The sequence below is a fragment of the Myotis daubentonii genome, chromosome 2 (assembly GCF_963259705.1).
Source record: "Myotis daubentonii chromosome 2, mMyoDau2.1, whole genome shotgun sequence".
In the NCBI taxonomy this organism is placed as follows: Eukaryota; Metazoa; Chordata; class Mammalia; order Chiroptera; family Vespertilionidae; genus Myotis; species Myotis daubentonii.
Window position 1 is genome coordinate 1,962,137 of NC_081841.1, and position 121,896 is coordinate 2,084,032.

A 121,896-nucleotide genomic window follows, 5' to 3' on the forward strand; every position below is an offset into this window, starting at 1 on the left:
CACGTCCGGCCGGCGGACCGAGCGAGGGTCGCGCGCGGCCGGGCCTCGCGCCGCGGCCACCCCGGCCTCGCGCCCCCGGCTTTCCGCCCCGTCGCGGAGCGGGACGTTCCGGGCTTCGCGGGCGCTGGGCTGGGTTTCCGCGGCGACGTCGGAGCTTTTGGCAACAAAGAGGGAGCGCGGCCCGGAGCGGGGAGCCGAGGAGGAGACGCGGGGCCAGGCCGCCCGCCGGTGGCCCCAGAACTGGAAATTCCACCCGCAGCCGGGCTGGTGTTTTCTTAAGGAGCCAACAGCCACCCACTCCGGACCGCACTGTCCCGGACTGCCCGCCCCAGGCCGCTCCCCTGCGCCCACGCCAGAGCCCTGGGGCGACCTTGGGGGAAGGTGGGCACAGGATGCTCCCCGCGAGGTGGTTGGCACTCAGGGCGGCAGCAGGCCCAGGCGTCCCCCCTCCGTCCCCTCTGCACAGGGGCTCCGGTGGCGCTGGAGGAGGGACTACCCAGTGTTCCTGCCCGAGGGCGAGGGGCAGCTGGCACTCCTGGGGTCCCTCCGGGGTCCTGGGCCAGACCCACCTGCCCCCAGCCAGCGGGGCGGTGCCTGTGAGCCCCTGCTCTCCCGCTGCAGGCGGAGGGATGGGCCATGGCTGAGGCCGGAGGGTCCGCAGCCTGGCCGCTGTCCTCCATGTCTGCCCTGTGGTTCCAAGCCTCCCAGGCAAGTTCCCTGGGTCACGTCTGGGGGGACAGCCCAGTCCAGGGACTCTGAGGACCCTGGGAGCTCTCGACCCGGAGCTGAGGGGCACAGGGCCCCCGGCTGCCTGGCGGCCTTGGGGGGCTCCTGCACTGGCCTGTGTGTCTGTTTGTCCATCCTTCCCGGCAAGACATGTTCACCGAGAAAACACGGGGACCCAGGCCTGACTCCGGGGCTATTTCGACGGGAAGAGTGGGGGTTGCTTGTTTTTTAAAGAAATATGAGCAACGGGGCTGGGAGGCCAGGGTGGGGGCTGGGGTGGAGGGACATGTTGCTTCTTGTCCCAAAAAAGTGGGTGATGCCTCAAAGGGCTGAAAGGGTAATGAATTTTCCCTTCAAATGACTTCCCGAATGGGACCCCTCCCGGAGTCGGTCCCGCTCATCAACCTGGAAACTTCTGGAACTTGACATGGGGCTGAGGACACAGCGACGGGCTGGCCGGAGCGGCATGTGGAGCTGGTTTTTGGAGCCTCAGATACGGGTCCGCGTACTCCGTGCACGTGCTGACGGTGCCCGGTGGCCCGGGGCCGCACCCGGCGGCAGATCCAGGGCCAGCGATGCCCACGCTGCTTTCCCAGAGCGCGTGGCGCGAGGCCCGGAACTGAGTTTTCACAGGAGAAAGCATGGTGGCAGCTCCTCTCGTTTCTCCCGGGGCCTGGGCTGGGTGCCAAGGGTGACATTTCAGGACACCAGGCAGTGAGGGTCCCTCCGGCTCCAGGAGAGCTCGGCACCGAGGCCTGGCCGTTCCCGGGAGGAGGCCTGCCTGCTTCCCCCAGCGCATTCTCCCCGGGACTCCATTCCTGAGCGGCACCTCCTCCCACAGCTCAAGCCCAGGTGCTTTCGGGCCCTGGTCACCGGTGCTCAGTCAGTCCCAGAGGGGGTGTCACCCTCACTCCATCAAAATCATCCAGACGCTGTCCGGCCTGGGCAGCCGCCGCCCCTCCTGCCCCGGGCCCTGCTGGCCTTGTCCAAAATGTCCACCTGCCCTTCCCGGCACGTTCCCGGTGCCCTGGCCCGGAAATTACTGGGGCCTGAACCTGACTTCGGCCACTGGTGAACAGGGTCACAACCCAGATTCTATATAAACAAGATAAACATACTGTGATCAAAGATCTTTGCTTCTAGGGAAAGTGTTCACCTTGAAGAGGGAGGAAGTTGTTATGGATATAGCACAGTTCTGAGTCGGAACCGTCCAGGCTCAGTCCCCAGCTCCGCCGCGCGGGCACCATGGGCCGCCCGGGGCCTGGGTTCCCAGGTGCAGGGGCCACAGCTCCCCCCTGGGGGTCCGCGGAGGAGCCAGGCGGGTGGCAGTTGGCAGGTCTGGCTCACCCCAGGTGCTCAGGAAGAAGTGCCTTGGCTGTCACGCTCGTCGTGTGATGTGAAGGCTCAGGTGCAGGTCGACTACTTTTAGTGTCAGTGCACTGTGTCTCTTCTCATCATGAAGGTCATACACGCCGTTCCACCAAATTCAGAGAATCCAGAGGGAGGGAGGGAGGGAGGGAGGGAGAACGCAAGCAGTTCCCTCCATCCCCTTTGCTTCAAAGCCTTCCACCAGTCCCACTAGGACAGTGGTTCTCAGCCTTGGCTGCACATTGGAATCACCGGGGAATCTTTTTAAAATCCTGATTTCTGGGCCTCATCCTCCAGAAATTCTGTTTCTTTGTGATGGGGTGGGGCCCCAACATGAGTAACAAAGAAACAGAATTTCCGGAGGATAAGGCCCAGAAACCAGGATTTTAAAAAGATTCCCAGGTGATTCTAATGTGCAGCCAAGGCTGAGAACCACTGCCCCAGGGTTTGTTTTCACAGCTATAGAAATAGGCCTGCAAATACATTCCCTTTTAAAAACTTTTCTTTTACATCATTGACTTATTTTAATATTTTTATTGATTTCAGAGAGGAAAGGAGAGGGAGAGAGAGAATCATCAATGATGAGAGAAAATCATCAATTGGCTGCCTCCTGCACGCCCCACACTGGGGCTGGAGCCCACAACCCAGGTGTGTGCCCGGACCGGGAATTGAACCGTGACCTCCTGGTTCACAGGTGGATGCTCAACCGCTGAGCCACACCGGCTGGGCTCATTGACTTATTTTGAAATGGAAACCTGGCGAGGCCCACAGGAGCCTCTGAGGACTGAAGACCTGAGGTGGCGAGCTGATTCCCAGCCACCACACCTGGCCTGCGCGTCACACGCGGGTGTAACCCACAGCCTTCGCCGCCAATTCACGAGGACCGTAAGGTTATGACACTGGCCATCACGAAGTGCCGGTGATGCAAGCTCTCCATCACAGAGCCGCCTGAGCTTGCTGCTGCCCCATCTTTCCCATTTGTGTCTTGGTTTAAAAAATAGATTTTAACAGTTTGGGGCGCCTATGTTTAATGTCCGAATTCTGTTGTAGAATCTGCTCAGTCAGGGAGGGGAAAGCAGCCATACCCCTCAGGTCTCCTCCGAGGCACCCTCTCCAGGCCAGCGGGCCGAGGGAGGGGCCCGACGGGAGGGCCGCTGGTGGGGTCCACAGCTCCACGCGCAGGCAAAGCCCTGCTCTCAGAGAGGCTCGCTCACGTTAACCGCGAGCCCAGCGGCCGGTCCCCTGAACGTGCAGTAGGTGGTAGGTACATCGTGGAGCGGGTGGTGGGTGGGGGATCCGCGATAGCTCAGAAGTGGCCCAGGTCTGCCCACCCCCCGCCAGGGCCTGCTGGTCTCACCACCAAGGAGGAGGCCTCCTCTGGCTGGGAAAGCTGCCCCACCCGCCCCTGGTCAGGGCGGCACGGGGACTGGCACATGGGGTCCCAACACTCCAAACGGGGCCACCCGAGCTGGCCCAGGGGCAGGGCTCCTTGGCCCAGTGGGCACAGCGGCCCTTGAGACTAACTCTGCACAGAAACCGCAGGAACCAGGCCACAGGGCGAGGGGAGGGGGCGCACCCCTCACACCCCACTGTCCGCTAGGCCGCCACCACTGCCAGGCGGCTCGCTCTCGTGGGCCCGGGGTGTCCTGGGCGCAGCCCGCCTCTGGCCTGCTGGAAGAGAGGAAGAGCGATGTTTGTCTTTGTTTATAAAAAGATAAGTGTTCGTTACAAACATTTGGAAATACAGAAAAGCATACCCAAGAAAACCATCACCCAGGAGATAATTACTGGATGCATTTTGCTGAAAGTCCTCCTGGTATAATTTCCAAATCACGTGGGTGAGGTAGTGTGTGTGTGTGTGAGACCATACTCTAGGTTATTTCAGAATCTTCCTGTTTAATATGCTGGGAGAATTTCATGTCATTAAATATTATTCTCTACAGGGTTTGAAAAATAAAATTTAAATACTAATGAATTTTTATAATCAACTTTATTGAGGAACAATTTCCACGTAGTACGATCCCTCACTTGCACCGTTGGGTGAGTTCTGACGAACGAGTACGCCCTGTAACCACCACCATCAGGAAAGAAAACTCCACGCCCGCCCTCCCCGCGGCCCCCGGGGCCCTGCAGGCGGCGCCCGCCCAGGCCCAGGCCCAGGCCCAGGCCCAGCCACCTGAATCCTCTCTCTGTGGCTCCACCTGTTTCATACCCTGCACATGGGGTCCTAGAGCATGAACTCCTGCTCGGCGGCCTCGACATCCATCCACGTGGCCGGGTCTACCAATAGGTTCCCTGCATATTGATTTGTGATAGAACCTCGCCTGCCCATCACAGTTTGCCTCCTCGTCTGTTGGCAGACAATTGGATGGTTTCTGGAGTTTGGCTCTTGTGAAGAGAGGTTTGTGAAAGCTAATTTAAAAGAAAATGTTTAACCAGCCATGTCACTGGCACAGGCTGGGGGTAGCCAGGCCGTGGGCACGGCCTGTGTGCTTCCTGCCCGGAGCAGCCGAGAGCTGTGAGCAGGCCGTCCTGGGGACGGGTTAAAACTGGTCACCGTGGGCGGACATGCAGTCCCTTGTAGCGGTTCTCAACCTGTGGGTAACGAACAATGAAAACACACCCTGCGTATCGGATATTTACACGACGATGCATAACAGTAGCAACATTAGTTATGAAGTAGCAACGAGAATAATTTTACGGTTGGGGGTCACCACCACATGAGGAACTGTATTAAAGGGTCGCGGCATCAGGAAGGTTGAGAACCGCTGCTAGAGGTTTTGCTGTGATAAATGACGCCGCTCGGAGGGCCCACGCTTTTCTGCGTGGCCGAGCTGCCTTCCGGAGGGAGTTCCCAGAAGCGGAAGTGTCCGTGTTCGTAAGGCCTGGGCTTTTAGGAAAGTTCACACCACTTTTCCGTATTTGCTTCTCCTATTAAGGACAGGCATTGCGACCCCCCCTGTTAAGACGGGACACCGAGGCGGAAGGGCCCACCCGGGGGCCGCACAGCTGGCGAGGGACCCTGAGGAGGAATCCCCGTCTCAGTCCCACACTCTCCCAGGTCAGCTTCCTGCCTCCCTCTCCCGAGTCTGCCCGCGTCAGAAAAGCTCTGGCTTTTCCCACAAGGATTTCCATGAGAGAATCCGGTTGTGGGCCGAGAGCAGAAAAGCAGCCTCGTGTTCGTTAGTCTGGCTTTCTTTGGTTCATCCACCGAGCTTGGGCGTGCGTGACTACGTCTGTGTTTCCAGACACACGCACAGCACGCTGGCTCGCACACCCACCAGCTCCCGCGGAGGCCAGTCCGGACGATCCGGTCCACATTCTCCCTCCAAACCCCCTCGGAGCTGAGCCAGGAGCCACAGGGGGTGCCACACACCGACTCAGACGTCTTGTTATTTCCCCAAACCAAATCTCCCCGCGAGGACAAAGATCAGGCTGCTGGGGGACACAAAAGATCACCCGTCCCGAGATGGCTGTTCTCAAAGAAGAGTCGCAGCCAGTCGGGGTGGCTGACCCTGGCGCTTGTCCGGTGCCCAGAGAGGCTGGGGTGCTCCCTGGAGTCTAGGAGGCCTGGGTGTTTGCAGAGGTCCCTCTGGGCTGCAGAACAGCTCAGCGTGGAAACCGAGCCAATGTTGGACTGCACTCACTTATTCATCGGCTCCTGTGCGTCTGACAGGCCGACACCCACCACCTTCTTAATCCCCAACAAGCAAATATTGGCATTCCCATTTTCACAGATGAGACACCAAAGGCTCAGAGAGGTTAGGAAACTCCCCGAGATCACACAGCAGTGGGCACTCACTCCATCTCGGCGTGCCTGCTCCTTGCAGACACCAGGCCCAGCCTCTCTTCCGAGTTAGAGGTCTCTGCCCTCCGTGTGGCCAGCAGGCCCCAAGGAAGCTAGTACAGGGAGAGCTCAAGTGCTCGGAAGACAGAAGCAGTCCCGACTCGCCCTCCCTGCTGCCCAAATCCTGCCAGGTCCCTGAGGGGCCTCCTTCCTGGGACCATACCCCACTGCTGGGCGGACCTCGTAGTCCCTTGTTCCTCCATTTAAGAAGGCGGTGTCCCCCCCCCCCCCCCCCGAGTCTGAGCTACGAGGAATCACCTCCTCTCAGCCCTGGGTCGCAGGCCTGCCTGCTCTCAAAGCCAGGAGGCCTTTGTCGGCGGGAGAAGAAACCAGGAAAGGAAGAGCCCCTTCTCGCAGGAACATGTGTTTTCTGTTTACAGAGGGGCCTACCCAGCTCCCAGGCTTTGTTCTTTTATATGGAGCCAAGAAAAAAAAAAAAAAGCAAAAGTGCGGCTTCCTCTCCGAGGTCCGTGTGGAGGCTGAAAAACGTCAATTGTTGTGGGCACGCCACACTCGGCCGCGAGCTGGCCCGGGCCGGCGCCTCCAGCCCTGCCTGCTGCCGAGAGCCAGCAGGCCTGACCTGCGGATACCGACCTCGCAAGCCACGTGGGCGGCCTCGATGCCCCCTCGGCGCCTCCCGGGAGGCAGTGGGTGCAGATGAGAGGCAGGGAGCCTCGGTGTGGCTGGGGTTCGGTTGGCTCAACACGGAGTGTGTGTGTGATATCCCGGGGGCTCACTTGCACACTTCCTGGCCTGGTGGCACCGGCATGGCCGACTTGGTCCAGCACACCCGCCACCCGGGGATGACGCACTATTCCCCCTTGTCAGACGCTGCACAGAGGGTCTCTCTTCCCATCACTGCAGCAAAGGGACCCTGTGCAACAGGCAGGTGGGTGCTAGCCTGGCACGGATCTCCAGGCTTCTGGGGGCAGAGCTCAGGGCGCTGGGCACCTTCAGCGAGGAGAGGGGCTTAGCTCTGCGGAGGAGGGAGCAGCAGGAGCTAAGGCCAGTAACAGAGCTGGCGGCCAGCTGTGCCCACCGAAAGGAAACGATGACCACGCAGCCGGGCTGGCACTGAGCGTGAAAGCTGAGACTCGGCATTGGGGATGTGGGTCCAAGTGCAGGCGGTGCCCCTTCTCCCAGGCGGCCTGGGACGAGCTAGCTGGCGAGGATCTCAGCCCCCCACCTGAGAAATGAGGTGACTGGCATGACCAGCCCTTCACAGAGCTGCTCTGGGTAAGGAGATGACACGGGGCACACGTCCCAGGCCTGCCTGGCCCTGACTTTCAATGGACGGCAGCTGCTATTGAGATCTCTGGGACTTCAAACTTCCTTGGAGCAGGACTACCTCCCGCTTCGGTTCTCACGCTCAGGCCCCAGGCCCAGCCAGCAGAACTGGGGGCAGAGCTGGGGCAGAGGAGCCTCGCTGGCCCAGCCTCCCCCCTGCAGAGTGGGTGACAGCGGACATGAGGCCTAACGGGAGCCTCGCGTCCCGCCCAAGGGCGCTGCGTCCGGGCAGCGCTGGGGAGGGCCGGTCCCGCAGGCGCGCTTGAATCCTCCCTGCGCGGCCGGGGGGAGGGGAGGAGGACGCCCCTCTGATCTCTGTCCCCGTCCCCGTGGCTGTGAGGTCTCCACTGCGGCCGCCGCGTCCCGCGCACCGGGGGCGGGCGGGGGGGACGGGAACGAGGAGGACCGGAGGAAGTGCGCGCAGGACCTCCGCGGGTAGCCGCGCCCTTCCGCGGCAGCACTCGGCAGCCTTGACCTTGCAGGCCGCGCGCCCTTCCGTCCCGCTCCGGAAGCCGGGCGGCGTGCACGCTGCGTGGCGACGGGGGGCGGAGCCTGCGGGGCTTTACGTGCCCGGGGCGGGGCCTCTGCGATGCCCGCTCCGGAAGCCCGCGCGGGGGCGCCGTGGGTGGGCCGGTCGAACGCGGCGGCGCACCCGAGGGGCGTGGCTTGGATCGGGGCGTGGTCTCCACGCGCTGGGGGCCGCGTCCAATTGCCAGGGCGGCGGGCCGTGCAGACGTCGCGGCGCAGCGCAGGGGGCGGGGCCTGAGCGGAGCCTTACGCGGCCATGGGCGGGGCCTCCGCGCAGGTGGCTCGGAAGCCTCTGGAAGGCACGACTGCGGCGCCGCTGGGAGCGGGGTCGTGCGGGCCTGGGCGGGGCCTCGGTGCTCGGCTCCCGCGCGGTTGATTTCAGCTTCGGTGCCCCGCCCTCCTGGCCTCCCGCCCTTTGCTCGCGAACCGGAGATATTTGAGCTAAATTTAATCTAGTTCAAATTTGCATTAAACTGTCATGTTTTAAAGTTTGGTAATTTTATTTCCTCCTCCTTCCCAGCCAGCTAACCAGGCAGGAGACAATTTGGAAAACCTAGGAATGGACACATGGAAATGAGAAGTCTTTCAGAATCCCAGAGCAAGTCCAGGCCGACAGCTCAGCATGGGCTCTGGCCTTGAGTCTTTTTTTTTTCTTTCTTTTAACTATATAGGTTTTCCCTTCTTTTTCACGCAATTATGCAGATCGTTGAAACAAAAATGGTGTGGCACTGGACACAGGCAGCATTCGTTCATGCGCGGCTCTGTGCTACATGTTCCCCCGCCACCGGGTGCGCATCTGCGCCACTTGTTACCACACAGCCCTGTGTTGGTTGGCCCATATTTTATTTAACGTATTTGCTATGATTGGGCATTGATGTTCACAGTGTCCACCTCGTCCATCCTTCTTTGATGACGAGCATCCTTATAGCTAAATCTCTGTGCGTGTTCATGAAAATGCCTTATGAATCCGTCGGTGTGGAGTTGCTGAGTCAAAGAGTATAATCACGAACGCTTCTTGTACCCCTCTTTTTTATGTTTTCCAGATTTAAAAAGTAATAAGTGTTTTAACAAATGATATGACCCGAGAATACTCTATATTTTTAAAAAATATCTCTCATAAGCAAAATATTTTATAAAGGATTCCTACAACTTAATAAACCCAATTAAAAAGTGGGCAGTAGACATTTCTCACAAATAGCCAATAAACACATGAAAAGATGCTCAACATCATTCATCATTAGGGAAATGCAAATCAAAACCAACATGAAATACCACCTCACACCTATTAAGAAGACTATTAACAATAAACAAAATACTATGCACTGGTGAGTAGGTAAAGTAATTGGAATCCACATGCATTGCTAGTGGGCATGGAAAATGGTGCAGCTGCTGTGGAGACATGGCAGTTCCTTGAAAATTAAACGTAGAATTATCATATGACTCAACAGTTTCACTCCAAGCTGTGTATCCAAAAGAAATAGAAGCAGAAACTGTTTTTTTTAATGTATGTTTTATTGATTTCAGAGAGGAAGGGAAAGGGAGAGAGAGAGAGAAACATCAATGATGAGAGAGAATCATGGATCGGCTGCCTCCTGCATGACCCCCACTGGGGATCGAGCCCACAACCCAGGCATGTGCCCTTGACCGGAATCAAACCCGGGACCCTTCAGTCCCCAAGCCGATGCTCTATCCACTGAGCCAACCCAGGGAGGGCAGGAACTTTAACAGACAGTTTATGCATCCATGTTCATAGTAGAATTATTCACAATAGACAAAAGGTGGAAACAGCTCAAATGTCCATCAACAGGTGAGGAGATAAACAAAATGTGTTTATACATAACATGGAATAGTATTCAGTCTTTTTAAAGGAATGAAATTCTGGTACATGCTACAACATGGATGAATCCTGGAAACATTATGCTCAGTGAAATAAGCCAGACACAAAAGGGTGAATGTCACATGATCCCACTTATATGAAGTACCTAGATTAGTTTAATTCAAATTCATAGAGACAGAAAGCGGAATGGTGGTTGCCAGGGGCAGGAGGGAGGGGAGAGTGGGAGCTCGTGTTTAATGGGGACAGTTTCTTTTCAGATGATGGAAAAGTTGGGGAGGAGAGCGGTGATGAGGGCAAGTATGAGAATGTATTTAAATGTATTTAATGCTGCTGAAATGGTAAGTTTTATGTTATGTACATTTTGCCACACTCACAAAAAGACATTTCGGGGGGCGGGGGAGAGATTTCTTAGATGCCTGTTCCAAAAATGCCTGGGTGGGACAAGGCCTTCCCATGTAGCAAGCTTTGGGGGGAAGGGGGGGCGGGGAGTGACCCTGCCCAGGCAGTCAGGGACAACCCTTGGGGGCGGCCTGCTCTGGAAAAACAGGGCCTGGGCTAGGTCTTATATATCCAGTATTTTCCGTAATAATTCCCAAGCTGCGAGAGAGAACCCTGCTTTGAGGAAGCAGTGAGTCACTACTGGTCTTTTATCTGAACTTGGTCTTTTCTTTCGGGGCCATTGAAACATGCACACACACACGCACACACGACTCTCTTTCTCTTAATTGCAAACATAATACACGTTCATTGTTAGCAATGTTGCAAATGCAGAAAGGCGCCCATGAGAAAATACAGAGAATCCCAACTCATTGTTGACCTGCGGGGATATATTCGTACGGCAATACTTCCTTAAATCCTGTGGCCCTACCTCATGCTTATAACCTGCATTCTCGCTAACCTGCAACGAACAGCTCACCCTGCCTGTGAATATGTTTCTATAGCCTACTTTTTTTTAAATCCTCACCCGAGGATATTTTCCCATTGATTTTTAGGGAGAGGAGAAGAGAGAAAGACAGAGAGTAACATCGATGTAAGAGAAACACATCGATTGGTTGCCTCCTGCACACACCCCGACCAGAGCCAGGGAGCCTGCAACCAAGGTGTGTTCCCTTGACCGGAATCAAAGCCGAGACCCTTCAGTCCATAGGCCAGGGCTCTACCCACTGAGCCAAACCGGCTAGGGCTCCATAGCCTACTTTCTAGTAACTGCAGGGGAATCCGTGGCTCGGTTGCTCCGTGACTCCTCTGCCAGCGCTTCTTGCCGGCTTCTAGGAGAACGGGCAGCTGTGAGCACCCCTGCCCAGGAGTAATTCTCACAGGAGCCCCTAGGAGAGCGACAGAAGGCAGAGCATCGCTTTCTAAAGGTGCTGGACGAGATGACCATCAGGCCCCTCCAGGAAGGGGCACCATTACAGCCCCCGCAGCGTGAGTGTGGGTGTGGCTTTTACATGGAGGTGTCTTAGCGCTACCTGGCAGGAGGCCTGGCATGCAGGCCCCGCTGCTCCTGGGCCCTGCTGTCCCTGGGGGCCCCGTCGTGGGCCGCTCAGCACCCCCAAGGAGCGTGGGCAGGGAGGCCTGGCTCTGAGCTCTGCTGGGGCAATGGCCCTGGCCCCGTGGTCCCTGCCCCTGGGGAAGGGTGACCCCTACCTGCCCCTGGAGGCCACCAGCACCTTCCACTGTTTGTCTGCTGGTGCTGTCAGGGCCGCTGGGCCCATTTCCCAGGGGTAGGGTGTGAAAGGCCCCCCAGCTTCCCATCAGGCCCGCCCCCCCCTGCCCCGGCTCTGCACCCGGCTTGGAGGGCGAGCAGTTGCACCGTTGTAGGGCCACATTTCTATGAAGCAGGACTCTTGCATTGAGCAGTCACCCCAGGACCCCCACCCTGGAAGCTTCCCTCATGCCCCCCCCCCACACACACACCACAGCAGAGGGTGTCTTGTATGACCCTCGGTGGCCACAGCTCTTGGCCCAGTCACACAGCGGCTCAGCCCCAAACCAGGGGCCGGCGTGGGCACCCTCTCCACATCCATCCATCTTGGTTTCTAGCAAGGCCACCAGGGACACTGGTGACACAAAGTTCTGGCAACTTTCCTCCAGGGCCCCATCCTCACAAGCAGCTCCCCGCCCTCCCCTGGGCCACAGCCTCCCTCCTCTGGTGAGTCACCCCCTAATGCTGCCTGCCCCACCTTCTTCAAACCCTGATGCTCCACCACCCCAGCGGGGCGGGTCCCCTGCTCCTCTCTGCAGCCCCACCTCCCAGCCCTCCCCCGCCACTGCCTCCCATTTCTGCAGGCGCATGCTGTTCCCGCTGAAGGGGATGTTCTTCCTGCCCACAATGCCCCCTTCCCAAGCTCCTCCGCTTACTCCTGCCGCCTGCAACGGCAGCAGCTAATGCTACTGAGCAAGCACCTGAGCAAGGCTCAGCTCACCTACCACCTCCTCCAGAAAGCTCTCCTGGATTGATCCTGTGGCTATGCCAAGTCACCCCTACAGTGCCTGGCCCTTCCAGCCCGGGAGACAAGCCTTGCCTTGGAGCCCCACTGGGCTGGTTTCCGGAGAGCAAGGGCTTGAGTCTTCAGTGTCCGCGGAGCCCAGCCCAGGGCCTGTTGCCAGTGTCAAGTCACATCCTGTTTGGGGGAGCTAGGCCAGGACAGCACAGCACGGCACAGCCCAGCCTGGTTACAGCGAGCGGCCGAGCCCTGATAGGAAGAGGCGCGCTGGTCGGAAGTTAATTCAAACCACCCAGTTTCAAGCATGCAACCATCTGAACACAGAAAAGCTCGAAATTCTTTCTTGAGGGAAAGGGATTAAAAAGCAAACGAAAACGAGAACAGTGTTCACCTTTCTGTTACCTGAGAGAGCAATTGTCTTTCCAGTGTGACCGTGCTGTGTGACCTTGGCCAAGAGCCTCCCTCTCTGGGCCTCAGTGACCTCCCGGCGCCTCGCAGCTCTGAGGCCGGGACAGGTTCCCATGCTCATTTCCGCCGGGGCCTGCAGTCCAAGGAGCAAAATGTCCCGGGGCCACCTGCCCTTGGAGGAGGGGGCGAGGTCCTTCTAGAACTCTCCACAAGGCTCAGTGCAGCCGCTTCCCTCAAACGCCCCGTCCTGCCCGCCCCTCCAGGGGTGGAGCTGATGGCCTGTGCCAGGAGGGCCAGGCGCTTATGCACCTTCCGCACATCTGCACGGCCCTGTCTCACACCCTGGGACAGACGGACGGACGGAGGGCATCTGTGCTTGGTCCCCATCTCTCTGTCCTCACAAACACCCTCCCATCTTAGTGGCCCGACAGGCTTGTGCCACAGCTGCAGGCCACGCCCGGGGCGCTCCTCAGGGTTCACTGTGGGCCGGGTACCCCGGGTGGAGCCGCCAGTGTAGGACCCCATGGAGCCAGGGGACCCGGCAGGAGACCCACACGGCCCAATGGGGTCGGGAACGCTGGCGCCCAGAGGAAGGGACGCCTCGCAGGGGACCCGACCCGGAAGGCCTGGCCGTGGCCACCACGCCTGCCACTGTTTGGGTGAAACGACAGAGAGGAGGCCGCGGCGAGTCCTGTCGAATGCCACGCGGGGGCCCAGGGAGAAACGGCCTTTGTCTGCGGACTGTCTTCCTTCTCCAAAAGTCGGTTAAAAAATATCCTTTCGAAAAAGGAAATTATAATTAATCTAAAGGCTCCGACATGGAAAAATAGAAAGCTGGCCCTCTTCAGCGGGTCTGCAATGTTTCCTTTGAAATGTGACCAGTCTGTGGGTTCCAGATGTCTGAGACCCCTTCCCGCATGCTGGGGGGGGGGGGGGGGGGGACGGGGCGAGCCCGCACTGGCCTCCCCTCCGCTTGAGACGGTGGGGAGGCAGGTGGGGGAGGGAAGGAAGGGTCAAGGGCCGCTTCCTGGAGGAGGGGGGTCTGCACCCAGCCTCGTGGGCTGGGGGAGGGGTGGGGGCGAGGAGGGAGGGGCGGGGGGAGGAGGGAGGGGCCCCAGATGGCCTTGCCTTTCTCACGGAGCGGGGGCTCCGGGCAGGAGGCATGGGGAGGGGGTGCTGGCAGGGACTTGGGGCCTCGCGGCCGCAGGGGCACATCAGGGGCTCCTGGCCGGGACCGTGGGGGGCTCCCGGCCGGGCCGCCCGCCCAGACGCGCTGCCAGGCTGATTAGCATGGGCGAGGGGCGCTGGCGGGGGCGCCGCCGGCCGAGCTGGCACGTCCCCCGCGGGCCCAGCTGGCCGGGCCGAGACACAAAGCGCCGCAGACGGCGGCGGGCGCTCGGCCATTCACGCGCAGGGGCGGCGCGGGCGCGGGGACCAGGCATTCCCGCCGCTGGGCGGCGAGCAGCGCCGGGCCGGGCGGGGCTGGGCGGCCGCGCTCCTGACCTTGACCCTTTGTGACTGGAGCGCATGCAAATCGCGCCGCCGCCGGGGCCGGGGTCCGCGCCAACAATGCGCCCCTGTCCCGCGCTCAGGGCTGGGGGGCGCGGGCGCGCACGGGGCGCGGCGCGAATGCCAATGCGGGCTCCCGGCGGCCCGGCCTCGTCCCCAAGACCTCCCCGCCTGCCTCCCTGTCTTCCCTTTATTCGCTTTATTTTATTAAATCCTCTAAATGGCCGGTAACAAGATGAAGGTCGCCCTAGTAACAGCCGCAGCCAGAGAACCCGTGCTCCCCGCGGGCCCTGCGCCCTCCGCACCGTCCTTGTCGCTCAGTGCATCTTGCCTTTGTCACTGGGCATCGCCAGTGGTCGCTGACCCCATCCCCAGTCCCTTCCCCAGGCCGCTGGCCCCCAGTCCCTTCCCCAGGCCGCTGGCCCCCAGGTCACTTCCCCAGGCCGCTGGCCCCCAGTCCCTTCCCCAGGCCGCTGGCCCCCAGTCCCTTCCCCAGGCCGCTGGCCCCCAGGTCACTTCCCTAGGCCACTGGCCCCCAGGTCACTTCCCCAGGCCTCTGGCCCCCAGTCCCTTCCCCAGGCCGCTGGTCCCCAGGTCACTTCCCCAGGCCGCTGGCCCCCAGGTCACTTCCCCAGGCCGCTGGCCCCCAGGTCACTTCCCCAGGCCGCTGGCCCCCAGCTCACTTCCCCAGGCCGCTGGCCCCCAGGTCACTTCCCCAGGTAGCTTCCCCAGGCCGCTGGCCCACTGGTCCCCAGTCCCTTCCCCAGGCCGCTGGTATTGTCCTCGGCTGAGCTGGTCTCTGCGTGCCCCGTCAGTCCCAGAGTCTCCTTGCAGCCTCCCAAGGAGGAAGTACAGGGGGCACCCCCACATCAGTCGCTAAGTTACGAGCCATGACATTGAGCCCAGAAAGGTGGTGGCGAGCCAAACCATGGGCAGGTGAGAGGGCCCGCCCTCCCCTTCATCCTGCCTTTATTGTGTGCCTAAGTGGCCAGAGCAGCAGTCAGCAAGCCCACGTGCAGGCCAGAGCACACGCGTGACCCAGGGGTTCCAGCACCTTCCATGAACTTGAACTGGACACATTGGAAATAGGAGACAGAGCCCCAGCGCAGTCAGGCGTCCTGGCCCTGATGCCGCCGGAGCGTGACCGGCCACTGGTGCTCCTGGGACTCAGTGTCCTCCTCTGCTAAGGGGCCTGGCGCCTGCTTGCTCAGCTCGCAGTGGCCGTGGGCATGGGGGTGGGTCCTCAGTGTGAGGGCGGCCCTGTGCGCTCGTATGTGCCGGGGTGCACACACCATCCATTCCCACCGAGGCGCTGGGAGCTCAGCTCTGCCACAGAGAGGGCCCAGGGCAGGGGCAAGAGGTTCAGAGGCGTGACCTTGGCCAAGAGCCTCCCTCCTTGGGCCTCAGTTTCCCCAGCTGCTAACTGAGGGGGTTGGAGAGAGGACCGCTGAGGGTTCTTCCATCTGCTCACATAGAAATGAATCAGAACCACTGTTTAAACACTATGTATTTTTATTAATTTCAGAGCGGGAGAGAGAGAGAAGCATCAGTGAGAGAGAATCATTGACTGGCCGCCTCCTGCACGCCCCCACCAGGGACTGAGCCCACAACCTGGGCAGGTGACCTGGAATCGAACTTGATCTCCTGACTCATAGGTCGCCGCTCACCCACTGAGCCACGCGGGCGGCCATAGAACCACTGTTTCAAGGCTGCAGCCTTCGCCAGGGCGCCGGGATGCGCTGCCTCCCTTGGTCTCCAGCAGCTGCCTCACCCACCGAGGCCTCCCTTGGTCTGGACGCTGGGACAGACAGAGCCCCCAAAGGGCAGGAGAGCCTGTCGCTGTCCTTGGGGGGCTCAGAGCCTGGCTGGAGGCAGATGGTGAGTGTGGTGAGGGAGAAAGCATCGGGGGCGGGGGCTGGGGGGGGGCACAGTGCAGCCGGAGAGGAGGCGATGCAGGGCCCAGAGGCTGGGGGCGGGGGCTGCGGAGCACTCCAGGCAGAGGGACACCTCGGGGCAGAGGGAGCTCCTAGGACACACACAGGGGCCACCCCTGGCAGAGGGAGCCCTCCAGGGACGCAGTGCAGGCGTGGAGCCTTCTAACAGGCTCAGGGCACAGATCACTCCAGGCAAAGCCCTTCCTCAGGCCAGTGGCCCTGCTTTTCTGCCTCACGGTGGGGGGGTGCTGGACCAGAAGCACCCACCGAACTAAAGATGACATGCAGGAGCTGGTCTGGCTGAGGGAGAGGGCAGGGCAGGAGGCTGGTGGGGGGGCGGCGGAGTAAAGAGCTGTCCGCCTGGAGTAGGAGTTGCGGGCGGGCCCCTCTTGCCCTCACACATGTAGCCGCTGTTAGGGCGCCTCCCAGGTCCCTCCCTGCGCCTCTGGACAGCGAGGGCTGCTGGGTGCCAGCGCTCAGGGCGCCACTCTCAGCGCCAGCACAGCCCGGAGGCTGGGGGGTGCCTGGCAGGGCTCCTGGGTGGGACGTGGGGGTCAGGGAAGGCTTTCTGGAGGAAGGCATGGCGACGGGTTGATCTAGTTCTGTTCGCCAAATGGCCACGTGATGCTCCAAAGCTCCCGGTATGGCCGGGAAAGAACCGGCCAAGCAAAGGCGTCCCCCCCCACACCCCATACTACCTCCCCCCCATCCTCTCCCTCAACATCTGGCTGCTCTAGGGATCGGACCTGGCCACCCAGAGGGTGGCTGGGGGCAGGGGCGGGGGCGGGGCACGTTGGTTCTCAAGTTCTTTGTACTCACAGTAAAATACGTTTCTGAAATGGAAGTGCTAGGTCATGGTTGGTGGGTCTTCACTTCCCAAGACACATTTTGAAAACGGGCAGAACTCAGAGAGGATGCGAGCCCCGAGGGCCGCCGCGGCCCTTCACCCTCCTGGGCCTTGCCAGCACCGCCTCTTGGTGAGTCAGGCCCCCAGGCCCTGGGCATCATGGCCCCTGGCTGCCGACCTGGACCTGCCGAAGAGGAGCCTGGGACCCCAGAGGCCCTCATCTGAGACGAGGGCCAGGGAGAGAGCCGGGTCTCCCGCCTCCTGGTCTTTCCACTACTTCACCAGATTCCTCAGGAATTAGCAATGGAAACGCGATCCCACGCTGGGGAAGGAGCGTGTCATAGTTTCCATCCTGGCTCTGTGAGCACCTGGGACTTGGTGGGTCCCCGCCCCCAGATCATGCGGAGGAGCTCGGTGATATCCCGGGGCGGGCGGGGTGGGGGGACAGTTAGGGGAGACGGTTTGGCTGAGCTCTCCGCATGGGTGGGGCTCTGCTAGGAAATCGCCCGGGAGGCCACCAGCTGGCGGCAGTCCCGACCTCCTGCTCCGTTGGCGGCCCGGGCCCTGGGGCAGAGGGGACAGGGGCCAGGCGCTGGCTGGGCTGCCAGGCTGGCCGGAGGGCGATGGCAAGGCCTCAGGGGCTCCGGTGCAGGAGGGAGGAAGGAAGCCACAGGGCTCCGGTCCCGGGCGTGGTCTGCTCAGGTCCCGGTGGAAGCGAGCATGGAGCTGCCTGCCTGGGCTTGACCCTGGCTCGCCCCTCACGGTCCTGGGCCAATAGACAGGCTGTGTCCCCTCCCCAGGCCTCCGCTGTGAAATCAGATTGCAGCCCTACATGGTGCCTGGCACACAGTAGGTGCTCAGGAAATGTCAACATTTGCTGGCTGCTCACCCTGCACTCACTCTCCCTCGGTCAGGCCGTGATGGAACCCTGTCGGTTTTGTCCTTTCGTCCCTATTTCTTCTGGTCCCCGAGACCTGAGGTCCTACACGGCTCAAGGAGGGTGGGGGGAGCTGGGAGCTGGAGAGAAGGGGCCTGCGTCTCTAAGACCCAGCAGTGGAATTCGGGCAGGACTTGCTGGGCCGGATTGTTCTGCCCGCCCCCTGGCACCCACTGACCCAGACACCGAAGCCAGCGCCTCAGGAGTGGCGAGAGGCTGGAGGGAGGCGGCGAAGAAGGGTTTTGGTCCCCAGGGCTTTGGTGATTTCCGCCGGCAAGAGCTCACCCTCAGTATCCGTGGCTAAGCGGGACTCCCTCCGTCCCTCCGTCCCTCTATTCCTGCCCCGCCTCTCTTCCTCCCTTCTAGCTGGAAATAGCAAAACCAACTATGTTGACTGCCGTTTTCATGTCGATAGTAAACAGCGCGAAGCAGCAGGCAGTGAGCCGGAACCCAGAGCCCCCGGGGCCGACACCGCGCCCTGCAGTGGCCGTCGCCACTGGCCACACGTGGCCACGGAGCCCTTGAACGGGGGCTAGCACTGCTGCGGAGCTGGGTTTTGAATTTTATTTCCTTTTAATTCATTCGCATTTCAGTGTAAATGTGGGGCCAGGGCTGCGTTGGATAGCACGGAGTTAGAGCTACCACCGCCCCACTCGGTGTTGGTCAGTGTTCCCAGCATTTATTCTATTTCTTCAAATTCGTGAGCTGTTTTTTGGTCATCTGTCCCCACATGACATACGAGTGTCTGGCCTGGTTTCCTTGACAACAGAGCCCTAGACGGAGGCTTGGCCGCAGGGAGCTCGGTTGGGAAGGAGGTCCCGGGGAACCCAGTAAAGGCTGCTACCGGGACGGGGACTCGGTCCCACGGGAACCTCCGGCCACTTATGACATCGTCTCAGAGCTGACTGCCTCGGGGGTGCGAGGGCGGCATCTGTCCAGAGCTCCCGCTCACCGCTGGCCAAGGATGGCTCCGGGGCGGCGGGCTTCCTGGGCTGTGTGCCTGTGAGTGCGGCATGGGCGCCCGGGGGGCCTAGGTCTCAGAGAAGCACGGGCAGGAAGCGAGAGGTGCACAGCACGGGCCCAGGAGGAGGGGGTGTCCGGCTGCACCTGTGCAGAGCTGGCCGAAGCCGACGCGGGATGGGCGGCCGCGGTGGCTGGAGTCGGAGGTGGGGTTGGGGGGACGCTGAGATGGCGCAAAAGAAGTGCCCGACACAGTCCGCCCCTTGCACCACTCCTGCCTGCCTCTGCCTCTGAAGTGCCACCTGCCGGGGAGCTCCCGGGAGCTGCGGGCTCGGGACGTTTGCAGCACAAGATGGTGAGGGGGGCAGGCAACCCAGGCATGTGCCTGGGCCGACATCGAACCCGGGACCCTTCCGTCCGCAGGGTGACGCTCTGTCCACTGAGCCAAACCAGCCAGGACTCGGGTCCTCTCGAAGGTCAGGGCCAAGTGCCTCGCCAGTGTGCTGGCGACGTGTTTTGGCTCTTGATACCCTAGCACAGGGGTCGGCAAACTGCGGCTCGCGAGCCACATGTGGCTCTTTGGCCCCTTGAGTGTGGCCACAAAGTTTTAATCACACTGTATGTGTGTGGTATTTTGTGGAAGAGCCACACTCAAGGGGCCACAGTTTGCCGACCACTGCCCTAGCATCAGAAGGCCTAAGTAATCAGCATTTAGTTGAGGCCTAAAGACTAGTGGAACCGTTAGCGTGTTCCCTGGTGGAAGAAGCCGTGTATGGGAACCAGGGCCTTGAGCTGAACGAAGCCTCAGGCTGGGGTGGGGGGGCGGCGTGGGTGGAGGAGCCAACGTCACTGCCCGCGCCTCTGTGTTCCCCGGGGTTCCTGGGCCCGCGCCTTCCAACGCCAGGATGCAGGCCACGCGTCCACGCTTCTCTCTCCCTCCAGCACTGGAAGCCACAGACTTCACCGGATCTGGAAGGGATGAGCAATGGGTGTCTGAGCAGAAAGAACGTTCTAGAAAGGATTCTTGTCTGCGTAGGCCATTGCTATGTCTCCAGCACCTAGGACGGTGTCCAATTTGAAACAGGAACTCCGTACATATGAGCAGAATAAGTAATTTCAAGTGGATTTAATATCTGTAAAATGTATTATAAAGATGGTCACTGGGAGGGCGGATCAGTCTAGAAAGAAACGAAGGTGTGGGGTGCCAGTTCCCCGGGGGGGGGGGGAGGGCATACAGCTTTGCTTTGTTTTTTTAAATCAGGGGTGGAGAGGCCGGCCGCCATTCTGAGGAGGACATGGCACTGGCCCCGCGCTCCTCTCCTTGAACCGGGTACACTTGAGATGGGTTCAGAATCGTAAGGCAAAATCTGAAACCGCGAATACAGCTGGAGGAAATAGAGAGAGTTACATGCTTTTGCGGCGAATAAAAGTCCGCCCGAGCGACGACACCCACATCAGAGGCCGTGAAAAAAATAAGGGAGATTTGTGCTAAATACAAATAAAAATGTCCACACGGGGAGAAACAGGCAAGCAGAGTGGAAAGGCGAGTGGCAAGGGGGGAGATATGTCACTGACAGAATACAGTCGCCCCTGAACAACGCGGGTTTGAACCGCGTGGCCCGGTGACGCGCGGACTTCTGTCAAGAAATACCTCTTCTGTCTTCGGTCCGTGGTCGGGAGTCCACGGACTCCACGGACCAACTGGAAGCACTGACCGACGTCACACTACGTACAGGGCTTGAGCAGCCCTGGGTCTTGGTGCCTGCGCAGGGTCCTGGGACCCATCCCCCACGGAGGCGGCTACATTTAGGGGGGTCGAAAGTGACACATGGGTTTTCGATTGTGTGTGGCATTGGCTCCCCGAATCCCCACATTATTCAAGGGCCAACGGTGGTTCCGACTCGAGATGCCAAAATCCCAAAATGACAAGACAGCATATTTGCAAAGGAAACTTCCAGCAGAGAAAGCTCACATGTCCAATATGGCTGTGGAAAAGGCTTTAAAGGATGCAAATTCACCAAAGGTGACATGATAACCTATTAGATCGGGAAGGCATATAGAGAGGTGGAAGGAAGCACTTGTAAAGATTATAAGCACCCGTGGGTGCTCAGGGGATGGACACTGGTGAGACAGATTGGGAAAGTGTCCTGGAGGCAGAGTGGGCAAGGTTCACCCATTAAGCAAATATTTACGCAGCTCCTCTGCGTGCCAGGCACGTGGGAACCACACGGCTCGTCCTGGCTCTCCTCTCCCTCCCAGGGTCATCGGGGAGATAGGCAGGAAAGAGGAAAGTATACAAACAAGTGTGTAATTACTGCGGTTGTAGAAAGTCCTTATAAATGTGTTTAACGAGGGGTCCTCGCCTGGTCAGGATTATTGGGGAGACTTCCCTAAGGAGGTGCTTCTGAAGCCAAGTCTAGCTCGATGAGCAGGAATGAGGAAGGAGAACGCTGAGGAGAATCGTTCCGGGCAGAGCAAATGGCAATATGAAAGCTCTGATGCATCCTGGGACTGTCCCCTCCCCGCCGATGGCCGTGATTCCTGGTAAGTTCTGGCCCCCGCTCGTCTTCCTCGGCTCGGCCTCTGATTTCAGAGCTGCTACAAATGTCTTCTTCAGTAGCCAGCGCTCAAACAAAAAGCATTAGACCATCAAAGAGACCAGAACGCTGCTCACACAGGAAGTGGGCAGATACGAGCCCGGAATGGGCTCAGGTTTCAGATGGAGCAGTCGCATACTTCAAAGCCGCCGCCGTCAATATGGCCAAAGAACCAAAGAAAATTGCTTTCAGAGGAAAATATGTTAAAGGAGTTAAATGAAAATATGGCATCGATGAGTACACAGACAGGGAATCTCTGCGGACAAATGGGAACTCTTAGTGGGTATTATTCGGGAGCTGAAGAGGACCATAACCAACAATTGAAAAGTTCCCTGGACGGGCTCCATGCCTGGGGATGGCAGAAGAAAGGATGAGTGAACCTGAAGACAAATCAGCAGGAAGTTTCCACCCAAAGGAAAGAAAGAGAAATAAGGCTGAGGATAAAAGAGGAGAACGTTAGAGACCGGTGGGGCAACGCCATGTGGTCCAAATTCGTAGAGTTGGAGTCCTAGAAGGAGAGAAGAGAGAGGGATATAGGGGTAGGAAAATGTGAGGACGTAGTTGAGAACTTCCCAATATCCGTGGAAACCAGTAACGTGGAGACCCAGGAAGCTCCACAAACCCCAAGGAGGGCACTAGGCAGCACAGGTTGCAGCCACTTCCAGGTAAATCACAGCTACACTTCTGACAGCCAGAGGAAAGGGGGAAACCTTGAAAGGTTTGGAGGGGGAAAAAACCCACAACAAAAACCATGTGTGTTGATTAACCTCTGACTTCTCATCAAGAACCAAAGGCAGCCCTGGCTGGTTTGGCTCAATGGACAGAGCGTCGGCCTGTGGACTGAAGGGTTCCAGGTTCAATCCCGGTCAAGGGCACATGCCCAGGTTGCGGGCTTGGTCCCCAGTGGGGGACGGGCAGGAGGCAGCCAATCGGTCATTCTCTCTCATCATTGATGTTTTTCTCTCTCTCTCCCTCTCCCTTCCTCTCTGAAATCAATAAAAATATATTTAAAAGAAAAAAAAGAACCAAAGGCAAATCCAGAGGTTTTCCTAGAGTCCCCAAGAGTAGATATTAGTGAGAAGAGAGAATTAGCATGTTGTCTCCTATGAAACAGGGATTCCCTAGGCCTGAAGGAAGGTGTGAGTGCTCACGTTGGGAACGCCGGTGTGCAAAGCAGAATAAGTGGGAGAACGAAGAAAAGAAAAATCGCAACATTCCCCACCACGGCCCAGGATAATGGACATCTAGGAGAGAGAACACACTCTAAAACTGTACGTTTCTTATAATTACAGAAGCTGTCAGGAGGAGCGTATATTACAGAGAGGACGAAAGAACGTGTTTTTTTAAGCGATAGCTCTGTCAGGGGAGAGGTTAAGCTACAGAAAACTGGTTGTAAGGCCAGGCTTCCTGTCCATAGCCACGCGAATGAACTTTGTACAACAGACATATGATCGGGTTCTGCCTTAGAGGACAGAGAGCCCAGGGAGGACACGCGCTGCCTGCAGGGCGTTCGCCAGTTCGGCGCCGGTCAGCAGACTCGTGTCCGCCTTCCTATTGCCCACACACGTCTGTCCTTCAGGTTCTCCTTTGAACCGGCTTTCGCGTCGCATCGTGCGGGTGCCCTGAGCACCGAGTTAAGTAAAATGGTAGATGGCCTCATCGTCCACGCACATGACAATTATGATCTAATCTCTTGCAAAACCTGTTATTTTTCTAGAAGAATTTAAATTCATAGTAGATGGCATGTAAGTGCAAAAGGAGCTCCTATGCATAAGGAAAAATCCCAAAGACAAACATCTAATAAAAAATGAGTGAAGCCCTAGCCGGCTTGGCTCAGTGGATAGAGCATCGGCCTGCGGACTGAAGGGTCCCAGGTTCGATTCTGGCCAAGGGCACATGCCTAGGTTACGGGCTCCATCCCCAGTGTGGGGTGTGCAGGAGGCAGCCAGTCAATGATTCTCTCTCATCATTGATGTTTCTCTCTCTCTCTCCCTCTCCCTTCCTCTCTGAAATCAATAAAGAAATATTTAAAACAAACAAACAAAAAAAACGAGTGAAGTTTTTAAACCCAGAAGTCACCTCATTAGTAACCAGAGGAAGTAAAATGGAAACACCCATTTCTCCTTTTGCACTCACAGGGTTTCCACGGGCCTGGACTCGTGGGCGTGACTGGGGAGGGGCAGGGGGCTGGCCGGGGGCAGATGGAGCTCCGTGCCTCCAGAAGGTGCTCTGGCTGCCGGGAGGGCATGTGGGAGAGGGACCGGGTCCCGGTGGCTGGGGTAGGGCATCTGGGGAGGCATTTGAGGTCCCAGGAGGGTACGCAGGGTTCCTCTGCTGTGGAGGTGAGTGAACCACGGCAGGCTGGAGGCAGGGAGGCCAGGCCACGAGTGGACACCACCAGACAGCCACCACGTGGGACGCCCCATTTCGGGCATTCGGGAGCTCCTGGCCGGGCCCCTGTGGCCCACTCAGCCCTGTCCCCTCCACCAGCCCTCGGCCCCTCCTCCCCCTGTGCAGCTGGCATTGCAAAAACACTGGGGGGACGTGGGGTTCGGGGCTGGGGCAGGGCTGAAGATAGGCGTGGGCATCCTCAGAGCGTTTGGTCTTTGAAGTCTGGGAGTGGTTGAGGTTAGGCAGGAGGGCAGCCACGGCACAAAGGAGCACGCAGCGAGGTGGGGGCCCAGCGAGGCCGGGAGCACCCAGGCCCAGGCCCAGGCCCGGGAGCTTTCCTTGCGAAAGAGGTGCATCCGCACATCACACGCTGGGATGGAGTCAGAGGCGGCCCTGGCTTCGGCAAGATGGGGCTCATCGTGGGTCCCGAAAAGGGCCATTTCAGCGGAGGGTGGCGACAGCACCCGACTAAGTGGGTTGGGAAGCCTGTGGGGGTGGGGGGGGGGGCCGGGGGCTGGAGGGACTGGCGGTGGGGGGGGGGGCGGGGGTGGTGCGGGAGGTGGGTGTGGTGTCCGGGTGTTTTTCTCTGAAGTGGAGCGATGAGAACGTGAAGGTGCTGGGTGCTGGGTGCTGGGTGCTGGGTGCTGGGTGCTGGAGGGAAGGGAGCGGCAGCAGATGCCACAGAGAGAGGGGGAGGCCGGGAGGCAGGGAGCGGGCGGGGCCTGGGTGAGCAGGTGGGGCGTGGAGGGAGGGTGTGGACGCCTGCCCGGCGGGGTTGGTGGCAGGAAGGCGAGGGAATGCCTGCCACCGAGAAGCAGGTGGGTGAGGCAGCGACTTGCCCTGAGGTCAGGGGACCGCCTCTCACCCCCCCCATGCCCCCTCCCCCGCCAGCACCTGGACGATGATTTATCTGTGAGACAATCTGACGGGCGGTGGCAGCGCCGTGGGAAGGCGGCTGGAAGGACATCTGAGCTCAGAAGCCTGCACGTTCCAACACAGAGCTCTGTGGGCGCCCGGGGCGCAGGGCTGCCGAGCGGGGGCCCCCAGGAAGGGCAGGTCCCCCAGGAGGCAGGTGGCGGCTGACTCAGCAGGCGTGGCCACTGGGGAGCAGAGGCTCCTGGGGGGTCGGAGGGCATCTCTCAGGTCTGCCCTGGGGATGCTCCCGGAGGCCACTCGGTCCTGAGTGAAGGGGGCTCTTTCCTCCGCCCGAAGTTCAAAGACGCTTCCTGAGCGTCCCCACGGCCTCCACGCTCAGGCTCAGGCTGGCGGGCGCTGAAGGAGATCCTCCACCTTCTTCCAGGCGGCAGAGCTTCTCACGGGCACCCTGCGCCTTCACACACTCAGCCCCTCACTCACACGTCATCCACTGTCTCACTCTCTCACTCACTCACTCACTCACTCACTCGTTCGCCTCTCATCTGCACATTCACACATCCATCCGTTTATTCATCATTTGTCCATTCGTTCCACGTGTCCCCTGGGGGCCTGCTGTGCCACAGGCCGTGCCCCGCCAGGGCCACCACCCAGAGGGGCAGGCTCAGCTGCCTCCGAGCCCGTGAACTGACGCTGCAGCAGCAACGCGGGTCAAAGGCTGAGAGCCCTGGGTTGGCTGAGGGCCAGGGGTGGCCTCCCGGACCCAGAGAAGGGCTGACGGAGGGAAAGGGCGGGGAGGGGTTTAGGTGGCGGAGGTGGGGTGAGTGGGGTGCCTGGGCCGGGGCTCCAGGCCGTGTGAGCACCGGGTGCGGTGTGACTGGGGCAGGGACTGTGCTCAGACAGTGGCTCTGGCTGAGGCAGGGAGGCTGGCCTGTGGGGTCAGGCCCACGGGGAGGGGAGGGGGGGCGACTGGCCAGGAGGTGCAGCTTCACCCAGACCCGCGGCCCAGGCAGGAGGAGCCGGGAAGGCGGGATCCCAGTGGGCAGGCGGGGTGGGCGGGCCCTGCAGGACGCCCAGGGGCAGCCGGACAGGCCGGGGGGCCCAGGGCAGAGCCCGCCTGTGCTCCTGGAGCCTCTGGCCCCCCTGCTGGGCCCCCTCAGCTCTCGGCCCCACGGGTTAGAACCTGCAGAGACTGGCCTGGCCGAAGGTCATGGCCTCTCTGGTCCGGCCACATCCAGTGATGGATGCAGGCGGGAGTCTGAGGCCGGCGCCCCCCAGCTCAGCGGCTCTGGGCGTCTAGTTCCCGAGCCCCCGGCCTGTCCCTACGGGGCGTCCTGCTCCTAGAGCTGCCCACAGTGGCTGCTGGAGGCTGGGGCCCGCGAGCTCAGGCCCACGGGGCAGGGGCGGTGGGGCCCACAGGGGAGCAGGCACGCAGCCCCTTCTCAGCTACGGGGGCCGAGACCCGGGTGGGCAGGAGGCCCAGCCCCAGGGGAGACACAGACGAGGGGTGCGGGGCTCTGGAGGCCTGAGCTGCTGTGTGGGCAGACGCCTTGCTCTGAGCCCCCACCCTCTTCTTGGAACCCAAACCCCACTTCCTATCTGCAGCCCAGCGCCCCTCGGTCTACGCCTTCCTGGTCCTCTGGCCTCAGGGCGGCCCAGGTCCCAGCTCCCGGGACATCACGGCGCCCCTTCCTCGGCCTCCGCGCTCCAGGAGGCGGGAGCCTGTGGCTGCGCTGCACGCAGGGACCCCTCTGGGAGCTCCCCTCTGGGTCCCCAGAAGCCGCCATGAAGCATGGGTTCCGGAGCGCGGCTGGTTTGGGCAGAAATCCCAGGAGGCGGAGAGGCTGGCGGCAGGGACAGCGATACCGCCTGTGTCCTCAGCGAATGAACTGGAGGGCGCGGAGCGGGGACCTTGGCCAGTGCTGGGCCCACAGGCAGCTCTGAGCAGCGCGGGGGGCGGGGGGGGGGGCAGCCTCCCGCCCACCGCCCAGGGGCTGGCTCAGCATCTGTCCTGAGGAGCAAGAACAGCTGGACCCGTGGGCCTGGGTCGGGCCACTCCCCGGTGCCCTGGGCGAGGAGGCCCATCTGGCATGTAGCTCCGCCCGCTGGAGAGAGAAAGCCCAGCTTTACCGGGAGCCCCTGCTGCCCCCCCTCTCCCAGGGGCGGCCAGGGAGCTGCGGGCCGAGTGCAGAGCTGTGGGTGGAGCCAGCCGGGCCACCCGCCCCTTCCTCCCCCCCAGCTCCTGGGGCCTCCTCCACAGGCTTGGGGCCTGGCAGCGCAGCCCCCTGGCCGCGTCTAAACCGATGTTCTGCCAGGCGGCCCGTTGGCTGCCATGAGCGCCTGAACAGCCGCCTTTGTCCCGCGGGCGGCCCGGCCCCGCTCACTGGAGGCCCAGCTTCTTCCCAGGCCCAGGCGGGGCAGGCAGAGCCTGGGAGCCATGGAGACAGCACAGACCACTGCCCCGCCCGCTCTCCTCTCTGCCCAGGGCTTTTGCCTCCGCGGGCCTCCTGGTGCGCTGGCCCTGCCCCTGCCAGGCCTGGGCGACAGCCCTCCCCACCCTCCCCACCCTGGGGCCTCAGCAGCACCTCACCTGCCCCCAGCCCTCACCAGATGCAGCCCCTGAGGGCCACGGGGACGAGGGTCCCTCCTCCTTCTCCAGACACCCCACCCCCGCCCCTGGGCCAGGGAGAAGGCCACTCGGGGAAAGGCTCTCTGCTGGGTGCCGCCCCACCATGAAGCAGGCCAGCTTGAGAGGTGGTGAGCGCCCCATCACATGAGACATGCAGGAGGAGGCTCCCGGAGCTGCTGTAAGGGAACCCTTGTATGAGTGTGAACTTAACTGACTGAATGAATGAGCACAAGAGGTCACCGACTCCTCCCTCCTTCCTCCCTCCTTCCTTCCTCCCTCCTTCCTCCCTCCCTCCCTCCCTCCCTCCCTCCCTCCCTCCCTCCCTCCCTCCCTCCCTCCTTCCTTCCTTCCTTCCTTCCTTCCTTCCTTCCTTCCTTCCTTCCTTCCTTCCTTCCTTCCTTCCTTCCTTCCTTCCTTCAGCAGACACCAGCGGCGTCCACCTGCCCATCCTCTGGGCGAGGCCAGTGCCGGGCGCTGAGCGCATGGCAGTGAGATTACAGTCCTGGGAGGCGGAGTCCTGTGGACAGAGGAGGTGGGAGCCCCACACAGGAGGGAATGACCCCCCGTCGGGCGGGTCAGGAGCCCCCAGGGACCACAGACAGGATGCGTTCAGCGCACTATCCCGTGGGCGGGGAGGCTGAGGCACAGGGGGACGGCCTGCCCCACCGAACCAGGACAATTTCCCGTCTCCGGATGGGAGACGGCTGCAAAGGCCCATGGGAGTTCTGAGGAGGGGAGACCCCTTCCGAGTTTGAGGAGCGCCCCGGGACCAGCTCTGTGGATGCGGCTGCGCAGAGCCCTCCCGCGCACTGGCTGCCTGGCAGCCCAGGCGCCACGGGAATCCGGCCTCGGGGTGAGGTCCAGGTTGGGGTCCTCTTGCCTCGCGGGGCCACGCGGCTGGCAGGGCGGGGCAGCCCGAGCTCCTCGCCTGTTCTCAGGAGCAAGTGCTGAGCAAACCGCCCACACGGGGAGTACCCCTGCCGCCCTGTCGCTCTCTCACCGGTGCAGCAGCCAGGCGTTCCGCTGGGGCGCCCGCTCTGCTCTGCGGTGGCTGGCGCCTCACCTGGGGCCACGGCCACGGCCGCGCTGGCGCCCTGAGCTGGCGGAGCCACCTCTGAGACGGCTTCTTCTTGCTCCTGTCTGGAGCCTGGGCCGGGCTGACTCAGGGCTGGAACGGCCAACCGGCGCGCCTACAAGTGGCTCCCTCACAACATGGAGGCCTCGGGGAACCTGAACTTCCTCCTTTGCCAGGTGACTCAGGACTCCGGGCAGAGGCCGCGTGGCCTTCGACGACTCCGCCTTGGGAGGTGCCCGGCGGCACTGCGGTCACACTCAGTCGGTTGCCGTGGTCACAAACCTGCCCAGATTCGAGAGGGGAGGACACGTGGGTCGGCTGCCTCCGCTCACACCCTGCTCTCAGTGGCAGGAGGACCAGGGAGTTGCAGCCACGTTTAAACTAACGCAGGACTGACGCTCCCTCTCATGTCCTCCTCTCCTCTTCGGGAATTCTACCATCTGCTGAGGCTGGGCTTCAGTCCGGGGCCAGAGAACCTCCTGCTGACTCCTGTCCCAGCACCACTTCCTACTCACCTCGTGCCCTTGGCCATGCCCTCTTTCCAATAATGAGGACAGCCGTGAGCCTGGTACTCCTCGCCTTGGGACCGTGCCCATGTGCTTACACATGTATGTTCTCCTTGGGGTCTCACAGCAACCCTGTGAGACTTTTCAGAGGAAGGGGCATCTAGCCTGGAGTTTTGCAGGATGAGTAGGAGTTCTCCAGGGAGACAGTGTGAAAAGAGGCGTGGTGAGCTTGGCACGTGTGCAGTCGGGTGTGACTGGAGGACAGTTTCACTTACCCTGGGGCACGGGCTTTCTAGTGGGAAGTGCACCAAACAGGCCTGTGTCATGGGGGACCCCTTTGGCCCTGAGAGTGGGGAGCCTGAAGCTGGCCCAGGAGGAGCTGGTGTTGGTGCCTGTGGAATGCCCCCCCCCGCCCCGCCCAAGAGCCTGTCTGCCTGTGCCCCCTATTCTCTTTCTTTCGTTTTATTTTTTGTTAATCCCCACCCGAGGATATTTTTTCCATTGATTTTTATTTTTTAAAAAAATTTTTTTATTGATTAAGTTATTACATATGTGTCCTTATCCCCACATTACCCCCCATCCCCCACTCATGCCCTCACCCACCTGCTGTCTGTGTCCACTGGTTAGGCTTATATGCACGCATACAAGTCCTTTAGTTGATCTCTCCCCCTCACCCCCACCCTCCCCTACCTTCCCTCTGAGGTTTGACGGTCTGATCGATGCTTCTTTGTCTCTGGATCTGTTTTTGTTCATCAGTTTATGTTGTCCATTATATTCCATAAATGAGTGAGATCATGTGGTATTTATCCTTCTCTGACTGGCTTATTTCACTTAGCATAATGCTCTCCAGCTCCATCCCTGCTGTTGCAAATGGTAAGAACTCCTTTTTTACCGCAGCGTAGTATTCCATTGTGTAGATGTACCACCGTTTTCTAATCCACTCATCTGCTGATGGGCACTTAGGCTGTTTCCAAATCTTAGCTATTGTAAATTGAGCTGCTATGAACATAGGGGTGCATATATCCTTTCTAATTGGTGTTTCTAGTTTCTTGGGATATATTCCTAGAAGTGGGATCACTGGGTCAAATGGGAGTTCCATTTTTAGTTTTTTGATTTTCCATTGATTTTTAGAGAGTGTGGAAGGAGGGAGGGAGAGAGAGAAACATCGATGTGAGAGAGACACATTGGTTGCCTGCCATACGCACCCAAATCGGGGCCAGGGATTGAACCTGCAACCCAGGTATGTGCCCTTGACTAGGAATCCAACCTCCGACCAACCCTTTGGTGTGTGGGCCGATACTCTAACCAGTGAGCAACACTGGCCAGGCTCCTATCTTCTCTTTTTAAAAAATATATATTTTTTATTGATTCAGAGAGGAAGGGGAGAGAGAGAGAGAGAGAGAGAGAGAGAGAGAGAGAGAGAGAGAGAGAGAGAGAGACATTGATGATGGGAGAGAATCATGGATCAGCTGCCTTCTGCATGCCCCCTACTGGGGATCGAGCCCGCAACCCGGGCCTGTGCCCTGACCGGGCATGGAGCCCTGGCCTCCTGGTTGAGTCACACCAGCTGTCTCCAGTTCTCTTTCTCACGTGGTTTCAAGAGTCCTTTCAACCATCCCCTGGGGGCGGGCAATGAGCTCATGTTGTACATGAGGAAACTGAGGCTCAGCGTGTTCTCAGAATCCGAGCCGGGCGGGAGGGCTGAGCCCGGCTGGGAGCTCCCTGTGACCCCATCCTCATCCCTCAGCGCCCACCTCAGTCCTGGGAAGCCCGCCCCCCCGCCCCCAGCACCCAGCTGCCCGCAGCCCCCACCTCCGCCCTGACCGCCTGGCCCAGAAGGCCCAGCCGAGCCGCTGCAGCGCCGGTCCCCTCGGCCGGAGTGCGCCACATGCTCGCCTCGTCCACTGCTCCTGTGGCCTTGGGGGGGGAGGGCAGGAACTCAGGGAGGAGGGGAGCTGGGGGGAGGGGAAACTGAGGCCCAGAACGGGGGAGGGCTCGGCTTCCGCTGGGAGCCTGCACCTGGCTTGCCCTCTGGTCCGGCCACCGGTTCCAGCTCTTGAGATAAATCCCTGCCTGCCTGGTGGCCAGCCGGCTGGGCAGTGCCATGCTGCCGCTGGTCACCCCGAAAAGCTGACAAAGCCAGCTGCCCTCGCAGCGGTCGCCCGGCAGGCAGACACCGGAGGCGTGACGCCTGCCCTCGTCTGGCACCGGCGGCTGCCAGGAGGCCAGGAGGCCCTCCCGCTCCCAGGGGCCGGGCTGCTCAGCACGGCATGGCTTCCCGATGAGGTAATGCGCTCGGAGCGCCGGAGGAGGCCGCCGGGAAGCGCTGGCCCCGGCCCAGGCCTCCTCCCTGCCCGCCCCGGGCCGCCAACATGGGGGCCAGGGGGCCAGGCGGGGAGCAGGACTCTGGACTCAGGACGCTGGGCAGCCTCGCCTTGGGGCCGCTGGGGGACCCTCAGCACCCCGCCCTGTGCCCACGGAGACAGAGGCCCCGGGTCAGCAGGCGCGGAGGCACCGCTGGGGCGGGGGCGGGGGAGGGCAGCCCCGGGCCACGTGGTGCAGAAGCCTCAGGGGTGCTCGCTGCCACCACCCAGCGCCTCCTTCCTGTGCCCCAGCCTGGGGACCCCCTCTGAGCTGTCCACCCCGACCCCCAGGCCTCTCCTGGCCCCCCTCTGGGGAAAGCCCTGCACCCCACCTTCCCGGGACCTGCCCAGGAAGCCGGGAGCTCAGCGGGAAGTGTCCCCCACTCCCTGCCAGGCCCCGAGGCCACAGGAGCCAGCGGGGCCCAGCAGCTCCTGCTCCTCCCGGGAAGGAGGCACCCAGAGAACCAGGCGGCCGGGAACACGCCTGGGGGAGGGCTGGGGCCGGAGCAGAGGCCCTGGGAGCTGGAGGGTCGCCTCCCCCTCCCCTTCCCCGGGTGGGCCCGGGGCCCCCTGCTCATGATGGAATCTGGGACACAAGGGGGCGCGGGGAGGGGGTGCAGAGGAACCGGGCCAGGCTGGGGTCTGCAGGCCCAGCCGGATCCGCCTCCGCCTTGAATGTGCTGTGGGCCGCGGGCCAGGCCTGCTCCTGGCTGGGTCTCAATTTCCCCATCTGCGGGCGGGCGGGAGGCGCGGGGCGGGGCGGGCTGCACCGGACGCCAGGAGCCGCCGGGCCGGGGCCGGGGCCGCAGCTGTGTGGGGGAAGCCGCGCAGCCTCCCGCCGCCTTGGACCGGGCCCAGGGACCACAGTGCAGCCCGTGCGCAGCGGGGCGGGCGGCCCCGCGCCTGCGGGCGGGAGTCGGCCCGGATCCCAGCCCCGGCTCCCGGCCCCCGAGTGACCGCGGGGCCCCGCCCGCCCGCCTTCCCTGCACAAAGCCCGGCGCTGGCGCCGGCGGGAGGGCCCGGCTCCCCGCGGAACCGCGCCCCTCTGCTGCCCCCCGGTGGCCGCAGTCGCACACGGCGGCCCAGCCCAAAGCCCTGGCGCCCGCGGGGCTGGGCCCCCACCCGCGGGGCTGGGCATCCCCAAGGCCACGGGCACCCTCACTAGGCGACCCGGCGAGAGCCACCTGCTGGCTTCATGGGGTTTCCGGGCCCCCCACAGGGGACGCCATGGCTGCCCGCGTGCAGACGGTGGCGGGGGTCGGGGGCCGGAGGGGGGACCCTCAGGGAGGCTCATCGGGTGTCCGCCATGGTCGCAGTCGGACACCTCCAGGGGGAAAGTGAGCCCCAATCCGCAGCTACCTGGGCTGCAGGCTCGGGGAGGCGACGGGGAAGTGGGGCTCATTGTTCTGTGTGTGTGGGGGGTGTCCCCCAACTGAGAAAACGAGGAGAGGAGCCAGTTCTTGGGAGCAGGGTGTGTGTGTGGGCCCTGGTGCAGGGCCTGGGGGTGGGGTGGGGCACGATCCCGGGGACCCGCTGGGGCTCAGCCTCTCTGTGCTCAGAGCTGCCACGCGGACCTTAGGTTGTGTGGCCGCTGGGGGTGCAGAGAGATGAGGGGTAGCCCTGTTCTTGGGGGTCTCCCAGTCCAATGTCAACCCTCACCCCCGCACCCCCGCCCCTGGAGCAGGACAAAGGGGCTCCTCCTGGGCCGTGGCTGGCCCTGAGCGGGTGTGTGTCCGGAGAGGGGAGCCCGCAGCCCCTGCGTTCCCAGCACCACCGGGCCGCAGGGGCGGCCGCAGGGCAGGGAGCAGGGAGGGCAGAGTCCGGCAGCCCTGGAAGGTCGCTGGGAGGGCCATCGCGTGTCCCCCTGTCAGGCCCACGACGCCCCGCGGGCTGGGCCGAGGGCGCGGTCCCCACGGGCCTGTGCAGACAGACGGGCATCTGGCTCCCATCACCCCTTTGTCCGGAGTCTCCCTTCCGGGTCCAGGACGCACTGGGAGGCCCGCAGCCTCTGACAGCTGGATGCAGTTAGGGAGCCAAGAAGTTATTATTTGGGGGAATCTCCCCCCAAAGCAAAAGGCATCTCCCCAAGATGGCCGGCTCTCCTGGAGGGCACGTCCTCATGATGCAGCCCCGTGAACGCTGGAAGGGGGTCCCTGCGTTCCAGGATGCCAGAGAAAAGGACAGTGGGGTGACACAGCCCACCAGGTCTGGCCCGGCTGGAACAGGGCTGTGGGGGCATTGGCCGGGGCTCTGTGGGCCCCCCTACTCCAACCCAGCTCAGGCCGCTCCCACCAAGGCCCCTCCAGGCCCAGGCTGCACCAGGGCCCCAGCCCTGCACCCTCCCTCCTCCTCCTCCCTCTTCCCTCTCTCCATCTCCCCTCTCTCGCTCCTTCTCCCTCCTCTCTCTCCTTCCCTCCCCCTCCTTCCCCTTTCTCTGACTCTCTCCCTCTCTCCCCTTCCCTCCTCTCTCTCTTCCTCCCTCTCTCCCTCCTCTTCCCTCTCTCCCTCCCCTCCCCCTCCTTCCCCTTTCTCTGTCTCTCTCCCTCTCTCCCCTTCCCTCCTCTCACCCCCCTCTCTCTCTCCCTCCCTCCTCCATTGGCCCACCAGCAGCCCTGAAGCTCCAGCAGGCCCTGCTCCAGCTCAGCCACGGCCCCCACCCTTGGGGACAGCCCAGGGCTTCGCTGTGCCCCTCAAGGCTCCCCAGCCTGGTCGCCCCCTTGCCCCCCATGCATTGTCTCTGACACTCGCCTGGCCTGCCCGCCTGCTATCCGTGCCCTCCCACCGGAGGAGAGGGAGGCAGGGAGGCCGGCCTGCTCAGAGCCGGGACACTGTCTGCGGGGTCATCTGGGCAGCCCCTCCCCCTCCTTCCTGCCGCCCCCAGACAGGGCCCTGCTGTGGGGGTCGGGCGGGAAAGGGGCGGCCAGCCCCACGGAGGGCTGAGCCCACTCTTGGACGTGAGTGGCCAGCGGGGAGGCGGCCGCAGGGCCTGGAGAGGCGGCCACGCTGTTTATTCAGCTGCCGGAGGCACGGGCGCCCCCGGTCTGGGCTTCTGCAGTTCAGGCCCAGCCCTGCCCGCGCTGGGCAGTGGCTGCTCCTCGTGGGGTTTCTCCGTGGGAGGCTCAGGGGCCCGGCTGCCTCTCAGCCTCCGCTCCTGCCCCGGGTCTGTGCGGAAGAGGCCCAGCCCCAGGAGAACTCCCAGGGCCAGAGCAGTGAGGCTGGGGGCCTGAGGGCGAGGGAGGGAGGGGGGTCCCAGGCCGGGAGGGGCCGGCCGCCTGGAGTGGGGGCCTCTGCCCCGGGCCTCCCAGGCTGAGCCCACGCTGGTGGGGACTGGAGGAGCTGCCGGGGCAGCCAGGAGGACGCCACGGAGGACAGGGCTCGAAGCCCAGCCGAGGCTGAGCTCCAGGCTGGGCACTAGTTTCTTCTAGAACAGCGGTTCTCAACCTGTGGGTCCCGACCCCTTTGGGGGCCAAACGACCCTTTCACAGGGGTCAACTAAGACCATCGGAAAACACATACATAATTACATATTGTTTTTGTGATGAATCACTATGCTTTAATGAGGTTCAATTTGTCACAATGAAATTGGGGGTCACCACAGCATGAGGAGCTGTATTAAAGGGTTGTGGCGTTAGGAAGGTTGAGAACCACTGGTCTAGAGCCTTAAGGGGACTGGATGCTCCCTACCCAACCCAGCGCCAAGGCCCCCCCCTCCACACACACACACACACACACACACACACACACACACACGTGCTTTCCGGTGGTCAGTGCGTTTGCAAGGCTGAGGCCAAGCGTAGCTGTGGGTGCCATTCCTGCTGCTCCTCCTGTTTACCTCTGGCTTCATCTCCTCCTGGGGGGGGGGGGGGGACGAGGGCAGGAGGCTCCTGAGGGCAGGGCAGGAAGCACCTATAAAAGTACTCCCCGCCCCCCGCTGAGCTGCCCTCTCATCAGATGACGCCCCTGATGGCACCCCAGGCCTCTGTGCCAAGGAGACGGGGCGGGAAAAGGTCTCAGGCTGTGAGAGCCTGGGGCAGGCAGAGGGCCATCCGGAGAGGCTGCCTGGAGGAGGAAGCCTCGAAGGGGAGCCAGGATGCTGAGCAGGGGCAGCCGGGAGGAGGAGAAGGCCCGCTGTGGCCTCGCGCTGGCGGCCGGCGGCCTGTGCCAGCAAAGGTGTGGCAGGGACCCACGTGCCTGGGGCGGAGGGAAACCAATCCTGGAAGCTCAGTGTGCCTGCCTTCAGGGAGCAGTGGGAGCCATGGGAGGTGATGGGGGAGGGAGTGCCCGGCTCTGAGTGCAGAGAGTTCTGACCAATGGGCGTGGCCATCTGGCCTGGTGGGGACAGCCTCTCTCCCCACTGTGGGCACCGCCCCCGCCAGGCAGCGCGCGGGGAGAAGGGGGTATTTCCGGGAGGGGTAATAGGAGGGCTGGCCGGCTTTGGACATTAAAGCAGACTTTGAACGCCCTGGCTGGCGTGGCTCAGTGGTTGAGCATTGACCTTTGAACCAGGAGGTCACGGTCCGATTCTGGTCAGGGCACAGGCCTGGGTTGTGGGCTCGATCCCCAGTGTGGGGCATGCAGGAGGCAGCCGATCAATGCTTCTCTCTCTCTCCCTCTCCCTTCCTCTCTCTCTAAAAATCAATAAAATCATCTTTTTTTAAAAAAGCAGACTTTGAAAAGCATGGTTGAGGCAACATTTTGAAAAACAACAACAACAACAATAAAAGAAGCTTCTAGAACCCAGAGCCTCGGCCATTGTGAGTCCACGTCCCAAACAGTGGCTCTGGGAACTGAGGGGCCACGGCCCTGACCGGTGCTGCTGTGGGCCGGACGGGAGGGCTGAGAGGACGCGGTAAGGCCCTCGGACAGGCCCGCCGGCTCTGACCGTGACCCTGAGAGCAGGCCCCCCCCGCCCCCCCAGGAGAGATGCCCAGTGACGGGGCGAGGGTGCCCTGGAGGGGCCAGGCTGGAAGAGGGCCGGAGGGCACCTGCCTGGACAGACGGTGTCGCCCCAGGGGGTGCCCTGGCCTCAGATGCCCCCTCGAGGGAGAGCTCTGCGCTGGAACCCCGGGTACAAACTGCGCTGTGAACACATGAAGCCCCCGCCCCCCACCCTTCCTCGCAGAGGCTCCCGGGAAAGTGCTCTGTGACCCTGAGGTGGGGGGCGTCCAGCCCAGGCGGGTGCCCTGGGGACCAGGGACACTTACAGGTTCCCAGGGTGACCTCTGCACTCCGCTCCCTCACCCTGCTCTTGTCCCTGGAGTCTAGGGCTGGCATCCCCGTGGGCAAGGACAGGGACGGAGCCTCCGTGGGCACTGCCTGGGGGGGCACCGCGCTGGGGTGTCCTTGGGAAGGCGCGGCCTTCGGAGTCATTTCACTGGGAAATCGGCCTGGGCTTCTCTCTCCTCTGGCCTCTGTCCTGGCTGAGAGGCGGCTGCTGCCTGCTGTGGGCGGGGTCACCCCCTGCCCCCCACCCTGGCAGGGTGACCCACTGAGGGGCCCTGGGAGGCTTGGGCGGACTGAAGGCCCTGGCTGTGCTTGGAGGCAGCCTCCTCATTTAACATCCTGGGGGGCCCTGGGGGGGTCTGGCAGTCGCCCCCCCACCCCCAAGTCCAGGCCAGAGGAGGGCGCGCAACCCCGGAGGCCGCTGCACAGCCTCAGAGCCAGGGGTTCAAGGTCCCCATGCCCCGCCCACCCTGGGCAGGAGCCGGCTTCCGGCCACAGGACAGACAATGAGCCCGCGGGGGAGGGTGGCCCTGGGCCAGACCCCCCAACTCCCTCCCAGCCACACAGGAAGGCAGCGTGTCCTGGGGTGACCCCGCCACCAGCGCTGTGATTTCGGCGCCAGATTCGCCTCCAGCGGCATCGAATTGGTTTCATACTTTCAGCCTTAAAGGCACGAGGGGCCAGGACCCTGCCTGGGGTTGGGGAGGGCCTCTGCGCCCTCAGGCAGCCCCGGCCACGCTCCCCCAGGAGGGCCTCCGGGTCTCCAGGGCCCTTCCTATCCTGGCGCCCCTCGTTCTGCCTCTGCCGTCTGGGTCCCTGGTATCCAGTGGGATGTAGGTGCTCCCCTCCATCCCGCCTCCCTGCTCGGCCCCCTCCCCATACTCCCCCCCCCCTTCCTCCGCCCTGGGGCTCAGTTCTCAGAATCCAGCCGGGCGTTCCCTGCCCCAGCCCCTGGCCGCCCGGGTGAGTGCACCCCAGGCTCGGTCTGCCTCAGTCTCCCGCCCTGGGAAGCCGGGAAGGGCAAGGCTGAGGCGGGATGGGAGGGGTGCGGAGGTGCGGGGGGGGGGGGGGCATCCATGTCCAGCCAGGCAAGAGTGGCCAAGTTCTCTGCTGAGCTGGGCACGCCAGTGATGGTTGGGCTAAGGCGCCCACAGCCCTCCCCCTGGGACCCCAGGGTGGCCTGGGGAAGAGCTCCCGGGAGGAGCCAGGCTGACCAGTGGTGCGGGGAGCCCAGGTCCTCAGTGGGGCTGCCTCCGAGCTGCTCAGCCAGCACCAGCCCTGAGCCTGCTTCCTGGCTGAGGGCCCGCTCCCTCCCAGGCCCCAGCCCCCCTCCTGGCCCCCTCAGCCCACAGCCCAGCCACGAGGCCTCTGTTCGGCCCCAGCCACACCCTCACCTTGCATGTCCCCTACCCTGGGCCTCCCGCAGGGATCGCGCCGTGCCCACAGCAGGGCCCTCCCAAGGCCAGAGGCAGGATCCCGTGTCCACGGGCATGGAGGCATGGACAGAACGCGGTCCCTCCATGCAACCCCCCTCAGCCCCACGGGGACCCTGCATTCAAATAAATGCCCCCCCCCCGTCCCCCCGCGCACACACACACTCCTGCCCATCTGGCCTGCGTCTCTCCGCATGGGGTGGGGCGCAGCCAGGCACATCCGCCCTCCCATGCCCTCCTCGCAGGCCCCAGACGGGCATCGCTAGGGAGAGGCGAGGGGACCAGGGGCGCCCAGCCGGCCTCCCTGTGGCCACGGACCCTCTTTCCTGGCCGCAGAGCGCCCTCTGGTGGTCACACTGGGAGTTTTCGGGGACTTGGGGAGGAAACGGAATGTGGTGGGTCCCAAGGTCAAGGGTCTGAGGCCAGGGGCTGCCCAGGGACCCACCAGCCCCCCCCGGAGACCTGGGGGCAGGGGAGCAGGAAGCACATGGACCGGGGTGCGTGTGTGTGTGTGGAGGGCGAGTCAGACCTCTGATTTCTCAGAAGTGAGGGGTGTTACTATCCCATGGTGCAGCTGGGCCGGGAGGCCACCAAGGGGGTGTCACCAGGCCGCTCACCCCAGAACGGCCTGTGTCTTCACCCCACAGGGACCCACTTCCTCCCTCTCGCTCTGCCCCCAGGCCCGGGCCATCCTTTGTGGGGGCACCGGGGGCTGGCAGCCAGGCCAGGGCACCTCGGGGCGTGCGTGCAGGCGTGGGCAGCCCTCCGGACACGGGGTGCCAGGCCCCCTCGCCTCCGGCTCGGCCCGCCCCGGGCCCTGAGCTCTCCCGGCACCGCCCGCCCGCACGGAGGACCGGGAGCCTGGGCCGAGGGCGGGCGGGCGGGGAGGCCGGTGTTTGGCGATCCGGCCCGGCTCCGGCTCCGGCGCGGCTCTGAAAGGTCCGGAGTCCTCCGCGCCCAGCGGAGCGGCCTTTGTTATGCTGACGAGGGACTCGGAGGCCGGGCGGGGCTGGTCACCGGAAGGACTGACCGCGTGATCGGAGGCGGCGCTCTGGTCCCCGGGCCGCCGAGGCCCCGGACTGCGCCCAGCGCCTCGCGGGCAGGACGGGAGCTGCCCGGGAACGGAGGGCCCACCCTGCTCGTTGGTCTCCTGGGTCCGGCCCCGCGTCCTGGCCCAGCGCCCGAGGCGACGGGGCTTCCCCCGCCCGGAGGGCAGGAGGGGGAGGTTGAACTTGGCTCCCAAGTGGGCACTTTTGCATCACAAAAGAGCGGGCTGGGGGCGCCTGGAGCACCAGGGTGGCTGCAGAGGCTCCAAAACACACAAAGGGAGACGCAGGGGGGGAGGGGGGCGGGGGTTAGAATCAAGGGGGTGTAGGGGGGTCGGGAGCTGCAGTGTGCTCCGTGGGGGGTCAGGGGGGTGTAGGGGGGTCGGGAGCTGCAGTGTGCTCCGTGGGGGGTCAGGGGGGTGTAGGGGGGATTGGGAGCTGCAGTGTGCTCTGTGGGGGTTTGGGGGGATGTAGGGGGGTTGGGAGCTGCAGTGTGCTCCGTGGGGGGTCAGGGGGGTGTAGGGGGGTCGGGAGCTGCAGTGTGCTCCGTGGGGGGTCAGGGGGGTGTAGGGGGGTGGGGAGCTGCAGTGTGCTCTGTGGGGGGTCAGGGGGGTGTAGGGGGGTGGGGAGCTGCAGTGTGCTCTGTGGGGGGTCAGGGGGGTGTAGGGGGGTGGGGAGCTGCAGTGTGCTCTGTGGGGGGTCAGGGGGGTGTAGGGGGATTGGGAGCTGCAGTGTGCTCCGTGGGGGTCAGGGGGGTGTAGGGGGGTCGGGAGCTGCAGTGTGCTCCGTGGGGGGTCAGGGGGGTTAGGGGGGATTGGGAGCTGCAGTGTGCTCTGTGGGGGTTTGGGGGGATGTAGGGGGGTTGGGAGCTGCAGTGTGCTCCGTGGGGGGTCAGGGGGGTGTAGGGGGGTCGGGAGCTGCAGTGTGCTCCGTGGGGGGTCAGGGGGGTGTAGGGGGGATTGGGAGCTGCAGTGTGCTCTGTGGGGGTTTGGGGGGATGTAGGGGGGTTGGGAGCTGCAGTGTGCTCCGTGGGGGGTCAGGGGGGTGTAGGGGGGTCGGGAGCTGCAGTGTGCTCCGTGGGGGGTCAGGGGGGTGTAGGGGGGTGGGGAGCTGCAGTGTGCTCTGTGGGGGGTCAGGGGGGTGTAGGGGGGTGGGGAGCTGCAGTGTGCTCTGTGGGGGGTCAGGGGGGTGTAGGGGGGTGGGGAGCTGCAGTGTGCTCTGTGGGGGGTCAGGGGGGTGTAGGGGGATTGGGAGCTGCAGTGTGCTCCGTGGGGGGTCAGGGGGGTGTAGGGGGGTCGGGAGCTGCAGTGTGCTCCGTGGGGGGTCAGGGGGGTGTAGGGGGGTCGGGAGCTGCAGTGTGCTCCGTGGGGGGTCAGGGGGGTGTAGGGGGGTCGGGAGCTGCAGTGTGCTCCGTGGGGGGTCAGGGGGGTGTAGGGGGGTCGGGAGCTGCAGTGTGCTCCGTGGGGGGTCAGGGGGGTGTAGGGGGGTGGGGAGCTGCAGTGTGCTCTGTGGGGGGTCAGGGGGGTGTAGGGGGGTGGGGAGCTGCAGTGTGCTCTGTGGGGGGTCAGGGGGGTGTAGGGGGGTGGGGAGCTGCAGTGTGCTCTGTGGGGGGTCAGGGGGGTGTAGGGGGGTGGGGAGCTGCAGTGTGCTCTGTGGGGGGTCAGGGGGGTGTAGGGGGGATTGGGAGCTGCAGTGTGCTCCGTGGGGGGTCAGGGGGGTGTAGGGGGGTCGGGAGCTGCAGTGTGCTCCGTGGGGGGTCAGGGGGGTGTAGGGGGGTGGGGAGCTGCAGTGTGCTCTGTGGGGGGTCAGGGGGGTGTAGGGGGGTGGGGAGCTGCAGTGTGCTCTGTGGGGGGTCAGGGGGGTGTAGGGGGGTGGGGAGCTGCAGTGTGCTCTGTGGGGGGTCAGGGGGGTGTAGGGGGGTGGGGAGCTGCAGTGTGCTCTGTGGGGGGTCAGGGGGGTGTAGGGGGGTGGGGAGCTGCAGTGTGCTCTGTGGGGGGTCCGGGGGTTGTAGGGGGGTGGGGAGCTGCAGTGTGCTCTGTGGGGGGTCAGGGGGGTGTAGGGGGGTGGGGAGCTGCAGTGTGCTCTGTGGGGGGTCAGGGGGGTGTAGGGGGGTGGGGAGCTGCAGTGTGCTCTGTGGGGGGTCAGGGGGGTGTAGGGGGGTGGGGAGCTGCAGTGTGCTCCGTGGGGGGTCAGGGGGGTGTAGGGGGGTGGGGAGCTGCAGTGTGCTCTGTGGGGGGTCAGGGGGGTGTAGGGGGATTGGGAGCTGCAGTGTGCTCCGTGGGGGGTCAGGGGGGTGTAGGGGGGTCGGGAGCTGCAGTGTGCTCCGTGGGGGGTCAGGGGGGTGTAGGGGGGTCGGGAGCTGCAGTGTGCTCCGTGGGGGGTCAGGGGGGTGTAGGGGGGATTGGGAGCTGCAGTGTGCTCCGTGGGGGGTCAGGGGGGTGTAGGGGGGATTGGGAGCTGCAGTGTGCTCCGTGGGGGGTCAGGGGGGTGTAGGGGGGTCGGGAGCTGCAGTGTGCTCCGTGGGGGGTCAGGGGGGTGTAGGGGGGATTGGGAGCTGCAGTGTGCTCCGTGGGGGGTCAGGGGGGGTGTAGGGGGGTCGGGAGCTGCAGTGTGCTCCGTGGGGGGTCAGGGGGGTGTAGGGGGGTGGGGAGCTGCAGTGTGCTCTGTGGGGGTTTGGGGGGATGTAGGGGGGTTGGGAGCTGCAGTGTGCTCCGTGGGGGGTCAGGGGGGTGTAGGGGGGTCGGGAGCTGCAGTGTGCTCCGTGGGGGGTCAGGGGGTGTAGGGGGGTCGGGAGCTGCAGTGTGCTCCGTGGGGGGTCAGGGGGGGTGTAGGGGGGTCGGGAGCTGCAGTGTGCTCCGTGGGGGGTCAGGGGGTGTAGGGGGGTCGGGAGCTGCAGTGTGCTCCGTGGGGGGTCAGGGGGGTGTAGGGGGGTCGGGAGCTGCAGTGTGCTCCGTGGGGGGTCAGGGGGGTGTAGGGGTGCCGGGACCTGCAGTGTGCTCCGTGGGGGCCGGGGGGTGTATGGGACGGGGTGTGTCGGCTGGACCCACTCTCCCAGAGGCTGGGCTCTGCCCTCAGCATCCCCCTTGTCCTTCCACAGGGACCCCCCTGGAGGAGAGGCTTGGCCACGGTCGGCACCTATCACCCGCTCCCTCCCTCAGACAGGGCTGCTCTGGCTGGCAGTGCCCAGAGGACAAGCCCTGGAAGCGCCCCGTGTTTCAATCACTGTCCCTCACAGCCGGACCCTGGTTTACTGGGCGCTTAGTGCGTGCCAGGCCCCAGCTGGGGGTCATGCTTCCGACAGCTCAGGAGGGTCAGGGTCCCAGTGGAGAAACTGAGTCACAGTCCCTGCCCCCAGATTCTGCGCCCCCCTTTCTGCTGGGTCAAGTGAGCCCGGGAGCCAGCTGTGCAGCCTGCGGAGCTGCCCCCAGCACGTGGCGCTGCAGACCGGCCTCTTTTTTTGTATTTTTATTGATTTCAGAGAGGAAGGGAGAGGGAGAGATAAACATCAATGATGATAGGAATCACTGATCGGCTGCCTCTTGCACGCCCCCTACTGGGGATCGAGCCCACAACCTGGGCATGTGCCCTTGGCCGGATCGAACCCGGGACCGTTCAGTCCGCAGGCCGATGCTCTATCCACTGAGCCACACCGGCGAGGGCAGATGGGCTTCTGGTTAACTCTCACCAGAGGATATGGTTGTGTTTTCCTTTCATTAGTGGAGAGAGAGGCAGGGAGCGGCACAGAGAGAGAAAAATGGACCGGGTGCCTCCCACATGCAACCTGACCAGGGATGGAACCCGCAACCTGGGTGTGTGTCCTGACTATGTGCCTTGACCCTTCGGTATTTGGGATGGCGCCCCAACCACTGAGCAACCCAGCCAGGGCAGACCCTGCCTTCTTAAGCTCCCCCGTGGAGGCCCCTGGGAGGAAAGGCTCCTCCCAGTCTCACCAGGAGTGTGAGGAGAGGCCAGGCCAACCAGCTCTGAAGGCTGGAGCCTCCCGGGTCCTTGGGCACCGGCTCTGAGCGGCCTGCGTTCCTCTGTTGAACCCGGAGTGGAGGGTGGGCAGCAGGGAGCGCCCCAGGGGCCAGGGCTGGTCCATCACCTCTTCGCTCACTCATTACCATCCTGGGGGCTCACAGGGCACCAGTGCTGGCCAAGGCCTCAGCGTGGGTGGCAACCTCCCAATTCACAGCTGAGCAAACCGAGGCCCAGAGCTTGTGCCACACAAAGGCCTTTTCTGGGCCAGGACGACTGCCACCTGCCTGACACGGAAGCCGCCCTCTGGGGCCTGTGTGTCTGGATGAGGAGCCCCCGGGGGGGGCGGGGGTCCTGAGGAGTCCCCACCTCCCTGGGGCTCTGCACTGAGGACGAATGAAGGGGTGCAGGAAGGAAGGCCGTGTGGCCAGAGTGGGGACCCCAGGCCATGCATCCGGTGCTGGAGTGGTTGCTGTAGCCATGGGAGGGGGTGCAGGTCAAGAACCCAGGGGACCCCCTTGGATGCTGGGGCCAGCACGCTGGGCTTCCGATCCTTGCTTGGCCCCCGGGTGACCCTGCCGCCCTGCCCCCTGAGCCGCAATCCTCCCGCCCTCAAAGCCAGCGGCTCCCAGGTGCTCTGCCCCTGAGTCAGTGTTTGCCACTCGTGAGTCACCTTGCAGGGGTGGCGGTGGGGGGGGGGGGAGGGGGGAGGTGTGCAGCTTGCCGCCTCCTGCCGTCTCCGCCAGCCCTGGGGCCGTGGCTCTGAGACAAAGACCAGACACCCATTACTTTCAGGAGATCAATCTGGCAAATGGGATTCCGGCTGCCGAAGTCATTACATTTCGGACAGTGAGCCCTTCTTACCGGTTCAGAAATGAGCTTCCCTCCTCCCGCTGACTGGCCAGCCTCCCCCGAGGCCGGGGTGCAGCCCTGCTTCTAGAGCCTGCACTTGGCTTAAGGCATGAAAAATGCACGAGGCAGCGTGACCGTGAGAGGAAATGAACGGGCTTGCCTTACACAACGGCCCGCTCCCCGCACCTCCCAGGCCGGGCCCAGTCAGATCAGCCAGGAGCTGGCTTTACTCAACACTCTTTCTTTCTTTTTAAAAAAAATATTTTTACTGATTTCAGACAGGAAGGGAGAGGGGGAAGGAGAGAGAGAGAGAGAGAGAGAGAGAAACATCAATGATGAGAATCATTAATCGGCTGCTTCCTGCACGCCCCCTACTGGGGACCAAGCCCACAACCCGGGCATGTGCCCTGAGCGGGAATAGAACCCAGGACCCTTGAGTCCACAGGCCGATGCTCTAGCCCAGCCGGGGGCAAACTACGGCCTGTGGGCCGGATCCGGCCTGTTTGAAATGAATAAAACTAAAAAAAAAAAAAAAAAAAAAAAGACCGTACCCTTTTAGGTAATGATGTTTACTTTGAATTTATATTAGTTCACACAAACACTCCATCCATGCTTTCGTTCCGGCCCTCCGGTCCAGTTTAAGAACCCATTGTGGCCCTCGAGTCAAAAAGTTTGCCCACCCCTGCTCTAGCCACTGAGCCACACCAGCTATGGCTCAACACTCTTTCCAGGAACAGGGCTGGCTGAAGGCGGGAAAGGGGTGTCCCCTGCCCCTGGATCCCTTCAGCACAGCCCTCGGGGCCTGGCTCCAGGCTGGGGCCCAGCTGGGTCCCCAGGGAAGAGGCTGAACAACAGTTGCCCACAGGCTGGGTGGAGCCAGGACAGGGACACCTGAGCAGATCACGGGAGGGGGAGAAGTCGGTGATTGTGCGCCCCACTTTCCACTTCCCTATCGAGCTCCAATTCCAGCTGGGCACAGTGCTGCTCGGCTAAGAGATTCCGTTTCCCAGCCTTCCTTGCGGCTAGACACGCCTATGTGACCCCGTTCTGGCCAATGAGAATTAAGTGGGCGTGTTCGGGAATGGGGAGAGGCAGGCCCTGACTGGGTCCTCCTTCTACCCAGCAGCCTGGAGAGCAACGGTGATGGCAGGCCTCCAGCAGCCTTCGAGGACTCTGAGGTGAAGAGAAGGCGGAGCAACAAGCTGGCAAGAGCCTGGGTCCCTGATGACACGCGTGGCCTTTAAACAAGCCCTGGTTTATCTACGTCTAGGCATCTATTATGGGAAAGAAACACACACATTCATCTGATTTAAGAACTGCTTTTTTGAGTTTTGCTATACTATGCAGTCAAACCTAATCAGAACTGATGTGTTGGGAAAAACACTTAAAGAAAACAACATGTGCGAAATCCAGAGGCGTGGCCAGCGTGGGGGCCTGCAGACAGCTCGCGGGGGTCGCCTGGTGCAGGTGGCTGGCTGGGCAGGTCAGCAGGAGCTGGCCCTGGGGCACGGTCTGCCCCTTCCAGACCAGGAGCGGTGGAAGCAAAGGCCTGCAGGGCCCATAGAATAGTGAGTAGTGGTGGAGGGGCGTCAGGCATGTGTGGGGAGGACCAGGGCGGGGACTGGCATCTACAGGGAGTGAGGAGCTGCCAGCTTTCCCCGACGATCCATTGTCTCCTTCTCTCTGCTTGGCATCTGTGTGCCCACCTGTTCTGTAAAGTGGAAGCCGGCCCTGGCCGGCACCTGGCTGTGACCAGGGCTCCCAGCCCCAGAGCAGCTGGGCGGGGCCGTAGACTGGGCTGCATCAGTGGGGTGCGGGCAGAGGTGACAGGGAGCGGGCAGGGGTGGTGGGGTGCGGGCAGGGGCAGCGTCAGTGGGGTGCGGGCAGGGGTAGCGTCAGTGGGGTGTGGGCAGGGGTGGTGGGGTGCGAGCAGGGGTGGTGTCAGTGGGGTGCAGGCAGGGGCGGCGTCAGTGAGGTGCGGGCAGAGGGATGTGGATGCTGTGTCACGGCTTAAAAGGAAATTTCTTGTTTGGACTTTTCTGCTCTCCCACGCGGGAGCTCAGACGTGCTGTGACCCCACGAGAGCCTGGCAGACCCCGGAGACCAGGCCACCCTGGGGGTGTCCACGCAAGAAGACAGACAGGACCCGTCCCCTCCACACACAAAACCCAACCTCCCAGCCGAGAGCCGGTTCTCACTGCCTGGGAGCACGATGGGCGCCGCACCTGGGCGATGGGGTGTTACAACATGTAGTGGGTGGAGGCCACGCCCCTGCAGCGCCCAGCACAGCGCCCGCCACGGAGCGGATCCAGCGGGGGGGCCCCGGTGCTGCGGGTGTGGAGCCTCGGCACAGATGGGCAGCCCAGGCCCAGCCTCGAGCCCTCGCCGGGGCAAGGCCAAGGCCAAGGCCTGGCTCTCAATGTCCTTCCTGGCTGGGCCCAGCATAAGGGCTCCAGGCCAGTGCCGGAGTCCAGCTGTGCAGGGGAGAGGGAGGGAGAGGGGAGAGGGTCCATGGGGAACAGCAGGGAGGAGGCGCAGAGCAGGACTGAATGGGGGACCGACTCCCGGGCCGTAACAACCCTGTTGCCCGCTGGGCAGGGTGGCCCTGAGCTGTGAGAGGAAACGCAGCCACGGCCGCGGGGTGCGGGTGCACAATGGCCGCGTGCCTTGCTCTGGAAAGGCTGTGCTCCATCCCAGGCCGCGGGCGCAGCTCACTGTGAGCTGGAAGCCTGAGCAGGTGCGGCTGGGTCTGCCCCGTCCCTGTCCCCGGTCCCCCGCCCCGGCCCCACCCCAGCCTGCATGGCGGCTCTCTGGCTTCAGGGCCAGAGCGAGCCCACCTACCGCTGGTGAGGTCGTGGTCAGGTCAGGTCCCCTGCGGAGAACAGCACCCCCTCACCCCGTGGGGGGACGGAGCGGAGACAGAGTCTCTCCCGTGGCTGGTGGCTGGCGGGCTCCCCTGTCCCCTGTCCTCTGTCCCCTGTCCCGTTCCCTGTCCCCTGTCCTCTGTCCTCTGTCCCCTGTCCTCTGCCCCTGTCCCCTGGAGGCCATGTCGCCCACTGAGAGTTGCAGACAAGACATTGGGCAGCCCGGTCACCAAGGTAGCCGCTGGCCAGCCTGCCCTCCGCAGCCCCTGGCATCTTGGAGCCAAACAGCAAGTTCACTGCGGCCCTGAGCCTCCACCAGATGCTCCCCCACCTGGAGTCCTAACCCCACAGAGGTCGCAGGTCAGAGGTCAGAGGGTGGCCTGCGCAGTGTGTTCTGGGTGCACCCACGCTGGGTCCTCGGGCTCCCAGATGCCCTGTGGAGTCGCGCCCAGCTCTGGGGGTGGCCTGTGGGCTCCCCTTCCGCCCAGCGGGCCAGGCTCTGGCCGCCCTTCCTGGGGGGGGCCTCGATCCGGGGGGCGGAGGGAGGGCTCCCCGAGGCTCTCAGGGTCCCCCAGGATCTCCTCCATCTCCCACCACCTCCTCTCCTGGGCGGGCTCCAGGCCTGTCCCACCAGAGGGTGCCCTGCGCCTCCCCTAGGGGCCACCCTCCCCACGAGGGCCCTACCCCCCGAGGGGGCTGGGAACCCCCAGGGGACTCGGCAAACCACGCACGGAGAGGGTCTGGGATCCGAGCCGCCTCCCCGGTCCTCCATGGCGCCCAGCGCCCATAAAGCCGCCTCTGCCCCCAGAGTCTGAGCCCGCCTCTCGGGTCTCTCGCCCTGGGCACCGCAGCGCCAGCAGCCGGTCCGCCATCTGGGTTTCTGCCCCGCAGTCTGCAGGCCGGAGCGGACTGTGTGTGTTTCAATCCTCAGGGCTGCTCTCTGCACCGCCCGGCTGGTGGGTCAGCGGCAGCATGTCCGCAGGGGGCGCTGCTCAGGGTCCCCGTGCGTGCGCCCCACCTGGGGCTGGGAAGGACCCAGGCTCCTGGGGGCAGAGGCAGGGCCTGCGGCTCCGGAGCTGAGGTCCCCACGTCCTTGTTGGCTGGCAGCCGGGGTGGCTCTCAACGCCTGGGTGTCACCTGGACTCCTCACCGCCAGGCCCCTCCGCCTTCGAAGCTGCCAATGCAGGGCCATCTTACACTCTGAACCCCTCTGACTGCCCCTCTGCCGGGAGCCAAAGAAAACGCTGCTTTTACAGGGCTCACGTGCCCGGCCGGCGTGGCTCAGTGGTTGAGGGTCAACCCATGAACCAGGTCACAGTTCGATTCCCGGTCAGGGCACAGGCCCAGGTTGTGGGTTTGATCCCCAGCTGGGGGCATGCAGGAGGCAGCCGATGGATGATTCTCTCTCATCAGTATTTCTTTTCTTTTTAAAATATACTTTTATTAATTTTGGAGAGGAAGGGAAAGGGAGAGAGAGATAGGAACATCAGTGATGAGAGAGAATCATGGATCAGCTGCCTCCTGCACACCCCACACTGGGGATCAAGCCCACAACCTGGGCATGTGCCCTGATGGGGAAATCTAACCGTGACCTCCTGGTTCATAGGTTGACGCTCAACCACTGAGCCAAACCGGCCGGGCATATCAATGTTTCTGTCTCTCTCTCCCTCTCCTACCCTCTCTCTAAAATCAATAAAAACATACATATATATATATTTTTAAAAGGGCTCATGTGATTGGGCCAGGCCTACTTGTGATGAACTCAAAGTCAGCTGATCAGTCACCTCATCACTTCTTTTGCCACATGACACGGCATGCTCACGGGTATCGCATCACCACATTCCCGGTCCCTGCGATCAGGGCAGGGCCTCTTGGGGGCCATTTAGAATTCTGACCCCTGCACCCCCATTCCTCTCCAGGCCCCCCTCAGGGACCTCACTCCCCCTGGGGTTCACCCAGTGGGTCCTTGTGGCCTCTTGTCCTCTGCTCATACCACACCCCTGAACTAGGGGCTCCACTTCCTGAGGCACAGGCCCCGCCTCCCCAGAGGGTGAGAATGAAGTGAAAGAAGCCCAGCTCTGGGCCCGATGGCCGGGCCCCAATCCCAGCAACTGTGTGACCTCAGCCAAGCCCTTCCTTCTGGGCCTCAGTTTCCTCATCTGTGCAATGGGTTTAGCAGCATCATCACAAGGCCGCCTGAGGCCCATTAGGCAAGCACGCGCTCCTTATCTAGAAGGGGCTCAATACACGTCCAGTGTAACCTGAGTAGAAATTTGGGGGCACAGGAAACGCTTGTCCATGAAGCCAGAGACAAGAAGCAGGGGAAAGGCAGCCAGCATAGGGGGTGCTGCATGCTGGGGATGGTGGTTGAGATCAAACTCGAGGTTCAAAGGAGTCACTGTCAGGTCCCTGGTCTCCATCGTTTGTAACATTGCAGGCCCTGGATGCCAGCCGCCTCCTGGAAAACCATTCATTCACCCAACAATGGTTTATTGAGCACTTACTATATGCCAGGGCCAATCTTACCCCCTGGGGACAGAGCAGGAACCAGAGCGGACAGGGAGGTGGTCCCTATGGAGCTTACCGACTGGCGACGGACAGGACACAGATGATGACGGATTTGCCTCCCGTGTCACCCGGTGGACAGCAAAGTGTTGTGTGACGATACAGAATACCAGTGAGTGCTTTCAGGGAGGAATGTGAGGGCCCCTCTGACATTGGACATGTAAGCGGGGGCCACACAGAACCAGGGACAGAGCTGCACTTGAAGGGACAATGTGTGCAAAGGCCCGGGAGCAGGAACTCGCTTAATGTGTTCGCGTGACAAAAGGAAAGACAAGGGCGGTAGAGAGGAGAGGACAAGGGCCTGTGATGAGGCCGAGGAGGGACAGGCAGGGGCCAGAAGGTGCCAGGCTGAGCCCGCACTGACCGAGTGCCCGCCTCTGCCGGTCGCTTTTGCGTGGTCAGCTCCTCCCTCTGCCAGAAGCCCTGGGGCTGCAGGGGCTACTGTCCCCCCCGCCCCCCATGCAGATGAGGAAACACGGGCTGCAGATGTTGAGAAACTTGGCCCTGCTGGGCCCCATGGAGCCCATGGGCCTAAGACCCATCCGGGGTCCCTAGGGTGACCTCCTCTGGAGGCTACCGCCTTTGGGGCATTGGCTTGTATCCCTATTGAGTGGGAACCGGAGCCCCGCCCTGGCAGAAGGGTCCCCTCTGCTTCCTTCCGCCCGGTCCTTCCCGCCCTAAACAGATGTGGGACCTTGGAGCTGACGCCAGCCGCCCCTGCTCAGGGTGAGAGCTGCAGCCCATTTGGGAGGAAGGACAGGTGGGGTCACGCAGCCCTGCAGCCCTGGATTCAGCCCTGGGAGCCCGGGCAGCTGCGCCTGCTCCCTGCATGTATGCATGTATGTGTGCATGTGTGTATGCATGCACATACGCCAGAGAAAAACAACCGGTGAGGGGAGCAGGTCCCCTGAGTGGTCACTGAACCTGGCCCCGGCGCCGTTCCCTCCCGCAGCCGGCAGGGGGCAGCAGGACGCCGCGAAGCTGAGTTAGTGAACCAACCAGGTGTCCCGCCCGCGGCCGGTAACCCTCTCATCTCCCGGCCCCAACCCTCCAGAGTCCATCGGGAGGGGACACGGTGGGCGATGGGGGTCCCTGCATGCCGAGTCTGAGGCTGGCCGAGGCCGGAGGTGGGAGGAGGCCCCACCGGGTGGTTCTCTAAGGCGCGCCGCAGACCCACGGCTCCCGGGGGTTCGCCCTATTAACGAGCAGGGACACGGAGGACGATGGCAGCGGGGGCGTGGTGGCCCGCGGACGCGGTGCCAGGTTGGCGACACTGCCCCGCTGCAAGTCCCCGGGACGCGGGGTGGCCCGCGACCCCAGGCCCCGGCGCACCCGCGGCCCCGCGCCTGAGCCTGAGCGGCCGCCAGGTGGCAGCATCGGCCCGCGGCTCCGAGCTCCTCCGACGCTCCGACCCGCGCCGACCCTCTCCAGCTGCGGACCCAGGGCTCGGCCCTGACCCTCCAGTCTCCAGAGTTCAGCCTTCTGTTGCGCAGGGGGCACTCGGAGGTGAGGCTGCTACGGTCATTTCACGTATTTCTGTGCCTCAGTTTCCCTGCCTGTGATTGTCTCCAACTCCATGCGACTGGGAACACCGCGTCCTCCAGGCTCAGCACAGCTGCAGGCCCCCCTCCGATCGAGGGGCCCGAACGGCCACGCCCGGGTCATGGCAAAGGTTCAGGGGATTTGAAGGATTAAGAGGGGATCAGGGGCCGGGGGTCGAGGGGGACTGCAGGGGGCGGGGGAGGGCGGCTCTGAGCTCCAGGTCCCTGCCTGAGCTTGGCTGGGTGGTGACTGCACCCCCCGCCCCCCCAATACTCCCACGCTGGCGAGTCTGGGTCCCAGTTGGTCCTAGGGGCCTAAGCTCTCCCCAGCTCCATCCACTCGCCCGGGAGCAGGAGAGGGGCCCAGCCAGGCCCGAGGTTAGGCTCCGGGTCGCTGTCCCTGCCACCCCCCCCCCCACCCCCCAACAGCCAGGGCTTCAGCTAATTGGGCCTGCGGGCCTGGCGCCCACTCACTCCCCGGGGCCCAGGTGTGTGAGGCCCCGGCCGGCCGGTCTGACCTCCCGCTCTCCAGCCCAGCACAGGGGACCCCAAAGACGACAGGGGCCGGGGGCTGGGGAGGGGAGGCAGGGACCCCCGAAGGCTGGAGCTCCCCTCAAAGTCTGGGAAGTGCCCGCTGTCCTCCAATTGTCTCTATCATGGACTACTTAGTAGAAGGGCTCCCGCAGGTCATCTGAGCCTCCCCCTGTATCTGGCCCACCCGGCCGTCCCTTCCCGTCCCGGCCGGGCGGTAGCAGTGCTGACAGGTGCTGGCGCGGGAGCTGGGATCCAGGTCTGCGGGGAGGCCGCGCTGCGGGCGAAGGGTGTGGCCCGGAGGACCCCGTGCTGGGGGAGGGGGAGCGCCAGGACCAAGGTGTGGCTGGGTGGTCTCTCCCTCCCCCACCAGAAACTGGAGGCTGAGTGGCCGCCACGATCTGTACTGACCATTCCCGGCCCCCACCCCACCCCCACCCCGCGGGCGAAGAGGCCGGCCAGCCCCTGCGCAGGTGTCTCTTCCGAGCCGCGCCCTCCCCCGCGCCCCCCCCCCCCCCTCGCACCTAATCTCCCTCCCCCAGCCCCGTCCCAGGAGGACAGTCGGGAGGGAGCCGGCCTGGGGAGGGGGTGGGGGGGTGGATGCGTCTGTGTGTCACGGGGGAGGGAGGAGAAAAGGGAGGGGAGAGACGGGGAGCGAGGGAGAGAGAGCGCGCAGCGAGCGAGGAGGGCGGGCGGGAGGCGGGTCCTCCTACCTGGGGCGCGCTCGCTCCCTCGCAGCTCGTTTGCCGGGGCCGCGAGTCACCTGGGGAGGCCGACAAGTGCGGACACATTGGCCGCCGAGGCGCTCGGCGAGGCGCGCACGGCCCCAGGCGGCTGCGCCCAGGACAGGCAGCGCCCGCCCAGCCGCCGCGCTCGGGCCCGGGCCCGGGTCCCCGCCGGCGCTCGTGGGGCTCCGCGGTCGCTCAGTCGGGCGGCGAGGTTGCGCCCCGAGCCTCGGTCACTCCCCGGCCCCGGCGGCGGCGCCCCGCTCACCATGGTGGCAGCGCGCGCCCAGTGCCCGCGCCTCGCCCGCCGCCGGAGCCGCAGCGCCGGCTGAGCGCGGTCCGCCAGCCCCCGCCCGCCCGCCCCGCCGCCCGCGTCCCCTCCGCCGCCGCTGTTTATGGCGCAGCCCCCCGCCCTGGATCATGCACAGAAACTTTCGCAAGTGGATTTTTTACGTGTTTCTCTGCTTTGGCGTCCTCTACGTGAAGCTCGGGTGAGTAACGCCGTGGGCCGGGCCGCGGCCGGGGGTCGGGCCGCCGCAGGAGCCGCCTCCAGGGTCTCCCGCGGGAACGTCGGGACCGGCGGGGGCCTGGGCGGCTCTCCGGGATCCCGGCTGGCCTGGGTGCTGGCTCCTCGCCGCCGCCGAGCCAGGACGCAGCCGAACCCCTGAGCGGAGGGTCCTCCGAGGGCGCCCAGCCCGGGGCTGCGGGAGGAGCAGGCGCTCGGCGGCCGCGGGCAGGCTGGCGGGTAGCGGCGAGCGTGCCCGGCGCGTACTTTCACCTGTTTGGGCTCCAGGCCCCGGGGGTGGGACGCGCCTTCCCTCCCCCGGGCTGCGCTGGGCGCTGAGCCCGGGCCGAGCGCTCGCCGCCCGGAGGGCGCGCCGGGGCGGGTGGGGGGGTCGGGCAGTTGGGGAGGCCCCAGAGCGCGGGGGGCGCGCACCCCGCCCGCGAGCGCGCAGGCCGGTGCACCCGCCACGGCCCTTCGTCTCTATCCATCACCCGGACGTGTTGAAATTACCTTGACAACTCGTCCGGCTGGCTCGGGATGGGCCGCCGGGGCCGCCTCGGGCTCGGTCCGGGCTCCGCGCCCCCGCCCTCCCGGGGCCCTCGGCCCGGCCCCCTCTCGCCGCGCTCCCCCTCGAGCGGCCCGGCGGGCGGGCGGGCGGGCGCCCGGCGGGCCGCGCTCGCAGCAGTAGCTGCTCCGAGTCGTATTTCCACATTCCTGAACCCAGCCGAGTCCTTACCTGTTGAGCCGCGATCTCCTTTAGACAGAATCTGTCTCGGCCTCGCTCGAAGGGGGGGGGGGGGGAGCGGGGCGCTCGCCGGGGCGCCCACGGCCCCGCACCCCGCCGCTCCCAGCGCGCCTACTGTGCGCCGCGGGCAGCCCGAGGCAGGCGGTCCCGGCGGTGGGCAAAGCCCGCGAGCAGCCGGAGGGAGCGCCCAGCCAGGTGCCGGCGGAGACGCGGCTTCCCCGCGGGGGGAGAACCTCGGTCCACGGCCCCCTCCGGCGTCTCACAGCTGGAGAAACTGAGGCGGGTGAGGGCAGGAGGGAAGCCCTGGCCCGGCCTCGCCTGGCCGCGTGTTGTTCCTGGGTCTGCGTGGAGGCTCCGTCCCGGCTGTTTGTTTATGGAGGTGCAGGTTCGCGCAGGGAGCCTGTTGGGGGGAGGAGAGGGGAGGGAGACCGTGTTTCTGGACTCTCCAGCAGCCCCTGCAGTTACTCTTCCTATGCCCCCCAAAGGAATGGGCACCCTAATGAGGCCCGCTGCGCAGCACCAGGGTGCCCTCCCTGGAGGTCAGTGCCCTGACTCCTATGTTTAAGGACGCAGACACCCAGCGAGGAGGCCAAGCCACTTGCCCAGGAGAGTAAGGGACCCAGCTGGGACGGGAGCTGGCTCTGGCCTCTGAGGAGCACCCTTCCCAGCACCCATTCCCCCATGGGAGCCCTGAGAACCGCTCCCGGGGAGGGCTCTGTGCGCCCCCCCCCCTCAGTGCCCAGCCTGGGCTCCCAGGGCTGTCCCCCCCCACCTCCTGCCCCGCCATGAGCCTCCTGCCCCAACCCCCATGCCATGAGCCTCCTGCCCACCTGCAAACAGGACTGCGCTCGGCCATCTGACCGGGGTGGTGGCCAGTGCGGGGGTAGGGAGAGCGGGCCTGGGAGACCCGGCCTGTGCACCCAGGCACGAGACAGCCACTGGGCATGCAGAGAGAGGCTCAGGCCCTGCCCTCCACTCCCATCAAGGAACCTGGAGTGGAACATCCTCCCGGGTGCCCCCCAAAGCACACACTCTCCTTCCTGGAGAGCAGGGAGACCCAGAGGCACTGTGGCATCCACTAAGGGCCCAAGGGGGGCTCAGCCCCTGCCACCAGCTCCCCTCCCCTCCTTGATCTTGGGGGGGAGGGGAGAGGAAAGAGGGGGAGGAGGAGGACCCCTGTCACCTCAGGGGTTAAGTGACCTGGGAGCCCTGTGCCCTGAGGTGGAGGTTTGGGTGGGCAGTGCCCCCTACACCCCTCCTCCAGTGGCCTTGGCCGAGCTCTTTAACTGCCCAGCCCACCTGCCCTCATCTTAAAAATGGGGTGACTGTAGCGCCTCCTTTCCTGGGTGCTGTGAAGGTTAGTCCTGGGGCCCTTTGTGTGGGATTGGGGGGTGTCCTCTCACACCGGCCCAGCATTTCTTACTGTTAATGCCGGGGACCTCACAGCCACTACAGACCCCCGGGGGGCCTCCACAGCACATCTGGGGCCTCAGAGTCGGAGGAGTGGGCCCCAGGTGAGAGGTGGTATGTGTTGGGATATTCCGTGATCACACCCTGCCTGCCCACAACTGTGCACACACAGTACCCCCCCCCCCACCCCGCCCTCAGCCAGCGCGGGTCTCAGCCCCTGGGAGGGCTCCCAGACCAGCAGGGATGGAGAACTAGGCCCTCAATCCCTTGGGATTGGGGTCCCAAGGCCAGCTGTGCCTTGGGTTTGCACAATTCTAAAGCCATCGGCCTTGAGGAATCACCGTTTCTCAGCTGGGCACTGAGCGGCTCTGAGCTCCAGCCCAGAAGAGGCCAAGCCAGGGCCCGGAGGACCCGCTGTAGCCTGGGTCCCCTCTGTCCCCGGGGAACCAGGGTCATGAAGTCCCAAGACCAGCCCTGCTCCAGGCCTGCCGCCTGGCCTTGGGGCCTGAGAGCCTTGGACCCGGAAGAATGGAGAGGAGAGGCAGCCCCTCTCCTGGTGCTGGGTGTGTCTCCGCAGAGGGAGAGACGGAGGCGACTGGATCCCCCAAATCCACCCCCGCCATGTTGCTGAGGCCTCTGTTTTCGGGTCACCTCGCCTGCTTTAAGCCTTTGCCCCAGCTTAGAGGGGCTACACTGCATCTAGAGAAACACTGAGGTGTAGCCACGCTCCACAGACAATAGCAGGTGGAACTCAACCCGTGGTTCTGGGCTTAAAAAAATCACTGGAAGAAGGATTGTTCAGGAAAGTGTGTCCCACTCTTACTGCAATCAGCCCTCAAGAGACAGCAAAAGGAGTGGGGGGGGGCGGAGCCAGAGCTGGGGGCTCTGTGCACCTGTTGGGGGTGCGTTCACACTGTCAGCCTCTCCCAAGAGACCCAGAGGCCGGCCCTGCAGACACCAGTGCGCATGTGCACAGGTGAGCCCTGCCAGGCTGGGCCTGGTTGGCCAGAGCAGTGAGGGCCTGCGACCCACAGCCAGGCTCACCAAAGTGAAGGGCGCGCAGGCAGAGGCGCAGCACACACAGTGCATCTGTGTGCACACACCTGCGCCCTCCGGGACGCGCCCACGCCCCTGCCGGCGCACAGGCACATGCAGGCACATGCACACAGCACACACTGCCCAGCGCAGCCCCGGGGAGCGAACGCCCCCGCGCGGTCACCCCGCGGCGCGCCCCCCCAGGTGCACCCTCCGGCGCAGCCAGAGCCCTGTGGCTCGCCCCAGTTGCGGGGAAGGGGTCCCAGCCAAGGCGGTTTGGGCAAGCCCTGGGGGCGGCTCCCGCCGCGCGCTCGGGTCAGCCTCCCCTTTAAAACACCCGCCCGCGGAGGAGGCGGATGTAGGGGCAGCCCGGCCAATGGCAGCTGCGTGCCTCGGGGACTTGGAGACGTGAGGCAGAGCGAGTGACAGAGCCGGTTCCGACCGATCCACGGACGGAGGTCCAGTCTCGGCGGCTGAGGCTCCCCGGTGTCCCCTGCTGGCCCCACCGCCTCCCCGCGCTCCAGCCCCAGGGCGATGCGCAGCCCTGGCGGCGGGGCACCGGCGACCACTGCGCCGGGACCCGCACGCCAGGGTCCCTAGCGCCCGCCGCCGCCGCCCTTCCTCGGGGAGGGCCCTGGAGACCCCGGCCTCCGCTGGCCCAGGCGCCCTGCCCGCGGGGCCTGCCCAGCCCGCCGGGAGCGCCGGCCCACCATGCGGCTGCTGTCGCCGCGCAGCGCGCTGCTCTCCGTGTACTGCCCGCAGATCTTCCTCCTCCTGTCCAGCGGCAGCTACCTGTGAGTGCGCGGGCGGCGGGCGGCGGGCGGGGACTCCTCAGCCTGGAGTGCGGGAGCCCCGGGAGGGAACGAGGCTGGGAGGTCCTGGGCGGGGCGCCGGTGTCCAGCGCGCGCAAAAGCCGGGGGGCATTGGGTCGCCTGGCTGCCTAAGCCCCCGAGGTGGAGGGCGGGGTGGGGCGGAGGGCTTTGGCGGAGACGGGTGGTTTGGGTTCGAGCAAAGGTGGCTTCCGAGAGGGGATTATCCCCCACGGCCAGGCTGCAGGCACCGGGCGCGAAGGCCGGAGGGCTCTGGGGCGGGGCGGAGATGCCCTGCACGCCCAGCTGAGTCCTGGACCAGCGCTGTCCCCTCCCCATATAAGCCCACGCGGCCCACACTGTGGGGCCACATTTGAGAGGGTCCCACGCACGCCCCCGCCCCCCGCGGAACAAGGGCGCACACGTGCACGCCGCTCCCCTCCAGGCTGAGAGCATCCAATTGCCCTGGAGTCTGCGGCTTCTCGCGCCTTCCGCCTGGTCCGGCCCGGCCCGGCCCGCTCCTCACCTGGGGGTGAGGGGGAGCAGAGTGCGCGCGCGGCTCTCACCGGTGTGCCCCGGGGTCCCGGCCCGGGCAGCGGCGCGGAGCGTGGGCGCGCGTGTGCATCGGCCGGGCCAGCGATCGCCCGGCTCCGGGCAGCTCTAGGCAGGGCCCGGCCCGGCCCAGGGAGCCGCGGGGCACGTTGGCGCGGCGGTGGCTTCGCTGGGTTCCTAATGGGACGCATATGCTCTGGCCTCCGATTTAAAAAGAAGTTTGATTTATGGAACCGCCGTTTGGGGGAATTTAAGCTGGATGCTACTGATTAAACCTCAGAGCCAGCTCTCCCTCCCGCCCGGCCTCCCTCCCCTCCCCTCCCCCTCCCCCTCCTTTACACGCGGGCCACGTCCGGGGTCGCCTACCGCGGCCTTCCCGCTCCTGCGCCTCCCCTCCCCCCACGCGGCCGCAGCTCTAATAAATGGCCGCGCCCCCACCCCCTTTTAATAGCGACACAGCCAATTCCTCCTCCAGCTCCTAGGAAATTACTATCCTACCAGTTTTCCTTCTATAAATAGTCGCGCATCTTGAAACAAAAGTTCGCAACCACAGCCAGATGCTGCGAGGCCCGCGGTTTGCCGGGCTGTGGGACATAATTACAAGGTCCGGGCGCGGAGCGCTCCAGGCCGGCGAGCAGCCGGCTGCGGAGGCATCGCCTGGGGCGGGGGGAGCGGGCTGCCCCGGGCGGCGCGGGGCGGGTGGGGACCGCCTGAGCGGCGGGGACTCGGCTCGGGAAGAGCCGTGCTGCTGGCGCGGCTCCCAGGAAATGGATCAGCCCAGCGGCCTGGGCTCCCGCCCCGGGGTCCCCGAGGTCGGAGGTGGCGGTCAGCAGCCTCGCCCCCCAGAACCCAGCACCCAGCCTCACATCTGCACCCGCAGCTGCGCTCTGGAGCCAGCTGGCTGAGGTGGGGTGACGGGAGGTGTGCAGGGTGGGGACCCGGACTCCTGGGCTGGTTTGCAGTGAGGTTCCGAGAGAAGGAGCTGGCGGGGGCGGGGGCGGGGCCCGGCAGCAGCTGAGGGCCGTGGGCAGGTGATGCCGGCTTACCTCCGCAGACCCCGGGCTTTCCTTGGGGTTTGGCCCCCAAATCCGGTCTGCAGTGGCCACGGTGTGCGCTGCCAGCTTGGTTGGCAGAATTCTCCTACAGCGACCGCTTTCCCAAGTGTTCCTGGGCCGCCGCTGGGGTCTGGAGTGGGCACTGGCCCCTGCCCTGCCTTCAGCAGCCCGGCCTGGCCCGGCCGCCAGCCCAGCGGGAGCTGCAGTCCCAGCCCCGGGGGAGAAAGTGCTGAGCCGGCCTTTCCTGGGCAGAGGGAGCTCAAGATGTTCCCAGGAGGGGGGCGGGGGCTGGAGCATCTCCGGCATCCCTGCCCGGTTTGGGTGGGCACAGCCTGGTTTATGCGGTGATGCCAGGGTGGGAGCAGGGCCCAGCAAGGGGAATGCAGTGCGGGTGGTGAGGATGGGAGGCTGAGCTGATGCCTGCGGGCAGGTGAGCCGGCCAGTGCCAATGCGCTCGGAGAACTGGGGTCAAGGGAACGCTGGGGGAGCTGGGCCCTGCGGGATCTGAGGATGCCCAGGGCAGGAGGGGCCTTGGGCGGAAGTTTCTTTCTTCTCCAGAGAACTTTCCAGAAGGCATCCCGTGGCTGGGGTCGCACACTGGTGGACAGCTGATCCTGCCCTTCCTCTGGCTGCTCTCCCAGCTCCCTGTCCCGGCCTGTGGTCGTGCACAGCGAATCCCAGATGCATGCCTGGCCCCTGTGCTGATCGGGTCCGACGGGTGTGCTGGCCTGGAAGGGCCTGACCCCCTCCCCCCCAGGCCTGGTGCCGAGCTGGGCCAGATGCGCTTGTGCAGGGCGGCTCTGGCCAACCACGCCCTCCTCTCCGGGCAGAGCAGAAGCTCCCGGGGCTGGCGGGTCAGCGAGGGCCAGGGGCGGGCAGGTGGGGGGCGCAGGCCAAGAGGATGCTGCGGTGCCAGGTCAGCTGGGATGGGGGCCTGGTGGAGGCCTGATGCCAGGACCAAGCTGACTTTCTGTGCTGGGCAGGTCCTTCCGGCCTGGGCCGCCCGCTCCCAGATGTGGGGGTTGGCTGCAGTGACCCCCCAGGTCTTCCGGTAGCAGCCTCGCGGTGACCGCCTGCTCCGGGGAGCGGAGTGAGTCACGAGTGACAAGGCGGTTACTCACCGACCACCTGGCTGTGGGGGGTGGGGGCCCTCGCCACGGCCCAGCCCAGGCTGGCCTCTTCCTGGCTCCGCCGCCGTGGCTTTGGTGGTGGTGTCCACCGCAGCCCCAGAAGCCCTGTGGGCATGACCCTGGGCGGGGGGGGGGGAAGGGGTGAATCAGGTCCCCTCCGTGGCATCACAGCCCACGTGGGGGCAGAATGGGGCCACCGCTGAGGTGGGACAGGTCGCCCTGGGAGGAGAGCTCCCGGCCGTTGGCTGGTCAACAGGAGGGACGGGAGGAGCTGTGCTGTGGGCCCTGGCCAGGCCCACGGGCCTCTCTGGGCTGCGGTCTCCTTGTCCGTCACTCTCCTTCGCACGCTCAGGTCCGGCCCACGTGCCCGAGGGTCTGAAAGCGAGAGCAGCGCTGGAGAGGGTGGGTGCGCGCAGGGGTTAGAGCCAGGGGACTGACAAAATCTTAGCGCCCCAGGAGCCCCGGCTCAGGTGTGCAAACCAGAGAGAACCCCAGGAAGTGACTGACATGTGAGACTCGCCAAGCGCTAGTTAGGGGGGGCGCAGTGTGCTCTGGAGGGGACTCCCTCTGACCTCTGTGTGTGGGGAGGGTGCACGGGGGGGGGGGGGAGGCTCTGAGCTGTGCTGAGGCCGTAGGAGAGTGGCCCCTTTTCTAGTCAGGTTTCCCGTGAGTCCGTACGAGGCCCAGGGGCCAGGTGGCAACCCAGATCCCATCCCCACTCCTCCACGTACTGCCTGGGCGTCCTGGAGCCTCGGCTGTGTCCTCTATACAGAGGGGACCACGGGGACTCAAACCTCCTAGAATGGGTGTGAGAACCCAGCAAGCCAGTGCAGGGATGTGCTCAGCGGCTCCTGCGTGTACAGTGAGCGCTCAGGAGGTGGGCTCATTCCCAGCTCTTAGGAGTGTGTTTGTTCAGAGGAGGGTGATGAACTCTCAAGGGTATCTCGGAGGGCTTCCTGGAGGAGGTGACACCATGACTGAGATTGGAAGGATGGGCAGGAGCTGCCCAGACTAAACAGGACCATGAGAGAGAACCTTAGAAGGAACAACAATACTTACTGTCTTGAGAGCGTCTCGCAGCATCTTGCGGAGGGAGTCAGACTGTGTGCCGGAGTCCAACAGAGAGGCCCTGTCCTGGGGACACCCAGAGCCCAGGGGAGCAGCCTTTGAGGAAATGTCCCCTAGGGGGTCCAACAGAGAGAGGAGCCCGGGTTTGGGGCCTCAGGGGAGGTCTGGCAGCCGGTGGAGGTGCTGGTGGAGGAGGTCACCATGGAGGGAGGTGCTGTGTGGGGCCCTGTGGGCTCCCCTGGGGGCACGGGGACATAGGCCAGCGAGTCCCACCCGCCCCCTCCACCCCACCCTGTCCCAGAGCCTCATGCAGCCTGTGGGGAGCCCAGAGCCCCAGCTGGGGATCTGGGCTGATGCTCTGGGTAGAGGGTGTGGCAGGGGAGGGGAGGGGAGGAGATGGAGGTCTTGGCCGTGGGACTCAGACCTTCCGTCAGCTCAGGATTGGAGGGGCCCAGAGTGAGCCCTCTGGGTGCCGCCTGTGGCCCGTCCCTCGGCGCTCCGCCTCTCTCCCGGGGGAGTTGGGGGGGCTTTGGCTGGCTCCCCGGAGGCCTCCATTCTTCATGGCCCTGGGTCCAGCTTGCATAGGGCTCACCCCCACCCCCCAGCAAGGGGACAGGCCGGGCGCCCTCCCTTGTCAGATGAAACCCCGGCGCAGGGCTCCCTCAGCCTGATGAAAGGGTCATTGTGTGGTGCAGGCCGCCCGCTGGCCAAGGACAAAACCACCGTTTGTCCTCCTTCCCTGGCGCGGGGCTGGGGCCTCCCCTTGGGCTGGCCGGCCGGGTGGGGGTGGGCACAGGTGCGCTCCCTCTTCCCTTTCTCTATCTCCCCTGTCTCCATCACAGAACTGCTCCTGGCGTAGGCCCCCTCCCAGTCCTGCCCCGACCAGGGCATCCTCACCCCTCAGTGGGGGCCTGAGGCTCCAGCCAGCCAGCCGTTGGAATAGAGGTGGTGAGCTCTCTGGCCCTGGAGGCATGCAAGCGATGCAGGAGTGGGTCCTGGGCCTCCGCGCCAGCCATGCAGGTGCTGGGTCCACTCCACGGAGAAGGTTGCTGAGCCCCGAGGCGGGTCCGTAGCCTCAGGTGCAGAGCCCAGCACAGGGCAGGTGGCCGCTGAGGCCTTGGGGCGCCGGGAAGGGCTGTCGGGGCTGTGAGGGGCAGACACTGTCCCTGGGCAGTGGCCACGGGAGGGAACAGGAGGAGGGATCCCCGAGCCTGCCCGCCGCCCGCCCAGCAAGCAGCTCCGGGCATCAGCTGGTCTGGAAGAGCCCTTAGCCTTCCCGGCTCCCGTCCCCATGACACCCGTGGGCCCTCACTTTCCGGACCCGCCCCCCGCAATGCACTGCTGTCCCCGCGCCCCGCCCCCCGCCCCTCCGCCTCCAGGTCAGAGGTGCTCCTTGCACTGAAGGTCCTGCTACTCTGGGAGGAAGGGCCCGGAAGGGGGTGGCGGCTCAGCTGACCTCCCGGGAGCAGACGCCGTACCGCCGGGCGCCCAGGTCGGAGCTGAGACGGGCTCACGCTGTCCGGATGGTAAAACATGAAAGGCCCCTCTGAGTGGGATCCGCCGGAGCAGCTACCCGGCCGACTGGGGACCGGTCTGTACTCCCCTGCGGGAGCGGCCTTGCAGCGGCCCCTGTGCCAGGTGAACACCATGGGCAGAGCTCGCCGGTGGAAGTGGGCAGCCCCGCCTTCCTTCCCACAGCAGGGCCCTCACCCTCTCCTGGAAGGTGACCTCTGACCTGCTCCTAAAGAATGTGCCGGCCTGGTCGCGTGGCTCCGGGGTTGAGCGTCCACCTATGAACCAGGAGGTCAGGGTTCGATTCCCGGTCAGGGCACAGGCCCGGGTTGCGGGCTCCATCCCCAGTGGGGCACGTGCAGGAGGCGGCTGATCCATGATTCTCTCTCATCGTGGATGTTTCTCTCTCTCTCCCTCTCCCTTCCTCTCTGACATCAATAAAAATATATTTAAAAAAAAAAAAAGAAAGAAAGTGCTGGAGAGAAGGATGGCGTTCCTGGCAGAGGGCTGGGTCGCAGCCAGTTAGAGTGGGGTGGGCGGTGGGAGGTGAGGGCGGGTGGTGGGGGGCAGGTGCCCTGGGCCTGGGGGCCGAGGGAGGGAAGCTTTTAATCAGGGCACGATGGGCAGCTTTATCCTGGGGACGGGGAGGGGCTGCTCCTGGGCGGGGCTCAGAGGGAGGGGGCTTCAGCCAAGCAGGAGCTGGGCTGAGGGCTGTGAGATCTCTCTGCGCCCCCCGCCCCCCCCTGCCAGCGCTGATGAGCAAGGCCTTACTCCAGGCGACAGCCCTGAGGCATGCGGGGTGGACGCTGGGTCCCTCGCTTCCTTTTTCCTTCCCATCAGCGCCCACCGGGAGCCAGGCAGGGGGCGAGGTGTGGTGACTGCTGGGAAGTCCTCCTCATTGTCCAGCTTCTGCCCCAGGCGAGGGCCTTGCAGGGGGCTCCCTGCCCCCAGGGTGCGGCCCCCACGGGGTGGTTCCCGGCCCCTCCCAGAGAGGTGCTGCGAGCCAGGGTTTGCGGCCAAGGCTGAGTGGGAGCCCAGAGCGACCCCTGGCTCGCCTCCCTGCCTTCCTTCCAGGGCGGAGATTCCTGCAGGGGGAGGGGCGGGAGGGCCGCCAGCGCTGGGAGAATGAGCGCTGAGGAAGCAGGAAGCGGGGAAGGCCCAGGGCTGTCCTGCCCTTGGCAGTGATGCCGAACCCCTGCCAGGTGGTTGCGTGGCCTTGGACCAGACACTGCACCTCGCCTCCAACGGGGGCTGGGGCGGGTGGGAGGGGCATGGCTGAGTGTGTGTGGGGGTGTTCCGAAGGTCCTGCCTCATTAAGCGCTCACCACCTGGTTCAGGTGGTCACACCCGGTGCCCAGGGTGGAGCAGGCTGCCCCTGAGGTGGTGAGCTCCCTGCCCCGCAAGGCATCCAAGATAACATGGTTGGCTGGGGAGGCCCTGGGGGCTCAGAAATTCTCAGAAGGAAAAGCCCATAGCGCTGAGGGGCGGTTTGGGGGTGCAGGCCTGTGGTGGGGGCGGGGGGGGGCTCATACTCTGCTCTGAGCACTGCGTGGCCCATGCAAGCCCCGCCTTCATCTGTGCCTGGTGGGGGACCCTCCAGTTCATGGCCACCCTGCCGGCGACGCGGAGGTGACTGCTCGCCATCCGCTGCCTGCAGGGGCCCGGCCCCCAAACCCGCCTCAGACCGTGGCCCAAGCAGCCAGGGTGGCAAGGCCTGGGCGGCCCGAGAGGTGCCCGTGGGCCAGGGCCCTGCCCGTGTCTTCCCTCCTGTCCTGCCCTCGTGTCGTCCAGAGTCTGTCCTGAGGCTGCAGGCTGGCCATCCTGGCCACCCTGGCCACCCAGGCCTGCAAGGCGCCCCGCGTCCCACAGGTCCGGGCACCAGGGCCAGGGCTGGGGTCACAGTGGCCCTTCTGTGCCCGGGGACGAGGAGAAAGGCCGGGTATAGGCCTGGGGGAGGTCTAGGGCCCAGCCCCGGTCAGGCAGAGCGGCCGGCCTGCGGGCAGGGGCGCTGACTCCCAGCCCTCAGCAGCCCCTGCGGGAGCCGGTAGAGCCGCATCCAGGCTGGGATGGGGGACAGGAGTAGGAAGCCGGGCCTGGAGCTTTGCCTGGCTCCGCAGGGGGTGTTGTAGGTCCACGAGGCCTGAACCCGGGCATTCGCGATGGGCCCTGGACACCCAGCAGAGGTCCGGAAGTTTCTGAGGTCAGGGTCAATGTCTCGGGGTTACAGTGATGGGTGAGGCTCTGACTCCACAGGTTTAGCAGCTGGGGCTGCTCCTGGAGTGGAGGACCCCTGGCCGTCCTTGCCCCTCTCCAGCCGCCTCAGCCCACCCACGCCCCCTGCTCACGGCCTGCTTTTGCCCAGCCTGCCTGGTTCTCTCCAGGGTGGAGTCCCAGGTGCCAGGCCAGGCATGCCAGCTCTGAGGGGAGGGCGGGCTGGCGCTGCCCGCCGGGCGCAGGAGGGACGGGCGGACGCTCTGCTCTCTTCCCCGGGAACACTGCGGGCAGCAGCGAGCAGAGCTGAGCTGAGCGAGGGCAGTGGCCTGAAAAGGCTGTGGCGGGCGGAGCCACCAGGGAGCCTGCGGGCAGGAGACCCCGCCTGCGGCCGGGCGGTTCTCCCCATGGACAGATGGGCAAACGGAGGCCCAGAGGGGCCAGTGAGAGTCAGCGGCAGAGCAGAACTCGCACGCAGGACCCCAGGCCAGACTGTGGAATACAGCTCTCACTATGCAGATGGGAAACTGAGGCCCAGCGGCACCTCTTCCTGCCTCCAGGCCTCTCTTGCCTCCTCTAGGGACACCCTCGTCCCTGCCCGCCACCCCGTGCCCGTGGCCGGGTGTGCCCTCAGCCTGCTTCCTCCTCTGGAGGCGGCTGGGGAGGCCCCTTCTGAAGAGCCGTGGGGGCCGGGATGCCCCTCAGCGAGGTGGGCCTTCTGGCCTGCTCCTCCCCCGAAAGCGAGGCCTGGGTCTGGGCAGGTGAGGGGACAGGCTGATGGCCCGGGCGGGCTGCGGCCAGGCCTGCCGTCCGTACTCACGTCCCTCCCCCTGTCCCCCCCCCCCCCAGGGCCCAGGCCGGTGAAGGGAGCGCCATTTGCCTACAGAGGGCTGATGGGTCCCTGTGATCAGAGGAGAAAACCGAGACTTGCTCGAACGGCCTCGCGTGGCCTTCCCGACCTCTGAGATGTCCCTGCGCCCCACAGAGCTGGGCCTCGAGCCCCGGGGTGGGGGGGCGGCAGAGGAGCGCACTCGGGGGTCCAGACACGGGGCAGGCGTGAGCGCCCGGGCCCTGTCCGGCTCCGACCCCTTCTGTCCCTTCTCTCCTGCTCGTTCCGCAGAGGCGGCTGCGGGGACCCCCGCTCCCCCATTCTGGCTCTGACTCTGTGACCGGGCTGGGGGTCCGCTGCACGACCCAGGCCTGGGAGACAGGCTTCTCCCCACGCGGCCGGTGGGGCAGCCCTGCACCTGCGGGCGCGGGCGTGGGCGCGGCAGGAAGTGGCCCGGGGCGGGCAGGTGCCGCCTCCGGGACTGCGAGCACTTCCTGGACGAGTGGACCGCTGGCCTCCCCGGCTGATGCGGATGATTAGAACATTCCTCAAATATTTCGCCCGAGGATGCCCAGGAGGAAGGATTGCACAGCTCCCGGGGCAGAGTGTGGGCTGGAGGAGCGGGGGCAGCGGCCGGCGCCAGGGGTGGGGGCCGGAAGGAGGCTGGGCCTGGGCCCCAACTTGGCCAGCGTGCCCCCCTCTCACAAGCAGCTGGGGTAGGGGTGGGGCTCACGTCCAAGGCCAGCTCCGAGCCCAGCGGGGTGCTGGGCCATGGGGGGGATCCCTGACCTGGGAGCCCACAGCAGGTGGGTGGACAGCCCTGGCCCCAAGTGGTGCGCAGAGAAGCGGGAGGGGTCCAGCACAGGGTCCTCCGCCCCGGGGCCTCCGAGGAGGGTCCCTGCGGGAGAGTGGGGTCTGGGAGGACCGTCAGCCGTCGGTCAGCCTGGGGCCCTGCGATCTGCCGCCCAGGGCTGTGGCAGGAGGGAGCGATGAGGAGTGTGCTGCGGCCAGCCTGGCTGACCCCATGGCCCCAGCCACTGTCCTGCTGGGTGGGGAGGGCAGGCTGGGCGTGGGCGGTGCGGCCCAGAGGGCAGGGGGCTGGTGGGCTGCCCCTGGGGATGGGGAGGAGGGATGGGGGCAGGTGCCCAGGGGCCCCTCCCAGTCCAGGGGAAGGGTCTGGGGTGTTGAGGCTCAGAGGGTGCATCCAGGTCGGGCTCCAAGAAGAATGGGAACCTCCTCCCCCTTGGGGTGCTGCCTGGCCCTGGCCTCAGGACCTCCCCCCCCGCCCCCGCACTGGGGGCCACAGGAGCTGGTGCTCAGTCCAGAGAGAGGGCAGAGGGCGCGGGGCCAGGAGGGCCGCCCGCGTCAGCTCTGTCCCGCAGTCTGTGGTGGCGGTGCCGGCTCTGCGGCCTCCTGGCGACAGGGCGGCCCGCCTGTGCCCATGGATTTAAGCCCTGCGGGCGGATCCCATGGCTCCCGGCCTGGGAGGCTCCTGTCAGGTCCCGGCTGGCAGGGACATCTCCTCCCTCTGGCTTCTACACAGAATGGCACAGCTTGTCCCGTCCCTGGCAATGCTGGGCCCAGTGCTCAATGGTCGGTGCCCACCAAGGGCACCTGGGGCGGCTTGACCCCATGACCCCGTCACCTGCTCACCCAATGGGAAGTGGGGACGAAAGCGACCTTTTTACTGACCACAGTGAAGGTGGGGCGGCCGGAGGGCCACCCAGTCACCTGCCCGCCAGCCCGTCTCCCTGAGGTGGCCTCGCTGGCCGGCCTGCTCCCCGAGCGACCTCTGGAGCGTCTCCAGCAGCTCTCCCAGCAGATGGGGCTGAGGTGTCGCCTCATTCTGCTCCTAGGCCCGCCTGTCAGCCGTTCATTCAGTTGTTCCAGGGGGACCCGCCCTGCACAGCACACAGTGGGGGTGAGAGGGACCCGCACCCTGGGCCGGCCCTTGGAGGAAGCGTCCACCACTCAGCCCCGGGCCCGCGGGTGCAAGGCGGGGCCTCCTTCAGGAGCCCCCAGAAGGGCCCCCAATGCAGCTGGGCCCCGAGTGCAGCCCCTGCTTCCAGGCACCAGCGGGGGACCTGGCTCTCCAGATGGACCAGTGACCTCCCCCCCCCCACTATCTTTGAGCTCAGGGACGGGGTGACGAGGCGCTGACCAGCCTGGGCAGAAGGTGTGGTCCCAGCCCCCGCTCCCCGCTCCCTTCTGAGCTACTTGGCAGGTGGCTGGGCCTCTCGGGACGCCCGGTTCCTGTTGTGAGGGACGCACATGACTCCTGTTATTGTTGTTATTATTATTATTTGTTGTTGTTGCTGCTGTCGATCCTCACCGGAGGATATTTCTTCCATTGATGTTTAGAGAGAGTGAGTGGGAGGGAGGGAGGGAGGGAGAAGCATCAATGTGAAAGAGATGTTTCCCGCACCCACCCCAACGGGGTTGGGGAACGAGCCTGCACCCCAGCTACGTGCCCTTGACTGGGAATCAGACCCTCGACCCTCCAGTGCCTGGGCTGGCGCGCTGCCCACTGAGCCACACCAGCCAGGGCTGCTTGCCTCTCCTCTTAGCCCAGACTCCAGCGCTCTGTCCTAGCTGCTGAGTGCTGAGCAGCACGAGGGATTCAGGTTAGACTCCCGGCTGCCGGGACAGGCTGGGAGGGTGGTGACCTCCTGAATGAGGCCGGGCACCCCCTGCAGAGATGGGGCACAGAATGGCTCGATGCTGGATGCAGCTGAGACGCTGGCTCCCCGACCCGGCCCCGCTCTGGGCCTCAGGTCCCTGACGGCGCCGTGGCACGGATGTTCTTCCCAAGGATGGCGGTGGTGGTGGGGGTGGGGTGCTGCCCTAGGAGCCCCCAGCGGGGCCGTGGCAGGGGTGGTCTTAGCCAGAGCCCAGAGCTGTCGCCTCCCAGGCGCTGCCAGGGCCTTGGGGAAGGGGACGCCAGCAGGTGGGCAGTTCGGCCGCAGGCCCTGAGGGCTGGGCAAGGCGCAGCCTGTCAGCCCCACCTGTGAAGGCCCCCCCACCCCAGGCTCTGCTGTCTCCATCCTCCTCCTCGCCCCGGGAGCCACTGAGCGGCCCGTCCCCTTTACTCAGGGTTCACAGAGCTGAGAGCTCGGGGGACGGGCGGGCTACCTCTGCGGGCAGGCGGCCAGCCCCCAGCAGACCAGCCGGGGAGGCCTTTTGATCCCGGGGTGTCTGAGAGCCTGGGTTCGGGTTGCACTCCTGCAGGGGAGCCCCTAGGCCAGGCACACACAGGGGAGGCACGGGGCAATGATTTTAAGGTTCATGTCGCATTTCGAAAGCGTCTTTTTGTAGGAAACCTTGGCGTTGCATCCCCGCCTCGTTCTGCTGGCCTGTGCCTGTGTGTTGCAGCCTTGACCTTCTTGTTGAGGTGCAACCTACACGAGGTGGGTGCAGATTTCGCGAGAGGACAGGGGGTGCCTGCTTCCCTCTGTGGGCACCTGTGTGACCATTACCAGCGGGGACAGAGAACATTCCGGAACTCAGCAGGCTCCGGCCCCTCCCAGGGGGGCCTCCCACCCATGGGGACACCAGTCTGACTTCTGCCTTGAGGGGAACTGGGCCTGGTCTACAGCCTGTCCTGTCTGGCTTCATTGGTTCAGCGTGTCTGGGAGGGTCACCCACGTGGACACATGTCACTCATGTGGACCTGTCACCACGGTGTGAACGTGTCACAGTTCATCTGTCGTTCTCCGGGGGCGGCCCCTGCAGGGCGGCTCCCCGCTTGTGCCGGACACGCGTGCATGGCTTGGGTGACACAGACTCAGCTCCTTGGGGTGTGGACTCCGTCCAGAGCGAGATGCGGGTCGCGAGCTGGTCCAGGCGTGGGGTGCAGCGCGACGTGGGCCCCGCTGGCTCCAGAGCTGCCGGGGGAGGCGTCAGTCCCCCCGGTGGACACACCTGCTCCCCGGTCCCCACAATGGCTCAAGGAATGACAGTTGGCAACGGGCCCCCAGTCTCAGGCCCCGAGGGCGAAGGCGGGCCCCCACTGGTGACCTCTGGCCACGGGCCAGCTACAGAGAGCTGGTCCTTCGAATCGTGTCCTCCGACAGCAATGTGAGGCAGCAGGCCCGACTTCCTCCCATTTCACAGAAGTGGAAACTGAGGCACAAAGGCTGAGAAACTTGCCTGAGGCCGCACAGCTAAGAAGGGGCAGAGCCAGGTCCCCAGCCCCGCTGGCGGGCACCCGTGCCTACACTCCTCACGCGGCCCCGCGGCTGCCAGGTGGGGAGGCTGGCCTGCTAATGCCACCGCGGAGGCCGCCCTGTGGGCCACTCCTGTCGCCTGGTGTGGCCACCTCCCCTCCCCCTCCCCCACTGGAACCGCCTCATCCCCTGGGGACGCTCTGGCTGATCTGTCTTCCCTGTTGTCCCCTCCTTGCACGAAGCCCTGCTGGCCCCGTGCCAGGCCCTCTGCTGGCCTCCGGCCTCTGGCCCGAGACTGGAGTCCTGGCCCGGGCCCAGGGGACAGAGCTTCTTGTCTGCCGGGCCCCGAACCCCTTCTCCGCGCTCCCTCCTCCGAATGGCCCTGGCCAGGGGCGAGGGACGTTTCCGGACGTTCCGCCGCGTCCCCTCCCGTGTCCCGAGGCCGCTGAGCAGTGCAGGGGACGAGCCCAGAGCAGAATTTTCCATGGAAAAAGTCAGCGACTGAAACAGGAGCCCCTGCCCACCTCTCCGGGTGCCCGGGCCACTCGCGACGTCCTGCCAGCCTCTCCCGGCACCTGAGCGGCAGCTGCGGGCGGGAGGTGCCCAGAGGGTCCTCCCCACTTTGGGGTGAGAGCCAGTCCCCTTGCGGGCGGCGTGCTGAGCGCCATAGCGCGCCTCACCCAGAGGCCAGTTACCCCAGGGTGCGCCCGCCGCCGCCCGGGAACCAGTTATCTGGCTGTGAGGTGTTTCCATCCCCACCCCACGCCAATGGCTCCCTCCGGACAGCCAAGCGGCCCTTATCAGCCGTCCCCTCCCTTCCAGGCGGAAGGAAGAGTGTGGGCAAGTCCTGGGTGTGGCGGGGCCAGGCCTGCCTGCGAGGGCAGTGGCCAGCCCGCGGGCACGCGGGGCTGTGGGGGAGAGGGTGATGGGGCGGCCAGCAACGGCTCCGACCTCAGACGCCAGCAACGACAGTGTCCACAGCCCTGGACGAACTCAGGAGTGTCCGGGGCACTTCAGCCGGGGAGGGTGTCAGCTGTCCTGAGATGGAAAGGGGGCGTGGCTTCCACTCCTGGCTGACCTCTCCTGTCTGTAAAGCACCTACTACGTGCAGTGCTTGGAGCCACAGCGCTGCGTCCACCTGACTTCTGGAAGCGGAGCGGCTCTAGGCCTGGCTGTGTGGCCGCGGCGGGACCCGGCCTCTCCCAGCTCCAGGCGGCACCCCGTGACATGGGGATGGCAGGGCTCTGCCAGGAGAGGCCCGAGGCTCAGAGCAGGGGAATTTAAGATTGTGGGGGACGAAACCCCACAGTCTAAGGAAGACTATTCGAAGTTATTTCTGAGTTACCAATCAGATCTGATTATTCATGCTCCTGTGACTCTTGTGCGGTATATACATATACACACACACACATATATATATTTAATATATTTTCATTGATTTCAGAGAGGAAGGGAGAGGGAGAGAGATAGAAACATCAATGATGAGAGAGAATCATGGATCGGCTGCCTGCTGCACACCCCACACTGGGGATGGAGCCCGCAACCCAGACATGTGCCCTGACCGGGAATTGAACCGTGACCTCCTGGTTCATAGGTTGATGCTCAACCACTGAGCCACGCCGGCTGGGTGCGGTGCCTATATTTCACCCGTACGTAATCTAGCACTGGCTGGGGGGTGACTGGGGGCTCCCATCCCCCTCCTCATCGCCTCCCCCGATACCCCAGGGAGGCATACAGTGGGTACAAGTGGGGCACCACATGGGCAAGGCCCATCTACTCTCCTCCCCCCAATCCCACTGCGGCCGGGTGTAGAAATCCCGTGTACAGATGGAATTTTTTTAAATTGTGGTTAAAGACACGTTACATACAATCGGCCCCTTTCACAGTGTGAGAGTGAACGCCCAGTGGCACCGGCGCATCCTCGATGTGCAGCCGTGTCTCTGTCTAGTTCCAGAACGTCTCTCATGACACCAGGTGGAAACCACGCCATGAGATGGGGCAGGCGCTCCCCCCCTCCCCCCCGCCCCTGGCAGCCACGGATCCCCCTCTGTGCCTGTGGGTTTACCTTCGCCGGGCGTCTCACCCAGACGGAGCTACAGGACGTGGCCTTTCGTGTCCAGCCCCTTTCACGGATGTGATGTTCCGTGGTGCAGCCGCGTGGCCGTGTCTGCACTCCCTTCCTTTTCATGGCTGCGTAGTATTCCATCCCACGCCATGCGGACCACATCCTGTTTGTTTGTTTGATCCTCACCTAAGGATGTTTTTCCATTGATTTAAGAGAGAGAGAGAGAGAGAGAGAGAGAGAGAGAGAGAGAGACATCGATGTGAGAGAGACACATTGATTGGTCGCCTCCTGCACGCGTCCTGACCAGGGCCTGGGCCAGGGAGGAGCCTGCAACCGAGGTACGTGCCCTTGACTGGAATCGAACCCGGGGCCCTTTGGTCTGCAGGCCGATGCTCTATCCACTGAGTGACACTGGCCAGGGCCACATTGTGTTTATTCCTTCATATGATGACGGACACGTGGGTGGGTCCCGCCTTTGGCTGTTGTGAATCGCTGCTGTGAACGTGTGTGCTCACGGTCTCGCTGGAACCTTCCGCTCTTGTGGCTGCGTCCCGTGGAGTGGAGTCGAGGGCCGGGGCCTCACCATCTCCCACTCCCACCAGCGAGCGCGAGGTTCCGGGGTCGCCACACCCGCACCAGCGCGCGGTTTTCCGTGGCGTTGAGCGAGGCCACGCCGGCGGGTGCCACGCGGTCCCGGCTGCGGCTCTGATGCGCGTTTTCCCAACGGGAGCCATGTTTACAGGCCTCCCGCCTGCCGGCTGGCCGCTGGCTATCTTTTAGGAGAAATTCTCTCCAGTCCTTCGCCTGTTTTCAAACTGGACTGTCTGTCTGCTCCTGAGCTGTAGCGGCTCTTTCAGACGGAGTCTTTAGTATGTACTCACTCACCCACCTGTTTCACAGACACTCGTGGGCAGCGACGCAGGGCCGCCCTGAGGCCCCAGATGCAGCTCGGACTGGACGCCGCCCTCACGGCGGGGAAGCTGGGCATGGGCCCCCGGCGTGAGGCAGGGGTGAGGCGCGTGCCCCTGTGCGAGTCCTCAGCGCCGGCCGGAGGGTGTGCGCCAGGGGGGCTTGCACTTGGGCCTGGAAGGGAAGGAGCATCTGCCAGACAAAGGCAGCGGCAGCGGCAGCCCAGGCCGGGGGGCCAGCGCCAGCTTTGGGGGTGGGGGCCTCAGGGCCAGGTCCCCGGAGCCCCCAGTCCCAGGCAGCGGAGCCTGGCGCTGGGGCTGGGCTGTGAGCCGGGAGAGCATGGTTGATGTGGGCGTTGGCGGCAGCAGGGTGGGGTGGGCTGCCTGGAGGCGGAAGACCAGGGCTGCCGTGATCTGTTTCATCCCCCAGCACCCACCCCAGTCCCACTGGAGTCTCCCCAGGAGACCGGCCGCCCCAGCGCCTGCCCCAGCAGGGGTTCCTATGCCGGGGCGCTCGGAGCGGGCAGCGGGCAGCGGGCTTGCGCGGGGATCCGAGGCGGCTCTGACCTGTGGCCTGGAGGCGGGTGCCAGGCAGGGTTCCCATCCGTCTCAGTTCCCAGGGTCGGTTTTCGGAGGATCTACAGTTACTCTGGGCGAATTCCCCGGATTCCAGCCGCTCCCAGCCTCGCCGCCCAGAGGCTTCCTCCACGCCAGCCTCCGCTCGCTGCTGCCCATTGTGCCCGTGGGAGCCCGGGGGGCCTGGGCCAGATTAGCGGGCGGGCCGGGCGGGCTGTGGGGATTGGGTGTCGGTCTGGCGTCCGGGTCCCAGCACGTGCTGTGGGCTTGGGCCACACGGGGACTTTCCAGGCGGCTGTGGGTGCCGGGCTGCCCCCCCAGGAAAGGGCCGCAGGCCGTGGCAGAGGACAGGGCCGTGGGCATCGCTTTGGGGGCCCCTGGGGCTCCCCCGCTCCCACCCTTCGGCCCTCACTGAAACCAGCTGTCGCCTGCACTTCTGCCGAGCCACGCCCCTCCTCCAGCGAGCTGTCCCTTCTCCTCCGGGCGCAGCCTCTGTGGACAACAGCTGGGCGATTCCCCAAAAGCTAAACAAACTCCCCGATGGCCCAGCAATTCCCCTCCCGGGCGTGAGCCCCGAAGAACGGAAGACAGGGACTCGCACAAACACCCGGCCCTCAGGGCGGGCAGCCCTGTCCCAGCGGGGAAGGCGGGGCCGCCCAGCTGTGCTAAAGGGGCGGACGGAGGTGGTCTCTCCAGACGGTGGGACGTTACTCCGCCTTGAAAAGGCTTGAAACACTGACACCTGTTACCAGGTCACGACCCTTGAGAACACAGCACCCCGTGACGCTCCGTGAAAGGAGCCAGACTCAGGCCCAGGTCGCGCGAGCCTGTCCCTCTGCGGCGTCCGCACGGGCAGAGCCGCGGGAACAGGCGCAGGTCTGTGGCGTCGGGCTGGAGGAGCGGACGGGAGTGCCGGCTGAGGGCTGGGTGGCCACGTCTGGGAGCTCCGTAGAGGTGGTGGTTGCACAACACTGTGAATGTGCTGAACTTTAAAATGTTTAACTTCATGTTATGTGACTTTCACTTCATCAAACAAACAGTCACGCGGATAGCAGCTCGAGCAGGAGCCTGAGCCTGTCAGGTGCCCTCCTGTCTCGGCCCAGCTCCCCGAGGATGCCGGGAGAATTGGCCAGGGCGCCCTCAGGGGACTGCTCTGAGTTCTGAGCACAAGCTGCCCCGCCCAGCACACAGTAGGTGCTCAGTTCATGTCAGCGCCTGTTTCCTTCTCTGAGGGCACCTCGCCATCCAGAAACGAGAGAGTAGTGGCAGCAGCCCTGCCCCCTCTGCTGTCCGAGCCTGGGTGGTGGAGGTGGTGACCGGGGAACAGGTGTCTTATAACCCCATTCCATGGATGTGAAAACTGAGGTTCAGAGAAGCACAGCGCCTTCCCAAGGTCACGCACGGCCTGCGGCTGGAGCCAGGAGGTGGTGGGCTTGGCTCCCAGCCGGGGCTCCCTCGGCAGCCTGCCTGGCCCAGGCACCCCGGGGGCCGGCCGGGAGTTGGGGTGTGCTGCTGGGGGCGGCTGTGTGCAGACCCGAGGGGATGAGCGCAAAGCCCGAGGGTCCAAGCTTCCTCTTGACGCCTGGGGCTTGGGACTCCATGTCCTGCCACGTGCTGGTCCCTGCGTCTGGGAGGTTGGGAGGGCAGGGTGCGTGTCAGTGGAACGGGCCCCTGGGGGCGGCCCTGCCGCCGGCTCACCTCGCCCCGTCCTCTCCCCGCCCGCAGAGCGCTGTCATCCGTCGTGGCCCTCGGAGCCAACATCATCTGCAACAAGATCCCCGGGTTGGCCCCGCGGCAGCGCGCCATCTGCCAGAGCCGGCCCGATGCCATCATCGTGATCGGGGAGGGGGCGCAGATGGGCATCAACGAGTGCCAGTACCAGTTCCGCTTCGGGCGCTGGAACTGCTCCGCCCTCGGGGAGAAGACGGTCTTCGGGCAGGAGCTCCGAGTAGGTAAGGGCACCTCCCGGCTCGCGGGACACCGACATCCCGGCTTCGGGTGCCGGGGCCAGGCCGCCTGCCCCCTGAAGGCCCGGCCGGACCCCGCCCCCTGACCAGTGACTCCGCCACAGCATCTCCCGGGCCCTTGTCCATGCCTGGCCTGGGTGGGACCGGGACCCCAGGGAGACCCAGACCGGGCCTGCCCCAGGGACCCTGCCACATCTGGGACGAGGGAGGCGTTGCCGGGAGCCAGCCCGTGGGAGGGGATGAGGGTCCTCGCTCTGGGCTGTGGGCTGGGCAGGCTGGTGGCGGGCAGTGTGGGGCAGTGGTTGGAGGCGCGCCCTGCTGCTGGGCGGCTGTGTGTGCCCAGGACCTCCACGCCTCCCCGCCAGCCCCCGGTCTGCACTGCTGTTCCCGGAGATGGGGTGACAGTTGTGGATTCCACGTGGGGCTGCGGGGGCTTGGGGTGAAGGGTGCCCAGCCCACGGGAGCTGTGGTGCCACGGTCCCGAGAGTGGAAGGGATTCCAGGCAGAGGGCAACGCGATCACACGTGATCACACATGATCACACGTGCGCGGGATGCTGGGGTGTGACTGGTGTGGGGACACGGAGGAGTGTGTATGTGGAGTCAGGACTTGGGGGTTGGGGGGAGAGGTGCTCCTCCACTTCCCTGGGCAGGGGCAGCTCAGGAGGCAGGGGCGGCATGATCTCTGCTGGCGGTGCCGCTGCACGGTTCACGCCGTGTCTCATGTCCTCACAGCCCTGGAGGCTCCATCGTGCCCATTTCACAGGCAAGGGGACTGAGGCCCAGAGCGGGGCTGAGAGGGGAAAGTGTGACTTCCAGGTCTGACCTGGATTAGAATCCAGCCGTGTGACCTCCTGCCGCTCAGGGCTGCTGAGGGCAGCCGTTTCCTCATTTGTAAAATGCGCTCCAAGAGAGCAGGGCTTCTGCTGGGCCCGGGGCCTCTCCTCGCGTCTGCACACAGTCGGTGCCCCATAAACTGCTGCTGACTGAGGGAGGGGGCAGTCACACTGCACCCCGGCCATCGTGAGGGTCAGGTGGGGAGAGGGGTACCTTGGGGTGCAGCACCGGGCATGCAGGGGCGCCTTTGCTCTCAGACCGCAGCCTGAGGGCACAGGTGGGCCTTGGAACGTGTGGGCACAGCGTGTCTTTCCGGTCCCAGAGAGCCAAGCGCCACAGCTGCTGGGACCCGGGCCAGGCCAGAGCTCTGCAGGGCTTGGAACGCCGGGCATGAGCTGGGGTGGCGCAGGGAAGAGCTCCCCGGGGCCCCTTTGCGGTGAGCAGCCTGTGGGTGGCACCTGGCACGGCCGGGAAGGCGGCCCGCCCCTCCCTGGGGCCCCACCACCCAAGTGCAGCTCCTCCCTCCAGGTGCCAGCTGGGGAGAGGGGGGCTGCCCGCCCATCCAGTGCAGGGCCAGGTGCCCACTCCTGCCTGGCCCTGGCCCGGAGCTCCGGGCTGTGAGGCAGCTGCGAGCGCCCCACGGCCCAGCCGAGGCCGCCGAGGCCCCAGGCAGCTGCACCGTCGCCGGCGGCTGCAGGTTTGCCTCGCGGAGCTGGGTTCAGATCCCGCGTCCGTTCTGGAGCCCCTCGGTGCCTCGCTGTGCAGGCGGGCAGGGGGCGTGGTCCCGTGGCCGGGCCGAGGGCCGTGGTCACCAGATGGGGTGAGAGAGACGTGGCCCCGCTGAGCCTGCTCTTGGTTGGGGCTGGGCCCAGGCGGGGATTCACATTCGGTGCCTCAGTAAACGCCGGCCGCCTCTGGCCGCCTAAGTGGCCGGAGTGGCATTGGCCGCACCAGTGACCTGTCCCCACCCAGGCCACCTGCTGTGAGGATGTGGCCCTCAGCTCCCTGGTCCTTCTAGGAGCCCAGGCCTCGGCCCAGCGGGGGTCTGGGAGGGTCCGCAGCTCTGGCCGCAGGAGGGGCAGCCACAGCCAAGGACAGGCTGAGGCAGGCGTGGGGTGGGGAATAGGGTCGCCCCTGCCTCCAGGGTGGCTGCTGGGTGTCTTCACGCCCTGAGCCCCGCAGCGCCGGCGTCTTGGGCTCTGCTTCTGGGGAGCCCGCCTCGGAGACCCCCTTCGATGAGCCTTCCTGAGGGAAACCTTTGGCCAAGCTGCCCACCCCCATCCCATTCCTCACCTCCTCTCGTTCCCGCCCTTCGAGGCCAGGCCATGGTGACCTCTGTGTGGCTGAGTGACCCCTCTTCCTTGGCTGGGCCCCCTCGCTGGCTTCCTCTGTGTCCCCGCCCCTGGGCCCCGCTCCAGTCTGCGCTCCCCGGGGCCAACCCATGGGGCGCCCTGTGGACGCCGCAGCAAGCTGACCACGGGCCTCTGGCTCGCACACTCAGCCTCCTGCTGCTTGCGCCCCCCACACCCAGCCTCCTCCCCCTCCCCCGCCCCCGCCCAGCCCACCCAGGCATCTCAGCGGTAACCTGGTTACTCCTCTGTCCACCTCTGCCCCGTGCCCCCTGCCCACCGCGGGGCCTGCCTCTCTGGCCCTCCCCGGGCAGCCTCCTCCCACCCAGCCCCAGCTGTGCCATGTGACTCCCTCCACAACCTGCAGTGGCTCCCTATTGCCCAGGACACAGTCAGCTCCTCAGCTTGGTGACTGAGTAGCCCTGCCCGTCTCACTCCTGCCTCCCTCCTCTGCCCAGCATACCAGCCCCTTCCCTCCTCCTGGGCCACCTTCCCCTCTGCCCTGCTGGCTTCCCCAGGGGCCACACCTTCTCATGCCTGCCTGACTTCCCTGTCCACAGCCAGGCCATAGTCACCTCCTCATGCCCCTCCTCCCGCTCTCAGCCCCAGGTCAGCCCAGCACCGGCCCCGAGCCCGCACTGCACTCTGCCTGGGCTGGGGGCTCCCCGCCCAGGCGAGGCCTCCGCTGGCATCCTCCCCAGAGGGCCTGGTGCGCTGGAGCTGGGCTGTGCTCTGTGGGCAGCGGGCTGGGTGCTGTGACGGCCCAAGCCAGCGCCTGCTCCTCCCGGGGCCAGCGGCTGGGCGCTGGGCATCACGAGCAGGGAGCGGGCCGAGGAGCGAGGCATGCGGGGGCTCTGGGCACGAGATGGGAGCCGGGCCATGAGCTGGCAGGCAGCCGGGGGCACTGTGGGAGCAGCCACTCAAGCGGTGACCATTAATGATTGGCCCCAAGAGGGGGAACGGCCCGGGTGCGGGACGGCCCCCTCGGGCCTTGCCTGTGACCTTGGGCCATGCCTACATCTTGAGAACCGAAGGGAACCCCCTTAAGGGGGCACACCAGCCCCTGTGCAAAGGCCCAGGCCCTCTTCCGGCACCTGTGCCTCCAGGGCCGGGCACTCACGACTCCATAGCAGCTGCAGCTTCCTTGTGCCCGCGCTGGCTCTGCCTGGGCGCCCGGCTGCTGGTGGCTCTGGCCCCTTCAGCTGCTGTACACGGTCCCCTCCTGCCTGTGGCCTCCCTGTGCCCACAGGCCTCTTTCCTCATCGACTGAATGAGCTAGAGGTCCAGGCCCCTGCTGGCCTGTCTCTTCTGGAAATGAGCGTGTGTGTGTGCGTGTGTGTGTGCACGCATGTGTGCACGTGCATGTGTGTGCGTGCATGTGCGTGCGTGCATGTGCGTGCGCGCATGTGTGCACGTGCACTGTGGTGAATGTGTCCCCAACTCAGCTGTCTTCATGAAGTAGGGGAGGGCAGAAAGGACAAGAACTGGGGGTGAAGCTTGTATTCCAGGGACACCTGCTAGAAACTCAGGGCCCCCAGGCCCCCGAGCAGGGCAGGACATTGCTAACAGGCCTCGTATTCGATTCAGGACTGTGGCCAGGGCTTCCTGGACAGGACGGCAAGTAAGGGGAGACCTGAGGGCAGATCAGAGTGACTCAGAGGGCCTGGGTGAGCACGGGAAGAGGGCTCCAGGTGGAGGGGACAGCATGAGCCCAGGCCCAGGGGCCAGAGAGCTGCTGGTATTACCCAGGAACCGTGGGAGCCTGGAGGGCGAGCGGGAGGGGGAGCGGGAGGGTGCAGAGACCCGAGGCCGGAGGAGGGGGCGGGCAGGAGCGCCATGGCAGGTGTGAGTGCTGGCTGCCTGGCAGGCCTGGGAGGACTGCCCCGCCCCCGCCGGAGCCCTGGGGACCCACCTGCGTGGGCTCCGACCCACCCCAGCGGCCATGGGACACCGCGTCCCGCCCGTCATGTGGCACTCAGACATGACCAGGCATAGGGCCGCCCTAATCCCGGCTCACGTGGCCGCCCCGGCCGCTGTCTCCGTTCTGTTTGCTCCGTGGCTGAGATCTGCGTTGGGAGCCAGCCCTGAGCGCCGCAGCCACACACAGTAGGGGCTCACGAAGCTCCTCCAAGCCGGCACAGGGCACCACAGAGACCTAGACCCTACGGAGCCGTGAGCTCCCCACCCCTGAGGCCTGGCTTCCTGGACAGTCTGAGGTCGCAGGGTGACTCTGAGGCAGGGCTGGAGGCAGGGGCCCGGGAAAGAGAGGGCGACCCTGGTCCCGTGCGCCTCCTGTGCACCAGGGTGCCTGCCCGGGGTCCCCAGGAGGGCCGGGGCTCCAGGCCGCAGGTCCACTCTCGGGCCACTGGGAGCACTGGGCTGTGGCACATGCAGACTGGACCGTGCACGAGGGTAAGATTCCGGAGACTTTGAAAGAGAAAAGGCAAGTGAAGTAGCTCTTTAATAGCTCATGGCTGACGCGTGGACACGGTGCTGTTGGCTAGATGGGCTACACAGGTGTTACCGGGGGACGTTCCCCCGGTATTTCCACCTGGCGTGGCTGCCAGGAGCTCTGCAGTGGCTGCCAGGGCCGCCCGCGGCTGGCGCCGTCAGGAGCTGCCGCCTGGCCACGGGGGGTGGAGATTTGAACCCCGACTTGACTCTGACTCTCCCCGGACTTCCTCCAGCTCCCCTGCGGGCGGAGGTCGCTGGCCAGCTGCTTTCTGGGCAGCCCTGTCCCTGAGCGGCCTGGGCAGAGAGTGCCCGCCCTGTGCCAGGCCTGGGAGAGGTGAGAGGTGTCGCCAAGGCTCGGGATCCCTAGGGGGGCGGCCGGGGCCGGGCTCAGGCCCTGGGTCTGAGGGAAGCAGGTCTTTGTCCTGTCTGCCCGGTCACTGCTGACCCCACCCCGGCCTGGGGTCCTGGCCTGAGGCAGCACAGAGACGTCTGCGAGGCTCGGGGTCCAGCAGCCGGGGCCCCAGGACAGCTGGGCTCGAATGTCAGCCAGGGGACGTCCCCAGGCACCAGCGGTTTGAGCCTCTCCTGCCTCAGGACGCGGTGGGGTCGGGGAGGCCGGGCGCTGGCCAGGGTGGAGGCTCCGGGACAGGACATGGCCCAGCTCAGGACACAGACTTGGGGTTCCATCCATGTCGCCCCTCGCCGTGCGGCCCAGGGTCAGCTTGCACCTGAGGGGGCGGCTCTGAGTGCCCGTGGCCTCCCCACGGCGGCACAGGAGCCCGAAGGTCAGTGAGCCTTTGGCCAGCTGGGTGCCGGGCTGGGCGCGGCTGCCCCCTCACGTGGGCCCTCGCAGGCCACCGGGACCTGGTCCAGGGCGGGAATTTCCACCCTCGCTGGCCGGGTCCAGCAGGCAGGACAGGCTGTGGGCGGCTGGCCCAGGAGGGGAGAGGGTACTGCCATGGAGGCAGCCCCCCGGCCAGCTGCCCACTCCCACTGTGTGAGCTGGGGCACGGCTTTGCTCTCGCTGGGCCTCAGTCTCCCCAACCGGACCAGGGGCCGAGGCTGGGCCCAGACTCCGCCAGGACTTGGGGTCTCTCCGCAGAATGGGGGCAGGAAGGCCCTCACCTCTCCAGTGCCCACACCAGGGTTCTGCCAGGGGTTCCTTGGATGGGGGTCTGGTCCCCTCGGCCTGGCCCAGCCCTGACCACAGCCGTCTCTGAGCCCCACGCCTGCGGCCACCCCCCACTTCCAGCAGCGTCGCTCACTCCCGCCCCACTGCGCACCCATCACAGGAGGGACACTGAGGCCACGAGGGGCCAGTGCCTGCCCCGGGCGCCCTGGGAAGAGCCCAGGTGTGACCCCCGAGGTCCAGCTCTGCCCTGGCCAGCCAGGCGGGGCCACAGGCCTGGGGGCAGGGGCTCTGGGCCACCTGTCCCCCAACAGGCGGTGGCAGCTTCTGCTGAGAGGCCAGATGCGGGCGGTCAGGAGGGCAGGCGGCCCGAGGCTGACTCCCGAACAGGAGCCCGGGCGGGTGGGGCTCCTGGACGCGGCCCAGCTCAGGCCGGGCCCCGGGGTTCCGGTCCAGGTCGCCCCTTGCCATGTGGCCGGGGGCCAGCTCTCCCCACTCCGGGGCGGGCGCTCCCCGAGCCGGGCTGGAGCGCGACCCACCTGCAGGCTGCGCGTGAGGACCTCGCTGGGTCAGAACAAAGCCCGGGGCGGGCGTGCCGGCGTGCCGGGGCCTGGCGGGGCTCTGCCCGCTGTTTGTGACGACGGCCGGGCTGGGCTCGGCGTGGAGACACTGACTCAGCCCGCGCTGGGCGGGCGGGGCCGGGCGGGGCCGCAGGCAGGGACAGGGGGTCAGAGGGACAGAGGGAAAGTCAGACACCGAGAGGGGAGGACGGAGGCCAGCAGCACACACACGCACACGCACACACATGCACACACACGCACACACATTTGCATGCACACATGCACACACGCACACAGAGACAAGAGTACACACACGCACACACACACATGAGCACACACGCACACACATGCGCGCGCACAGACACACACATGCATACACATGCACACAGACACGAGTACACACACGCACAGACACACATGAGCACACATGCAAACACATGAATGCATAGACACAAGCACACATGAGCACACACAGACACACACATGAGCACACATGCACACACATACATGAGCAGACACCCATGAGCATGCACACACACAAGCAGACATGCGTATACACACGCGCACAAGCATGCACACAGACACACAGAGAGACACACACGTATACACAGACACATGCACACATATGAGCACGCACAGCACTAGCGTGGCCTTCCCCCGCCCTCGCTGCCCTGGCCCAGGGCCTAGGTCGGCTCAGCGGATAGTCACAGCAGCCAGGCGCTCCTGCACCTCCCGGTCCCTGAGGCCTGAGCCCTATGTGGCTCTCACTCACTCACACTGCGATGCACACCCCCCCACCCCCCATTAGCAGGTGTAGAAACAGCCAGCCTGGCCGTCGCTGGGCAGAGTGGTCCAGGGCTCCAGGCTGCGGTCCTTCAAGTGCCCAAATACGGACCTGGGGCCTCGCTAGGCCTGAGGCACCTCTGGGCTCGCCTGACCCCCACCTCCCAGCCTGAGCCCCGACTGTGCTGGGAGGCAGCTCAAAGCTGAGGCCAAGGGGCCAGGTGGGGGTGTGGGCAGCCGAAAGGGCTTGCTGGCCCCGCCCTGGGTCCCTGGGCTTCTGTCCCAGCTCCTGTGCCCCCCACACCTGGACTTGGGCACTGTACCTGCTTGGCTGGTAATACCAGGAGCTGCCTGGGGCTGTCTCCTGGCCTCCCCGGCCCGCTCCCCACCTGTGCACTGCGTGTGGATGGGGAGGGTACTGCCCCCCACTTCTAGGCTTGTGGGAGCTCATCAGCCAGCAGCGTCCTCCTGGCCGGGCGCAGGCCTGGAGGACTTGGGACCCCATCCTGCCTGTGGCCCTGCCCCCATCAACCCAGCACCCCACCCTGACCTGCTCCTCAGGAAGATCCCTCTGACCAAGGCTCCCCACTACACGGGCCTCACCCCGTGGTTTCTGGGAAACGGAGGCCTGGGGAGCAAAGGACTGGGCCAGTGTCACCCAGGAGCCCACCTGGGCCCGCCTTCCCCTCCCCTCTCACCCGTCCACTGTCCCACGTCTGGCCTCCTCCTCCAGGCAGGCTGCCAGTACTTCTTACCTTGACGCTTGTCACAGCCTCCCAGGGGTCTCTGCTTCCACCAGGCCCACCCTCAGCCCGAGGGTCCCTTTCAGTGTCAGTCACCGCAGCCCCTCCAGGGGCTCCCCACCTTCTTAGAATAACGTCTCAGATCCTCTCGGGGGCTCCGCTCCCACCGCTCTCTGCACAGATGGTGAACGGAGCTTCATGCCCACACGCGAGTCACATACCACACACGGGCTCTCCGCAGCTGTGCACATGTTTGGACATCCGTGTGTGGGTACCTCACTCATTCTCTCTTCAGGGCCTTAGCATTGCTGTTCCCTCTGCCTGAATGAACACTGTTCCCTGTGCCTGCGCATGGCTCACTTCTCTCAGCGTTCAGGACCCGCTGCAGCATCCCTTCCTGGGGTGGGGGGGGAGCCTGGCCATCCTCTGCCCCGTCCCTGCGGACACCCTGCCATGCCCCCTCCATGGCGCTGAGCGTGCCCCGGGCCTGCACCCTGTGAACCGCCTCCGGCCCACCCCCTGGGCTGCAGCGGGTCAGTCCTGCCCGCCGTGTGCTTGGTCTTAGGCTCGGGGATGGGTGGGGCTGAGGGCCTCACCCCCGGGCCCGGGGGCTGGGTTCGGAGGGAGGGCTGTACTGGGTGCTGGGGACACACTGGGTGGTCGCAGAAGGAGCGAGAAAAGGAAGGGGTGCGAGGGCACAGCCCCCGGGCTCACAAGCAGGCCTGAGCCCAGGCCGGTCAGGAGGTGGGAGGCAGCGCCGCGAGGCTTCCCTGTCCTGGAGCCTGGCGAGGGGTCTATGCACAGACTTTGGGGTCCCGGGTCAGATCCCTGCTCTGGGGCTGGCCTGCCACGTGACCTCAGGCCAGTCGCCTGCCTACTCTGAGCCGCGCACCCTAACTGCGAGGGGGGCGGTGCCTGTGAGGGTTTAAAGCGAGTAGGACAAGCTATGTGCAGTCCCCTAAAACCATCACATGCTCTGTTTTATCACAGCTCTATTGAGACCTCACCCTCATACCGCACCACTCACCGATTTAACGTGTGCACCAGTGGTGTGGCGTGCTCAGAGTGTGCAGCCGGCGCCACAGTCCATGTTGGAATCTTTTCATCTCGTTCAAAAGCAGCCACACCACCTGCTTTCTGTCCCCGTGGGCCTGCCCGGTCCCGACATCCCGTAGGAATGGAATCATGTCACACGTGGCCTTTGTCCGGCGCCTCTCGCTGAGTGTGCGTTCCAGGCCCACCCGGCGCGGCCTGGCGCAGCTCCCTTCCTTTTCGTGGCTGAGTAATATTCCACGGTGTGGACGGACCACAGCTTCTCTGTCCGTTCTCCTGTTTCTGGACGTGGGGCCGTTTCCAGCCTGGGCTATTGTGGCTGAAGCTGCTGGGAGTGTGTGTCCAGGTTGTGGTGTGGACACGTGTGTCGTTTCCCTGGAGAATGTACTGAGGAGGGGCTGCTGGGAACCATGCTTTGCGTGTGAGGACCTGCTGAGCGGTTCCGCAGCGGCCGCAGCGTGTGGCTGCCCCGGCAGTGTGCGGAGGCCCGATCCCGCCACCTCCTCGCCCCGCTGCTCACTGCCCGTCTGTGTTTCAGCCACGCAGCAGGGGTGCTGTGCGCTCTCACAATGGTTTTAAAAAAAATTTTTTTTTTTTTATTGATTTCAGAGGGGAAGGGAGAGGGAGAGAGAGAGAAACATCAGTGATGAGAGACTCATTGATCGGCGGCCTCCTGCACGCCCCACTCTGGGGATCAAGCCCGCCACCCGGGCCTGTGCCCTGACTGGGAATCGAACCCTGACCTCCTGGTTCACAGGTCGACGCTCCGCCACGGAGCCACGCCGGCCAGGTGGGGTGTTCATTTGTATTTCCACGAGGGCTGATGACGCTGAGCCTCTTGTCACGTGCTCCATGCTCCGTGCACATCTCATGTGGAGAAACGCCTGCGGATCCTTTCCCAGTTTTAATTGGGTTATGTGCTTTTTTAGTGCTGAATTGCTAGCACAGAAGATGCCAGTTTTCTTTTCTTTGCTTAAACAAGGGCAAGCTCAGCTCGACAGGGAGGCGGGGTGAATGGGACTGTGGCCACGAGTGCGGGCCGGCCCACGGTGCACACGCCGGCGACACTCACGGGAGCCACATTTGTGGGTGAGCCCAGCGACATGCCCGGGACACGCGCATGGGGACTCGTGTAGAGGTTTACACACATGGATGCCCAAATGTGTGCACACTCACGGAGAGCCCGTGTGGCGTGTGGCGTGTGTGTGGGCATGATGCTCAGCTCAGCCACCCTCTGTGCTGGGCCCGTCTGCCACATGACTTGGCCGGATCAGGGCCATTATCCTCATTTTGCAGGTGGGGAAACTGAGGCCCGCAAAGGCCTCTTTGTCGGTCTGGACTTGAATTCGAGGTTTCAGCCTCTGAGTCCCCTCTCTGGGAACATGTGACCCCAAACCTGAGTCATTCTGGACTATCAGGCCTGGGCTGCCCCCACTTCCTGAGCTGCTCTGTGACCTCGGGCAGCGTGTGCCCCTGCCAGGAAGGGGGCTAGGAGTGGAAGTAGCTCTGAGTGGACAGGGCACGGGGCCCCTGGCATGGGGGAGGGCAATGGGCTCTGTTCTGCCCAGGCCCCCGCTGTGCTTGGGCGGCACCTGTCCCCTCCAGCACCCGCTCACAGAGGTCAGCCTGGTCCCCGCGTCCTCCTGGAACCAGGGTGAGGGGATGACGGGAAGGCTAGGCCCCTCTTCCCGGGAACGGGTCCAGCTGGCATCACAGAGGGCTGGGGCAGGGCGGGGCCAGGTCTCTTCCCTCTGGGCCTGGAGCCCATCAGGGCAGCGAGGGCTGATTTTGAATGACCCACAGGAAAGAGAGGGCGGAGCGGGATGGTCCCCGAGTGGCCCGGTGGCCTCGGTTTACCCACAGGCCGTGGTCCCTGAGGGCTCTGCAGTCCTGCTGTTCCGATGTGTGGAGGGGCGGCCGGGGCTGGCTGGTCAGCTTCAGGAGAAGGCTCGGCTGAGCACAGAGGGCACCGGGCCTGTCCCGGGGGCCCAGCGGGGTGCCTGGTGGTCGCCGGTCCGCCCTGCCCTGCTTCCCACTTGGTGAGGGTGAGGGGTGCCCACTTGTCCTGTTTGTCCTCAGAGCTGCCCCGGAGCTGTGGGCTGGGTGAGGATCTCCAGCCCTACCTGGCCGATGGGGACACAGGCTCAGGGAGGGTGTGTGACCTCCGTGGGGCCACACGCAGACGTGCTGGGGGGGCTCTGATGCCAAAGGGACCCCGAGGCCTCCTGAGACCAACGTGCACCCCAGGACAGCTGCTGGCACCAAACAGACCACCATGCTGCCTTCCGCCAACTCCCTGCCCCGTCGCCAGACACACCTGTGGCACCTGCCGCCGCCACTGCCGCCTGGAGCAGACCGTTCCGGCCTCCAGCCTCAGTGTCCCCTGTGACGTGGGCTCATCAGGAGGGTCTGTCTCATGGGCTGTCGTGGGGATAGAAGGAGGTGGTGAGTGTAGGCCCCCAGCCCAGCCCAGCCCTGCTTGTGTTTGGGGTACAGGAAACAACATTGAGTTGGGGGTGCACTAAAGAGTCAGACGTGACCCCTGCCCACCACCCTGAGCCCCAGGGCCACCTGGCTAGAGCCCAGAGGGGCATCTCCTTCCAGCGGGGCTGCCAGGAGCAGGGCTGGCACAGCGGTGTGCAGAGCCTGGAGAGCCTGTGGGCGGTGCAGGCACCCCAGGCAGGGAGAGGGCCGGCGTGCACCAGCCCGTGGCAGGGCCCAGCTGGATGGTCTACTGGACAAGAGGGGTGCACCCTGGCGGCCAGGTGTCCATGTGGCCAAGCTGGGCTGCAGGTAGTGGTGAGCAGGGTCCGGTGGGGTTGGGCCTTTGGGGCTTGAGGTCATCTCAGAGGCCAGGGAGCCAGACAGCTGCTGAGCAAGGCCCAGGATCCGAGGGGCTTCCTAAGCCCTTGTGCCCGCTCCCCCTGGGGAAGTCGTGCAGGCAGCAACCTGCGGACTGGCTGGGCGGCCCCGGCGTGATTTGGGGCAGGACCCTCTCCCAGCTCCACGCCGGGCATGCTGACCTGGGCGAGCTCCGAAGACCCCGAGCCTGTGTCCAGGTCTGTACGGGGCTGTCGTGAGAATTAAACTGGATGAGTGTGCAGAGTGCGGGCGCACGGGAACCAGGACCTAGGGCCAGCCTCCTGGGTTCTCCCCTAACGAGGACTCCCTCCGTGCCCCCCCCCCCTCCCCTCGTCTCCATGGTGAGACAAGAGGGTTTGGCTCATTAAAACCAAATAAAAAAGGAATTATCGGGAGTGGCGGCCCGGTGAGTAAGTGATGAGTAACCGAGTCTGAGCCGGGTCTGGGCTTGGCCAGGTGGGAGCAGGCACTCAGCGAAGGATCCGGGAGATCCCGACACGCCCTCCGCAGGCACAGTCCTGGCCTCGGGCCTGCCGCCCGCCTGCCGGGGGCTTAGGAGGAGTCCCCATGGGCTCCTGGGGGCAGGGGGGAGGGGAGGGGGAGAGAAGAGGAGGGTCAGGCAGGGTCCACGCCTCCTCGCTGGGGCAGGACTTTCACTCCCCCGGCCTGGCCTCTTGGCAGGATTGCACAATCGTCTGTGATTTCTCTGCCCGCGCCCCCTTCACTGGGTGCCTAGCTTGTGTCATGCCCCCTCTGAAGCCGGTTGGGTCTCCCTGAGCTCCCCTGAACCCCCACCCAGCATGCATCTGCTAGCTAGCTGCTATTCCCTCTCCCCCGCCCCCGCCCCAAGATCCAGGCTGTCCAAACGTAGCACCCCCTCCCCTCACGGCTGCACCTGCTGTCCCGTCTCCTCCTGCCCAGGTCCCTTGGCTGCAAAGGGGCCACGCCCCAGGCCCCCAGGCCCCCCCTCTGCTTCTCTGGGCTTGGATTCCACCGCCTGCATTCAGATCCTGCTTCAGCCCCTAACCGTTTCACAGCCTGTGCGCCCCTCTGTGAGATGGGGACAGTAATGAGAGCTGCCCCGTATGTGAAGGCTTAGAACAGTGGTTCTCAACCTTGGCTGCACATTAGAATCACCTGGGAATCTTTTTAAAATCCTGATTTCACGCCCTGACCGGTTTGGCTCAGTGGATAGAATGTCGGCCTACAGACTCAAGGGTCCCAGGTTCGATTCTGGTCAAGGGCATGTACCTTGGTTGCGGGCACATCCCCAGTGGGGAGTGTGCAGGAGGCAGCTGATCGATGTTTCTCTCTCATCAATGTTTCTAACTCTCTATCCCTCTCCCTTCCTCTCTGTAAAAAATCAATAAAATATATTCTTAAAAATCCTGATTTCTGGGCCTCATCCTCCGGAAATTGTTTCTTTGTTACTAATGTGGTCCCACCCCATCACAAAGAAACAGAATTTCCGGAGGATGAGGCCCGGAAATCGGGATTTTAAAAAGATTCCCAGGCGATTCTAATGTGCAGCCAAGGTTGAGAACCACTGGCTTAGAGGGATGCTGGGATGCTGGGATGCGGGACAGCTGCTGAGTGATAGCAATGGCTCTGCTGCCCTCTCTAACCAGAGAGCTCTGGATTCTGAGTGCCACCGCGTCCGACCCCAGCCCGCACAGTGCCGCCTGCTTCACAGGAGTCTCTGGCCTACCACAAGCCGCTCCCCCAACCTCAGCCACCTCTCTCCTTGTTCCTCTGGACCTCATACTTCTGCAGCCGGCAGCACCAAACCGCCACACCTCTGCGCCTTTGCTCCTGCCGTGGCCAGGCGTGTGCACACACCCCACACACCGTGCGTGCACACACGAGACACGTATACACACACTCGGATACCACACGCGCTCACAGGGAGTTAACACGTGCTTCTTGTTAAACTTTAAGATGTCACCCCCTCCAGGAAGCCTCCCCAGACTCCATCTCTACCGAGGCAGGTCAGGCATCCTTTGAGGTTCCATGCCTCCCCCTGGCCCCTGCTTGCAGAGTCCCATAGTCACCTCCTTCCCTGGGACCCACCTGGCTGATCACTCCTGCCCGTGTGTCCTGTGGCAGCTTGTCGGCAGGCTCTGCTGGGCTTGGCAACACAAGCAAGGGGTTTAATCCCCACTTCACACCCAGCGGACTTCCCTTCCGGGCGGAGTGGCCTAATTTAGAGCCGGGAGGTCGGCTCCCATGTTCCCGTCCCTGTGTCTGGGAGCCCTGGTCAGCCGGCCTTGATGGCACGGGGACTGGGGCTCCTCAGGGCCATGCCCTGTGCTGAAGGACGGTTGGTCATGGAGCCGGGGCGCGGAGCCCCTGTGGTCAGCTGGTCCCCGGGTGGCCGTGCTCTGACCCGGCTGGGAGCGAAGCGCCCCCAGGGAACAAGGACTTCAAGGGTGAGCCCCCCAGGAGAACGGGGACCCCATCTAAGTGAGCCCCCGGCGGTTAGTGGGTGAGGAGGTGGGCCCCAGAGCACAGTGAACCCCAAGCACAGGCTGGGCATAGTCAGTGCTCATTCATGTTTATGGAATGAACCTGACTTGAGCCTTAACCCTCCTTCAGTCTGGAGGGTCACCCCAGCCCCCAGCAGCAGGGACGGCAGCCTGGTGAGCAGAGGGCCCGGTGGCAGTCAGGGACACAGGTACGGGCTTGTGGACGGCCAGGGTCGCGGGTTCCCAGCTGTCCCTCCCGGGACAGAAGCTGGCCCCGCCCCGTTACCGCTTCTCCAGGCAGTGGGATTCCGGCTCGTCCATCAGAGGGGGCTTTGGTCCCGGCAGCACCACTGAGCCCTGTGCCCGCAGTGCCGGGCTGGGGCCCACAGGGAGCCTCCGGTCATGGGCACGGGGACAGGGGGCCGAGAGACGGCCAGGATGGTGGGTGCACAGGGCCTGCCCAGGGGCCGTGGAAAATAAAGAACTAGAGCTGGACCCGTTCCTCTCAGGGGCCTCGGACCCCGCTGTAGCGAGGAAGTCCCCGCAGCCAGGGCTCGCTCGCGGTGCCGTGGAGGGCTGCCGGGAGGAGGCATGGGAACCGGTAGGATTGGGGCAGGAAGGAGAGGGAATTCCACCAAAAAGACCAGGTAACCCCCAGGGCATGTGAGCAGCCCTGGAAGGGGCGTCGTTCTGATGGACGGAGGCCGTGGGGGTGGGCAGTGGGCTTGGAGGGTGGGCACAGGCTTCGGGTTTGGGCTGTGGCCGGCCCTGCCCGGCTCGGGCAGAGAGGAGCTGCAGAGGTGCAGGCAGAGGTGCCAGGCCTGCACCCTGGGCCCGCGCGTGTACAGGGGGTGGGGGGGGGTGAGGGAGGCAGGGAGGCCCGGCACCCACCTCTGGGCATTTCAGGCCCGGGGGTGTAGGAGGAGGGGACGCAGGAGGCCCGGGCCTGGTGGCGGGGTGGCTAAGTGGTCAGAGAGGGAGGCGGGGACAGAGGCCGCGTGGCTCGGGGCTGCGTGGGTTCTGCTGGGGAGCCCACGGGGAGCCGACGAGGCCTGCAGCCGTGACTGGTCCCCGAGGAGCAGCGCTGGCAGTTGGGGGGGGGGGGGAGGCCGGGCCCCACACCTGTCCCAGGCGCCTCCCACGTTGGGGAAACTGCGCCCCGCCAGCCGGGCCCTCGGGACAGGCAGCGAAGGGGGGCGGGCTCGCTGCGCACCGGGCAGCCGGGCCGTGCCCTCCGCCCGCCGAGCCGGGGCTCCGAGGGGGCGCGCTGGGCCGCCCGGTCCCGGAGCCCCCCGCCCTCACCGCGTCTCCGCCCCGCAGGGAGCCGTGAGGCCGCCTTCACCTACGCCATCACCGCGGCCGGCGTGGCGCACGCGGTCACGGCCGCCTGCAGCCAGGGCAACCTGAGCAACTGCGGCTGCGACCGCGAGAAGCAGGGCTACTACAACCAGGCCGAGGGCTGGAAGTGGGGCGGCTGCTCGGCCGACGTGCGCTACGGAATCGACTTCTCCCGGCGCTTCGTGGACGCGCGCGAGATCAAGAAGAACGCGCGGCGCCTCATGAACCTGCACAACAACGAGGCGGGCAGGAAGGTAGGGCGCGAGGGGCGGGGCGACGAGAGGGGCGGGGCGTGGGGAGGAGTGATGAGAGGGGCGGGGCGTGGGTGGAGTGGCGATGAGAGGGGCGGGGCGTGGGGTGGGAGGGCCTATGAGAAGGGCGGGACATGGAGGGAGGGGTGATGAGAGGGGCGGGGCGTGGGATGGGAGGGGCGATGAGAGGGCCGGGGCGTGGGAGGGGCGGGGCGCTGAGAGGGGCGGGGCGTGTGGTGGGCGGGGCGCTGAGAGGGGCGGGGCGTGCGGTGGGAGGAGTGATGAGAGGGGCGGGGCGCTGAGAGGGGCGGGGCGCTGAGAGGGGCGGGCGTGGCCACTAGGTCACGGGGTCTTGACCTTCCTGAGCTTTGGGCGCTCCTCCTGGAGGTGGGAGCTGGGAGCCTGGACCCTGGCCGTGCGGTGTGGGCGGTGCTGGGCAGAACAGTCACCCGTGATCCTCCCAGCAGCTCAGAGACGCACCTCGCTGTTCCCATTCCCGAGGTGTGAAAACTGAGGCTGGGAGTGAGGAAGGGATGTGCCTGCACCTCCTCCCCGCAGGGAGCCCTGGGAGAAGGATGAGACAGGGACCCTGTTTCCACGCAGGATGGGACCCCCGGGTGGGGGCAGGCCCCCAGGTGACAGTCCCATGTCCCCGCACTGGTCCCAGGGGGGTCATGCCGGCATACCAGATACCAGGAAAGGCTTCTCAGAGGAGGCGGCCTTTGGCTCAGTTTGCCCTGAGAGACCTAAGGAAGGGATGTTCCCTCAGGGAGGAGCGGCCTGGGGAGGGTGGGCCTGAGGGGGGAGGGGGCTGGTGCAGGGGGTGGATGCAGAGTAGGAGGGAGATAATGGAGGACATTCAGGAGGGACACACTGGGGAAGAGGTCAGCGCGGGCCCAGTCCTGCCTCCGGGAGATGCGGGCCCCAGATATTGGGCCGGGAGGAGCGGCCACCGTGGCGGCAAGATGGCCAGAGATAGGGCAGGCAGCGGAGCAGAACGCCTCTGTGGGTCTGATTCCCAGCCCCGGCTGCACCCAGGGCGCCAGGCCCGAGGGGCGCTGCAGGCACAGGCAGACTTGCCTTTCCAGGCAAGGAGGAGTGGAAATTGCCCCCAGGGACCACCAGGGAGGCCACTGGCCGCTCACTCATTCACTCAACGAACGCTCCTTGCCCTCCTCTGTGCCAGGACTAGGTTGGACACAGGGGACAGGGAGGAGTAAGACGTGACCCTAGCCAGGGAGCTGCCCCCGCACCTTCAGGGTGCACGTGAGGGGAACAGAGGCCACACCCAGGGCCAGCGGGAGCCTGGGGACCAGCGGGCGGTGAGCAGAAGCTTCCTGGAGGCAGCGATGTCCCCGTGGAGCCTGAAGGACACACCAGAGCTAAGAGGCAGAGGCAGAAGGAGGTGGCACTGGGCGGTGGGGGGGGGGGGTGGGGGGTGGGGCGGGGGGCGAGGCTGCAAAGGACTCAGGCTGGCGGGAGCAGGAAGGGCGGGCAAGCAGGGTGGGCCCAGAGCAGGCCTTGAATGCCAGGCCAAGGGTTTGGCTTTTTTCTGTTGAGGTTCTTAAATTTTGGTCAGATGAACAAGTGAATGAGGGAATGAGTGACAGTTTGCCTCCAGACAGTGTGTAGGCACGTTCTCCAGGCCAGAGATTGTCGACCTTTATCAGCTCACGGCACAGAAGCGAGTTCCAGGACTTCCTGGGCACGCTGGAACGTTCTAACATTTCAAATGGGTAGAATCTTGACTCATTCACACCGGACGGCTCTTGTGGTGGCTGCTGTCAGCTTTTTGCTTGACAACCTGAGGGAAGAGAGGTCCGAGCCGCTGACGAGTCAGAAATTGCACGTTTTAAACCTTCTCGCGATTCGCTGCTTGAAAATCGCTGTTCTATGCACAGGCAGATCGAGATCGGTGCCCCGGGGGCCGAGGAGGCGAGATTCGCTTACCCGGAGGCTTTGGGAGCCGGGAGTGGGGGTGGGGTGGGGGTGGGGGTGGGGGGGAGGCATAGCTGAGCCCGAAGTGGAGCACCTCCCCTGAGCCTCTGCAGTGGGACCCCAAGGAGCTGCCCGTGGCCCCGAGGCCCGCGCCCTGGTCGCTGCTCCGCGGCGAGTGGCTGAGCCAGCAGCGGAGGTGTGGGGAAGGGAGCCCGCGGAGGGACCAGCACAGGCACAGGTCACGCGTGCAGTGCAGCCGAGGCCTCCAGCCCAGCCGAGGGGTTTGGGCGGCTGAGGAGACGGGCAGGCTGAGCAGGCCTGGGGTGAGGGACTGACAGCCGCGCTGGATTTTGGCCCCTCGGGCACGGGTGCCATCGCAGACCCTTGAGGGAGAGTGAGGCTGAGCAGCTCGAGGGCCAGGGTCGTGTCTGATTCCGCTCGGAGGCCCGTGTGAACCCCAGGGCTGGCCCGGCACGGGACTTGGGGGTGCTCAGAGACTGACAGGTGGTGAAAGGCATTGGGCGGGAGGCAGGCAGGATGGGCCCAGGGGGCGGGGGGTGCGATGGGGTAGGACAGCGAGGGGGCTGGGGGCAGGGTCCCAGCCTGCCAGGGGGATGCGGATGGAGGAGGGTCTGCGTGTGGGGGTGCACCGGGGTGAAGCTGTGCACTGAGGAGAAAAGGTTGTCAGGGGAGGGGTCAGCAGGTGGAGGGCCCGTGGGGGACAGAGCAGCGCAGGGAATGGCTGTAAGTGGCAGCGGTCAGTTCGGTGCCAGCGCTGTCCCTGACTCGCGTGCGGCCCGCTCACCATCCGTCTTCGGAGCCTGTCTCCGCATCTGCACGGTGGGCATAGCGCACCGGTCCCCCGCCCCGCTGCCCCCCACAGCTTCTCTGAGCCCGCGGACAGGCCAAGGGTGCTGGCAGCACTGTGACCCTGGGTTCCTCCAGCAGCACGGGGCTCACGGGGGGTGGGGGGCATGGCTTTCGAGGTTTCCTTAAGACCCCAGTCCACACCTTCACGCGTCAACCCGGAGCGGGGGCCGGCCCTCATTACAGAGCGATCGCCCTGCCTCCTCCACGTTCTCAGGGCCACGGAGTTTAGCACGTCGGGTGGAAGGCACGCTGACGGCTGCCACACGAACTCCCACAAAGGGGTGGCTTAAAGCGACAGAAACCCCTTCCCTCCCAGGCTGGAGCCAGGAGTGGGCGGGGGGCTCCCTCTGAGGGCTCCAGGGGAGGGTCCTTGGGGCGCCAGGTGCTCCTGGCTTGTGGCCCCATCATCCAGGCTCTGCCTCCATCTGCACGTACCCCCCCCCCCCCCCGTGTCTCCTCTTCTGTCTCTTGTTAGGACGTGTCCTCAGACTTAGGGCGACCCTGGTGCAGAATGACCTCAGTTCTCACCCAGTTACACCTGCCAAGTCTCAGTTTCCAAATAAGATCACCATCTGAGGTCCTAGTGGGGGTGTGTTTGAGGGGGACACTCTGCAGCCCCCCCTCGGCTGGCACGTGGTCCCCCACATCCCTGGTGGGCCAGGGGGCAGACAGGCTGAGCGGGGGGACCTGCTCCCACCTCTTCTGCTGGGCTCCAGGCTCCCTCGGGATGCGGTGCACCCACCTGTGATTCCCCTAACCCGGCCGTTCCTGAAATCTGTTCCCAGAGTGGGGGCACCCCTTATTCCAGAAAGAACCCCAAGTCAGCTCTTTCCTGGAGCCCTCGCCACCTCCAGACCACCTGGCGGTGGGGCACCGAGGCTGGGGGAGGCCCCGCTCAGTCCCGGCTCCCCGGGGAGAGCGGTCGCCCCGCAGCCGCCCAGGTGGTCTCAGGGGCCGCGGGGCTGGCGCCACCTCCGCTGTCGCCCTTATCTCGAGGGCACTGGAGCCGGAAGCGGCACATTCTTCACTCCTGTGATCACTTCCCAGGAGAGGCTCGGGCGCGGGGGACCCAGCCAAGCGAGGATGCGGCCCCTCGCTCTGCAAACAGCCGCCAACCGGCTCCATCGGCGGGCGGCCACTGGTCCCGCCACGCAGGGTCCCTGGACGGGGAGGGGGGGTGGCCTTGTGGCCTTGATGCTGACAGGAAGATGGGACTGAGGGAAGGGGTTTGGGCAGGTGGCACAGAGAGGGGGGCAGCTGTTCAGCCAAACCGGACACGCAGATGGCAGTTAAGCTGGGCCCACCGGCTGGCACAGCCTCCGGTGTGGGCAGCCCTGCCAGGTCTCCGGCCATCACGACGACTGAGGAGGAATCCCTGAGGAGCAGCCTGGGGTGGACGGGGCCAGGCGAGGGGTGTGGGCAGCTCCTGGCGGAGGGGCGGACACAGTGGGCAGTGCCAGGGGCGGGGAAGCATCCAGGCCTTGAAGGGCCAGTGATGGAAGAAGGGGCTCTGAGGAGAGGGGAGAGCAAAGATGACCCTGGGGAGGGGGAGGAGGGGGGGAGGGGGAGACACGGGTGGGAGGGGCAGGAGGGGAGACACGGGTGGGAGGGGCAGGAGGAGGAGACACGGGTGGGAGGGGCAGGAGGAGGAGACACGGGTGGGAGGGGCAGGAGGCCGAGAGGAGGCCCAGGGGCGCTTTCCCCTGGGAAAGGGATCCCACCAGGGTCCTGCCCTTGACCCAGACCCTCAGACCAGCCTTCTGGCCTGTGCCCTGGACCCCGACACCCCATGGCCCTGCAGTTCCACGTCTGGATATGCCCCAGATGTCCTCCACACAGGAGCAGAGGGCCCCACCCCCAAGCTCCAGGCCGCCAGCCTCACGGCCGCCGCACACACATAATGCTCATTTGGGCTCCCTCTGCAGTCATGCGGACAGCTGGTGCTACACCCCCTCGCGCACACCTCCGCACCTAACGATCTCCATAGACAGGCAGTGCACGTACCGCCTCCTCCAGGAAGCCCCCCTGCTGGCACCCTGGCCCTGGGCAGGCGGAGGCTCCCATAGCCCCTGCACTTTGAACTTTTGAGTCAGTTTCCTTCTGTTCCCCACACTGGACCATGAGCCCCGGACCAACGTCCTCACCGAGGTCCAGGCCCCAGGCTGCCAGGGCAGGATGAGAGATTGGGGCAGCGGCCGGTTCTGTGGGCTGTCCCTCTCGCCCCTTTGCATTCCCCGTGGGCCTCCTCCCTGGGCCAGGGCTGGGGTCCTGGGCGAGGGCTGGGGTCCTGGGTCAGGGCTGGGGTCCTGGGCGAGGGCTGGGGTCCTGGGCCTGGGCTGGGGTCCTGGGCCAGGACTGTGGTCCTGGGCAAGGGCTGGGGTCCTGGGCCTGGGCTGGGGTCCTGGGCAAGGGCTGTGGTCCTGGGTCAGGGCTGGGGTCCTGGGCGAGGGCTGGGGTCCTGGGCCTGGGCTGGGGTCCTGGGCCTGGGCTGTGGTCCTGGGCAAGGGCTGGGGTCCTGGGCCTGGGCTGGGGTCCTGGGCAAGGGCTGGGGTCCTGGGTCAGGGCTGGGGTCCTGGGCGAGGGCTGGGGTCCTGGGCCTGGGCTGGGGTCCTGGGCCTGGGCTGTGGTCCTGGGCAAGGGCTGGGGTCCTGGGCCTGGGCTGGGGTCCTGGGCCTGGGCTGGGGTCCTGGGCCAGGACTGTGGTCCTGGGCAAGGGCTGGGGTCCTGGGCCTGGGCTGGGGTCCTGGGCAAGGGCTGTGGTCCTGGGCAAGGGCTGGGGTCCTGGGCAAGGGCTGGGGTCCTGGGTCAGGGCTGGGGTCCTGGGCGAGGGCTGGGGTCCTGGGCCTGGGCTGGGGTCCTGGGCCTGGGCTGTGGTCCTGGGCCTGGGCTGGGGTCCTGGGCCAGGGCTGTGGTCCTGGGCAAGGGCTGGGGTCCTGGGCAAGGGCTGGGGTCCTGGGTCAGGGCTGGGGTCCTGGGCGAGGGCTGTGGTCCTGGGCCTGGGCTGGGGTCCTGGGCAAGGGCTGGGGTCCTGGGTCAGGGCTGGGGTTCTGAGCGAGGGCTGGGGTCCTGGGCCTGGGCTGTGGTCCTGGGCAAGGGCTGGGGTCCTGGGTCAGGGCTGGGGTTCTGAGCGAGGGCTGGGGTCCTGGGTCAGGGCTGGGGTCCTGGGTCAGGGCTGGGGTCCTGGGCGAGGGCTGGGGTCCTGGGCGAGGGCTGGGGTCCTGGGTCAGGGCTGGGGTCCTGGGCGAGGGCTGGGGTCCTGGGTCAGGGCTGGGGTCCTGGGCGAGGGCTGGGGTCCTGGGTCAGGGCTGGGGTTCTGAGCGAGGGCTGGGGTCCTGGGCCAGGGCTGGGGTTGTGGCAGGGGCTGGGGTCCTGGGTCAGGGCTGGGGTTCTGAGCGAGGGCTGGGGTCCTGGGCCAGGGCTGGGGTTCTGAGCGAGGGCTGGGGTCCTGGGTCAGGGCTGGGGTTCTGAGCGAGGGCTGGGGTCCTGGGCCAGGGCTGGGGTTGTGGCAGGGGCACAGGGTAGCAGCTTCCTCCTGGGCTGGTGGCGGAAGTGAGGCCGGGCGGGGACAGCTGACAAATGGCCCCTCCGCAGCCGTGGGCTGAGCTAATGATTCTCATCTTTAATCAGCGCGGCTGGCAGGCCCCTTCGATCCGGGTAAATGAGTACCTGGGGTCAGGGCTGGCGCTGGGAACCGGCCTCCGCCAGGGAGGGAGGCCCCAGCAAAGCACACGGCTGCGCCCCTCACGCCGCTCACAGCCGAGGAGGAACCACACGCGGGTCGGGGAGGCTTCCCAGCCGGCGGCAGCCCCGCCTCCCTGACCTGCCCACCCCTCCCTGCCCGCCGCCTTCAGCAAATGGGGTGCCGAGAGCCCCACACGCACATGCACACGGCTTCCAGGGCACAGGCCCCACCGCACGCCAGGCCCGACCCCGCAGGAGGGCAGGGAGGGGAGACGGGCGGGGATCCCCGCTGATGAAGCTCCCGCTGTCGCTGGGCCTGGTGCCACCGTGAGGCGCCCGCCCCGAGCCCGGCTTCACCCCCTGCCGCCTGTGACCTGCACACGCCCCACCAGCACGCCAGGCCTCAGTTTCCCCGCAGCCATTGGCCCCAGCTCCCTGAGGGCTGTTGGGGAACTTGCGAAGCACTTTGGATAAATGTGTGCCCAGCTCTGCCGAGTTCCGCTTCTCTCCCGGCCCCTCGCAGGCCTGCTCGGTGGGGACCTGTGGTCAGAGCCCCTTTAGCGGGGGCGGGCTCAGGGAGGAGACACTGACTCGGGTGGCACAGCGGGGAGTGTGGGGGAGCTGGCTCCGCTAGGGCTGGAGGCTGAGGGCCTGGGTGGAGGGGTGCTGTGGGTGGAGGGGTGCTGTGAGTGGAGGGGTGCTGTGGGTGGAGGGGTGCTGTGGGTGGAGGGGTGCTCCGGGTGGAGGGGTGCTGTGAGTGGAGGGGTGCTCTGGGTGGAGGGGAGCTGTGGGTGGAGGAGTGCTCCGGGTGGAGGGGTGCTGTGGGTGGAGGGGTGCTGTGAGTGGAGGGGTGCTGTGGGTAGAGGGGTGCTGTGTGTGGAGGGGTGCTCCGGGTGGAGGGGTGCTCCGGGTGGAGGGGTGCTGTGGGTGGAGGGGTGCTGTGAGTGGAGGGGTGCTGTGGGTGGAGGGGTGCTCCGGGTGGAGGGGTGCTGTGAGTGGAGGGGTGCTCTGGGTGGAGGGGAGCTGTGGGTGGAGGAGTGCTCCGGGTGGAGGGGTGCTGTGGGTGGAGGGGTGCTGTGGGTGCTCCGGGTGGAGGGGTGCTGTGGGTGGAGGGGAGCTGTGGGTGGAGGGGTGCTGTGGGTGCTCCGGGTGGAGGGGTGCTGTGGGTGGAGGGGTGCTCCTGGTGGAGGGGTGCTGTGGGTGGAGGGGTGCTGTGGGTGGAGGGGTGCTGTGGGTGGAGGGGTGCTGTGGGCGGAGGGGAGCTCCGGGTGGAGGGGTGCTCCGGGTGGAGGGGTGCTCCGGGTGGAGGGGTGCTGTGGGTGGAGGGGTGCTGTGAGTGGAGGGGTGCTGTGGGTGGAGGGGTGCTCCGGGTGGAGGGGTGCTGTGAGTGGAGGGGTGCTCTGGGTGGAGGGGAGCTGTGGGTGGAGGAGTGCTCCGGGTGGAGGGGTGCTGTGGGTGGAGGGGTGCTGTGGGTGCTCCGGGTGGAGGGGTGCTGTGGGTGGAGGGGAGCTGTGGGTGGAGGGGTGCTGTGGGTGCTCCGGGTGGAGGGGTGCTGTGGGTGGAGGGGTGCTCCTGGTGGAGGGGTGCTGTGGGTGGAGGGGTGCTGTGGGTGGAGGGGTGCTGTGGGTGGAGGGGTGCTCCTGGTGGAGGGGTGCTGTGGGTGGAGGGGTGCTGTGGGTGGAGGGGTGCTCCTGGTGGAGGGGTGCTGTGAGTGGAGGGGTGCTGTGGGTAGAGGGGTGCTGTGTGTGGAGGGGTGCTCCGGGTGGAGGGGTGCTCCGGGTGGAGGGGTGCTGTGGGTGGAGGGGTGCTGTGAGTGGAGGGGTGCTGTGGGTGGAGGGGTGCTCCGGGTGGAGGGGTGCTGTGAGTGGAGGGGTGCTCTGGGTGGAGGGGAGCTGTGGGTGGAGGAGTGCTCCGGGTGGAGGGGTGCTGTGGGTGGAGGGGTGCTGTGGGTGCTCCGGGTGGAGGGGTGCTGTGGGTGGAGGGGAGCTGTGGGTGGAGGGGTGCTGTGGGTGCTCCGGGTGGAGGGGTGCTGTGGGTGGAGGGGTGCTCCTGGTGGAGGGGTGCTGTGGGTGGAGGGGTGCTGTGGGTGGAGGGGTGCTGTGGGTGGAGGGGTGCTCCTGGTGGAGGGGTGCTGTGGGTGGAGGGGTGCTGTGGGCGGAGGGGAGCTCCGGGTGGAGGGGTGCTCTGGGTGGAGGGGAGCTGTGGGTGGAGGGGTGCTGTGGGTGCTCCGGGTGGAGGGGTGCTCCTGGTGGAGGGGTGCTGTGGGTGGAGGGGTGCTGTGGGTGGAGGGGTGCTCCTGGTGGAGAGGTGCTGTGGGCGGAGGGGTGCTGTGGGCGGAGGGGTGCTGTGGGCGGAGGGGAGCTCCGGGTGGAGGGGTGCTCTGGGTGGAGGGGAGCTCTGGGTGGAGGGGTGCTGTGGGTGGAGGGGTGCTGTGGGTGGAGGGGTGCTCCTGGTGGAGGGGTGCTGTGGGTGGAGGGGAGCTCTGGGTGGAGGGGTGCTGTGGGTGGAGAGGTGCTCTGGGTGGAGGGGTGCTGTGGGTGGAGGGGTGCTCCTGGTGGAGGGGAGCTCCGGGTGGAGGGGAGCTCTGGGTGGAGGGGTGCTCCCGCCGGCCGCTCAGCCCTGCTCCTGGCCCCGCAGGTCCTGGAGGAGCGCATGAAGCTGGAGTGCAAGTGTCACGGCGTGTCGGGCTCCTGCACCACCAAGACCTGCTGGACGACGCTGCCCAAGTTCCGCGAGGTGGGCCACCTGCTCAAGGAGAAGTACAACGCGGCCGTGCAGGTGGAGGTGGTGCGCGCCAGCCGCCTGCGGCAGCCCACCTTCCTGCGCATCAAGCAGCTGCGCAGCTACCAGAAGCCCATGGAGACGGACCTGGTGTACATCGAGAAGTCGCCCAACTACTGCGAGGAGGACGCGGCCACGGGCAGCGTGGGCACGCAGGGCCGCCTGTGCAACCGCACCTCGCCCGGCGCCGACGGCTGCGACACCATGTGCTGCGGCCGCGGCTACAACACGCACCAGTACACCCGCGTCTGGCAGTGCAACTGCAAGTTCCACTGGTGCTGCTTCGTCAAGTGCAACACGTGCAGCGAGCGCACCGAGGTCTTCACCTGCAAGTGAGCGGCCCCGCGGCCGCCGGCCACGCAGCCGCCCGCCGCTGTGCACACGCTCCCGCCTTCCCGGCTCCGCGCGGCCGGCTGGGCAGCGGTGGCTGCAGACGGTGGGGCTCCAGACGCAGGGGAACCCCCTGGGCCCAGCACCCTCTCCCCGGCCCGCGGCTCCTTCCTGCCGTTCCCGTCACTTCCTGCGGCGGCCCAGCGCCCGCGGCCCAGCGCGGCCTTGACGGGCCCCGTGAGTCCTTTCCTTCTCTCCGGGAAAGTGAGGCTCGAGGACACACGTGCCCCCGGAAAGCAAGGAGACGACAGGAGTGTCCCCCGCCCCTGCCTGGTGGGTGCACACGGACAGGCCACGCCGGCCGGCCCCACGTGAGACTGTCCCCGGCCACGTCAGCTGCGGGACCCTGGAGGGGGCTGGGCAGAGGGGGACAGATTATTTATGTTTTCTTAGTGTCAGAAGAGGACTCTTAGCACGCAGGCCCGCCGGTCCTAACTCCGCCCCCGGTGTTAGCGCACCCCCTCGGCCCCCGTTCCCGTCCGAGGCGCCGCCTGGCTCTGCCCTGAGACGGGGCCTGTGCGCGTGGTCCCCAGGGGAGCGGGCAGCGGCTTGGTGACCAGCATGGCCCCAGAGGGCCCTGAGGGCAGCCCTGCACAGGGACCTGGTGCCCTTCTCTTAGGAAGATTTTAGAAAACCCCATCAAACCGATCAAGCTGTCCCCCAGGTCAGGTTCAAGGCGTGCTGTCCCCCTCCCCAGGGCCGTGGCCCCCCAGCCTGGCACCTCGCAGTTTACAGAGCCCCTCGCACCCCGGAGCCAGCGGGACCCCAGGCCAGCGCTGAGCGGGGTGTGGGGGGCTGGGGGTCTTCAGGGTGTTTGCCTCACTGGACAGCCGGGGACACTGGGGCCCAGCATGGACCTGCCAGAGGCCCAGGACCTGCGTGGGGCTCCTGCCGTGGCTTGGTGTCCTGACCCACAGCCCATGGCTCCTGGCCCAGAGGACAAGCTCTGGACACACCCAGGCTGGCGTGAGGCGGCCCCCCTCTCCGCTGCCTCACCGGGCTCTGCACCCCCAGAGGTGCCTTTGAGGGTTTGCCCTTGCCCATCCTGGCCTTTCACCCTGACCCTGATGTGGAGAAAACTTGGGTCCAGGCGACCCTGTGCTAGGGCCCCACCTGACACCCTCCCTCCCCCCGCTCCCCGATCCCGCACCACGCAGGCCCTCCCCTGAAATCCACTCACCCTGAAACCCGGGAGACAGGAACCGGAGGGGGTTGGCTCATTCTAACCCACGTGGGGGGGGGGGGGGACGGGGAGAGACGAGAAACCGGGGGCTCGAGCTGGCGTGCCCTCTGCCGACGCCCCCACCTCCCGGGGAGACGGAGGCGCAGAGGTGACTGTGGGAAGCTTGGTGTGTGGTGACTGCTGCCACGCACCCCGCCCCGGACTTAGGGTCTTTTCTCATCGACCCGTGGACATGCGTCCTCAGGCGGCTGACCGGCCACGTGGGCTGGGCGTTAGCCTGGCGCGAGTGACACTCTGGGCCTGGCGTCCACCCCGCGTGCCCCCAGAGATGCCAGGACACTCCCTTAGCTGCTGTCCTGGGACCCTCCAGGCCCACGTGAATGCCCCCCTCCCCCTCCCCCGCCCCGCGGGCCCCAGGACCCCCACGTCCACAGCCCTCTGCCGGGGCACCTGGTTAACTTATATTGTTATATAGTGTTGAGATGTCTATAGTGTCTTAAATTATTGTGACCTACACTGGGTACGGGGGGGGGGGGGGCTGCTGCCCCCCGAGACAGGCTCCTCCTTCTGCTTGAAACAGACTCTCGGGCCCTGGCGCCCGTGCGCACTGTCCCCGGGCCTCCCCCAGCTGTCAGCAGGGCCCTCCGCGGGGGAGGGGTCAGGGTGGCTGGGGCAGGGCGGGGGCCCGGGTGTGTGTCCCTGCAGGGCCCACTCAGGAGAGCGGGTGGCTTCTGATGGGCTGTGTCCGCCTTCTGGAGGGGAGCAGCGGCTCCAATAAAGCTGGGATCAAAGACGATGAGCGAGTGTGGAGTGCGTCACCCCTGGGCACAGACATGCTGGGTGCCAGCCGCTGCCCCTGGCCCCGGCCCCCCTCCTCTGGCACTGCCCGATGTCCCCACCCCATCCCCCTCCTCACATCTGGCCCAGGTCCCAGGTGGGACCTGGAGTCACACCTTCAGGTGCCTCTGGGCCTGCCCCACCCAGCGAGGGCCACTGGCGGGGCTGGACGGAGGGCTGAGGCTCCCTGACAGCGGGGCCAGGCTGCGAGGCGGGCCATGGCCGGAGCTGGGCTGACTCAGGGGGCAGGTGGGGGCTCTTCTCGGGAGAATGGGGAGCCTGGGGGTGGGGGACCCCAGCCAGGTGTCCCTGGCCCCATCTGCTTCCGTCTGTGAGGTCTCCCTTCCCTTCTGACCCCAGCTGGCCTGGGGGTCCATCCAGCTGTGTCTGGTGGGTTTGGTCCCGTGCCCTCTGAGGTGCCCCTGCCCTCTCTGGTCCTGGGAAGGCAGCTGAGGCCCCTGGGCAGCCACCAGCCTCCCTCTCCTCTCGCCGGCCTCGCCCGAGGTAACCATGCCCGGGAGGATGAATGGCATTCCTGCTGAGGGGAGGGCCGGGAGGCATGCGGCGGGGCCGGTTTGGCCACCGCCCGCGGTCCCAGCAGCCTGGCATCGGGCGGAACCACTGATCAAACAGCCCCGTCTGCCCTCTGCCCACCGGGCACCCACGGAGCCTGGCCCCAGCCCCAGCCCCCGGGGAGGCGCCACAGGTGGGCTTCCCGAGGGGGTCGGCTCCTCCGGTGCGCGGAGGGGGGACAGGCGGGAAAGACCCCGTCCTGACCCGGGGCTCGAGAGCTGCCGGGCGGCCCTCCCTGATCTATGGCCTCGGCCTCCCCGTCGGAGAGCAGGAGGCAGCCGGGGCGTCGGTGGTCAGCCGGCCTGAGGGGTTTGGCAGGAGGCCCCGGTTCCCCGTGAGACGGTAAGCAGATCCGAGGTGGCGGCCGCGGTGGAACGCCAGGGTCCGGCTACTCCCACGAGGCCAGGAATGAGGAAAGAGCCGAGAAAGCCGGGCCCCGGTGCCCAGACTGTACTTACTTCTTGGCCACAGTTCAACCCCCGCCCAGCCTCCCAGGCTGCGGGCACATCCTCGGGGGCCCTGCCCCAGGCGTCGGGCCCACACTGCCCGCCAGGCCCTGGGCCCGGACCCCAGCCCCGCGCCCCGCCCCCTATTCCAGGAGCCGTTCCCAGGGCAGCCCGGGCTGGGCCGCACACAGAGCTCACCGCCTCTCCGCTGCCCACGGCTCCTGGCTGGCCCCGGGGAGCGAGGCCTCCTGCCGCGGGTTTGCTGGGTTTGTGTGTCCCTTCCCCACGTGCCCGGGCCCTGCCTGGACCGTGGGGAGGCTGTGGGGACACTAGCGAGAGAGTGGGGGCGCCTCACTGCCACCCATTCACCATTCATTCCCTGGGGGTGGGGGACCTCAGGGGCTTCAGCTTCACCCCGCCCCCCTGCCCTGAGCGGCAGCCCGTTCTGGGGGTGCATGTGCTGACCGAGGAGGCCTGGGAGACAGGAAAGGCGTGGGCCGGCTCCCCAGTCTCCGAGCCTCGCTGCCCCCTGCGGACGGGCACAGCCAGTGAGCTTTCCCGCCGGGCCACCCGGCTCCCCTTCCTGTGGGAGAAACACGGGCCAGGCTTTAGCACCCAGTCCTCCTGCACTGACCGCCCCCCCCCCCCAGGGGCCCTGTGGCTCAGGGGGCAGAGGTTTGCTCCTGGTGTGGCCGGTGGAGTTCTTCCTGACCCTCTGCCTCCTCTGCAGCCTCCCTCCCCCAAGCCCCGCCCTCACAAAGCCCCGCCCCCACAAAGCCCCGCCCTGCCAGCGAGCCCCGCCCCCCTGTGCTTCTGCCCACGCACCCCTCTGCCCCAGCTGTGCCCTCTGCCCAGGGCCCTTCCTTCTCCCCCTGCCCACCCCCTCCCCTCTCTGCCCGAGCTCACCGGGCTCCTGCCCTCCCCTTGCTCTCACTCCTCCCCCGTCCTGATGGGCAGGGCTCTCATTGCTGTGACTGGCCCTGCCCCCCAGCAGGCCGAGAGCCCATGGAACACTGAGCAGCCCCATCATGCCAGTCACTGGGTCTGGCCCACAGGTGCCCACAACCTTCCCAACACCCTTTCCCCAGATGGGTCAGTGCTGGCTCCAATTTATAGACGGGAAAACCGAGGCGCAGGGAATAAGGCGTTCTGTCCAAGGTCACACAGCCGGCCAGAGGCAGACCCAGGATTTGAACTCAGGCCCTCTGGGGTCTTCCTTCTACACAACCCACACGCCTCCTCCCGTGAGTGGGAAGGCGATGGTGAAGGCGAGTCTCGGGGCGGAGGTGACAGCTGCAATCCGTCCTCACCTCGGACAGAACAGGAAAGACCGGGTTCCACAGCGAGGATCTGGGTTAGACATCTGGGTGAACTTCGGCGTGAGCCGGAGCTGGGGGAAGGGTCAGGAGGGCAGGGGTGGGTGAAGGGAGGACGCGGAGGTGACCTGGCTGAGGTGGGTCTGGGACGGGTGGGGCTGTGGTCTGGGGAGCAAGGGGCCGGGGAGGGAGGAGCAGTGAGTGGAGGCTGGAGCTCAGGGGAGCAGGCGAAGTGTGAGCTGCCTGGGCCCAGCAGCCAGGCCGCTCCCGGGGGTGTGGAGCCGGAAGCCGGGGGCCTGAGCCGGGAGGTCATCCTGGGTCTTGCCTGCTGTGGTCCTGGCCGTTTCCTTCCTCTGGGTGCGTGTGCGCCCACTGCCTCTCTGAGATGCCACCTGCCTGCAGCAGGTCCTTGGTGTTGCAGAGCCAGGCGCTCAGAACCACCGGGCCTGGGGGTCCCAGCTGTGAGTCCTGGTGGCCCTGGGAGTGGCAGGCCTGGCACCCGGCAGAGGCCTGCGGGGCGGTCAGGTGGTCAGCCAAAGGCCCTGTGAGGGGAGCCCAGAGGGCCCGGAGCCAGGGCCTCGGGGCAAGCAGTGCCCAGGCCGGACCTGCCAGGCCCACTCCCCTGGCTGGTCGGCTCCGTGCCTCTGGGCTCAGCTGGAACCTGCCGCCACCTGGGCCGCGTGGAAGGGAAGCCTCGCAGCCTCACAGGGAGCAGCCGGCGGGGCGGTCCGGCCAGTGAGGTCCTCTGACTCCCCCAGGGCAGGGCGGGGCCCCGTCCAGGTGCTGGGCAGGTGTCCTTCCTGGGGCCTTGTTGGCCTCCTGGGTGGCCAGCCCACCCGCCCTGAGGCCCGAGGTAGCCCTCAGGACTCAGGACTAACCCAGTGGGGGGTCCCAGCAAGGCAGGACCCCTGAGGACACGCCCTCCCTGGAAGCCCTGCCTGGCTGCTGGGCCGGGCCGCAGCTGGGCCGTCCTGCCGGCTCCGCCTTGGACTCCACCCCGAGGGCCTGGGGCTCTGCCCAGGGTCCCTCCCTGGTCCCTGGCCCGGTTCTGGCTCCTGAGCCCCTGCTTTCCCGTAAGCAGGACGGGGTCTGCGTCTGTCCGTGCGCACATCCCTTTGCTCCCCGGTCCGCCACTGAGCGCGGCCGTGGAGGCCAGGGTCCCAGAACAGAGTCCAAAGTGAAGCCTTCCTTTCAGAGCCCAGGCCGGGACAGGGACAGAATGAAGGACAAACTGGCCCTTCGCCCCGTCCCACCCTCAATGCCTGAGGCTGGGAGAGCAGCGGGGTGTGGAACCGGGCCTGGGGTGGGGGTGGTCAGGGAGGGCTTCCTGGAGGAATTGGCATCTAGGCTGGGCCCAGGAGAAAAGGGCAGGACAGGGAGGCTGGGAGGGAGGCAGGAGGCAGAGATGCTTCAGTCCTGAGGACGGAGGTGAGTGAGGATCTGGGGTGAACTGAAGGGATAGGGAGCACGGAGTTTGGGGGGCTGGGCAGGAGGACAGTGCAGCCTGAAGCACTGCCCCACAGCTGACAAGGATCCAGAAGGTTCCAGAAGGACAGGGGGGAAGCTTGCACTTGAGTCTCAGGCTTTGCAGCATTTGGCAGGAACTCTCACTGCCCCCTCTCCCCCGCCCACGGCCAGCGAGCCCATTCCTCCGGGCAGAGGGCTGCGTGCCAGCTGGCTTTCCCGGCACCGGCTGCTGCCTGGAGCGCTCATTTTTCAGTAGAAAAGTCTCTCAAATAAGAGTCCGGGGCTGTGAGGGGCGGGGGAGCGAGGGCTGGGCACCGGGGGCCCCCGAGGCTGCTCCTGGCCCTCCCGCCCCCCGGGCCTTGGGACAGGGTCTGCCAGGCCGGGGGCTGTGTCGTGAGGTCCCCGCAGCCAGTGCACACGCTCGAGCAGGGCCTCCCGGGCTCTGGGCCTCTGCTGCCTCGTCAGGCCAGGCTGGGCCCAGCCCAGTGGGCGCTACGCAGGCCGCGGCTCCCCAGGCCGCCGCCAGGGGCTCAGCGGGCCCACACCAGGCCTTTGGGCTTCTTGTCACCCAGCCCCGGGGCGCCCCGTCTCAGGACCCGCTGAGGGCGAGGGCGACGGGCCTGCCAGCGCAGGACAAGGGCCTTCCTGAGGCAGAGCTCCGGAAGGGGGCAGTTCTCGGAGAAAGTCAGGCCTGGCTCCATCTCCACGTGATGGCGAGGTGCGGCCCCCGGGCTCTGACCCCACAGGCCTCAGTGCCTGGGCTTGGAGTCTTGGTTCTGTGGTTGGAGGGGCCACAGTTCTGGGCCAGGGCGGGGGCGGGGCGGGCAGTGTTGGGTTCTGCGAGGGCTGCCCCATCCACGTCCTCCCCTCCTGGGCCCGATGCCCAGTGCCCTCTGGACGTGAGACGCTTTGCCTCACCCGCATTCATCTGATCCGCAAATGTCGTGCAACCTCGTGTGCCAGGTGCTGGGGATGCAGCAAAAGCCCTGCCCCCGGGAGCTGACAGTCGGGAGGGGCAGGTGACAACAGCGTCTGTTAGCAAGAGCATGAACGTCACAGCCGGGAAGGGTGGGCACAGAAGGTAACCAGGGCGAAGGGGAGCCAAGGCAGCTGTGGAGGGAGGGGCAGAGCGGGCACAGGGAGGACACCAGGTTATGGAGGGCAGGGGCAGAGCGGGCACAGGGAGGAGGAACCAGGTTATGGAGGGCAGGGGCAGAGCGGGCACAGGGAGGAGGAACCAGGTTATGGAGGGCAGGGGCAGAGCGGGCACAGGGAGGAGGATGCCAGAGTGAGGTGGGTGGCACGGAGTGAGGGAAAGGAGAGCGGGAAGTGGTGGACAGGCGCAGACTCCAGCTCACGGTGAGGACGGAGCAGGCCCTGCAGGCAGGGTCACGGCCGCCTTGCTCTCTCCTGGGGTCTGGCTGCTGCTGAGAAGGGAAAAGCGAGGGGGGGGCGGGGAGCTGCTGCACCACCGGGCGGGATGCGGCCGTGGGGACACGGGGCTCTGGGTGCACATGGCGTGAGAGCAGCGGCACTGACCGGGGGGAATGGCCAGGAACTCCAGGGAGGCCGCGGCCAGAGAAGGCCCTGGCGCGTCTGGCCAGCTGAGCACCCAGCTGTCCCCTGGGGCCGTGGGGAGGGACTGCCTGGCACATGGGGTTGGGGAGGGCCCAGGACGCAGGCCCGCCTGCTCAGAGGCAATGCCAGGGTTGAAGGAGCCGCCGCTCCGCCGTGGTCCCGAGTGGCCTGTGGATGGAGGGCGTGGCCTGCTGAGCCCAGGCTGGGAGCAGGGGCTCCGCCTGTGTGACCTGGGCCCGCTCTGTCTCGGTTTCCTCTTTGTGAGACGGAACGAGAGAGCCTGTCTAGGGCTGGGAGAGGGCCAGTGAGATGGGCTGTGATGAGCATCCGGTAGAATCACCGGCCTGCTCCCCCTGCCGCCTCCGCCCCCTCAACCCGCCTGCGCCCACGCCACCTGGGAGCGGAGAGCTGACTGTCCCCACGCTGGCAGCCCGGCGATGACCCTGGGGGCCCCTCTCCCAGGCCTGGGGCTGCTGGGAAGGCTGGTGCTCCAGGGAGGGACCCGAGCCTCGCCCTCACCATGGCACCTCACCATCCGGCTCTGACTCAGGGCCGGGAGCCCCAAGTCCTGGCCTCGCCTTCATCCTCGGGGATCCCCTCAACCGGTGTCCCTCCCCCTCCTTCCTTTCCTGGTCCCTGATGGAGGCTGGGTCTCAGGGCCCTCCTGTCCCCTCCTGGCCCCTCACAGGGCACAAAGCTGCCTGTGATCCGAACCTCTGTCTACCTGGCCGGCACGGCCTGCGACCTCTCATCCTGTGGGCGTCACCCAGCTCGTCCCCTACCTGCCCTGCCCCTCTGGGGAGTCCCCGGAGTCACTTGCCCTGGACTCCCCCCGCCCCGCAGCCTAACAGAGCCCCCTCCCTGAAGGCCCCCAGGTTCATGTGCCACCTGCACCCCGGATCTGCCCTGTGCACAGCCCTGCTCCCTCTGGCGGACACTCCCCACACCCCACATCCCCACACCCAGCTGCTCCTGGTCCCTCAGCGGGGCGCGTCTTCCTCCTGCGCCCCCCCCCCCCCCCCGTCTTCGGTCTGTTGCTGTTGTCTGTTGACTCTTAAATGGGGGGGTGGGGGGTGGGTATTAGAGCTGTTGGGTGAAGGGCGGCCGGGCTGGTGTCCAAGCCCCGCCCGGTGCCCCTGAGGCCGGCCCTCTGGGTGTGGCGGCCCCCGCTGCTGTGCCTCCTGCGAGCAGAAATGGGCACCTTAATCCCATAATCATTTTCTGATCCTGCTCTCCTGTCACCGGCAGCGCAGCCAGAACTTGGCAGGAGCCCGGGAGCTGCCGCGCGGCCGTGCCCAGCGCCGGCGAGCGTGGGAGGAGGGAACCCCGCACAGGCGCCTATTTTTAGCCTCGAGAAGAAAGCTAAACCCAACACACACAACATGCAACACAAATATTTGTTTTTATTCTTAAAAGGGCTGGGGTGGCGGGTGTGGGGCCTGCAGCACACGCTTGGCTGAGCCGCTGGCTCAGAGGGAGCCTCGCCTGTCCCCACACGCCCCACCCAGCGCGCCCTCCTGCGCCCCACCCTGCCACACCCAGAGCCTCCCGGGGTCCCCACCCGCCAGCCAGCGCTGTCCGTTGTGGAACTAGCCAGGCAGCTTCCCGCCTCCCGCCTGGCGCAGGCGGGACCCTCCGCCCGACTCCAGGCCCCTCTGAACGGGCAGCGACCCTGACCCCCGAAGGCCCCTTCTCCGCGGAGACGTCCCTCCCGGTCCCCATCCCCGGGACTGGCCGCCATTAGATGTCGGGGGCAGAGGACCCTATGGGCGGGGGCAGAGGACCCTATGGGCGGGGGCAGAGGACCCTATGGGCGGGCGCCGTTCTGATTGCTCAGCTTCGCCCTGCAGAAGCAGACGTGACAAAGGCACCCCCAAAGTGCCCCCAGCTCCCGGGGTGCGGGGAAGGGCCGGGCAGCTCTCCCGTGGCTGCTGGAGGGCATGACCGTGACCGCCCCCCCCCCCCGCCCCGCCCCGCCCTGCCCCCCCGGGGAGCTTTAGAGCGGACACGTCCTCCCTCACTGCTCGGAGGCCACCAGCCCCAGGCCGAGGGGTCAGCAGGGCCGCCTTGTTCCTAGGCTTGTGGCCTCATCACTCCGACCTTTAAGGCGACCTTCCAGTCTTCGTGCTCCATCTGCACGTGGCCCTCCTCTGTGCACCAGGCCCCCAGGCCCCCAGAGGACCCCTGTGCTTGCACTGGGCACTCCGGCTGGTCCAGGACAATCTCCCACCTCAGACCCCGAGTCACCCACAGGTGCATGTAAGGAGAGGGTGACAGGCTGCGGGCAAGAGCCTGGACCCCTCCGGGGCGGGACTCAGCCGGCCACGCTGGGGGAGGGCTGGGCACGCTCTCCTGTGGCTGCCGGAGGGCAGGACCGTGACCGCCCCAGGCAGCTCCTTCTGAGATGAGGGAGGCGGGGAGGTGCCCGCCACGCCGAGGGCAGCAGGCCGTGGCCTCCGGGATGTGGGTCTGGGGAGAGATGCAGAGCTCGAGGCTGTGTCAAGCCCCCCAGGCTGCTGGGTCGCGTGTGCCAGCCAAGAAGCACGGGCTGGAGGCTGGGCGGGGCCCCCGCGGTCCACCCCCCCGGACCCGCCCTCCCCGTGCAGAGGTGGGAGGAGCGAGCCCAATAAATGGTGGCTCTGCCCCTGCCCAGGACCCTCTGACTCACCGCCACTTGGTCAGGGTCAGGCCAGGACTGGGGGTGCTCCTGCCCCGATCGGCCTGTGGGCAGGTGAGGGGCTCACGCCTGGGACACCCTCCTTACAGAGCCCATGGGTCTCAGCATGGCATCACCAACTCAGAGAGCTTCCCCTGCTCCAAGCCAAAGAGGACCCCCAGTCACCGGCCTCCTCCTCCCTTCGCCAGCCTCCTCCTCCCTTCGCCGGCCTCCTCCTCCCATCGCCGGCCTCCTCCTCCCATCGCCGGCCTCCTCCTCCCATCGCCGGCCTCCTCCCTTCGCCAGCCTCCTCCTCCCTTCGCCGGCCTCCTCCTCCCATCGCCGGCCTCCTCCTCCCATCGCTGGCCTCCTCCCATCACCGGCCTCCTCCCATCACCGGCAGCCCCTCTCCATCAATGGCCGCCTCCTCCCCATCACCGGCCACCCCTCCCCATCACCGGCCACCCCTCCCCATCACTGGCCACCCCTCCCCATCACCGACCACCCCTCCCCATCACCGACCACCCCTCCCCATCACCGACCACCCCTCCCATCACCGACCACCCCTCCCCATCACTGACCACCCCTCCCCATCACTGACCACCCCTCCCCATCACTGGCCGCCCCTCCCCATCACTGGCCGCCTCCTCCCATCACTGGCCACCCCTCCCCATCACTGACCACCCCTCCCATCACTGGCCGCCTCCTCCCATCACTGGCCACCTCCTCCCATCACTGGCCACCCCTCCCCATCACTGGCGCTCATCCCACTAGGCCTGCGGGCTTCTGGGGGGTTCCACCGGCACGTCAGGCCCACGGAGGGCCGGCTGGTGCCAGGGCCGGGACACAGCAGGACTGTCGCAGTGTCTCTTGGTCCCCGTGGGTGGGTGTTTGCAGAGCCTGGTTCCATGAGAAAACGCCATAAATGTTTGAAAACAGACATCAAAACGGCGAGTTTGCCCAGCCACCCTGGACACGGTCACATCACGCCCTGTCCCCTGCCCCGCGTCCCGGTGCGGGTGGGCCTGAGCCCCTGGTCCGGTTTAGGCAACTACAGATCAGGAGCTGGGTGATGCCTTCATCCAGGAGCACATTTATTGAGCGCCCACTGTATGCCAGGACCGCCCTGTGAACAGTGTGCTAACTGCCAGGCCCCGCCCCCCTCAGGGCCCAGGGTCTGAGGAGGAGAGCGGGCGGCTGCACCGGCCTCCCTCCGGCCAGGCGCCCTGCAGCCGGGCTCGCGGGGGCTCTGTGGACACTTCCGAGCTGCGTTCGTTGAACGAGGAGCGAGACGAGGGATTGTGCACAGCCAGGCAGCGGTCGGCAGGGTTCTGAGGGGTCAGGCGGAACCCCCCTCAACCGCGCAGTAAAAGAGAGGGGTTTGGACCCCAAATCACAGTCTGGGGGGACCCGGGGCGGCCACAGGCCCAGGTGCTCACCCGGGCGGGGGGGAGGTGCCAGGCGGGGCCGGCACTGAGTGTCCTCAGGGGGGTGCCCTGGCCCAGGGCGGGGCGCTGGCCTTCGGACCCCCTCCCCTCCACACAGCAGCTCTGCCGTGGCCTGTGCCAAGTGGGGTTCCACGGAAGGGCTAGTTCGACAACAGGTTCCGCTGCTAAAAATGTTGGAAAACCACAAAGGGAGTCCAATCCCAGCACTTCCCGGAGGACTGGCCGGTGCACAGCCCAGCGACCAGCGGGCCTCGGGCCCTGAGCTGCCGCTGCGTCTGCAGGTGAGCCCACCCGCCAGGCCTGGGAAGGCGTCCCCCGCTCTGGCGGGGCTGGGGGTGACCCAGGGCTTTCCCATCGCCCAGCCGTGGGTAATGGAGAAGGCGGCTTCCTTTTAATTAAGGATCTGCCGGGGCTGGTGCCCCCGGGAGGGGAGAGCGGAGCTGCGGGATCGTTAGCCAGACAAAAGGCAAATCCTCTTAGCCGTCTCGGGCCACTGCAGGGTAATTGCTTGGCGCTCCTGCCCCGCAGGTCTGGGCCAGACACCCGGCTTTCCCCAGCCCCCCACCGCTCGCTGACCCCGAGGCCACACCTGCCCCGCTGGCCGGCGTGGGAACCCAGCGGGGCTCCGGTGCCCTCTGATCTGGCCCCTGCCCTGCCAGGCCCTCTGCTCGGCCCCGGCCCCTCCTAGTCCCCTGAGTGAGCAGCCCTGGCCCAGCTGCCTGCCTGGAGCGCCTGGGGCCTGGGCAGGTGCCCGGGGCACCCCCAAGGCACGCTCTCCTGTGGCCCCGGCTGGGCCCTGTACCTGGAACTGCCCTCCCACCCCCCACCCCCCGGGGCCCAGGGAGACGGGCTCCAGGGACAGGGCTCTCTGGTGAGGTCCCCGCCCGCAGGCCGCACAGATGTCACAGAAGTGGCCACAGCTCCCGCTCCCTGGCTTGTCCGGTCCTCACCTGTCCCCAGGCAGAGACGGGGTCCCCAGGGGCTCGGGGCCCAGCCCGGCCGAGGGCAGGTGGTGGCTAAGGGGCTGGGAGGCCCCAGTGCTCTCGGCAGGCCGCCCGCCCGCCCGCCCGCTGCCCATGGAGAGCTGCCCTCCTGCCCGCCTCTGTGAACGGGCGCTCACTGTCCGTGGGAGGCAGGAAGGAGCCTGGCCACCCGATGGCACCGTCAGGGCGTCAGACGGTCCCTGGGCTACGCTCCCTGGCCCATTCCTTCCACCTTTGTTACAACCGTTCTGACCGCCCCCTTTCCCCCGGCCACGGGGGCCTGCCACTGGGTGGCCCCGGCTGGGCCCGAGCGGCAGCCACCCGAGGTGGTCACGGCCGTCAGAGCGGGCGGCCCGGCCTGCGTCTGCCTCCGGCGATGAGGCCACGAGGCCGGGAGAGGTCAGGCCCGCGGTCACAGGCCGGGCTGAGGGGCGGGCGGGCCTGGGTCCCGCGGGCAGCCTGGGCCCCGCGTGCGGCCCTGCCAGCGGTGAGTCAGCCCACGGCCGGGCCTGAGCGGGCGGCCTGCTCCCAGTCGCAGGGAAGGACAGCTGTTTGTTTTTCTTGCCGTTGAGGGGGGCGGGGCGGGGACAGGGGGAGCTGACCACTGTTCTCACACTGGCACCGGCTCCCTGGGAGCCGCGAAGGGAAGGGGCCTCAGGGACAGGCGGGGGGTGGGGGGGAGAGAGCCTGGGGCCTCCCCACCGCGCTCCCGGGGCAGCCGGCCAAAGCCCCGGCCGCAGACCAGTTCCTGGAGCGGGATGTTGGGGTTTCCGAGGTCGGGAAGGAACTGGCAGCATCGAGTCATGATGTCACCGGCCCAGCTCCAGCCTGGCCCGGCCCTGGCCTCGCTGCGGCCTCCCCAGGAGAGGGGCGCCCCAGGGCTGCTCAGGGCCGCGGGGAGGGGTGCCCGGGCCGCGGGGGCCTGTCCCAGAGTGGCCCTGGGCGTCCCAGCCCCTCCAGGCCCGGGTCCCGACACTGGGCCACCAACCTGGGGGCCCTCGGAGCAGAACAGGCCTCGGCTGGGCCTGGCCTCGGTGGCCTCGGGGCTTCCTGAACCCAGAGAGCACCCTTCGGCCGAGGCGACCCAGCCCGAGGCTCCTGAGGACGCGACCCGCTCCTCCTCCGGCGGCCCCGGGTACGGGGTGGGGCCTGCGCCCTTGGCCTCGCCGCCCCTTCTCGGGCCTCTTGAGGGGGGACACCCCCCCCCCCCAGTGGGAAGCTTGTGGATCAGAGAAACCACCTTCCTCCTCCTCTTCTGGGATTTCCAGTTTCGGCCGCAAACACTATTTTTTCTGGAGCCTTTGAGTGAGGTATAACCCGCAGGGACGTGGACGCAGAAGCGCACAGCTCGACAGATTCTCAGCCCCGCGCCCCGCGCCCCCAGCACCGGCTCAGAGCGGCAGCCGCTCCCAGCGCCTCCACGTGGACCGCGTGGCCTGTTTTGTGCCCCGAAGGACGGGTCACACAGCCCGTCCCTCGGCTGTCTGGCTCCTCTGTCCAACGTTGTGTTTACAAAAACGTGAAACGACCGGGGGAGCGAGGAGTATGTTAACCAGCGCGACGGTGGCGACCTTCCCACGGGCACGGTCACGGCGGCGCGGTCCGTCTTCAAGGCGCACCCTCCGTAGCGCCCGTCGCACCTCGGCCGAGCTGAAGGCCACAGGCGCCCCAGCACCGCGTGTCCGTGGACTTCACCCCCATTTCTGTGTGTGGTTGTAGTTCATGTAAAGTTCTTTTTTTAAAATAGAAAGACTCCTGAGAGCAGTTTTGGTTTACAGAAAAGCTGTGGGGAAGCCCAGAGCTCGGTCTCCCGCCTGGCCACCCCGCCCGCTCCCCTGCTGCGAACTCCTCCGGCCAGCGTCGCCGCGGTAGTATTCGTAAAGCCCAGGGCGGAAGGGTTCCCTCGTGGTGCCGTGCGTTCTCTGGGTTTGGATGAACGCAGGCCCGTCACGACAGCGTCACGCGGGAGTCCCCTGCCCCGAGCCCTCTGGGCTCTGCCGCGCACCCTGCCCCCGGCCCTGCCCCCGGCCTTTCACTGTCCTCATGGTTTTGCCTTTTCCGGAACGTCACAGAGTTGGAAGCACAGCGTGCAGACTGTCGGGCCGGCTTCTCTGCCTTGGGGACACGCCTTTAAGGTTCCTGCATACGTGTCCGTGGCTGGACGGCCGTTTCTTTTTGGTGCTGAAGGAGGCGCCTCTGTCTGGCCCGGCGGGCGTGGCTCGGTGGTTGAGCATCGACCTATGAACCTGGAGGTCGAGGTTCGATTCCGGTCAGGGCACGTGCCCGGGTTGCGGGCTTGATCCCCAGTGTGGGGCGTGCGGGAGGCAGCCGATCCGTGATTCTCTCTTATCCTTGATGTTTCTCTCTCCCTCTCCCTTCCTCTCTGACATCAATAAGAACATTAAACAAACAAGCCATATTCCGCCGTCTGGGTGGACCGCGCTTCCCCGTCATCTGCTGAGGGCGTCCTCGCTGCCCCCGAGTTCTGCCAATTGCGAATAAAGTCGCCGTTAATACCCACGGGCAGGGTTTTGTGCGGAAACAAGTCTCGGCTCCTCTGGGTAAATGCCGAGGAGAGCGATCGCGGCATCGGACGGCAAGAGGACGTTCCGTTTTGTAAGAAACCACCAGGCCGGCTCCCACGGTGTCTGCGCCATCGGCATCCCCCATGGCGTGAACGAGGCTGCCTGCCGCTCCCTGGCCGGCCGGCCTTCCGTGTCGCCAGTGTCCTGGGCGGCACCTCCTAAGGGAACGTGGGGACACCTCGCTGTCCTCCTGTGCGTTTCCCGATGCATCGGAGGCGGAGCGTCTCCACGGGACCAGGTGGCGAGGGGGCTAGGGACCCGCCCTGCGCATGCTGACCTCCCAGTGCGGGCGTCTGCTCAGATCTCCGCCGTTTTAAAGCGGGCTGTTTGCTGTTCCGTGGCCGAGAGTGAAGGGCTCCCTGTGTGTCTGGAGGCCCGTCCTTCCCCGGTGCTTTGCACAAGGACTCGCTCCCTCGTGGCTCGTCCCCTCGTCCTCTGACCTTTCACCCGGCCGTTTTCACCCCAGGCAGCCCGCTCGGCGGTGCCTTCCATGGTCGTGTCTCTGGCGTTGTGTCCGAAACGCCGTCGCCAAGCCCGCGGCCACCGGGGTTTCCCCCTGTGCTGTCTTCTGGACGTCTGACGGCTTGTGCCTTCCACTGGGCTGCGGCCCACGCGGCGTTCCCTCGGGCGACGGTGTGAGGTCTGTGCCGATCCACCGTCCGCGTGTGCCTGTCCGCGGCCCCAGCACCGTGGCAGGAAGGCGGACTCCGCTCCGTCAGCCCCTGCGCCTTTGTCGGGGGTCAGCTGACCGTGCGCGTGGGTCTACTTCTGGGCACTCGGAGGCGCTGCTGTGGCCCCGGAGAGAGCCAGACCCGGGCGGTAGCTGCCCAGTGTCTCAGACCAGCTGGTCCCGCTCCTCTGCCTCGGTTTCCCCAGCTGCACGATGAGGTGCCTGACCTGCAGGATGCCCCATCTCCTGTTTCAGGAGCCGACTCCCGGGGTCCTGGGTGCACAGGTCAGGAGGGGACAGATGAGCCTCCTGGCTGGGTCCTGGGGGGTCTGCTGAGCGGGGGGCTGCCCACAGCACCTGATTCCTGTCAGCCCCTTCCCCTGTGGAGCCCCAGTCCTGTCACTGCAGCCCCCAAACCCCGCTGCCCGGGGCCAGGCCCAGACGAGGAGCCCGGAGGCGGCAGGAGCCCAGCCCCTGAGAGCAGGCAGCCCCGGGCAGCCACTGCCAAGAGGCAGAGGCCCCCAGAGGCCGGCTGCAGGGTCCCTGGGGGGTTCAGGTACTGGGGTCCCTTCTCTGGGCCCGAGTCTCTCCATCGGGAACAGGGCCCCGAGGGCGGGACAGCCACACCCGGGCTCTAGCTGGGGACGGGGAGGGCTGCAGACACCACGCCACCATGGTCTTCATTCTGATGGGATGGGGGGGGGCGGGGGGCTCTAACCCTCTGGGCCAGCAGTGCCTCCTTCCCTGTGTGGCGGCCTGACTACTGCACGCGTCCCAGCACAGCCGTCCGCTCCCTCACCGCCTGCAGGTGCGCTGTCCGCGGGCACAGAGGCACTGGGGGGGGGGGGCTCTCCCAGCTCCCACGTGCTGTGGGCACCGAGTGTGGTGATCGGACCTAGCCCTGACCCCTGGGGTGCACACATGACTCAGCGCCCCTTTTGCAGATTAGAACCTGAGCTGAGGGAGCGACTTGCGCAGAGTCCCACCGGGGAGCCCCTGCCCCGAGGGGGGTCCGCATGGCCCTGTCCTCCGGCCGGGAGCTGGCAGGTGCTGGCCTCCCCGGCGCAGGGGGCTGGGGGTGCGGACGGGGTGTTTCGCCAGCGCCCGCGCCTGCCCCGGGGCTGTGGGAATCTCCCGGAGCCCTGAAAGGCCTCGGAGGGCGGGGTGCTGAGTCCAGCGGGTGGAGGCGAAAGGGCCACACGCTTTTTGTGGGCGAATTATCCAAACACGGAGCCGGGCCAGCGCGGCGGCTGTGAACCGGCCGCCTTTGTCCAGCGCAGACAAAGGCGGCGCTGACGCGGCTTTTCCATGGTCCCGGAGAGAAAGGCCAGGACAAAGCCCAGCCAGGGGCGCGGGGCTCAGCTCAGTCACGCAGGGCCCGGGGCAGCCCCCCCAGAGCGCCCCCCGCCTGCCCGAGCGCAGGACGAGGACAGAACGGCAGGAGCCACTCGCACGGCCCCCTCTGTCCCTGGACGGCTCTGGGGCTGCGAGGTCCACCCTCCTCACGACTGTCCCCCACCAAGGTCCCCCTCAGGGTCCTACTGCCACCAGCACCCCCTCTCCCCCCGGTCTGGCCTCAAGGCCAGGCCAAGGGTGGGGACAGCACACAGCCTGTACCTCACACCTGCATGGGCCAGGCCTCCCAGCCAGCAGCCCAGGAGCCCCCAGGGGAGCCCCCCTAGCAAAGGGCTAGAAAAGGGGTAACATGGGGTTTGGGGGGAGGGGTCAGCTGCAGCCCGTGGGGCAGGGAGACAGCCCCCCGGCCGGAACTGGGGCCCCCTTATCCCAGGCACAGTGGCCGAGGAGTGACCACAGGGAACGGGAGGCCTGCAGGGCTCGGAGCACAGCCTGAGGTGCAGGGGTGGGGTGACCAGGAGAGGAGGAGGCCCCGTGGGAAGCAGGGCAGAGCCAGGCACCAGGGCTGGGGAGCTGGAGCACAGAGGGGCGTCTGAGAAACCCCCTCCCGTGCCGGTAGGTCCTCCTCAAGCTCTGGCTTCTGGGCTTTGAGGGCGGGAGGAGAGGATGGGGCGGCGGATGGGAACGCCAATCTGCAGGGACATGGGCCTGGGTGTGGGCACCCCACAGCACTGAGGTCACAGGAGGGGCCCACGGGGGGCTGTCAGGCTCATTCCTGGGTTTTAGGAAACGTCCTTGAGGCCCCTGGGGCGTGAGCAGGAGGCGAGGCCCAGCCCAGGCCGGTGGCCGTGGGGCGCGGTGGAGGGGACGGTGGGGCGGCAGGCAGCCGGTGCCCTGGGTCGGCGGAGGGGGTCAGGCCACAGGGGTCGGTCCTCGGGGTCCACACGCCAGAGGCCACGCCCGGGAACAGGGTCCGAGCTGCAGGCACTGGACTGGCTCTTCCCAGGCCGTCACCCCATCATTTACTCCTCAAAACTGCAGGGAGGGAGTTATCTCGTCCACCCCCCGGGAAACTGAGGCTCAAAGGGCCTGGGAGGGGTCCATCACCCCGAGACCCCTGCGCCGCCCGAGGGGTGAGGCGGCTCACCCACCACGGTGCCCCCTGGCCGCTGGGCTGAGCAGGCCCCCTGCGCCCCGCCCGCCCGTCTGGTCGCATCAGCCTCTGCCGCCAGGAGCCAGGCGCTGCCTCACGGGAGAATGAGCAACAGCCGCGGGGATGCCGCCGGCCTGGCTTCGCCCCAGCGGGAAGGCGCGTTTCTGATGAGGAAGCAACTTGCTGATCCACCCCGTCGGGTGGTGCCCCGAGGCCGCCCGCCCAGGCCCCTCCGGCCCCGCCACCAGCTCCGGCTCAGTCTTCCGCCAGGGTGACAACGGCCCGGCACTTCCGCGGGTCGCCTGGAGGGCGGCCGTAGGGCATGGAGGGCAGAGTGAACGTGTCTGAGCGTGAGCACGTGTGCGAGTGTGTTTGCCTGTGTGCGTGTGAGCATGTGTGCGAGGGTGTTTGCCTGTGTGCGTGTGAGCATGTGTGCGAGTGTGTTTGCCTGTGTGCGTGTGAGCCTGTGTGCGAGGGTGCTTGCCTGTGTGTATGCGTGTGTGTGTGTGTGCACGTGTGTGAGGTGGCCCTATGTTGGGCCCGGCCCACCCCCTTGGAGACGTGGGCTGCTGTGTCCTCTGGGGACTGGGACCCGCCACCCCGACCGCAGCCGCCGGGGAATGGCATCTGCGTGTGGCTCATGGGGGCGGAGGGAGCGTGAATCTGCAAAAAGCCTCTAATGTGTTTGGCGAGAGCAAGCGAGCCGTCCAAATGCTCGGTCACCTGCTCCCTGCCCGGCCCGCCGCTGTTCCCTGGCCTCGGGTCACGGGGCCTCACCGCAGCCAGCAGTCGGGCAGGCTGTGCAGACGCGGGGTCACCACCTGGCACCCCGCCTCCCACCCCTGAGTTCGGAGGGCGGGGGCCCATCCTGGCCCCAAGTTCCCGTCAGGAGCAGCGGGCAGGCTGGGAGGTCCCGGCAGAGGCGGTGAGCGCCGTCGCAGCCGTGACTGTGAGGTGGGCGGTGGGGGCCGTCGGGGCAGAGGGGACGCCCTGAAGGAGCAGGAGGAGCAGGAGGGGGGCAGAGAGCGGCGTGGCCAGGAGGCCAGAGCCTTGGGGAGCTGCTGACGTGGTGCCGTCCGCGGCCTGACCTGAGCTGCCTCTCTCGTGTCTGAGCCCAGAAGTCTCTCTCACAGGGGGTTTGGGGGACCTACTCAGCCCCTCATAGAACAGGGCTCCATGGGGGGTTCAGAGACATCCACCCAAGCAGGTTTCTCCCTCTGCTCTCGGGGGGTACCCCCTGCCGACTCCCCAGTGGCTTCCCCCTCTGTCCCCACAGGCACCCACAGGGCCCACGGAGCAGACGGGGCGGCGCAGGGACCCGGTGGGGGCGGAGCCCCTGGTTCCAGGCAGGCTGGGGGCAGTGTGTGGTCCAACCTTGGATAAAGGGTAGGATTGGGCGGACAGGGAAACTGAGGCAGGGTGCTCCAGGGAGAGGGAGGGCGGGGCTTCCACACCTCCCTGAACACGGCGTGGCTGCGGCATGGGGCCTTCCACGTGTCCCTCACCGGGGCCCCGAGTCCCTCTGAGACGTAGCTCGGGCCAAGGTCCCCAAGGCCACCAGCCACGGGCTCCCCTGCACTCACACCTGAGTGTGTGCTGGCTCGGCCCGGGCGCCCCCTGCTCTGGACTCCCCGCGAGGAGGCTGCACCTCACTGCGTCCCGCCACGACCGGGGGACCGTCCTGGCCAGTGACGGGGCGCCTCGGGATCCCAGTGGACCCGCTGCGAAGCTATGGGCCCGGCCGAGGGGGCGGGCGTCGCTCCCCGAGGTCCCTCACGGCGAGCACGGACGCTGTCACAGCCGAGGACGCAGAGGGACGGTTCGCGGTCGGACGCCGCGTGCCCATCTGCCTTGAGGGACGCCTCCAAGCTGGGAATTATGGTTCCCAAATATGTACTTACTTGGGTTTGCTTTTGAAAAGGTTGGGATTTAAGTATCACCCGATAACACACACATGCCCAGCGACATGGGAAATTACAGAGCGGCCAGTCCCCGGGCCTGGCGCGCGCCCACAGCTCCGCGAGGAGGTGCCCACGGCTGGGCCCGCTCTGCCCGGGGAGGGGCGGCTCCGAGCAGCTGCCCACCTGGGCCATCGCGGCGGGGGCTCTAGGGGCTCCCCGGCGAAGGAAGGTCTTCGGGGCGCCCTGAGGACGGGCAGGAGGGCGCCGAGGGCCCCGCCGCTGTGCCTGGGGAGGGGTCCTGGATTATTGCCCACCGCGGCGCCGGGCGCAGAGGGGACCCTAACAGCTCTCACAGCTCGGAGCTCGGGGCCCCGGGCACGTTTCCTGTCCTCCCCGCACCTCGGTTTGCCATCTGTGCAATGGGCCCCCATAGGCTGCGGCGAGAGAGAAGGTGCGCAGGCCGACCCGGGCCTGGAGGCGAGACGCAGGGAGAGGGCGGAGGCCGCCAGCCCAGCCTCATCCGCACAGGCTGCTGGGCCCGGGCGGCAGTGGTGGCCGCGGCCTCACCGACAGATCATATCCTCGGCCACGCGAAGACCAGCAGAGGGGCGAGGAGGTGGGGGACGTGGGGAGCTCTGCGGGCGGTAGAGCAAGTCCCAGCGGAGCGGGGCACAGGCCCCCAGAGGAGCCCAGGGAGGCGGGCGGGAGTCGTGGGGAGCACGTGGTGCGGCAGGGCCCCGAGGCAAACGTGAGCAGGGCTGTGTGTGTGTGTGTGGGGGTCTCCCCCGCCCCTCCCCCCGCCCCCACCGCCCCCCCGCCCCCTCCCCCCGCCCCCCCCCCGCTCCTCACCCAGCTTCCTGGCTCCCTGAATGGGCAGGACCCCCACCAGCCCCCCTCCCTCCACACCCGCTGTCCCCAGCCCTGGGTCCTCTGGCTGGGACCTGCTGTCTGCATTGCACTGGGGTTGGAGCAGGGGTGATGGGACCCGGAGAGGGAGCTGCGGCCCAGCTGTGGGGGGCTCCGAGGGGGGCTCCGAGGGCCCCCTCCCTCCGTCTGTGGAGCAGGGTCTCCATCCTGCTGCTGGAAAACCAGCCGAGGGCCCAGGCGTGGGGTCCATTGCTCCCTCCTCTCCGCCGTGTGGCTTGGGAAAGTGAGTTTGCCTCTGCTCCTGGTTCCTCTCTGTCAATAACAGTGATGCTGCCCCCACCCCCGCCCGCAACACCACAGGGCTCAGCCTCGGGCCACAGGCGCTGGCACAGCGGGCACGGGGGATGGTGCCTGAGACCCGGCTGGAGTTGGGGCCACTGACCCGCCACCCAGGTCCCTGGGCTGGCTGACCACCTCACTTACGCAAAGAACACACTGGCCTCCAGCTGCTCCAGCTCAGGGGCACGGGCACGGGGTCGCCCCAGGGGCCGGGGCCCCACCTCCTCAGCAGCCCGAGCAGGCGGCCCTGCCCACATGGGAATGGCAGCCCGGGAGGCCGGCGCCAGCCGCCAGGGCAGGAGGGTGTCTCACGCTGGTTACCTGTCGGCGCAGCCTGGCCGCAGGCAGTGAGCGATGCGGGAGCCAGACCCGGGCACGGTGTTTGCAGGAGCCTCGCCGTGGGCTGCCGTGGCGTGAGTGGTGTGGAGGTCGTGCCCTCAGCTCATGCCCCAGTCCTGAGCAATGTGGTCACAGACGGTCTTTAGTGGATGATCCTCACGTGGCCCGACAGACCCCCGGGAGACACCCCAACAGACACCCAGAGACACCCCGACAGGCCCCCGGAGACCCCCTGACAGACCCCCGGAGACCCCCCGACAGACCCCCAGCAGACACCCCGACAGACCCCCAGACACCCTGACAGACCCCCCTAGAGACACCCTGACAGACCCCCAGGAGACACCCC

The 121,896-nt window shown here is 65.9% G+C and overlaps 1 protein-coding gene and 1 long non-coding RNA gene across 3 annotated transcripts; one reads left to right on the forward strand and one right to left on the reverse strand.

Annotated features, from left to right (window-relative positions):
- Positions 1-44,706: 44,706 nt before the first annotated feature.
- LOC132226886 (uncharacterized) lies at positions 44,707-51,901 on the reverse strand. Its single transcript, XR_009451080.1, has 2 exons — positions 51,816-51,901; positions 44,707-44,875 (listed from the first exon to the last, which is right to left on the reverse strand). It is a non-coding gene; the product is annotated as an uncharacterized LOC132226886 (long non-coding RNA).
- WNT7B (Wnt family member 7B) lies at positions 51,855-100,834 on the forward strand. Of its 2 annotated transcripts, none has more exons than XM_059681393.1 (4): positions 51,855-52,318; positions 74,129-74,351; positions 89,925-90,196; positions 99,320-100,834. In XM_059681393.1, the coding sequence occupies exons 1-4, from the start codon at positions 52,223-52,225 to the stop codon at positions 99,797-99,799; spliced, it is 1,071 nt and encodes a 356-aa protein (XP_059537376.1). In that variant the 5' UTR covers positions 51,855-52,222; the 3' UTR covers positions 99,800-100,834. The 2 variants fall into 2 exon arrangements, with proteins under 2 accessions (XP_059537376.1, XP_059537377.1); XM_059681394.1 differs by having other exon boundaries at positions 51,861-52,318; positions 74,129-74,355.
- The last annotated feature ends 21,062 nt before the right edge of the window (positions 100,835-121,896 follow it).

Bases quoted from the DNA above. Each gene is read 5' to 3' on its own strand.
- WNT7B (XM_059681393.1), top strand. From the start codon at position 52,223: ATGGCGCAGCCCCCCGCCCTGGATCATGCACAGAAACTTTCGCAAGTG. The intron at 52,319-74,128 runs GTGAGTAACGCC...CCCCGCCCGCAG, and splicing joins GTCCTCTACGTGAAGCTCGG to AGCGCTGTCATCCGTCGTGG. The intron at 74,352-89,924 runs GTAGGTAAGGGC...TCCGCCCCGCAG, and splicing joins TCTTCGGGCAGGAGCTCCGA to GGAGCCGTGAGGCCGCCTTC.